This window comes from Triticum urartu, chromosome 3, assembly GCF_003073215.2.
Source record: "Triticum urartu cultivar G1812 chromosome 3, Tu2.1, whole genome shotgun sequence".
NCBI classification, from domain to species: domain Eukaryota; kingdom Viridiplantae; phylum Streptophyta; class Magnoliopsida; order Poales; family Poaceae; genus Triticum; species Triticum urartu.
The window spans coordinates 590,002,215-590,146,393 of NC_053024.1; the positions used below are offsets into that span (position 1 = coordinate 590,002,215).

A 144,179-nucleotide genomic window follows, 5' to 3' on the forward strand; every position below is an offset into this window, starting at 1 on the left:
ATTTAGGTTGAATTTTCTCTATAAGCGCATCTATTCTCATTTTTTAGTAAGTTAATCACAAACTTGTGATTCAAACAATTTTCAAAGAATTCAAATTAAAAGCAAAAAGTTTATAATGGCACTAACAGAAAGTTTATAATTTTTCTAAAACTAAAAGCAAAAAGAATAAAAGATAAAGCAAAAAACAAAAGAAAATAAATAATGGAGAAAACAAAACAAAAAAACTGGAAAAAATAGCAACAATAAGTATTTTGTTGTAAGTAGAAACAAAATAAAATAAATAAAGCAACAGAAAGTTTATAATTTTGCTAACCTAAAAGCAAAAAGAACTAAAAAATAAAGCAAAAAACAAAAGAAAATAAATAATACAGAAAACAAAACAAAAAAACTAGAAAAAAATAAAAATAGCAAGAATAAGTATTTTGTTGTAAGTAGAAACAAAATGAAATAAATAAAGCAACAAAGAAAACAAAAAAAACAAAAAAAAGTGTTTTCAAATTTGAAAACTAATGGCACTAACAAAAAGTTTATAATTTTTCTAAAACTAAACGCGAAAAGAATTAAAAAATAAAGCAAAAAACAAAAGAAAATAAATAATGCAGAAAACAAAAAGAAAAAACTGGAAAAAAATTAAATATAGCAACAATAAGTATTTTGTTGTAAGTAGAAACAAAAAAACAAAAAAAACAAAAAAAGTGCCACCTACTGGGCACCCACGGCCTGAATACGACTAGAAACCCTACCATGGGCCAGGATTCAGGCCCGCGGGAGGCCCAATAGGCCCACAGGCACACATTGCACGGTTAGGCCCAAAAGCCTGCTTTAGAGAGGAGCTCAAGAGGGAAGGCGCACCGCACCTTATAAACAGGTGCGGCTCCCTCTCAACTAGCGAGGTGAGACTAAACATTTAGGCGCGGGGCAGCACAAGGCCTTTGGTCCCCGTTGGTGGCACCAACCGGGACTAAAGGGGCCATTGGTGACGGTTGGTGCCACGAACCATGACCAATGCCCCTCTTTAGTCCCAGCTGGTGCCACCAACCGGGACCAAAGGCTGCCGCTTCCCGCCCTTTGGGCTGCTGAAAATTGGCCTTTGGTCCCGGTTGGTGGCACCAACCGGGACTAAAGGTGGCATTAGTCCCGGTTGGTTTCACGAACCGGGACCAATGCTCTTGCTATATCTACAGCACTTAGTAGTTTTTGACCAAATCCATCCCTTTCTTCTCCGCCCGACGCCCGCTGCTCTGCCTCGTCGCCGTCGCCGCCGAGCCGTCAGGCTGCTCCACCTCGTCATCGCCGCCGCCTCCGACGCCGTCAGGCTGGTCCACCTCACCGTCGTCGCTGCCTCCGATGCCGTCAGGCTGCTCAACTTTGCCGTCGCCGCCGCCCCGACGCCGCCCGCCTCCTCACCGTCGTCCCCGCGCCACGACGCCGCCCGCTGTGCTCCGCCACCCCTCTGTGAGCACCTGCCTCGCGCCCCTGCCTTGCCTCGCTCCCGCGCCCCTGCCCTGCCCTGCCCCGTTGGCGCCACCGCTACCGCCATGCCCCTCTACCCCGCCGGCGCCACCACTTTGGTTATTAGTTTAATTTTTTTCATATATATATAATGTGTGTGTATGTATGTGGCTATATGTTTTTGTTCATATGTTGCAATATGTTTTTTTAATTTTTATTAGTTTATTTTTTTGTTCATATGTGATGTATATGTGTATGCAGCTATAATGTATATGTGTATGTGATGTATGTGGCTAGAATTTGCTAAATATATATGTTAAAAATGTTTTTTTGTTCATAGAAAGTTTTTTGTTCATATATAGAAAGTTACAATTTTAGAAAAGTTTTATATATGCAAAAGTTACAATTTTAGAAAAAGAAGGATAGGAAAGAAGAAAATAAGAAGAGGAAAGAAAGAAGAAGAGGAGAGGAAAAGAAGAGGAGAAATAAATAAGAAGAAGAAAAAAGAAGGAAAAGAAGAGGAGAAGAAGAAAGGAATAGTGGAGAGGAAGAGAAAATAGAATATCTTCTTCTCCACTATTCCTTTCTTCTTCTCCTCTTTTATTTCTTCTTTTTTTTCTTTGATCTTCTCCTCTAGCTATTCCTTTCTTCGAGGGTTCTATAGGTTCGAGGGATCGAGGGTCGAGGGTTCCAGGGTCGTCGAGGGTTCGAGGGGTCGACGATCGCCGAGGGGTCGAGAGAGGTTTCCTAGTGTCAAAGTATTGAAGAAATCCATGGCTTCATCATTAGCCGGAAGTAACCAGGGCATGACGAAGTCCTCCAAAGTTATTTTGGAATGGTGTCCCGGATAGGATAATTTGCCTTTTTGTATGAATTTCAGCAAAGGCCTTCCAAATAACGATATTTGGAAAGTTCTTGCTGAACTTTGTACCTAAAAGTGAATTATCTTATCTGGGACTCCGTTCCAAAATAACTTTGGAGAGCTTCGTACCACCATGCACCTGTTACTTTCGCCTAATGATGAAGACATGGGTTTGTTGAATCCTTTGACACTAGGCAACCTCCCGACCCCTCGGCGATCCTCTCGAACATGAGAGGAAGAAGACGATAAAAAAAAAAGAGGAAGAACAAGAAAAAAAGAGGAGAAGAAAGAATAGAGGAGTTCTTACTCCTCTATTCTTTCTTCTCCTCTTAGAATAGAGGAGTTCTTACTCCTCTATTCTTTCTTCTCCTCATTTTTTTCTTCTTCCTCTTCTTTTTTTATCCTTGAAGCGTTGTCGGGGCCACCCCAAACCCTAGAGAAGCAGTGTCGAGGCCACCCCAAACCCTAGAGAAGCAGCGTCGAGGCCACTAATTAATATTAGTTCTACGTTTTTGCCACTAATATATCCATCTGTCATGTTTGAATAATAATTGCCATGTTGTGAATATTTGTAGAAACTATGGACACCGACCGAGACGAAGTACAAGTAGAGTTGTTGGGGGACATAATCGCACGAGGAAGTGATGCCATCTGCTCGTTGTTTCTCAACGACACCGATGGTCTGGAAGCATCTGGCTATGATTATGATGGCTCTGGTGAGCTAATGCCGGTGCAAGCAGGAGACCATGAGGACGGCTCCGGTGACCCAATGTCGGTGCAAGAAGGAGACCGTGAGGACATCTCCGGTGACCGAACCGAGTCCGGCCAGGTATATATATTAGTTAAGCTTCTGCTGACTAGCTAATTGATGCATTCATTGTTTTGGTATGTACACATATTAATTAAGTCTTTGTTCTTTTTTCTAGCCCTCTGGATCGAGCACAACTTCGGTAAAGAGACGAGGCCCGAAGAAAAAGTTGAGCTCGGATGAAAAGTTTGAGATCATAGCAATCGCGCCCGATGGCGAACCGATTGAACCCCTCCGGACAAAGAGCGCATCATCATCCAGCAATGGTTTAAGCCGGCTACAGAAGACTCTGAGGTGTCTTATGTCAATGATATGCAGAAAAATGATCTTTGGACTGAGCTGATGTCAAATTTCACCCGACCGCCAGAGGATAATCCAGAGAAGCCAGTTAAAGAGCAATTAATCAATTCTTTTGCTCTTAAGAGGATGGAAGAACTATTCAGGAGGTGGAAGAAAGAGCTGAATAAGTTTGTCGAAAATAATGAGACACCAAAATTCAAGGGCAGATATGAGAAGATCAGAGATCACTGGCCCACATTTGTGGCCCACAAGACATCAGAAAAGAGTAAGAAGATGTCGGCGACAAACAAGCAAAATGCTGCAAAGAAGAAGCATCACCATCGCACGGGGTCAGGTGGCTACCTCGTAGCCCTGCCTAAGTGGGCCAAGACTGAGAATGATCTTGTTGATAAAGGGATCGAACCAGAGACAATTAACTGGCCAGACCGTTGCCGGACTTGGTTCTTCGGGGCTGGCGGAACCTTGGACCCTGTAATAGGGAAGCGCATTTGGACGAACGATCAAATGGACATACCAGTCAGGAAGCTTCAGCACTATATCGAAGCAGCGCAGCAAGGCACATTCTTTCTAGGCAGAGAGAACGACAAGCTCACAATGTCCCTCAGGAATCCTAAGCACCCTGGACGGACACGAGGCACGCTAGGCTCCATTCCGTGGAAGGTTGGGTTTCCGGACGCAGGCGGTTACAAATCCCATGAGAGGAGGAAAAAAGTGCAGCAGACCCAAATGCAGGCGCTGCAAGCAAGGGTACAAGCGATAAAGGAACGAGAAGCAAATCCCAGCAAACATATTGCCGAAGCTTCCCCCAAAGCTACCCCGCCATTGCAGTGGAGAAGCAGCGTGGCTTCCACCGAGCTGCTTCAGCCGGAGCATGCCTTGACGGCTCCTGCCAGCTATCCCGTGGATGCTATCACGGAGTCTCAAAATTGTCACCTTATGACGCAATGGATGAATTTGAAGGTCAAGGCGGCTGTTGGCTCTGTTTATCCTACTGAACCCGGCGCAACTTTTCACTGTCGCCCGATTCCAGAAGGATATGCTAGGGTGATGGTGGATGAAACAACGGAGGGATTTGATGACCTCCATCTTGACCACCCTACCGGTGAAGGGGAGACTAGGCTGGGGTCTGCTCTGAAGACTCCATGCCTATGGCAGAAGGAGCTCATCAACCTTCCAAACTGGACGCCTCCGCCTCCTCCTCCTCCTCCGGCAAGTCAGGGCACTCCGCCTCCTCCACCGCCTCCTCCTCCGGCGAGTGACAATCAGGGCACTCGACCGGCTCCTTCTCCAGCGCTTGGCGGCACTCCGCCTCATTCTCCGGCTGCGCCGACGCGCCCGAGCAGCCAGCCTCCTCCTTCTCCGCCTCGTCAGCAAGGGCGGAAGAGACCTGCCACTGCTCCGGCTGCTCCGACGCGTCGTAGTTCTTCTCCTCTGCCTCGTAAGCAAGTAAAGAAGACAATCGCTCTGTCTGCTCGGCCGGCGTCTAGTAGTACAGTCAGAGGCGGGAGGACATACAGATTCGGTCCTTCTCTGAAGACTCCAGAGAAGTTACCATACGAGAGGACCCCGGAGGAGAACGCCGAGATCGCACGAACCGAAGTGGATGACTGGTTTCAAGGGTTGAAAGCAAAGAGACATCCACTTCCGGAGGAGAAGGTAGATCCGGTGAAAGCGAAGCGCACTTTGGCTGCCCTGACAAAACCACCCAAGTCTCCGCCGAAAGTAAACTATGAGCGCATTATTGGAAAGGAATTTGCCGAAGCGGAGCGGTCGGGAAGTACTGTCAGTGATCAAAGGCTGAAAGAACGACGAGCTGGGAAACAAATTGCCCAGCTCGGCGAACAAGCAAAGCAAATCGTGCCCCCCGCTCAAGGTGCCTAGCGACAAGGTCGCTAATGATCCGAGGATGGTGCCCGGTTATAGCAATCTTGCCGATTACCTGCCCGACGATGTACATTATGAACCCATGGAGGTGCAGATACAAAGATACGAGTACGGGAAGCCTCTCGTCAAAGATGAAAGATCTCTATCAACAATGATGCGAAGATTGCATGATTGGTACTTGAAAATCTGTAGAGACTCTGGGGGAGGAGTACTTTGTATGTGAAAGTTAAAAAGGAGCATGACCTCGTTGGAATTGAACTGTTGCCTGTTCCATTTGAGGAGTTCTTTCAGTTTTTCAATCAATTGGCCCTCGATAAGACAACGGTCGCCTACTACTGTCTGTAAGTAGTACTACTTCTGTCATTAAGTCTCTCTATATAGCTCAGCTCTTTCATTGCATGTATTTATAATCATCCTCACTATATTATGCAGATTGAAGATCGCCGAATTGAAGAAAAGACAAGTCGGTGATATTGGGTTCATTAACACATATCTCATAGATGCAACTCAGGTTAAATTTCATGCCGCAGCTACCGAGGCCAACTTGCTATGATTGTTGGTAATAAATGAAAACAAAGATATAATACTCTTTCCTTACAACTTCAAGTGAGTTTTACTGTCTTGTGCGTATTCAGTTTCCCTTATATATTAGTCAAGGTTATATTAATGTAATTGATGAGTTATGCATGCGTGTGCAGTTTCCACTATATTCTCCTAGAGATTAAGCTTGAGCAGGGACTAGTAACCGTCTTAGACTCAAGACGAAAAGATCCCCAGGACTATGCAGACATGACTCAAATACTCGAGAAGTAAGTTAAATCGATCATTATCCACCATATCAGCAACTTTGTTCATTTCCTGATATATCAAGTAATTGTTTTCTTTGTCTGGCGGGGTTTGGAGAAAACTCAACAGAAAAGCTCCGGGACTGCCGAAGGAGCTGCAATTTAGACACCCAAAAGTAAGTACTATAGTAGCATGTTCCGCGCATCTACTAGTGATTCAAGTGCTAGTTTCATCAATACCATTTGGCATTCTTGCTTATCAGTTTGATTGACCTCTTTTTCTTGTAAAGTGGTTGTGGCAGGAACAAGGGAATGATTTCTGTGGATACTACGTTTGCGAGTCCATCCGGCACACGACCTGTGAGCGGGGCTACACTGACGAACAATATGAAGTACGTAAATAACAACATTCACAATTTTATTTTATTACCATCATTTGTGTTGAGTTTCATTCATTCATATATATATGTATTGACCCCCTTCTTTAAATTAGATGTTTCGGAAGCGGGATGAACTCCTAGCACCAGCTCGCATGCGAGCAATTCAAGAGGAATTGGCGGCATTCTTTCTTGACCACGTGATCGCTGAAGACGGAGAATACTATGTGGACCCTGAGTCCGTATGATTATATTTGTAAGAGATAATTATTGTATATATGTAGCCGGTAGTGTCGGATAGATATACGAGAACTTGTTGTTCGACCAATCTCTCGGAGAAGGAGAGGTGGTCGATATCACTTCTCTCTGTATGCATATATGTTCATGACAATCTTCTGTTTCCTTCGTTTGCTTACTAGCTAGCTACACTACTAGGGAAAAGCCTAGCAGCAGCGCGGGTTTTGGGCCTATTAGCAGCGCGGGGGCCGGTGCTACTAATAAGGCGCTACAGCTAACGTATAGCAGCAGCGCGGGTGCCACCCATGCTACTACTACGTCTGTTAGTAGTAGCGTGGGTAAAAACCCGCGCTACTACTAACCCGCGGAATTATTTTTCGAATTTTTTGCGCGAATTTTCAAATTTATGAATTATTTTAACCTCTAATCTCTAATCACCCTCATCGCTGCTCAATTTAATCTCTAATCACCCCTCATCATTCCAAATCATCTAACTTCCCGGACGGTCACCCATCCTCTCACTACTCCAACCTGAGCACGCTTAACTTCCGGGTTCTATTCTCCCTCGATTCCAAGTCCGCACTTGTTGTTTTCCTGACAATAGTAAGATGTCAATCCTATTAACCCTCGGGGGTTTAGCTTGAGCATGAAGTCACACATTTCACTGTTTGAGTTTAAAACTATTGTTCTAAAAAACAATAATTATTTAGTAACACTAATATTTCTTGAATAAGGAGTTTGACCACATTTTGACCAAAATTTGACCACAGTTTGACCAGATTTGAGCAAAATTCCAAAAAGCTGAAATAATTATTTAGTAACACTAATATTCTTGAATAATTATTTAGTAACACTAATACTTCTTGAATAAGTAGTTTGACCACAGTTTGACCAGATTTGACCAAAATTAAAAAAAACAGAAATTTGAGCATAACTTTTTTTCCTTTTAGAATTTGAGGATTCTAAAAATTTGCAAACAGGCCGTAGGCGGTCTCCATCGTATGCGGATTTTCGTGCTGAACATTTTGATATATTATACGTTTTTTTTCTGACATCGTATGCAAAAGTTATAGCCGTTTTACATTTTCCCTACACTTTTTGCAAAACGTGTCCAAATTTAAGTTTTTAAATTTTCCTAACTAGTAGATGTAGTAACATAACTACATCTCAAAGGATTTTAATTTTTGAAACATTTTGATATATTATACGTTTTTTTCTAACATCGTATGCAAAAGTTATAGCAGTTTTACATTTTCCCTACACTTTTTGCAAAACATGTCCAAATTTAAGTTTTTAAATTTTCCTAACTAGTAGATGTAGTAACATAACTACATCTCAAAGGATTTTAATTTTTGAAACATTTTGATATATTATACGTTTTTTTCTAACATCGTATGCAAAAGTTATAGCAGTTTTACATTTTCCCTACACTTTTTGCAAAACATGTCCAAATTTAAGTTTTTAAATTTTCCTAACTAGTAGATGTAGTAACATAACTACATCTCGAAGGATTTTAATTTTTGAAGTTTTTATCATTTTCTTTTGCTTTTTACAAAACCGAAAAGGCGATCCACAGGGGGGGTAGAGTTTCAAAATGGGACCTTTAGTAGTAGCGAGGGATTTTACCCCTCACTACTACTATGGCATGTCCCGGAGGGGCACGGTTGAGGCCTCTTAGTAGTAGCGAGGGGTAAAAACTTAGTAGTAGCGTGGGTTTATAACCCTCGCTACTACTATGGCATGGCCTAGGGGCACGGTAGAGACCGCTTAGTAGTAGCGAGGGGTAAAAACCAGCGCTACTGCTATCAACTTAGTAGTAGCGAGGGTTAAAAACCCGCGCTACTACTATTGCATGTCCCCGGGGGGCACGGTAGAGACCGCTTAGTAGTAGCGAGGGTAAAAAACCAGCGCTACTGCTATCAACTTAGTAGTAGCGAGGGTTAAAAACCCGCGCTACTGCTACTTAGCAGCAGCGCCTGATTTTAAAGCGCGCTGCTGGTAAGATTCTGTGTATAGGCTTTTCCCTAGTAGTGCTAGCGTGTCTAGTCCTCTCTATACGTATGTATAGTACGTAGCGTCGACCAAGCACGGACATAAGAGAGGACACTTCTCTCTATTAATTATAGCTAGCTAACACAATATATGAAACACCTAAATTAACCCCCCAAAACCCCCAAACCCCCCCCCCCTTTCAAAACAAAAAACAAAAACCCCAGCCATAGAAATGCTGACGCGTGGATGCCTATTGGTCCCGGTTGGTGCCACCAACCGGGACCAAAGGGTCTCCTGCCTGGGCTCTGCGCACAGGCCACGTGGAGGCCCATCTGTCCTGGTTCTGGATTGAACCGGGACTAAAGGGACAGGGCATTAGTACCGACCCTTTAGTCCCGGTTCCAGAACCGGGACAAAAGGCCCTTACGAACCGGGACAACTGGCCCTTTTTCTACCAGTGGCACACGTTTTCGTCTTGATTCTCTAGTAGAAACTTTTTGGCATTCTTTGAAATACTTTGTGTTCGTTTGAATAGATGAATCTGAGATTGTGTGATCCATATCGTATAATCATACCCACGGATACTTGGGGTGACATTGGAGTATCTAGGTGACATTAGGGTTCTGGTTGATTGGTGTCTTAAGGTGTTATTCTAGTATGAACTCTAGGGCTGTTTGTGACACTGATAGGAATAGCCCAACGGATTGATTGGAAAGAATAAATTTGAGGTGGTTTCGTACCCTACCATAATCACTTCGTTTGTTCTCCGCTATTAGTGACTTTGGAGTGACTCTTTGTTGCATGTTGAGGGATAGTTATGTGATCCAATTATGTTATTATTATTGAGAGAACTTGCACTAGTGAAAGTATGAACCCTAGGCCTTGTTTCCTAGCATTGCAATACCGTTTATGCTCGCTTTTACCACTTTTTACCTTGCTGTTTTTATAATTTCAGATTACAAATACCTATATCTACCATCCGTATTGCACTTGTATCACCATCTCTTCGCCGATCTAGTGCACCTATACAATTTACCATTGTATTGGGTGTGTTGGGGACACAAGAGACTCTTTGTTATTTGGTTGCAGGGTTGCTTGAGAGAGACCATCTTCATCCTACCACTATAGGAAACAGGTAATTTGCCGTCTGTGGATCACAGACGGCAAAGACCCAAATCCAGACGGCAAAGATTTTTCCGTCAGGAAGCAGACGGCAAACTCAGACGGCAAAGATTAGCCGGCAAAGAATACTTTTCCGTCTTCCTTTTATCGAGATGACGGCAAAGATTTTGCCGTCAGTCAATTCGGTTTTGCCGTCTGCCGCAAAAATAACAGACGGCAAAAACGTGTTCTTTGCCATCAGTCAAAACATGTGCTTTGCCGTCATCCAGACAAAAGTACAGACGACAAAGATTGTTTTTCATTTTTTTTAAAGTGACATCCTAGCAGAGCATCTCACCGGAACCAGGACCCCTAGAAACTAAAAATGAAAATCAATCAAGTCCTCCATGTCCTCCATCGCAGCAACATGTACTTCACCGCCGGCCTTCCTTCTTCTCGCCATGTGCTCGCTGGATCCTGGAGAGAGGGGGGGGGCACTGTCGCGCGCCAGTGCAGCGTCGGGCGGCCGATGCCGGAGGGAGGAGACCGCCGCACGCAGGAGGGAGGACGCCGCCGCGCGCCCGAGGGACGAGGCCGCCGCGCACCGAAGGGACGAGCCGTCGTGCGCCCGAGGGATCAGGCCGCCGCGTGCCCGAGGGAGGAGGCCGCCGCGCGCCGGAGGGACGAGGCCGCGGCGCGCCGAAGGGACGAGGCCGCCGTGCGCCCGAGGGACGAGGCCGCCGTGCGCCTGTGCTCGCCACCCGCGTGTCCGCCATGCTCGCTGCCCGCGCGGCTGGGGGCAGGCAGGAGTGACGGGGGCTGGGGCCGAAGGTAGGCAGGGGCGACGGGGGACGAGCCGAGGCCAGCGGCCGGTGGCGGTGACGGGGGACTCGCGCCGGGGGCCGGTGGGGGCGACAGGGGACTCACGCCGGGGCCGGCAGGGGCGATGGGGTCGGGGACGGCGAGGCAGAGGCCGGGAGGAGAGATGGCCACGGGTCGTGCGAGGCAGAGGTGTTGGGGCGTGGGGGAGAGAGACGTGGGAATAGTGGTGGGGCGTGGGGTGTCGGATGGATAAGGTGGAGAGTGGGCGTGGGACGTGGGGCTAGTGGGTTTTGCTTGGTGGGGATGTGCGGAGGTGATTTAGCCATGTCAGCGATCCGCGTGATCGATCCGTGGACTTGTGTTTTCTCTTTGCCGTCTGTGGTTCTATTTACAGACGGCAAAGTAAGCACTTTGCCGTATGTTAATAAATTTACAGACGGCAAAGTTCTTTGCTGTCTGCGTTTTATATTAAATACGGCAAAATGAGCTCTTTGCCATATATAATAAAAAAGGCAGACGGCAAAGCTCTTTGCCGTCTGTATTTATTGTTACAGACGGCAAAGTTTACTCTTTGTCGTCTGTAATATAAAAGGCAGACGGCAAAGTCTATTTTGCTGTTACTTTTTCTTTGCCGTCTGTTGATGACGGCAAACCCTTTCTTTGCCGTCTGCCCCGACGAAATGCTGACGGCAAAGAAATTACTGACGGCAAATCTCCTATTTCCCGTAGTGTACGCCTCCCACGGATTGATAAACCTTAGGTCATCCACTTGAGGAAAATTTGCTACTGTCCTACAAACCTCTGCACTTGGAGGCCCAACAACGTCTACAAGAAGAAGGTTGCGTAGTAGACATCAAACCACCATCAGTAATTAAATATCTAGGGACTCCAAACCTCGGAAAAATAGCTTCTTTAAGCATCTTAATAGAGGTGTTATGATCAATACTACTAGTTGGAATAGTTTCTACCCACTTAGTAACGTAATCAACAGCAACTAAAATATGTGTATACCCATTAGAGGAAGGAAACGGTCCTATATAATCAAACCCCCAAACATCAAATGGTTCAATAACTAGTGAATAATTCTTGGGCATTTCTTGACGTCTACTAATATTACAAATTCTTTGATATTCATCACAAGATAAGACAAACTTACGGGCATCCTTGAAGAGAGTAGGCCAATAAAAACCGGATTGCAATACCTTATGCGCAATCCTATCTCCAGCGTGGTCTCCTCCATAAGCTTCGGAGTGATGATACGTCTCCAACGTATCTATAGTTTATGAAGTATTCATGCTATTATATTATCTATCTTGGATTTTTTATGGGCCTTACTATGCACTTTTATATTATTTTTGGGACTAACCTATTGACCCAGAGCCCAGTGCCAGTTCTTGTTTTTTCCCTTGTTTCAGTGTTTTGAAGAAAAGGAACATCAAACGGAGTCGAAACGGAATGAAACCTTCTGGAGAAGTTATTTTTGGAAGGAAAGCAACCTGATAGACTTGGAGTGCATGTCAGGAAAGAAACGAGGGAGCCACGAGGTAGGGGGGTGCGCCCTCCACCCTCGTGGGCACCTCGTGGCTCCTCTGACGTACTTCTTCCTCCTATATATACCCATATACCCTAAAATGATCGAAAAGCAGAATAGATAGGGAGTCCCGCCGCCGCAAGCCTCTATAGCCACCAAAAACCAATCGGGACCATGTTCCGGCACCCTGCCGGAGGGGGGAACCCTCACCGGTGGCCATCTTCATCATCCCGGTGCTCTCCATGACGATGAGGGAGTAGTTCACCCTTGGGGCTGAGGGTATGTACCAGTAGCTATGTGTTTGATCTCTCTCTCTCTCTCTCTCTCTCGTGTTCTTGAGGTGATACGATCTTGATGTGTCGCGAGCTTTGCTATTATAGTTGGATCTTATGTTTCTTCTCCCCCTCTACTCTCTTGTAATGGATTGAGTTTTCCCCTTGAAGTAATCTTATCGGATTGAGGCTTTAATGATTTGAGAACACTTGATGTATGTCTTGCCGTCCGTATCTGTGGTGACAATGGGATATCACGTGATCCACTTGATGTATGTTTTGGTGATCAACTTGCGAGTTTCGCCCATGAACTTATGCATAGGGGTTGGCACACATTTTGATCTTGACTCTCTGGTAGAAACTTTGGGGCACTCTTTGAGGTTCTATGTGTGGGTTGAATAGATGAATCTGAGATTGTGTCATGCATATCGTATAATCATACCCACGGATACTTGAGGTGACATTGGAGTATCTAGGTGACATTAGGGTTTTTGTTGATTTGTGTCTTAAGGTGTTATTCTAGAACGGACTCTAGGGTTGTTTGTGACACTTATAGGAATAGCCCAACAGATTGATTTGAAAGAATAACTTTGAGGTGGTTTTGTACCCTACCATAATCTCTTCGTTTGTTCTCCGCTATTAGTGACTTTGGAGTGACTCTTTTTTGCAAGTTGAGGGATATTTATATGATCCAATTATGTTATTATTGTTGAGAGAACTTGCACTAGTGAAAGTATGAAGCCTAGGCCTTGTTTCCTAGCATTGCAATACCGTTTACGCTCACTTTTATTGCTTGCTACCTTGCTGTTTTTATATTTTCAGATTACAAAAACATATATCTACCATTCATATTGCACTTGTATCACCATCTCTTAGCCGAACTAGTGCACATATACAATTTACCATTGTATTGGGTGTGTTGCGGACACAAGAGACTCTTTGCTATTTGGTTGCAGGGTTGTTTGAGAGAGACCATCTTCAACCTACACCTCCCACGGATTGATAAACCTTAGGTCATCCACTTGAGGGAAATTTGCTACTGTCCTACAAACCTCTGCACTTGGAGGCCCAACAACGTCTACAAGAAGAAGGTTGTGTAGTAGACATCTAGCTCTTTTCTGGTGCCGTTGCCGGGGAGGTGAGTTCTTGAAGGTATATCTTTAGATCTTCCAATCGAATATTTTAGTTTCTTGTTTTATCACCACTTTAGTCTATAAAAGAAAACTATAAAAAAATGGAATTGAGTTTACCTCATACGCTTCATCTTTTTAATATCTTTCGTGAGTATGATGGAAAGGAAAATTGTGCCAAGGTGTTAGAAGAAGAATGCATTAAAATGTTTGGCACTAAATCTTTGAATGATGAGCATGATTACAATGTTGTTAGTATGAACTCCTTGAATATCCATGGTACTAATGATGATTGCACTAGTTATGATGAAAATGTCTCCTATAAACATGTCAATTTTTGTGGAGTGCATTGGGTTTGCAAGTACACACCAAATACAGAAGATATTTATTGCAAGAGGCATAAAATTGTGATGTAAATTGTTTCATGATCTAATCATGTCCAAAAATTGTGATGACTTGATTTCCCTTGCACATTATAATGAACTTAATTTGCTTATGGGCTACGAAGAAATGAAACGTATAACTAAGCATCTTCTAGAATTTTCCCGTTATAAACTTCTTGGCTTTGATCTAGAGGAAATTTATATGTATTGTGCGGTGAATTGCATTGGAAATCCTTATATTTCCAATTACATAATGAAAATAAAGCAAATAGAAGATGAAGAGAATACTAATGAAAGGGAAGAGACTTCCCAATATCCTCCTATTATTTCTTATGATGAATCAGGTAACGAGGACGATCCTTCTATTCAACCAATCTCATCAATACAGAGTTCCAAAAATAGGATTAAACCCACACATGATGTGGTGAAGAAGAAGAAAAGGAAAAGGAATAGAGGTAAAAAGATATCTCTCCCAAATAATGTTGCTCCTATCATTGTTGTGCCTCATGAAAATGAATCAAAAATAATTGTGGAAGATGATGCACTTGATGATGATCTCGTTATGCCTATTGCTTGTTGTGATGATTATGATTGGGAAGATAATGATACTCCTTATGATCTTGAAAATCTTTTTGGCACTTGCTTGGAAGAATATGATAATTGCTATACTATTGGTGCTATCCATACTATTAATGATGAGATTGATTATGCTTATGATATGAAAAGGCCCAAGCTTGGGGATGCTATGTTTGATGAAGATGATGTTTTTGAGAATATATTTGATGAAATTAATGTTTGTCCCAAGCATGGGGATGCTACGTTTAGTGAAGATGATATTTTTAGCCTCCCAAGTTTTGATATGCAAAGTTGTTATGATGATAGCATGCCTTCTACCTATGATGATTATATTGATGAAAGTGGGTTTGGAAGAGTGTCAACTTTAATTAGGAAGTAATGGTACCACTATTTTGGAGGATGTTGAATCTTATAATACTTATGAAAGTGGATTTGGAGAGGTCATGAGTTTATTTAGTGATGTTTCCACTATCTTGGAAGAGGTTTCAATCGATTATGATGAGAGCAAAGTTGCTACTTATGATGATTATTGTGATGAAACTTATGCTATAAAAAGTAGTGATGATTATATTTATAAAACTTGTCATGATTATGATTACCCTTTTTCTGAACATTACTCTTTTAATGTGGAAACAATTTAGAGTATTCAAGTCTTTTATGATACTCCCACTATTCCGAATGAGAAGAATTTTGCTTATGTGGAGAGTAATAAAATTTCTATGCTAGTATATCATGAAAACAATGCTTTAGGTGCTGGTTATATTGTTGAATTCATTCATGATGCTACTGAAAAGTATTATGAGGGAGGAATATATGCTTGTAGGAATTGCAATAATATCAAGTTTCCTCTCTATGTGCTTAAAGTTTTGAAGTTATGCTTGTTTTCCCTTCCTATGCTAGTTGATTATTGTTCCCATAAGTTGTTTGCTCACAAAATCCCTATGCATAGGAAGTGGGTTAGAGTTAAATGTGCTAGTCATATTCTTCATGATGCTCTCTTTATGTTTCAATTCCTATCTTTTATGTGAGCATCATTGAAATCATCATGCCTAGCTAGGGGCATTAAATGTTAGCGCTTGTTGGGAGGCAACCCAATTTTATTTTAGTTTCTTTCTTTTTGATTCTGTTTAGTAATAAAAAAATCCATCTAGCTTCTTTTTAGATGTGGTTTTGTGTTTTTATTAGTGTTTGTGCCAAGTAGAACCTTTGGGAAGACTTGGGTGAGGTCTTTATGATCATGCTGTAAAAAACAGAAACTTTAGTGCTCACGAGGTTAGCTTCAACTTTTTTACTGGAGAGTGATATTTAGTTGATTCTTTTGGCAGATGATTACTAGACAAATTCCTCAGATCCACCAATTTATTTTAGAATTTTTGCATTTCCAGAAGTATACGTTTGATACAGATTACTACAGACTGTTCTGTTTTTGACAGATTCTGTTTTCATTGTGTTGCTTGCTTATTTTGATGAATCTATGGCTAGTAAAATAGTTTATAAACCATAGAGAAGTTGGAATACAGTAGATTTAACACCAATATAAGTAAATAATGAGTTCATTACAGTACCTCGAAGTGGTGTTTTGTTTTCTTTCGCTAACAGAGCTCACGATATTTTCTGTTAAGTTTTGTGTTGTGAAGTTTTCAAGTTTCGGGTAAATATTCGATGGACTATGGAATAAGGAGTGGCAAGGGCCTAAGATTGGGTATGCCCAAGGCACCCCAAGTTAATATTCAAGGATAACCAAGAGCCTAATCTTGGGGATGCCCCGGAAGGCATCCCCTCTTTCGTCTACTTCCATCGGTAACTCTACTTGGAGCTATATTTTTATTCACCACATGATATGTGTTTTGCTTGGAGCGTCATTTTATTTTCTTTAGCTTTGCTTGCTGTTTGAATAAAATACCAAGATCTGAAAGTCTTAAATGTTAGAGAGTCTTCACATAGCTACATAATTATTTAACTACTCATTGATCTTCACTTATATCTTTTGGGAGTAGTTTGTCATTTACTCATGTGCTTCATTTATATCCTATGAGTAAATGGTTGAATGATTTGAATGTCATAAATCTGAAATTATATATGTTTCATATGCTTATCCCATGGGGAGTAATGACTTCACATATAGGAAGTAGAAGTGGTAAATTTATTGAAGGTTAGCAAAGTTTGTATTGGTCACTTGAACAATTCATGAAAGAATATTGAAGGAAGGGAGATTTCACATATAAATATACTATCTTCGACATCTTCTATGATTGTGAGCCCCATTAATTATTTTCAAACCAGAGCAAATTAGTTGAAGTTGGACAAGGAAGACAACATAATGCGTTATGCTTGGGTATATTTGTATAGAAGTTATATTGTTATGGATCCTCTAACATGTGGTGCTTGCTATTTAGAATCCTTTGCTAGCCAAAATATCTGTACTAAGCGGGAATACTGCTTGTGCATCCAAATTCCTTGAACCAAGTTTCTTCCATGAGTGTCCACCATATCTACCTATATACGGTATTTACCTGCCGTTCCAAGTAAATTTGCATGTGCCAAACTCACGTAGCGACTAGGGGCTGGCAGTATCTTCCATGCTAGGTGGGTTATTCTCACGATGAGTGTACTCCGCTCATCATTCACGAGAAAATGGCTGGTAACTGGGATGCCCAGTCCCATGATCAAAAGATCGAAATCAAATCAAAAATAATTGCAAACAAAACTCCCCCAGGTTTGATGTTAGTTGGAGGCACCCATTGTTTCGGGCAAGCCATTTATTGATGATTGTTGGTGGAGGGGGATTAAAAATCTTTACATTTCTGTTTGGGAACCGCCTAATGTATGTAGTATGGAAGATATTAGGAACTCTTGGTCATTATGTTGACAATGAAAGCATACCTCTCAAAATTATTTTCATCTCTGTTTTTGCTTCGAGCTCTGGCACCTCTGCAAATCCCTGCTTCCCTCTGTGAAGGGCCTATCTTTTACTTTTATGCAAGAGTCAGTAGTATTCCTTCTCATTACAACCTACTCTTTAGTTGGCAAGCATCATGTGATGGAAAGATCTAGGCATATATGGCCATTCAAATATATTTGAGCATGAATTATTACTGTTGACATTACCCTTGAGGTAAAAGGTTGGGAGGCGAAACATTAAGCCCCTATCTTTCTCTGTGTTCGATGAATACTATTTGTTCTAAAAATATGCTTTGAGTGGTAGCAATCATGGAAGACTAAATGATAGTTGAGTATGTGAAGTTTGCTGAATCAAAGCTCTGACATAGACTCTTCCTGAAAATAAGATGAATCTTAATTGTTTGATGACTAATAACATGGTTTGTTAGTTTTCAAGAAGGTTTATGATCTATGCTTTAACATGTGAATAGTTTATTTACTTGATCATGCAAATTTTTATGATATGAGCTACTATTATGACATATAATGATGCTAGAAAAGGTGATTGAAATTATCATTGATCAAACTTGTGCACCTACTAGCATACACACTTCATAAATTCTTTCTTTTATCATTTACCTACTCGAGGACAAGCAGGAATTAAGCTTGGGGATGCTGATACGTCTCCAACGTATCTATAATTTATGAAGTATTCATGCTATTATATTATCCATCTTGGATGTTTTATGGGCTTCACTATGCACATTTATAATATTTTTGGGACTAACCTATTGACCTAGAGCCCAGTGCCAGTTCCTGTTTTTTCCCTTGTTTCAGTGTTTCGAAGAAAAGGAATATCAAACGGAGTCGAAACGGAATGAAACCTTCTGGAGAAGTTATTTTTGGAAGGAAAGCAACCTGATAGACTTGGAGTGCACGTCAGGAAAGAAACGAGGGAGCCATGAGGTAGGGGGCGCGCCCACCCCCCTAGGGCGCGCCCTCCACCCTCGTGGGCCCCTCGTGGCTCCCCTGACATACTTCTTCCTCCTATATATACCCATATACCCTAAAACGATCGAAAAATAGAATAGATCGGGAGTTCTGCCGCCGCAAGCCTTTGTAGCCACCAAAAACCAATTGGGACCCTGTTCCGGCACCCTTTCGGAGGGGGGAACCCTCACCGGTGGCCATCTTCATCATCCCGGCGCTCTCTATGACGAGGAGGGAGTAGTTCACCCTCGGGGCTGTGGGTATGTACCAGTAGCTATGTGTTTGATCTCTCTCTCTCTCTCTCTCTCTCTCTTTCTCTCTCCCTCTCTCGTGTTCTTGAGGTGATACGATCTTGAACTATCGCGAGCATTGCTATTATAGTTGGATCTTATGTTTCTTCTCCCCCTCTAATCTCTTGTAATGGATTGAGTTTTCCCCTTGAAGTAATCTTATCGGATTGAGTCTTTAATGATTTGAGAACACTTGATGTATGTCTTGCCGTGCGTATCTATGGTGACAATGGGATATCACGTGATCCACTTGATGTATGTTTTGGTGATCAACTTGCGAGTTCCGCCCATGAACTTATGCATAGGGGTTGGCACACGTTTTCGTCTTAACTCTCTTGTAGAAACTTTGGGGCACTCTTTGAGGTTCTATGTGTTGGTTGAATAGATGAATCTAAGATTGTGTGATGCATATCGTATAATCATACCCACGGATACTTGAGGTGACATTGGAGTATCTAGGTGACATTAGAGTTTTGGTTGATTTGTGTCTTAAGGTGTTATTCTAGTACGAACTCTAGGGCTGTTTGTGACACTTATAGGAATAGCCCAACGGATTGATTGGAAAGAATAACTTTGAGGTGGTTTCGTACCCTACCATAATCACTTCGTTTGTTCTCCGCTATTAGTGACTTTGGAGTGACTCTTTGTTGCAAGTTGAGGGATATTTATATGATCCAATTATGTTATTATTGTTGAGAGAACTTGCACTAGTGAAATTATGAACCCTAGGCCTTGTTTCCTAGCATTGCAATACCGTTTACGCTCACTTTTATCTCTTGCTACCTTGTTGTTTTAATATTTTCAGATTACAAAAACCTATATCTACCATCCATATTGCACTTGTATCACCATCTCTTAGCCGAACTAGTGCACCTATACAATGTACCATTGTATTGGGTGTGTTGGGGACACAAGAGACTCTTTGCTATTTGGTTGCAGGATTGTTTGAGAGAGACCATCTTCAACCTACGCCTCCCACGGATTGATAAACCTTAGGACATCCACTTGAGGGAAATTTGCTACTGTCCTACAAACCTCTGCATTTGGAGGCCCAACAACGTCTACAAGAAGAATGTTGCGTAGTAGACACCAAGTGACATTTTCATAGGATCTGTTCCTGTTCATGCTCAGGTATACAAAGTCTAATAACACCATCTACTCCTTCTTTATAAAGGTGTTGGTCATCCTAGAAGTAATTTCTTAAATCATAGAAAAACTTTTTCTTTTGCTGGTATGTAAAACTAGGTGGTATAAATTTAGCAACAATATAATTAGCATAATCAGCATACCATGGAGCAGTGCGAGAAGCATTTATCATAGCCAATTGTTCATCAGGAAAGCTATCATCAATAGGTAGTGGGTCATCAAGAACATTCTCTAACCTAGACAAGTTGTCTGCAACGGGGTTCTCAGCTCCCTTTCTATCAATAATATGCAAATCAAATTCTTGTAGCAAGAGAATCCATCTAATAAGTCTAGGTTTAGCATCTTTCTTTTCCATAAGGTATTTAATAGCAGCATGATCAATGTGACCAGTTACTTTAGAATCAGCAATATAAGGTCGGAACTTATCACAAGCAAATACAACTGCTAAAAATTCCTTTTCAGTAGTAGCATAATTTCTCTGGGCACTGTCTTGAGTTTTACTAGCATATTGGATAACATTTAATTTCTTATCAAATCTTTGTCCTAGAAAAGCACCTACTGCATAATCACTAGCATCACACATAATTTCAATGGGTAAATTCCTATCAAGTGGCTGAACAATAGGTGCAGAAATCAATGCTTTCTTAAATATTTCAAATGCTTCTACACAATCATCATCAAAGACATACGTCTATAATGAACCTCCTATAAAAACTTGCATGACCAAGGAAACTTCTTATACCTTTAATGTCCTTAGGATACGACATCTTTTCAATAGCATCAACTTTAGCTTTGTCTACTTCAATACGTCTTTCAGAAATTTGATGTCCCAAGACAATACCTTCATTAACCATAAAGTGGCATCTTCTCCCAATTCAAGACAAGATTAGTTTCTTCACATCTCTGCAAAACTCGATCAAGGTTGCTCAAGCAATCATCAAAAGAAGTTCCATATACGGAGAAATCATCCATGAAAACCTCAACAATCTTTTCACAAAAATCAGAGAATATAGCCATCATTCATCTTTGAAAGGTAGCAGGTGCATTACATAAAACCAAAAGGCATACGTCTATAAGCAAAGGTACCTAAAGGACAAGTAAAAGTGGTCTTTTCTTTATCCTCTTTTGACTCAGGTATTTGAGAGAAACCAAATAACCATCTAGAAAGCAAAAATGTGTATGTTTGGATAGTCTTTCTAGCATTTGATCAATAAAAAGTAAATGGTAATGATCCTTTTTAGTAGCTTTATTCAGTTTACGGAAATCGATTACCATTCTATAACCTGTAACAATTCTTTGTGGGATCAATTCATCTTTATCATTAGGAACAACAGTAATACCTCCCTTCTTAGGGACACAATGGACAGATCTTACCCACTGACTATCAGCAGCGGCATAAATTATACCTGCCTCGAGAAGCTTTAGTATTTCTTTCCTTACCACTTCTTTCACCTTAGGATTTAACCGTCGTTGGTGATCAACAACTGGTTTAGCATCTTTCTCCAATTTTATTTTGTGCTGGCATAGAGTGGGACTAATGCCCTTATGATCATCAAGAGTATATCCAATAGCAGCACGGTGCTTCTTCAGAGTATTCAATAATTTATTTTCTTCATGCTTTGAAAGGTTAGCACTAATAATAACGGGATATATCTTCTTTTCATTAAGATAAGCATATTTAAGAGTATCGGGTAATGGTTTAAGCTCAAACACGGGATCACCCTTGGGTGGAGGGGGATCCCCTAGTATTTCAACAGGCAAGTTGTGTTTCAAAATAGGTCCCTGTTTAAAGAATACTTCATCTATTTCCCTTCTTTCATTCATAAACATTTCATTTTCATGGTTTAGCAGATATTGTTCTAAAGGATCATTAGGAGGCACAGCAATAGAAGCAAGACCAATAATTTCATCTTTACTAGGCAATCCCTTGTCACGGGGTTGTCTATGAAATTTAGCAAAATTAAACTCATGAGACATATCACCCAAACCAATAGTAACAACATCCATTTCGCAGTCTATCCTAGCATTAACAGTATTCAAGAAGGGTCTACCAAATATGATGGGACAAAAGCTATCTTGTTGGGAACCAAGAACAAGAAAATCAGCAGGATATTTAACTTTCCCACACAAGACTTCAACATCTCTGTTGACACATGAACACGTCACGTGTACCCTCGATGCCGGGGGTGATGCACCGCAGCTCACGTCGAAGGAGACCCGACTGACAGCGCGATATGCAAGACAGTCGACGGGCACTTTTGCAGACCCAAAACCCCACACCCCCGGGAGGGACCCCGTCAGGGAGCGCGGCGGCTATGGGCTGCCCTAGGTCGATTCGCTCGCCCCTAGAGCCTCGGGATTCACAGCTCTCAAACACGAAGAACAGCGAAGAACGAGAGAGAAAAACGGTTGAGAGACAAAACGTAGATGAAAAAGTAGTATATTGATTTGTTCGATTGTGTTGTTCAATCGGCCGTCACCCCCAACATATATAAGAGGCGGCTGGACTTCCCGTACAAGCAAAGGATTCATCTAGGCTTTCCTTACAAGAAAATTACATCAATTCACGACCTAGAGTCCTAGTTCTGGTCCCACTTGGATTCAACCCGAATCTGATCCAATCTTCTGTCTTGCTCCTTCCGCGGGCCGTGGAATCTGCATATGACTTCTTCTGGAGACGGTTCAAATATCAATTTTGTACGCTTTGACAAGGCCAACAATCCGTATGTTGATCACTTTTCCAAATAAGGCCATCTTGAATACTCCACGGGGTCATCTTTAATTTCGAGTCGGACTCGGTCATATAGCTGACTGGACCGTCCGACTCTTGTAGCGTCTCTGCAGGTCGTATACTACGTCGGATGATGATGACTCCAAAAGCAAAGTTGACCATTTCGACGTTACGAATAACTTTCATGTTGAACACTTCTTCATCCGAGTCCATCTAGACAATCATTTGAGCCCATCTTCAGCTTCTGGTCGGATTGGCCTTGACAGTTTCCACCCCAGCAAGCTTTTTCCTGGCAAGCTTTTCAGCCCCGGCAAGGTCTTCGCCCGGCAAGCTTTCCCCCCGGCAAGCTTTCCTCCCCGGCAAGGTTTTTTCCCGGCAAGCTTTTCACCCGGCAAGCTTTTTGCCCGGCAATCTTTCCAAAACGGTTAAAACTGGCTGCATCTTATGGGGTTTTTTTGTGGTAGTAAATGACCTCGGATGAAAATGCGCCCAAGAGCACTTTTACTTGTTTCGACGAGTCGAAAAACTTTTATGTTGAACGTTTTTCGATTTGAGTCCATCTTGAAGAGCCAATTGTTCACGCATTGCATCAGACACCCATTAGACATGTGTCTGATGGGACGCGTCATATTTTGCCTCTTGATAGGGCTGCACTTAGATAGCTCTAACTTTTGCATATGAACTCGAACTGAGATGATTTTTATATGAAAATCGATCGATTTGAAGAGACGAAGACGACCCCTGTTGGATAGTTTTCCATCTGAGATTGTCTTGGAAGCATAATTGACCAAAAAGCACTCAGGACACCTAAACATGACAATCCCAGTGTAGTTTTGGTCTTTGATAAGATGCCGAATGATTATGGCCCAATCATCAAAGTTGTCCCACTCGGCAATGTGAAGTTTCTCATGTAAAATACCTTGTCACTTGAGGCCATCTCTATTGCATTTTGCATTGTGCCAAAATCAGGTGTCAACATCTGGCCTGTCCAGACCGTATTAAGTGTAACTTTTGCATATGAACTCCGATTGAGATGAAAACAATTCCTTAAGAGTGCTCCTTCATCCGATGTCATCTTGAAGACGTGATTGGCCAAAACCACTCGGAACATTGAATTATGCCACTCGGAGTATAGTTTCGGTCCGTAAGATAAGGTCAAATGAATAACCAAAACATCAAAGTTGTTCCTCTCGGCGATGTGAATATTTTTATGCTTAAAACCTATTCACTTGAGACTATCTTCATTGCAATCTGTATCTTGCCAAAATCAGGTGTCAACACATGCCCCCCTGTTTTCTGGCAGAGCTTGCGTGCCAGAAAATACCTTGCCTAGGGCAATGTTTAAGCACGATGTCAACACTCCATCGGCTGTGCATGTTGAGTATGATAATTTTAATCGTCCATATGCTCATGTTTGTTGCTTCTTCGGTAGAGCCTCTTGGATAATAGTTGTCTGAAAACAACAATTGGATGTCACAAAAGCTTCCACGTAAGTTTCTTATGTCAATTCGGACCTTGCATTTGTCCAGGCATTCCCTGGGAATATTAGAACCCTTCAACGAAGACGGTTTCCGAACGATTATGACCATGCACCTCAAAGAATACTGTCAACTGTTCGGCGACTCAACTCGTTTTGAAAGTACGCCATCAAGCCTGCGCCAAACAACGCCTGTCTCCTGACTTGAATCCTGCAAATAAATAACATTTGGAGTCGGGGCTCTTTTATGCACTAGACCCTTGATTGTTGGTCGACTCAATAATTAAGTCGGCCACGCCAGTATTGGCAAACACTGAGTAGGAACTCAACCATGGTGAACACTGTTAGCCAGATGCCGGGTTTTGCCAACACAATGAATTATGAGGGCGATATGCAAATATTGGCCATGCGTTCTTATCTCAAAAGTGCTCGGGAGTCCGTCCACCAAAGTGTGAATAGCCGAAATAAGTCAGATGTTTCAGCTGAGGATAAATTCCATAGCGTTGATTTTGATGGTACTATTGAAGAATATGGATGAGACGCCTCCTGGAGTCTCCTATATGAAAATTGTCGTCCTTGCCTACGGGCTTTACACTTGTACTCCCTTATTTTCTGCTGGCTTCGCAACAGGAGATGTGATGCCGCTCTTGACTCGAGGATTTCCCTTAGGAACCCAGGCCATGTTCCTCTTCTCCAGCTCTTTGGCCCTAAGCCGTTTTAGCTTCTTCTGTTGCGAATATGGTAAGCCGAGTGGGTGTCTCGGCTGGGACTTTGGTTTATGCACTGGCATATTCTTCCTGACTTTGGGCATCTCTGGCTTGGCCTGTCCAAACTTGACTATTGGATCCTTGAAATTTAATTGCTTCACTTTCTTGTCCTTAGTAGCCAACGTAGGCTCGGCTGGCTTTTTGTCATTTGGAGTCAGATCTGAAATAGCACTCTTGCGGCCATCCTTTTCTTTCTTCACTTCTTAACACTTGTTGTAATAGAAGGTTGGACATCATTTCTATTTTGACTGCTCCTCTTGGGAACCCATGCCATGTTCTTCTTTCTCAACTCATGTGCACTAAGTCTTTGTAATTCCTTCTCTTGCCAATGTGCTAAGCCGAGTGGGCACCTCGGCTGTGATTCTGTTTCAACCAATGCCAACTCTTTTTTGGCCTTGTGCACTCTCAACTTCTTCCCTTCAGATTTGGCACTTGATTGACTTGCCTCGTTGCCTTTTGTAGCCAATGTCAATACTTTAACTGGCTCTTTGTTATTTGAGAACAAATCTGAAGTAGCACACTTACAACCATCTTTCTTGACCACCTCTTTCTTGTTCCTTGAGCTCCGGACCGATTCCTTATGATTGAAATGGTCTTTGACGTGTGATTGTTCATCAAATGTTGATCTTTTTGGAGCTGCATAATGTTGGCGAGATGATCTAAAATAAGATGGATAATTTGCCCTTGTATCATACCTGCCCCATGATGGATATGGATTTACATGAGCGTCGGGAGGCATCCATGACATTGGCATTGGCGGCCCAAAAGCAGGATATGAAGTCTGCTTGCTCAACGTCTTCCTTGGCCAATCCAAGTCTTCAGATTTATGCCTTAGGGGTGACTTCGATGCTTTTGCTTCACTCGGCCGATAAGCACTCTTTGCCTCAATTATCTTTTTGTACTTTTCTAATAATTGCGCGGAAGTGACTTTCAACTTTTTGCTTTTGTGCTTACCATGGCATTTGCTTTCTTTGGTTGTGCGTGCACAGGTCTTTGAATTCTCTTGTTGCCCCCCAGTGCTAGATGTTACCATTGTAGCTTTGATGGAATTTCTGTCTTCAAGATTGTTCTTGATTCACTTTTTAACAATATCCTTGCTCGAAGACTTGACCCCATCATCATTGACGTGTACATGTCCACTTTTAGATAAATCAGCTGAAGATAGCCGAGTCAACATTTGATGGCCGTCAAAATGATCCGACTGTCCAAATGATCGTGCATCAACAAACTCCAATCGTCCTATCTTGTCCGATTGCTTGACTTGACGGATCATGTTGCAATCTTTGAAATTTTTCTTGAACGAACATCGCGTTGGCTCTTGTCTTGACGGCTCGACATCGTGATCAATTATAATAATAGGATTAGTCAGCGATGTACCGATGATGTGATCCACTATGACTGCACTGGACGTACACTCCTGTTCCATTAACCGATATTGTGATACCAGCTTCGATACAAAACAACCGAGCGGTGTTAGTTTAACATCATCCGACTCGCCTATGCATTGATTTTCGTCCTCCTTTCCCGATGCTCTTGAATCGGCTATCCTGGAGAACTTTGAACCTGGCTTTATATTCCTTTGTGAAGTCGTTGGAACGAGAAGATGGTTGCACCACTGGAACAATACCTTGCTCCAATTCTGAATAATTCTCGAATGCCTCTTCCTTTTTTTGGATCTCGTGCCTCATCACTCGGATTGCCTGAGTAGATTTCAGTCGGATTGCCCAAGTGGATTTCACTCGGACGCTCTTTCTCAGTTGAACTTTGCCCAGGTGCACGCTCTGGTTCTTGATCTTTATCACTAGCCAAACTTTGTTTGGCCATATAACTTTTCTTTTGATGCTCATCAATTTCTTTGGCATGAAACTCATAGGGCAGCATGTAAGCTCCCTCACATCCAGAAAAATCTAACACGGCCAATTTGTTGCGTTTACCGTTCCTTTTCTTGACGAAACTGTCATCTTCTGTTTTGGTACACACGAAAATAATTGGCTTGATGCACTCGACTTTAGCCGGTGATGCACTCGTCTGGAACGATGCACTCGGCTGCCATGATGTACTCGGCTGGCACGATGCACTCCGTTGGCTCGATGCAATGCACTCGGCCTTAAATGTCTCGGTGCTCAATCGGGTTTCAATTGAATCCACCATTTTCTTGTGACTAAAGGAACTGTTCAACTCGGTTGTACACAACTTAGTCATATTTGACTCGATTTCAACCGAATCAACCGTATTAGCCGAGTGAACCCTTTGTTGCTGATTTGCATGCAAAGCTTTTTTTTGTCTTGCCTCAACATCACAGGGGAACCATCATGATTGCTGAATGGAAGAAGGGACTTGACATATTCTTGCAAATATTCCTCTCCATGCCTCTTCTTGTGTATTTCATAAGCTTGTTGATATTTTGCTGGTAATTCCTCAAGAGTTGGCCTAGCAAAGCCATTGACGCTATTCCCTATGAGCTCTGGCTTGTTCTTGTCCACTTGGGCCACATATTTTCCTTCAAACTCAGACATGCTTGGACCGGCTTGCCCCCCAATACTTTTAGGATCTTTCGGCAATGAATTGATGTTACCGAAATTTTGCGCTTGTATAGGGGGTGTGTAACATGCTGCAATGATAGGTGAAGGCATGTGCATCGTCGTTGAACATTTTCTCTCGACAATTTGATTAATCGGCAACACTTCGTCTTCTTTCAAAACCCTAGCTCTTATTGCCTCATAATCAGGAACCAATCCCTTGTCGTGTTGCTCAAGGCAAATAGCACTAATCTTCTTATTTTGGGATAAATTTTTTAATGCAGCCAGAGCCACCTCATCTCCTGCAATATTAGGCACATATGCACCTATAGAATCTCCATTCACTCGGCCATGACCGTGAAGGTGAGCCGAGTCATCAATATTTTTAGTTTCATATGCCACTTAACAATTAATCTGACGAGGTGTAGTATATGATGTTTGAGGATAACTGGCCAAATAGCTAACAGAAGCATGGCCAATTCCCCCATTCATCGGCATGTTTGGGGATGAACCCGCATATTGCGAGTCGGCTGCCGATGGATAAAACTTTGAGATGCCCTCCCGTACATGAGGTGTCCTATATTGATCACTCAAACAAATCGTGTTGTTCACCGGCATATTGAAAGATGTTGCCGATGCACGAAAGTTCAGATTCATAAGTTGCATGTCACGATTCTGTAAATTCCAAGTTTCTCCAATAGAATAACTAGTCAGCCTTTGCTCACTTGGGCTGGCCGACATCACATGTCTGTTGAAAGATCTAGCAACATCAACATAATGGCTATTTGCATCTACGCAAGGAGATTGATGATGCATGTTACCGTTGTAGATTGCAGCCGCTTGATGACGCTCTCCTCGTAGCAAGAACAGGCTGGAGACTGTTTAAAGCTTCGTCCCCAGCGGAGTCACCAAAAAGTGTGTCGACACATGAACACGTCATGTGTACCCTCGACGCCGGGGGTGATGCACCACAGCTCACGTCGAAGGAGACCCGACCGACAACGCGATACGCAAGACAGTCAACGGGCGCTTTTGCAGACCAGAAACCCCACACCCCTGGGAGGGACCCCGTCAGGGAGCGCGGCGGCTATGGGCTGCCCTAGGTCGAATCGCTCGCCCCTAGAGCCTCGGGATTCGCAGCTCTAAAACATGAAGAACAGCGAAGAACGAGAGAGAAAAACGGTGGAGAGATAAAACGTAGATGAAAAAGTAGTATATTGATTTGTTCGATTGTGTAGTTCAATCGGCCGTCACACCCAACATATATAAGAGGCGGGTGGACTTCCCGTATAAGAAAATGATTCATCTAGGCTTTCCTTACAAGAAAATTACATCAATTCACGACCTAGAGTCCTAGTTCTGGTCCCACTTGGATTCAGCCCCAATCTGATCCAATCATCTGTCTTGCTCCTTGCGCGGGCCGTGGAATATGCATAAGACTTCCGATGGAGACGGTTCAAATATCAATTTTGTACGCTTTGACAAGGCCAACAATCCGTATGTTGATCACTTTTCCAAATAAGGCCATCTTGAATACTCCACGGGGTCATCTTTAATTTCGAGTCGGACTCGGTCATGTAGCTGACTGGACCGTCCGACTCTTGTAGCGTCTCTGCAGGTCGTATACTACGTCGTATGATGATGACTCCAAAAGCAAATTTTACCGTTTCGACGTTACGAATAACTTTCATGTTGAACACTTCTTCATCCGAGTCCATCTAGATAATCATTTGAGCCCATCTTCAGTTTCTGGTCGGATTGGCCTTGACAGTTTCCACCCGAGCAAGCTTTTTCCCGGCAAGCTTTTCAGCCCCGGCAAGGTCTTCGCCCGGCAAGCTTTTCCCCTGGCAAGCTTTCCTCCCCGGCTAGATTTTTTCCCGGCAAGCTTTTTGCCCGGCAATCTTTCCAAAACGTTTAAAACTGGCTGCATCTTGTGGGGTTTTTTTGTGGTAGTAAATGACCTCGGATGAAAATGCGCCCAAAAGCACTTTTACTTGTTTCGACGAGACGAACAACTTTCATGTTGAACGTTTTTCGATTTGAGGCCATCTTGAAGAGCCAATCGTTCACGTATTGCATCAGACACCCATCAGACATGTGTCTGGTGGGGCGCGTCATATTTTGCCTCTTGATAGGGCTGCACTCAGATAGCTCTAACTTTTGCATACGAACTCGGATTGAGACGATTTTTATATGAAAATCGATCGATTCGAAGAGACGAAGATGATTCGTGTTGGATGGTTTTCCATGTGAGATTTTCTTGGAAGCATAATCAACCAAAAAGCACTCAGGACACCTAAACATGACAATCCCAGTGTAGTTTTGGTCTTTGATAAGATGCGGAATGATTATGGCCCAATCATCAAAGTTGTCCCACTCGGAAATGTGAAGTTTCTCATGTAAAATACCTTGTCACTTGAGGCCATCTCTATTGCATTTTGCATTGTGCCAAAATCAGGTGTCAACATCTGGCCTGTCCAGACCGTATTAACTGTAAATTTTGCATATGAACTCCGATTGAGATGATTTATGTATCAAAATTGATTGCCTCGACGAGATGAAAAAAATTCCTTAAGAGTGCTCCTTCATCCAATTTCATCTTGAAAACATGATTGGCCAAAAACCACTCGGAACATTGAATTATGCCACTCGGAGTATAGTTTCGGTCCGTAAGATAAGGTCGAATGAATATAACCGAAACATCAAAGTTGTTCCACTCGGCGATGTGAATATTTTTGTGCTGAAAACCTGTTCACTCGAGACCATATTCATTGCAATCTGTAACTTGCCAAAATCAGGTGTCAACAATCTCTAACAATCCCAACTGGTGAAATAGTATCTCTATTGGCAAGCTTAATTGTAACATCAATTTCCTCTATCTCAGCAGATGCAACATCATGCATAATTTCTTTCTATAAGGAATGAGGTATTTCACTTGCACTAGCACCCATATCACATAGGCCATGATAATAATGATCTCCTATTTTTAACAGAAATAACAGGCATGCCTACAACATGTCTATGTTTATTTTTAGTATCAGGCCTAGCAATTCTACCAGTTTCCTCACAGAAGTATATAACATGCCCATTAATATTATCAGCCAAAGGTCTTTAACCATAGCAATACTAGGTTCAAATTTAATTTGCTCACAGGGTTTGGGTTTCTTAGTGTTACTTTTGTTGACTATAGTTGAAGCTTTAGCATGATCCTTTATTCTAACAGGGAAAGGTGTTTTCTCAATATAAGCAGTAGGAACAATAGGATCATTATAAGCGATAGTCTTTTCTTCAACTTTAATAGGTGCAACTACTTTTACTTCAGTGGGAGGATTATATTTAAAGCACATCTCCTTTGGGAGATTGTCACATCCTAGCTAGTCATGCATTAGAGTGTTGCATCATGTCTACCTTTCATCAGAAACTTGAATTGGGGAGGACAGAATCCCCAGCACCCCCCTCTCAAAATCAACTAAGGTTTACTAAAAATATTTTCAATGAACCTGAAATGCCCTTCTAAAAAGTTCACCCTCTTTGTCTTGGGTTAGAACCTTTGGCAAAATTGGTGCACTATTTTCTAAGTCAACAGAAGGTCATTGGATTGAATATTATGTAATTTGCATTTGGGCATTTAAATGCTAGTAAATATTTTAAATGCTCAAAAAATTCTGGAAATAAGTGTGGGCTATTGGAGATATTCAAAACAGAGCCTCTGATTATTTTCAGTATTTTTAGAAGTGCCTAACTAGTTTTAATAAAGCCACAAACTTACGGAAAAATAGAAAACAGAAATTAAAAGAGAGGGAGAGAACTTACCTGGCCGCAGCCCACCTGGCCGGCCCAGCACTGTGCTGGCCCATGCCAGCCAGCTGCTTGCTCTCGCTAGAGTAGGCACAGAGGTGACGCCGGCGAGCACAAGCTCACCACGACGCCACCTGCTTGCCGCCCGCGCCCCTGGACACCTGGGCGAGCCCCACGTCACTGCCCCGACCCCGTGGACACCTCACTCGCTCCCCTGCCTCTCTCCCTCGCTCTCCCGCACCATGGCCGACGCTGCCGCGCCCGCGCCACCGTAGTTCTCGCGTCCGCCGTCGTCCCCGCGCCGTGCCATCGTGTCCAGAAGCTCCGCTGCCCTCCTCTCCTTCGAGCAAGCCGAGCCCTGAGTGCTCGCATGCCCCGAAGCCTCTGCACCGACCTCGCCCGGCTCCGCAACTGCCAAAATCCTGTTTGCCGTCACCGCCGCAATAGTTCGTCCCCGGCTGCGCCGTCTGCTCCTACGTGACCGCCGTGAGCCCAGCCACCTCCTCCCCCTTCTCATTCTTGCTCTCGAGCCCTGCATCGACTGCATGAAGCTCACCCGCACACGCCGCCGCGGAGCTCGTCGCCGACGTGACTCCGGCCACCCACAGGCCTCACCACCTTGTCCACTAGCTCTACCGCATCCCCACGAGTCCAACGCACCTCACCACTCGCCTCGCCGTGCCCCATAGCCTCGGGTTCTTCTTCACCCGACTCCGGCGACCGCCAAGCTCGTCGCCGGTGACGTTTCCGGCAACCCCGAGCCCAACCACCGCCACCAAACGCTGTGGCTTGCTCCCAGCTACGCGTAGATGCCCTCCGCCGCTCATTTGGTCGCCGGAACGCGCTAATGCACTCTCACCGCCGCGTCTGGCCTCGCCGGTGGCTAAACGCCGGTGGGTTTGACCTTTGACTTTGACTGGGTGGGCCTAGGTTGACTTCCCCTGAGTCTATGACAAGTGGGGCCCCCTTCTGCTAATTAACCCAGATTAGTATTAACTAAATTTAGTTAGTTTAAATAACTGCTGACACGCAGGACCCACTGGTCAGGTTGACCTGGACGTCCCCTTTGACTACTGACGTCACCCTGACGCACTACTGACGCAATATCTAATTTCTGGATTTATTTTTATATAGAAAATTCAATAAATTGTTGCAAACTTCAAAAATTCGTAGAAATTAATCTGTAACTCCAAATTTAAAGATTTATATATGAATTTTGATCAGTCAAATTCAATCTATCCATTGGTAATGGTTTCATGCATGACAGAACAAGTTAACCTTGCTGTTTAAGAAAAATAAGATAATGCAATAATATGGCTATGTTAAATGAACTAACATTTGAATCTTTGATTCAAATGGGTTCATTCCTTTCTGTTTCAGCTTGCATTAGGCCAAGACACATTCATATTGCCATGTCATAGCATGCATAATATTGTCATGTGTTGATTATGTTCGGTGTGTCTTTTGTGGTAGGTTCTGCCTCCGAGGATAACCCCGAATATCCGTCTAAAGGGCAGTACCCTACTACCACTACATTAGGCAAGCAACCCATTGATCACTCCGATACAAACCCATGTTCTCGCTTCTGCTCTTGTTTACTGCATTAAGACGACGCAATTCAAACTGCTGTGTGTTGCGGTAGTTGAACCCACTTCCTTTGCCTGACCTGTCATTGCCTCAGTAACTAGATGAAACCCACTAGCATGTGTAGGAGTTGATTGAGCCATATTTGTGTTTCCTACCATGCTATGCTTGCTATGCTTAGAGTTGTGTTAGGTCCGGCTCATCACGATGATGACCTAGAGTGAAAGGTTGTGTCGATAATGAGAGTGAAGTGTTGAACATGATTTGGTAAAGGTATCGATGAGAGGCCATGTAGGAGTACATGGTGGGTTGTTTCATTGAGGCCGTCCTTAAGAACTGAGATCTGTGTGTGTGATTTAAGATTCAGCTACTACCACGCATTGGGCCTAAAACCAATGTACCCTCTCGACTTATTAACCACTCTTGTCCTCTGTCCGGGAGTTGCAAAGTAGTTTCTGGTGTTTGTAGTATGCTGGGGGTCACACGCAGCGCTGACCATAGGGGTGGGCTGTGTTGCGGTAGGCACGTGGCCTGGTGTACCAATTCGCCCGTTTGGTGTATCGGGAACCCTGCACAAATCGTTCAGGGCCGTTAGTTGAAACCTCGGCCGGACTCCCTGCGAATGGAACCCGAGTAGGCGATAAACCTGGACTAGGGACTCGTGTGTTTAGTCAGGTCGTGGCCGACACCCTCGCTGGGCTTCCGCTTGAAGGTTGCCGAGTACACGTCGTGTAGCGGCGATAAGTGGTGAGAGCGTGTGTGAAGAAGTACACCCCTGTAGGGTATAAAACTATTCGAATAGCCGCGTCCGCAGTAAAGGACTACTTGGTCACCTATGTAGTTCATAGACAAGTAAATGGATACTACTAAAAGCCTCAAGATAAGTGTGAGTACCGCAGATGGCCCTCTCGTAGGTTGATGGGAGAGGATCCATGGTGGAGTATTGTGTTGGTGATTAGTGGACTCTTGTGCGACAAATGCTTTACAAGTGGTGTCTCGTAGGATAGTTTAGCCAAGATTCAAAGCTGGCTTGCTGCAATAACTCCACTACCTTCTTGAGAATGTGCATGTATAGTAGGATTCTGTTGTAAGACTTCCTGAGTACCTGCATAATTAATGTTTTCAGACGACAACACCACCCCCTCCGATGGGTTCTACGTAGACCTTGATGTCGACGAGTGACTAGCCACCCAGGTTGTGGTCCAAGCCTTGGAAGGGCCTCTATAGATAAATAGGCTTCCTCAAGCCTTTTTTCCTTTCTAGTGTCTGTACTCAGACTAAGTTGCTTCTGCATGTGCTTGTATGTTTGTATGACTTGAGTTCGGATCATGTGACCCCTATCTGTATGAACATGTTATGTATGGCTCCTCGAAGCCTTTTAAATAAAGTATTTGAGTTGTAGAGTTTTGTTGTGATGCCATGTTGTATGTACTCATATCAGGCATATTGTGTGTATGATTGAAATGCTTTGTATGAGTGGGATCCGACAATCTAGTTGTTTATCCTTGGCAGCCTCTCATATGGGGAAATGTAGTCTAGTGCTTCCCGAGCGATAGTAGTTCGCTACAGCCTGGTTCACCGGAGTCCTGCTAGCCCAGCACTACTGCTCTAGACACTTGATTGGCCGGCATGTGTTTCACTTCGTTCCTGTGCCTGTCCCTTCGGGGAAATGTCACACGGTGACATCCGGAGTCCTGCCTAGCCTGCTATAGCCCGGGTTACCGGAGTCCTGTTAGCCCAGTGCTACAACCCGGATTCACACATTGATGACCGACATGCTCGATGTGATTCATGTATGCCTGTCCCCATGGGTTAGTGCTGCTTTGGGTTCACGACTAGCCATGTCGGCCCGGGTTCTCTGTCATATGGATGCTAGCGACACTATCATATACGTGAGCTAAAAGGCGCAAACGGTCCCGGGCCATGGTAAGGCGACACCCATGGGATTACCGTGCGTGAGGCCGCAAAGTGATATGAAGTGTTACCGGCTAGGTCGATGTGACTTGGAATCGGGGTCCTGACAGCATTGGCATCAGAGTCGGACTGCCTATAGGTTCGCTAAGACAAACTGGTCGATGTCGAGTCTAGCAATGCTTTAGTTATATGTAGGGGAATTGATTGTGGGAGGGACGTAAGGCTCTTTTTACCCCTTTACCTTATGCCCTCTGATCTGTGTCATTCTCTTCTCATTCTACGTGGGTTAAGGACTAGGCTCTCTTCTCTCTATCAGGTTCATGTGTTACTAATCCGTAGTAACTTATAGGATTGTTGGTTACCAGCCTCAGTTCAGTTTCTACCACTTTAGTATGTTATCAGTTGAACCAGAACCTTGATATGATGTTGTTGAGTGGTTTTGCAATCTGTTGTGAATGTCTCAAATCTGTTCCTGAGCATTTACAGCTATTATGCTGTCCGATTTTCCCTAGAAATTCTAATGTCTTTGCATTGTGGTTATGCTTTGAGATGGCCACTCGTGCTCAAAACCAAGTGGTTCGCCTGACCCGGTGCCTCGATGTGCCCGGTCATACGGCTATGTTAGTCCGGGTAATGATCGAGGTGGGTTACCGTTGGTATCCCGAATACACTGTCGAAGAGCAATTCCGACACTTTAATCAAAGCCAATATTTCTGCACTGTCAGGATATTTCCTTCTTATCCTGGATCTACCGAGCCCCTCCACTGTTCCTATGTACTCGGGGTTACTATTGAGATGGCTGTGCAGGATGCTGCCTATTCTATGATGACCATCATGCGAGTCAGGACTGGCCTGCTTCGAAAAACCGACTTCCGTTATATGCCAGCTTCACTTCCGGGAGCGCAAGGGTATCTCCAGGCTATCTATGCTGACTCCACACATGAGGACTCACTAACTCGCACCACTACCGAGATGCTCGAGGATAAGGACCGAGAGAATCGGGCCTTGAGACTGGAGCTTTTCAACACCCGTGCTGATCATTGGGCCACTTTGACTCGGTTTGCACCGACTGTGCAAGATGGATGTATGGATACGAGGGATCTGTATCCTGTGCGATCTGCTCTGCCATACATGGTGGATTGGCGTGATGTGGGAGGCATCACCCCACCCCGAGGTCCCCGCAGGCCACCATTTGTTGGTCCAAGACCTCATCCTGGCCCCTATGGTCCACAAGATCCTCAGGACCGTCTGTTCCTGGATGATCACGTTGAACTTCCAGGCTATGGTGGTGACTTCTATGAGGACTACTACGGAGCTCTCTGAGCTACTAGTAGTATCACTAGTATTGTAATAGTTGTATTTCCACCGTCCTGCGTGACTTGTGGAATATGACTTGGTGTGTATCAATTCCGGAGGTGTAGAAAATAATGTATAGGAGCTTGGAATGCTTCCGATGAGATGTAACGTCTTTCATCGTAGTTGTACTATAGCCTGGGCTTGTACTAAACTATGTATGGTGTGTATGACCGTTGGTATATATATGGCAGTTTCTATATTACCATGTCATACGGATGAACATCTGTGCATTCCATGTTATCCTTTACCTTCCGCACTTCCTTGCCAGGATTTTGCCATCCTTGTCTAAACTGTTGTCTTGTTTTCCTAGGATGGTCAACACCCGCAACAACCCTACTGCCCCGAAGCAGGGTGAAGCCAGCGCAGCTAGGAATGAAAATCTGCCTCAACCGCCTTCTCTGGCTGAAGTTATGCTGGAGGCAGAACAAAACAAGCGTGAGACCAACCGCTTGCTCGAGCGGATTGAGCAGAATACTGCATGCCAGCCTAGGAACAATCTGATGTCAATCAATGACTTTGTCAAGTTGTATCCACCAAAGTTTAATCATTCCGTCGAGCTTCTCGATGCGGATGACTGGCTTCATAGCATCACCCACAAGCTACGTTCTGCCAACGTAGCCAAAACTGATAAGGTTACCTTTGCTGCCTATCACCTCGAAGGCCCTGCTAGCCTTTGGTGGGAAAATTTTGAGGCTATGCGCCAGGTCGGCCAAATCACTACCTGGGCTGAATATAGTGCGGCTTTCCGTGAGCATCATATCCCGGAAGGTCTCATGGACCGTAAGAGGGAAGAGTTCTGCAATTTCACCCATGGTAGACTAACTGTGGATGCATACAGTCGTGAGTTTGGAAATCTAGCACGTTATGCTCCTAAAGAGGTATCCACCGACGCCAAGAAGCAGGCAAGGTTCCGCAAGGGACTTAGCCCCGAGCTTCGCCGTGATCTTCGTCTGCACGAGTGCACCTCCTTCAGGAAGTTAGTCAGCAAGGCCATCAGTGCTGAGACAGGTCAGACTGACTTCGAAGCTTCACGCAAGCACTCCCGTGACTTTGGTTTTTCATCCGGCTGTGGATCTCAGAAGCGCCGGGTGTGGATTCCAAACACCGCTCTGCCACCCAGGTTCACTCCGAGGCCATCCTTTGAGGCGCCTCGCCCCAACCAGCAGTATGCACCGCCCAAGGCCTATGGTGGCCCCGCTACTAACGCTGCTCCATGCCCCAATGTGATAACTTGTTTCAAGTGTGGGGAGACGGGTCACTACATCCGCGAGTGTCCCTAGAACAACAACCCCAACCAGTTCGGCAAGTCTGTTCGCCATGGCAAGCCAGCAGGAAAGGTGCTCTACGCCAAGCCAACCACCACTGCTCGTGGCCATGTCAACTACGTCTCAGCTGAAGAAATTCATGAGTATCCCAACGTCGTTCTCGGTACGCTCCTTGTTAATTGCCATCCGGCAACTGTTCTCTTTGATACTGGAGCATCTCATTCATTTATTTCTGAGAGCTATGCTCGATTGCACAACACCACATTTAGTGACATGCCCACCTCCATGGAAATTCAGACCCCGGGTTCTAGATGGCAAACCTCTAGAATAAGTCATTGGAATGAAATCCTTGTCGATAGATTGGTCTTCCTTGCATCACTAATAGCTCTCAATTCCTCGGACATAAACATCATCTTGGGTATGGACTGGATGTCAGCTCATTACGCTAAGATTGATTGCTCTACTAGAACTGTTCAACTCACCCATCCATCGGGCAAGACAGTCAATATTTTGACCCGAGTGTCTGAGCGTCAGCTCTACTCCTTAAATGCCAACCCTCTTCCATACCTTGAAGATATTCCGGTAGTCCGTGACTTCCCGGATGTCTTTCCAGAGGAACTGCTAGGTGTTCCACTTGACAGAGATGTCGAGTTCGTGATAGACCTTGTTCTAGGAACCGTCCCAATCTCTAGAAGACCTTATAAGATGGCACCCCTAGAACTAGCAAAAGGGTTTCATCCATCCTAGTTCTTCTCCATGGGCTTGCCCCATCCTCTTTGTCAAGAAGAAGGATGGAACAGATTGGATGGTTGTAGATTACCGTCCTGTCAACTTGGTCACCATCAAGAACAAGTATCCGCTCCCCAGGATCAATGACCTGTATGATCAGCTCGCTGGATCCTCAGTCTTTTCCAAAATGGATTTGAGGTTGGGCTACCATCAAATCAAAATCAAGAACTGGGACATTCCTAAAATGGCCTTTGTTACTCGCTATGGCCAATACGAGTACACCGTCATGTCCTTCGGTTTAACCAATGCTCCAGCCACCTTCCCTCGGCTAATGAACTCGATCTTCATGGAGTATTTGGATAAATTCATCGTAGTATACCTCGATGATATACTCATCTACTCCAGAAATGAGGAAGAACATGCCGAACATCTAAGGCTAGTATTGATGAAACTTCAAGAGCACCGCCTTTATGCCAAATTCTCGAAGTGTGAATTTTGGTTGCCAGAAGTGACCTATCTGGGCCATGTAATCTCTGGTAAGGGCATTACTATCAATCCCGAGCGAGTTCAAGCCGTCCTTGACTAGACTCCACCTGAAACGGTCAAGCAAGTTCGGAGCTTCCTTGGTTTAGCGAGCTACTGTTGCCGCTTCGTCTAGAATTTCTCCAAGGTTGCTAAACCTTTAACCGAACTCCTCAAGAAAGATAAAAAGTTCGAGTGGACCCCACAGTGCGAGTTCAGCTTTCAGGAACTAAAAAGACGCCTGACATCTGCTCCCATACTTGTACCACCAGATTTTTCTAAGGACTTTGTTATCTATTGCGACGCCTCGCGACAAGGACTAGGTTGCATACTCATGCAAGATCGTCATGTGATTGCCTACGCTTCTCGACAGTTGCGTCCACATGAGGATAACTATACCACACATGATCTAGAGCTTGCAGCAGTGGTCCATGCACTCAAAACATGGCGACATTACCTCCCCGGTAATCGTTGTGAGATTTACACCGATCACCAAAGTCTGAAATACATCTTCACCCAACCGGATTTAAATCTCAGGCAAAGACGTTGGGTCGAGTTGATTACGGATTACGACTTAGGAATAACTTACACCCCAGGCAAAGCCAATGTCATGGCTGATGCACTAAGTCGTAAATCTTATTGTAACAACCTGATGTTACAACAAAGTCAACCACTTCTCCACGAGGAATTTCGTAAGCTTAACCTTCACATTGTTCCTCGAGGATTTCTTTCCACCCTGGTGGCGAAACCTACCCTTACGGATCAGATCATCAAGGCACAGAAGGTAGATCCGGGAATCTCCCGTATCAAGAGAAACATCAAGAAAGGAGTCGCAGATTGTTTCTCCATTGATGATCAATGTGTCGTGTTCTTTTGAGACCGTCTAGTGGTTCCCAAGGTACGCAACCTGAGGTGATTGATCCTTAAGGAAGCCCATGAATCCCCTCTCACCATTCATCCCGGTAGTACTAAGATGTATCAAGACCTACGCCAGAGATTTTGGTGGACTAGGATGAAGAGAGAAATCGCTCAATACATTGCTAACTGCGATGTCTGTCGTCATGTTAAAGCAGAGCATCAACGACCTGCTGGCACCCTTCAACCTTTGGCTATTCCTGAATGGAAATGGGATAGAATCGGTATGGATTTCATTACCGGGTTTCCTAGGACCAAGAGAGGGAATAATGCTATCTCCGTCGTTGTCGATCGTCTTTCCAAAGTAGCCCACTTCCTACCGTTCATGAGAGTATAACCGCTAGCCAGCTAGCTGAGTTGTACATCTCCCGAATAGTGTCTCTTCATGGTGTCCCATTAGAGATTAACTCAGACCGTGGAAGTCTCTTCACCTCTCGATTTTGGGAGAGTTTCCAAAATGCTATGGGGACTCGTCTCTCCTTTAGCACCGCCTTCCATCCTCAATCAAGTGGTCAAGTGGAACGAGTCATTCAAATTCTGGAGGATATGCTTCGAGCTTCTGTCATCTCTTTCGGTATGAATTGGGAGCAATGTCTTCCATTCGCCGAGTTCACTTATAACAATAGTTATCAAGCTAGCTTGGGCAAAGCTCCTTTCGAAGTTCTCTATGGATGAAAATGTCAAATGCCTCTTAACTGGTCAGAAACCGGGGAAACACAACTCTTTGGTCCGGATATGATCCAGGAAGCAGAAGAGCAGGTTCGCATTATTCGTGAGAAATTGAAAACATCCCAATCTCGTCAAAAGAGCTAATATGACCGCAAACATAAGCCTATGACTTATGAAGTTGGCGAGAAGGCTTACCTTCGGGTTACTCCTTTGAAGGGAACCCGTCGATTCGGTATTAAAGGCAAATTGGCTCCTCGTTACATTGGACCCTTTCGCATTCTTGCCAAACGGGGAGAAGTTGCCTACCAGCTGGAACTACCTCCACATCTTTCCAGAGTTCATGATGTCTTCCACGTTTCTCAACTCAGGCGTTGCTTCTCGGATCCTATCCGTGGAGTGGAGACGAAACGCTTGATCTCCAAGATAATCTCACATATCGAGAATATCCCGTTCGTATCCTCGATCAAGCCGAGCGTACCACTCGACGCCAAAATATCAAGTTTCTCAAGGTTCAATGGTCACACCATTCTGAGCAAGAAGCTACTTGGGAAAGGGAGGATCGTCTTCGGCTTGAGTACCCCACCTTCTTCCCGATGGATCCTAAATCTCGGGACGAGATTCTTTTGAGTGGGGGTGAGTTGTCACATCCTAGCTAGTCATGCATTAGAGTGTTGCATCATGTCTACCTTTCATCAGAAACTTGAATTGGGGAGGACAGAATCCCCAGCACCCCCCTCTCAAAATCAACTAAGGTTTACTAAAAATATTTTCAATGAACCTGAAATGCCCTTCTAAAAAGTTCACCCTCTTTGTCTTGGGTTAGAACCTGTGGCAAAATTGGTGCACTATTTTCTAAGTCAACAGAAGGTCATTGGATTGAATATTATGTAATTTGCATTTGGGCATTTAAATGCTAGTAAATATTTTAAATGCTCAAAAAATTCTGGAAATAAGTGTGGGCTATTGGAGATATTCAAAACAGAGCCTCTGATTATTTTCAGTATTTTTAGAAGTGCCTAACTAGTTTTAATAAAGCCACAAACTTACGGAAAAATAGAGAGAACTTACCTGGCCGCAGCCCACCTGGCCGGCCCAGCACTGTGCTGGCCCATGCCAGCCAGCTGCTTGCTCTCACCAAAGCAGGCACAGAGGTGACGCTGGCGAGCACGAGCTCGCCACGGCGCCACCTGCTTGCCGCCCGCGCCCCTGGACACCTGGGCGAGCCCCACGTCACCGCCCCGACCACGTGGACACCTCACTCGCTCCCCTGCCTCTCTCCCTCGCTCTCCCGCACCATGGCTGACGCTGTCGTGCCCGCGCCACCGTAGTTCTCGGGTCCGTCATCATCCCCGCGCCGTGCCATCGTGTCCAGAAGCTCCGCCGCCCTCCTCTCCTTCGAGCAAGCCGAGCCCCGAGCGCTCGCATGCCCCGAAGCCTCTGCACCAACCTCGCCTGGCTCCGCCACCGCTGAAGATACCCTTTGCCGTCACCGCCGCAACAGTTCGTCCCCGGCCGCGCCGTCTGCTCCTATGTGACCGCCGTGAGCCCAGCTACCTCCTCCCCCTTCTCGTTCTCGCTCTCGAGCCCTGCATCGACTGCATGAAGCTCACCCGCACACGCCACCGCGGAGCTCATCACCGACGTGACTCCGGCCCCCGACAGGCCTCACCACCTTTTCTACTAGCCCTACTGCATCCCCACGAGTCCAACGCACCTCACCACGCGCCTCGCCGTGCCCCGTAGCCTCGGGTTCTTCTTGACCCGACTCCAGCGACGGCCAAGCTCATCGCCGGCAACGTTTCCGGCAACCCCGAGCCCAACCACCGCCACCAAACACTGCGGCTTGCTCCCAGCTACGCGTAGATGCCCTCCGCCGCTCATTTGGCCGCGGGAACGCGCTAATGCACTCTCACCGTCGCGTCTGGCCTCGCCGGCGGCTAAACGCCGCTGGGTTTGACCTTTGACTTTGGCTGGGTGGGCCCAGGTTGACTTCCCCTGAGTCTATGAAAAGTGGGCCCCCCTCTGCTAATTAACCCAAATTAGTATTAACTAAATTTAGTTAGTTTAAATAACTGCTGACAAGCGGGACCCACTGGTCAGGTTGACCTGGACGTCCCCTTTGACCACTGACGTCACCCTGACGCACTGCTGACGCAATAACTAATTTCTGGATTTATTTTTATATAGAAAATTCCAGAAATTGTTGCAAACTTTAAAAATTCATAGAAATTAATCTGTAACTCCAAATGCAAAGATTTATATATGAATTTTGATCAGAAAAATTCAATCTATCCATTGGTAATGGATTCATGCATGAAAGAACAAGTTAACCTTGCTGTTTAAGCAAAATAAGATAATGCAATAATATGGCTATGTTAAATGAACTAACATTTGAATCTTTGATTCAAATGGGTTCATTCCTTTCTGTTTTAGCTTGCATTAGGCCAAGACACATTCATATTGCCATGTCATAGCATGCATCATATTGTTGCATATTGTCATGTGTTGATTATGTTCGGTGTGTCTTTCGTGGTAGGTTCTGCCTCCGAGGATAACCCCGAATATCCGTCAGAAGGGCAGTACCCTACTACCACTACATCAGGCAAGCATCCCATTGATCATTCCGATACAAATGCATGTTCTCGCTTCTGCTCTTGTTTACTGCATTAAGACAACGCGATTCAAACTGCTGTGTGTTGCGGTAGTTGAACCCACTTCCTTTCCATGACATGTCGTTGCCACAATAACTAGATGAAACACACTAGCACGTGTAGGAGTTGATTGAGCCATATTTGTTCTTCCTACCATGCTATGCTTGCTATGCTTAGAGTTGTGTCAGGTCCGGCTCATCGGGATGATGAACTAGAGTCAAAGGTTGTGTCGGTAATGAGAGTGAAGTGCTGAAAATGATTTGGTAAAGGTATCGATGAGAGGCCATGTAGGAGTACATGGTGGGTTGTTTCATTGAGGCCGTCCTTAAGAACTGAGATCTGTGTGTGTGATTTAAGATTCAGCTACTGCCACGCATTGGGCCCGAAACCAATGGACCCTCTCGACTTATTAACCACTCTTGTCCTCTGTCCGGGAGTTGCAAAGTAGTTTCTGGTGTTTGTCGTATGCTGGGGGCGGCACGCAGCGCTGACCATAGGGGTGGGCTGTGTTGTGGTAGGCACGTGGCCCGGTGTACCGATTCGCCCGTTTGGTGTCTCGGGAATCCTGCACACATCGTTCGGGGCCGTTAGTGGAAACCTCGGGCGGACTCCCTGTGGATGGAACCCGAATAGGCGATAAACCTGGACTAGGGACTCGTGTGTTTAGTCAGGTCGTGGCCGACACCGTCGCTGGGCTTCCGCTTGAAGGTTGCCGAGTACACGTCATGTAGCGGCGATAAGTGGTGAGAGCGTGTGTGAAGAAGTACACCCCTGCAGGGTATAAAACTAATCGAATAGTCGCGTCCGCGGTAAAGGACAACTTGTTCACCTATGCAGTTCATAGACAAGTAAATGGATACTACTAAAAGCCTCAAGATAAGTGTGAGTACCGCGGATGGCCCTCTCGTAGGTTGACGGGAGAGGATCCACAGTGGAGTATTGTGTTGGTGATTAGTGGACTCGTGTGCGACAAATGCTTTACAAGTGGTGTCTCGCAGGATAGTTTAGCCAAGAGTCAAAGCTGGCTTGCTGCAATAACTCCACTACCTTCTTGGGAATGTGCATGTATAGTAGGATTCTGTTGTAAGACTTGCTGAGTACCTCCGTACTCATGTTGCTTTAATTAATGTTTTCAGACGACAACACCGCCCCCTCCGATGGGTTCTACGTAGACCTTGATGTCGACGAGTGACTAGCCACCCAGCTGGTGGTCCAAGCCTTGGAAGGGCCTCTGTAGATAAATAGGCTCCCTCAAGCCTTTTTCCTTTCTAGTGTCTGTACTCAGACTAAGTTGCTTCCGCATGTGCTTGTATGTTTGTATGACTTGAGTGTCGGGTCATGTGACCCCTATCTGTATGAACATGTTATGTATGGCTCCTCGGAGCCTTTTAAATAAAGTATTTGAGTTGTAGAGTTTTGTTGTGATGCCATGTTGTATGTACTCATATCAGGCATATTGTGTGTATGATTGAAATGCTTGGTATGAGTGGGATACGACAATCTAGTTGTTTATCCTTGGCAGCCTCTCATATGGGGAAATGTAGTCTAGTGCTTCCTAAGCGATAGTAGTCCGCTACAGCCCGGTTCACCGGAGTCCTGCTAGCCCAGCACTACTGCTCTAGACACTTGATTGGCCGGCATGTGTTTCACTTCGTTCCTGTGCCTGTCCCTTCGGGGAAATGTCACGCGGTGACATCCGGAGTCCTGCCTAGCCTGCTATAGCCTGGGTTACCGGAGTCCTGTTAGCCCAGTGCTACAACCCGGATTCACACATTGATGACCGACATGCTCGATGTGATTCATGTATGCCTGTCCCCATGGGTTAGTGCTGCTTTGGATTCACGACTAGCCATGTCGGCCCGGGTTCTCTGTCATATGGATGCTAGCGACACTATCATATACGTGAGCTAAAAGGTCCAAACGGTCCCGGGCCATGGTAAGGCGACACCCGTGGGATTACCGTGCGTGAGGCCGCAAAGTGATATGAAGTGTTACCGGCTAGGTCGATGTGACTTGGAATCGGGGTCCTAAGAGAGATCAACATTAGTAGCAAATGATTCAGAGAAAGAAGCTACTATCTCATAGTCAAGTCCATATTTAGTGCTAAATTCACGAAAAACATCAGTATCCATAAAAGACTTAACACAATCAAACTTAGGTGTTATACCGGACTCCTTACCTTCGTCGAGATCCCAATCTTTAGAGTTGTGTTTAATTCTTTCCAATAAATCCCATTTGAATTCAATAGTCTTCATCATAAAAGAGGCAATATAAGAAGTATCGAGCATGGTGCGATTATTGAGAGAAAGCCGGGCATAAAAAATATGAATAATCATTTCTCTTGAGAGCTCATGATTGGGGCATGGATATAACATTGACTTAAGCCTCCCCAAAGCTTGAGCGATGCTTTCTCCTTCGCGAGGCCAAAAATTATATATATAATTGCGATCACGATGAACAAGACACTACAAAAAATACACTTCCGTGATGATACGTGTTTGTCACAGTAGGTCACTTTTTTTGTCATGCATGTACATCCATGACAAATTTATGACAGAATCAAGATAGTCATACCTGTGCTGTCGTAGAAGTGTTCCATGACATTATCAAAATTATCATCATGGTAGTGTCCACTTCCATGACGATAAATCGCGCGTCACAGAAGTGCTTTCGTCAAGGGTGACCGACACGTGGCATCCACCGTAACGGAACGCCGTTAAGCTATCAGGTCGCGTTTTGGATCCGGTAACCCGTTAACAGCCCTGACCAATGGGAAACTTCCATGTGTAAAATTCTTATTGGCCGGACGAAACACGTGTCAGCTCGCGAGTGGGTCAGATAGGCGCATATGGTACGTCGACATGTGGCATGGCCCAACAGAGGCCCATTCCTGTGTAAAGGCCAGCCCATTCCTGTGTAAAGGCCGGCCCATTTGACTTGGTCAAAAGCTGGCGGGCCAGCCCATGGAAAGCCTGTTAACGGCTTGTTTGAATATGGCCCATTTACAGCCCGCTAACCCAAGGCCCGTTATGCCATATCTGAATTAGGCCCAGTAGCGTCATCTAGGCCATCCAATATGATTCCAGCCTGTTTTCACTTCTGGCCCATGTATGGCCCATGACGTCTTTCGGCCCATATGAGGCCCTATCTAACTCTTGGCCTACTAACGGCCCGTGGTGAAATTGCCCGTAATGAACAGTGTATCACTTTACACCCATTAACAGCCTGTGGTGAAACTGGCCCGTGATGAACAGTGTATCACTTTATACCCATTAACGACCCATTATTTCGTTGGGCCGTTTCCAGCCCATGTTATCTTTCGGCCTTCTCAGAGCCCATTTATTCTCGTGCTCATTTCCAGCATTCGTTTACTTACGGCCCATTATTGTCATTTTCTGCTTGTGGGCCAAATTCAGCCCGTGGTTACAGTCGGCCCGTTTGTGGTTCGTTAATACGTTGGGCCGTTTTCATAGCGTCATCAAGTACGGCCTATTAACGATGGCCCGTTATGGTCAGCCCATGAACGGATGATTCCAACTCTAGCCCGTTTACGGCTATAATGTGGCCTGTTATTGGCCCATGTTTGCCCATTGATGATACGACTCGTAGAAGGCCAATTGTTTCTACGGCCCGTAGAAGGCCCACTGTTTCTACGGCCCGTAGGAGGCCCAGTGTCACTATAGTAAATATTAGCCCATGGTTATTGTGGCCTAGTTTTAAAAAATAGGTTAATGCAGCCACTAGCAAACCGCGGAAAAAGAACTGCAATGACTAGAAGAAAAAAAATAAACAAGACAACAAGGAAATAAATAAGCAAGCAACTTACGCTAGGCTATCACGGCTATCACACATATTACATCCACTGGGCACCAAAGTTCGCCACCAGTGCAAATAAATGCGCCGACAAAAGAATATACAAAATTGAGAGCACTTCAGAAGGCACTAGGCCTAGCCAGGTCTGGCCCCCCCAAATAGCTGAAGAAGCTGAGTAGACCTCAGTTGTGTCAACGATAGATGCATCAACACTAGATTTAAGGCATGATGGTGCGCATGGCAGTCCTCTGACATCTTCATTGCATCTTTGACTTCAAGTCGGAGCTGAGCTGAAGCAAGCCTTTCCGCTTTAAGTTGAGACTGAAGAAGTCGAACTGATTGAGGCAGCGACTTCACAGAGGTTGTCTCGCACCTGCTAGTGAGTAGCTTCAACTCACTGTCTTCATCAAGACAGGACCTTGGGGTCATCTCGCTGTCCTCAAGATGGTTTGGCTCACTATCTTCCCTAAAGTTCTGCCTGGCGTAAGAGATACGAGTCCGAAAGAGAAACAAGGAGACATGTAACAGGTTTCACAATTATATAAGCAAATAAATGGATCTGTTCTCCATAAGGAACATGATTTTACAACTACAATTTGGAACTCATAGTTGTCGCAAACATCCAATCAGATGTAAACAACAAAGCAAATAGTAGTGGAGGAAATGATGCCTATCCTAATCTATACTAGAACAAAGTTTGAAGGCTTGAGAAGGATGAACTTACATTACATGTTAACACAGGCTAGACAAAGCCCTTCTCCATGTTGATGGAAGGATAATTCAATAAATTCCCCAAAGAAAATTCTTTATAAGCATTGCCATTATTCTACATTTTGCAAAGAGTAAATATAGATCAAATAATGTTGGAAGAAACAGAGGATAATGAAGCTCAGGTGCAGACTGATGATACATAATCAAATAGCAATTAATTAAGTACAGCGTTACAAGGCAAAAGGGAGAGAGGTACTAACAAGAGCAATGTAGAGCCCATTATTGTTTTGAGATCGTATGATCCTTCGAGCAAGGAGATTCATCTGAAATTAGTTTTCATACAAGAGAGAAGGTAAGGCACAAGCAGAAATTTAGGAGTTCAAATTTTGAATTGATATCATAGACAGTACCTGACGCTGGGCTCCCAGCAGTTCTAATAGGGGTTTGGCCACTGGAGTAGGGGTAAAGTGTGGTACAGTTGGTCCTGTGTTTTCTGTGGCTGCTGATCTATCTGATTTAATAGGTATCACTACCTTTTCCAAATACCTAGTTTGTACTCCTTGATGACCTGCACTCACCCTCTTCCTTTTGGACACCTAATATGAAAGAACAACATTTGACTGGAAAAACATAGTGTGATGACACATGGAATAGGTACAGAAAATGGATAGGTATGTCATATACTCATATATGATGCTTAAACTAAGCAGATGGTGTAACAAAGTAGAAGTAATGCAAGAGGTCAGAAGCAAAATATGTGCGACCAATACAACTTTGCAAAGTTAGAGCAAGCACCTTGATGGGTGAATAAGATAGGCCATCCTCCACCATGCCAAGTTTGTTAGGCAGTGGATCGTTCCGCAATATTCCTCTCGTGCGCCCATTCTCATATTCATTTTGATAATGTTCAATATCTGACATGCATGAAAACATAAAAACAAGTGAGATTTTCTTTGTAATGCAGAAGCGATTCTAATCCAATACTGCCTCCCTGTAAACCCCTTTGTGCTATCTCTGCAATTCTTTTAAAAGATGCCATGCATGCTGTAATTTGTTGTGTGCATTAATATAATGTGGCCTACTATTCAAAATATGAGATCTCCAGAAGTGATGATACTTCGCAGATGATAGCTTCAACATATAGTAAAGAAGAACAAGTCGACCTGACCTGACAGATTCAAAATATACTAAGGGAGAACAACTCGACCTGACCAATCGACCGCAAGAGAAGAGTATCATCTTAAAGAAGAGCAGAAGAGCAAGCAGATTGAAGATATTACAAGTCTTTTAATACAATGTCGGTTGGCCACCCATGATGAACCAGAGCGCACAGAGAAATACTATTCTTTCTGGTCTCTCCATATGTGGCTCACATGCATTTCGAAACTAAAGTAGGAACATTTAGCTAACCAATTAAACATCTCTCAGTTTTACTAATATCAGCAATAATATCAGATATGAATTTGTACAACTAAGCTTGTTTAGCTCGATGGGTGGAGCACTGCTATTACAACACGAACCACGTAGGCTGATTGTGGTCATCATAAAATGGGGAAAACATAAGCATGATGAGTACAGTGTTGACCGTGGCAGTGTGATGGCAGATCTGAAGCTGCAAACCGCGCAAAGGGTAGTTAGCAACCGATGTTTGCTTTGAAATAACAAATAAGATTTGGTATGGACAAGAAAGTACGGTCAACAAGTGACAAAGAAATGCAATTATGCTGTCTCTCTATATGTCGCGACATGCATTTGGAAACTCAAGTGGGACCTTTAGCTAACCAGTTAAATGTGTCGGTTAACTAATATGAGTATCATATCACAATCATATTTGAACAACTAAGCTTTCGAATTCTGAGTGTTGTGTTGTTTAGCTTGAAGGGTGGAGTAATGCTAGTATGACAGAAAGCACCTACGCAGATCATAGTAGAGTAGATAAAAGGGGAAAACCCTAAGCATCAAGAGAAAAATCAAGAAAGTGGAACTAGCTGGACCAGTGGGTTGCGCACATGCTTTTCGAAACGAATATAGGAACATTAGGTGACCAATTAAACGTTCTCTGTTTTAGTGATATGAGCATCATATCAGATTCGTATATCAACACGTAAGCTTTGGGTTGAGGTCTTGAGGAGCAGTGCTAGCACGACACAAAGCACCTACGATGATGGTAGTGAATACAAAGGGGGGAAACCATAAGCTTTACGACTATAGTGCCCGTGCCATGGCGGATCTGAAGGTGCAAACCGGACAAAGCTACTTCGCAACCATTGTTTGCTTTCAACTAGCCACTACGATTTGGTATGGACAAGAAAAGTACAGTAAACAAATTACGATCTATTTTCCAGGTGAGATCAATAACTTAAGCACATATGGAAGAGTACCAGCTCTCTTGTGACACCGTGTAGGCCTATGCTGATATGCTGAGGGTGCTGCGGGTGCGATTGCTGTCGGCGGCGGGGAAGAAGACTTTAGACGGCAAACGGCCGGGTCAGAGGATATATCCTGTTGCCGTGGACGAGGCGGTCGTAGGAGCGGCAACAGCAAGGTGCACGACGGCGCCGATGAAGCGAGAGGAGGCGATGAAAGGATCCTGGTCCAGCGCCGTGGATGAGAGACGTCCATCTCTTGCAGTGGACGACGGGGTAGGGGTAGCGGCTCCGGCATGGTGGAGGATGGGGTGGCGGGCGGAGGAAGCTGGCCGCAGTGCGGAGGTTGCCGTGCCACCAACGGTCTATGAATGGGGAAATGGAGGGGGGGGATCTCAAACTTTGGGACTCGCTTCTCTGAAATGGGGGAAAGTTACGAACTTATCCCCCGTTTAAAATTTTGGACATCGTGTTGGTTGGGGATAGGACGGTAATCTAGCATCTCCCAAATATTTGCTGGTAACTATTTCGGGCGAGGAGAGGGTGTTTTGCCGCCCACGGTTAGCGCCCACGGTGTATGAACGGGGCTGACAGGTAGGGCGGTTGTGTCACGTCTGATGGAAGTTACACATCTGCCCCTATTTAAAATATTAGCCTACATCTATTTCGGACGAGGAGAGTTTGTTTTGCCGCCTACCATGTATGAATGGGGAATGGAGGGAAAAAACAGAGGTCTTTCGGATGAGCTTGAATCAAATGAGTTTTGCCGCCCACGTTTGGCGCCCACCGTGTCTGAATGGGCTCAGAGGCCATCGTGTCACGTCTGATTGAAGTAACTAGTCTACCCCTATCGACAGCAGTGTAAATCCTATCGATAAGGATGTCAAGTGTCAGGGGTAGACAGTAATTTCCATCTCGCAAACACTTGCTTCGGGCAGCCCACAAATTATAGTGGGTGTTTAGCCACTTCGTTCAAAACTTGGGAGAATTAGCATTCACGTTTACCCTAGGACCTGGCAAACTAAATTCAAATCCAATTTGTATTCGATTATGAATATCCACAGATAATTATACGTTTTGTTATTTATTTCTTCAAAACCACAACAATGATTTATTCCACCTTTATATATGATTATGATTTAGAAATGCCGTGATGTTCGAATTCAGTAGGTTGGATACACTCTGAGTCAAACAGTTATTTCATCCAATACAATATGCGCACACGAAAAACAGTTCACCTTATGTCAATCATACAAGTACTGAAGATTACCTCGCCTAAAAAATTCAGATCATTACAACACATGGACAACATAGGGGGTCTTGCAACATAATCCATTCAGAGACATAACAGAACACGCAAGTACAATAATCTAATGAAAATTTCAACTGGTATCTAAATAAGAACCGAGATTATCTTGGGTTTCCGATAGCAGAAACAGCAGGACCTCTTCCGTCTTCAAATGCAACATTCTTACTTCCTCCAATTCTTGGGTTGCTTGCACAATGCGTGCCGCTAATTCCGTAATTTTCAGCCTCAAGATAAGGATTACCTCATTCATGGCAGCCACACCATCTCTTTCTGCCTCTAGTAGAGCCTTAAGCACTATAATATCTATGCTCAGACTACTCTCCGGTGGTGTTGCCTCTCAACTGCTACCATTTGGTAACATGGATGGTGCACTTCTTCCACAAATAGATTCTGGGGTTGTACATTGTGTCCTAGTGTGAACGGCATCCTGAAAGGTTTCCGTTGGACATTAGTAAGAGATAGTTATTGTATGATCCAGGCAGTAAGCTTACATGGTAAAGGACGGACGAATTATTGCCGAGCATGGCAAACTATATTTAAATGGTTCGAAGCAGCATCAACCGAAAAGAAATTAAAATGGTAAGATGAAACTAGGGTTGTGAGTGGCAAATAAACAAAATCCGCCAGTCCCATCTAGTTAGTTTTTCCTACCTCCCTAGTTCATTTTCCTCAAAAAATCAAAAACTCTTTTGAACTATTATACCACTAGTGGACTTCAATCGGGATTAAACCAGACCCAGTTGACATCCCTAGTTGAAAGGGAGTGTACAACCGCTATATTTAAGTTGCCAAGGCATCTAAGAAGTTGAAATAATCTGAGAAAGCACTTAACAGTGTGGCCTCATATAAACTACGAAGACAGTCTTGTGATGAAGTTGAGAGGAAAAGTTAAGGACTCAAATGAAATAGGCATGCATTTCTTTATGATAGTACAGCAGGCACTGCTGACATATTGGCCAACTCAGGTATAGCGTAACAACAAATAAGCATTCGAATCAAGCAATACAGCAAAACAGATAACTGAACTATTTGTAATTCGGTAGGATTACATGTTGAGGGCACAAGCCAAGAAAGCAGCCAACTCGCATTACATTTCACATGTACTAAAACACACTGGCTTACCATATGTTGTTGTGAAGCCTAGCTGCTGTTGCAATGTTCTTTGAAGATATCGTCAGCATCCCGTGGGTGCAAATCTAGTTGTTGTAGTTTATTCTGCACCATCTATTTAGGTAAAATTAATTTTAGTCGCATGCACTGGTCCGAATTGATCATCAATGGTTCATCTAATCTAATGAAAGAAGGGTGTGTGCATACACGACAATACTCCCTCCGATTCTTTTTACTTTGCGTATAACTTTTTCTCAGTTTTCTCGTATTAGTCTGCGCGTTGTAGATTCCTAGCGCTGGTTTCCTTTTGTGCCCCTCCCCATCTGCCTCTGCCCTAATTAATTGGCAAATTAGTCCAAAAAAATTAAACCAGTGCCCTCCTTGGTATGCGGGTCAAGAGTTATGCACAGAGTAAATAGAATCGGAGGGAGTATATCTGCTTCCCTCTATTTTTATGCTTGTTCGAGGTGCCAGCCCCAAAAGAACAAATATTTTGCTTGATGGGGTTGGCAGCTCCAAAATAATAGAAGCATCAAATTAGTCATGCAACTTGGGAAGATCAAGAACACACAAACAAGTAATGAACAGAGGCTCGGAGCAGTGATGGAATAGCTAGCATCAGAAAATGTAGGGTAAAATGAACAAAAAGCAGCGGAACCACATGCTAGTTTGCTGATGTGTAATTAAGCATAGAGAACATTAAGAAGTCTGATGGAACCAACAGGTGACATCAGAACAAAACTAAAACATATTAACTATATGTGCACTGGTATGTAATTTAGCACATGTAACATGTTCACTGCCAGAAGTATGTCCCTACAGGTGCAAGAAGAATAACGCGTCTCATGAAAAACTGAATGATGCCCTGAAGAAATTCAAAGGTGCGCTGCTTCTGCTAGGAAAGTGAACATAGGCGCCGGCCGTTGGATAATAGTACCTGATTCTCGGCGGCGTATGGGTATCGTTGTCATACTTGATAGCTAAGGATCGTCGATGGTGCTCATGTTGCGGTTGAGTTTGGGCCGGCTGTCGCTGTCACTGAAGCGGCTCCGGTGCTATGGTTGCGGCGCCTGTCGCCATACAAGAAAGCTAATCTGTGGTAAGTGAACAGTTGCACGATAAAGAGAAAAACCGAAGGAGTACAAATCGAAATAACCTTATGAGGCTACCGCGTCGGTAAAGCAGGGCCGGTGGAGTTTAATATGGCGTCCGTGGAGCGGGTCCGGTGCAGTGGACGAAGGCTTCGGCGGGCGTGTTGTACAGTGCTTTCGGTGAGGCGGATATGTTGCGGCGGACGAGGGCTAGTATGAAGGGGTAGCGAAGCGGCGAACAAGGGAGTCAGTGAAGGGCCTACGCTGCGGTGGACGAGGGCACCGGTTAAGCAGATCTGGTGCGGTGGACCATGATGGCGGTCAAGGAGATCTGGAGCAGTGGACAAGCCAGTCGCTGAAGCGGCTCCGGTGAAGTGGTGAGTTGGCAGTTGGGGGTTCCAAGGTGCGGAAGGTAGATCCGGCGGGTGTGAGGTCCACCGCTGCGGGGGAGGACTAGATTCGGCGGCTTGCTGTGGTTGGGGGGTCGGGGAGGGGAAGGGGAGGGGCTCTGGGGAAGAATGTTGGGGGAAAAGAGGGGAAAACAATGGAGTTACCAAAGCAGCCCTTTTCCGTTCATGTGGAAGGGGTAAAACAGGAATATCGCAGGGCTAAACTTTCGTGCGCGTGATATTTCGATGTGAGCGGGAAATTTGAATGCTTTTGGCGCCTAAAATTATAAGTATTCTGCTCTTGTACGGCCGACTATGATATCATGGCCGAAAATTTGTTTGTTTTGCACGCAAAAAAATGTGCAAGTTTTGAAAATCAATGTCTCCAACTCGAAACTTAGATTGTACATTCAATTCAAATATGGATCATTGAGCTACTACAAGCAAATACCATCATACGGTCCAATTCAAATGAAATTCCAAATGTGTTTATCCTAAATATGATGACAAAAGCAAAAATGTGTATGTGTATGAATAAAGTGGATGATTATAAAGTTTGAACATGCCTGTATGTGTATATCTCTAGGTTTGATATATGAATTTGAAATCACAAAATCCCGGCTTAAAAATGTACCTCGTTTAAATGAACTACAAAAGCTAATGATGGAGTCGAATTCCAAAATTCCAATCTTAGGTTTGTAATTCTGGTACATCAAGGTATATCACGCATGTTCAAAAGTATCATTATCTCATAGTACAAACTGTGAAACAAATTGATCAACCATGAGTGCACAATATCTCAATTACGCTAAAGTCCTTCAAATATAGACACCTCACTCTTTATCTGAAGTCAACCCCCCACCACACACACACACACACACACACACAGAAGTCGTTCTCTCCCCCAAACACCAACACACGAGCACATTAACACCCCTCTCTCTTGTAATGTCCGGACCCCAACATAGGTCTCTATCACTTTGTCTCTCGGGCATGCACACATCTCTTCCCTCACTCTCTAGGTCTCCCTCTATCTCTCTTACCCAAGCACACGCACTATGTAGAGTGTATATTTCCCATACACACAAAATGTCACCCCCAAACGTCTATCTCCCTAGTTATGTGGTTCTCGCGCACTCACCTCACACACCACCCCCACTGCAAACAAGCACACTTTGTCTCCTTGTGCACCACTCTCCTCTTTCTATCTCTCCCACATGCGGACCCGCCCCAGCTCTTTCCCTGTATACATATATGTCGTGACTCTTTGCATAGCTCCCTAATGTATAATCGTTCTCGATTTCGCATAGTGTTCTCTAGACCATCTATTCTAGATCTCTCATGAAGTCGCTCTCACACACACACGATGACTTGCTTCCCTTGCGTCTCCGTTCATAGGCCAATTTCGGACAACATCAACATTGTCTCCCTATCTATACGCCATTTATGGACACAAACGACCCCTCTCGCCCCCTCTCTTCCTCTCTCTCGCTCTGTCGCTAGCTCTCTCTTTCTCTCGCTCTCACACCCCTCTCCCACACACACACTCGATGTCTCTTCCAAATAGTCTGCTCCCCCCTCCCGCACACATGCTATCTCGCTACTACACATGTCACACCATTCCCCCTTCCCTTATACTAGGTTTACATCATCAGTGGTCTCTCTACTCCACATACACTCTCTGCCTCTCACACACAAACGCGTGCACAAACACACACAGACACGCACAAACACCGATTTACCTAGATCCTCATCTCTCCTCATGTCCGCATGTGTATCTCACACAGTCACTCTCTAATTATGTATATGTGTCTCCATGTTACACAACACAAAGCCCCATGTACATGTCTCTCTCCATCCTCCACACACATAGACACAAAGAATCTGTTATCATTGCCTCAGTCTCTAACATATCACACGCACTCTCTCTCTCTCTCTCTCTCTCGCAAACACGCTCAACAAGGGTTTCCCCGTGAATAACTTACCATCTATTCATGAACAGTCGTGGCAGTACGGCGAACATGAGACGTGAAAAATAATAAATCTAGACGTGCTTAGACCACCTAGTATGACTACTAGGACTAGAGCAAGCCAAAAAGCGCGCCGCCGTCACCCCCTCCTTGTCGGCGACGGGAAAATCTTCGTTTTACACAGTCGAGAAGTCATTGTGCCAAGGCCCCACATGCCGAGGCATTGAATAGAATGTAGATGCTAGTTTATGGAAGCAAGTATCGATAATACATTTGTATCTCCATACTTATATTTCTTCTCTTATAAAAAATCGAGTTGGTGATGATGGTACGTGTGCCATCTTGCAATATAGACCATCTGATCTATATCTGACGGATGGAAATTAAACTAAAAGATACCCGCACCCCTCTCCACATTTGCAGACAAGGCCTTCCCTCGTTCATCCTTATCTCCAACAAACCTCATTGTTAAGCAATTAATAAAGGAAGCCTCTGGAACAAACTGGCCTGGTGGCCGCTGCCGGCGTCGTCAATCCCCATGCCTCCGCTCAGTCCGACCACCAACCACCACCACACCCCACTCCTCTTCACCTTATCTCATATTTCTCGAGATATCATTAGTTTTTACACATGGGATTACTCCCGCAAGGGTCAATCACAACAAGTGTTTTATAAAAAAATGCATCTTGATGTTCCGTGCAATGCACAGATCTTTCTAGTACTCCTACACAAGACTAAGTTGGTGATGCTGGTGTGTCTGCCATCCGTTGTTTCTGACCATTAGATCTACATCTAACGATTGTGAGGTAAGTTGTTGCCTTTTCTCACCAACATCGCACTTGTCTACCAATTTGCAGAAAAACCCATAATTAGTATCTTAAAACCAACCACATCCCTCCCTGACCTCACCAAAACAGCCCAAGGAATATATTCTAATTGAAACATAATATATCTCTAGTGACATATGTATATCAAAATTAGAGTGTTTTGTACCAAGTTTGTGAATAAGTATTATTCTAATTATGATTCGTTGCAACGGACATGAACATTGCTAGTATTTCCAACCATGCATTTCTTTTCCTAGTATTCCATAGTTTTGAGTTTTCCATCAATATATTAGTAACTCATGGTTGATATTTACTTTCAATCATGTACACATATGCACTATATAACTAGCCTTTCTTATTGGCTTCCAAAGCTTAACTTTCACTCCTACTTACAATATGTAGAGTATTTAACAAAAAACTACCACTTTCAACCAGCCCTAGGAGGAATCTATTGTACAAAAAATAGCAAAAACATACCCAAAATTTCTTAATCCACGCCAAAAACTACCTAGTACTCCTACCGATTAGGTTCGTTTAAACCCATTTATGACAGGGTTGGCCCACATGTCCGTGCTGACGAGGCAGCTTAAACCAACACATTTTGTTTGACCGTTGACACGAGGGACCCGCATCTGACCTTCTATCCTCTTATTAGAGCAAGTACAATAGAGCTGAGTCAGCAGGCTATAAGAAATAAACTACTACTACATGTTGGCTATAAGATGGGCTGTAGATGACATGGCACTGGCTTATAGCCAGCAGCTGGCTATACTATTAACCATGCTCTTAGGGGTTTCTTGTAAGGAACAATGTACGTACTACTAGCGACAAAAGGCGATTCTAGGTTGCGTTGTACTCCAACGAGTACTACTAGTGGTCGTAGGAGTGTATACCTCGTTTTGTGGGTTCGATCCCGGCCGAACGCATGGTGGCCTTTAAAAAAAATACTAGTATACTATCTAGATACATCACAGAAATGGATGTATCTAGAACTAAAATACATCTAGATACATCCATACCTGCGACAAGTAATTCGGAACGGAGGGAGTACTACACTTAGATACATCCAATATTTTACACGGGTAGTTTGAGTTTTGAAGTCAAACGGACGTGCGGCCCCACAATCTGGGTGCACTCGATAGCTTGGCCACGTGAACGGGTTTTCCTTCCCAGCATCCCATGGCTCGCGTGCTCGCCCTAGCCGCACCTCGCTTGCAGCTTCCAGCTATTAGAATATTTAAACTAGCGCCTCCCAATTAAGCCCGAGGAGCGGGAAAAGCCTGGCGGGGCATTGGGAACTGTGCAATATGGCTCTGTACGGAAAGTGCTCTACTACTACTCTGTAGCTTGTGGCGTTGCATGCATGGACTTCACTCCATTATCGGCTCTACTATAAAAGAAATTCCTCTTGACGTGTTTTTTTGAAACGGAGGCAAAAGCTTTGCTTCATCTCATTCATAAAGAAGGAACTACTAACAAAGTTTGATGAGATCCATTACACATCCACAAATGGAAGCGAAAAGCCTAGTCTCGCTGTATCAAATAACCCAAATGTTCTTCCCCCGCAGTAACCGTCGCTGATAAACAGGCTGCTAGTGTGTGCGTGAGAGGAGCGGCTGAGTAGGCCAGCTACGTGAGAGGAGCGGCTGAATAGAGCACCGAGAGTACCCACTAGGCCACTACGCAGGTGTACTTCCCCTGCATTGATAGTACAGTGATGGTTCTAGAGAACAGTAGCACCCTCCACTTCCAACTGTAGTTCCTTGGCCCTGAGATTCAAGAGTTCAAAACTGGTGCACTATACAAGACTAGACTAGAAGTACAGTACTCCCTCCTTTCCGGTTTATAGGGCTCTGATATGTCCATTTTGCATCATGCTTTTATATCAATATTTATTGCATCATGGGCTGTTATTTCACGTTATGTCATAATACTTATGGCTATTCTCTCTTATTTTACAAGGTTTACATAAGAAGGGAGAATGCCGGCAGCTGGAATTCTGGGCTGGAAAAGGAGCAAATATTAGAGGCCTATTCTGCGCAACTCCAAAAGTCCTGAAACTCCACGGAATATCTTAAAATAAATAAAGAAAAATTCTCGCCAAAGATGAAGTCCAGGGGGCCCACACCCTGCTCACGAGGGTGGGGGCGCGCCCCCCTCCTAGGGTGTTGGGGATATTACTACTGGGCATAAACCGGCCTATCTGGGCCGGGTTAACTTCATCAGTAGTTAATATGTTAAAGCCCATGAAGGTAGATGAGGGCTCAAGACCCATAATCGGTTGAGAGCATGTAGCCGTAAACCGGCGTCAATACGTAACTTGTATTGCAAGTTAGGAATAAGTAGAGACCAAACCGGACACATCTATGAGGCGGTGTTGGGACTCTATAAACCGACGGGTGTCACCCATGTATATAAGGGGACGACCCGGCGGCGGTTCAAAGGACAACAGACAACAACTCGAGACATAGGCGAAGCTTGTTTGCTCCCTAGTCATCGAAACACCCATCAATTCCATCACAACTAGACGTAGGCTTTTACCTTCATCGAAGGGGCTGAACTAGTATAAACTCTCTTGTGTCCTTGTGTCCGCTTTAACCCCTTCAAGCTAACCCGTCGCGATGGCTCCACGACTAAGTCCTTTCTCTAGGACATCTGCCGTGACAAAACCATGACATAGGGCGTGCCCCCTACCTCGTGGGCCCCCTGGTGGGTCTCCGACGTCCATGTTCTGCTATATGAAGTCTTTCGATGAGAAAAAACAAGAAGGAACTTTTCAGGACGAGACTCCGCCGCCACGAGGCGGAACCTTGGCGGAACCAATCTAGAGCTCCGGCAGAGCTGTTCTGCCGGGGATACTTCCCTCCGGGAGGGGGAAATCATCACCATCGTCATCACCAACGCTCCTCTCATCGGGAGAAGGCAATCTCCATCAACATCTTCACCAGCACCATCTCATCTCCAAACCCTAGTTCATCTCTTGTATCCAATTCATGTCCCAAAGTCCAGGATTGGTGCTAGTAGGTTGCTAGTAGTGTTGATTACTCCTTGTAGTTGATGCTAGTTGGTTTATTTGGTGGAAGATCATATGTTCAGATCCTTTATGCATATTATTACCCCTCTGATTATCAACATGAATATGCTTTGTGACTAATTACATTTGTTCCTGAGGACAAGGGAGAAGTCTTGCTATTAGTAGTCATGTGAATTTGGTATTCGTTTGATATTTTGATAAGATGTATGTTGTCTAGCCTCTAGTGGTGTTATGTGAACGTCGACTACATAACACTTCACCATTATTTGGTCCTAGAGGAAGGCATTGGGAAGTAATAAGTAGATGATGGGTTGCTAGAGTGACAGAAGCTTAAACCCTAGTTTATGTGTTGCTTCGTAAGGGGCTGATTTGGATCCATATGTTTCATGCTATGGTTAGGTTTATCTTAATACTTTTGTTGTAGTTGCGGATGCTTGCAATAGAGGTTAATCATAAGTGGGATGCTTGTTCAAGTAAGAACAGCACCCAAGCACCAGTCCACCCACATATCAAATTATCAAAGTACCGAACGTGAATCATATGAACGTGATGAAAACTAGCTTGACGATATTCCCATGTGTCCTCGGGAGCGCTTTTCCTATTATAAGAGTTTGTTCCGGCTTGTCCTTTGCTACAAAAGGATTGGGCCACCTTGCTGCACCTTATTTACTTTTGTTACTTGTTTCTTGTTACAATTTATCTTGTCACAAAACTATCTGTTACCACTTATTTCAGTACTTGCAGAGAATACCTTGCTGAAAACCGCTTATCATTTCCTTCTGCTCCTTGTTGGGTTCGACACTCTTACTTATCGAAAGGACTACGATAGATCCCCTATACTTGTGGGTCATCAAGACTCTTTTCTGGCGCCGTTGCCGGGGAGTGTAGCGCCTTTGGTAGGTGAAATTTGGTAAGGAAAAATTTATATAGTGTACTGAAATTTACTGTCATTTGTTACTATAGAAAGTAATTCTCTGAGGGGCTTGTTTGGGGTATCTTCGCCCCGTCCAATAGAGCAAAGAGTAGCTCCCCAACCTACTGAACCTATTGAAAATGAAACTCCTTTTGAATTTCCTTCGGGTATGATGGAAAGACTGCTAGCTAACCCTTTTACAGGAGATGGAACAAAGCATCCTGATGAGCACTTATTATATGTGGATGAAGTTTGTGGATTATTTAAGCTTGCAGGTGTACCCGATGATGTTGCTAAGAAGAAGGTCTTCCCTTTATCCTTGAAGGAAGACGCATTGATATGGTATAGGCTATGTGATACGAGATCGTGGGACTATAAAAGATTGAAATTGGAATTTCATCAAAAGTATTACCCTATGCATCTTGTTCATCGTGATTGCAATTATATATATAATTTCTGGCCTCGCAAAGGAGAAAGCATCGCTCAAGCTTGGGGGAGGCTTAAATCAATGTTATATTCATGCCCCAATCATGAGCTCTCGAGAGAAATAATTACGCAAAGTTTTTATGCTCGGCTTTCTGAAAACAATCGCACCATGCTCAATACTTCTTGTGCTGGCTCTTTTATGATGAAGACTATTGAATTCAGATGGAATTTATTGGATAGAATTAAACGCAACTGTGAAGATTGGGACCTCGACGAAGGTAAGGAGTCAGGTATGGCACCTAAGTTTGATTGTGTTAAATCTTTTATGGATACCGATATTTTCCATAAGTTTAGCACTAAATATGGACTTGACTCTGAGATAGTAGCTTCTTTCTGTTAATCTTTTGCTACTTATGTTGATCTCCCTAAGGAGAAGTGGTTTAAATATCATCCTCCCATAGAAGTAAAAGTAGCTGCACCTATTAAAGTTGAAGAAAAGACTGTCACTTATAATGATCCTATTGTTCCCACTTCTTATGTTGAGAAACCACCTTTCCCTGTTAGAGTAAAGGATCATGCTAAAGCTTCAACTATTGTTCATAAAAGCAATATCAGAACTTATGTACCCCCTGAGCAAGTTAAAGTAGAACCTAATATTGCTATTGTTAAAGATCTCTTGTCTGATAATATTGATGGGCATGTTATTCAGTTCAATGGTGAAACTGCTAGAATTGCTAAGCCTTGTGATAAAGATAAACATAGACCTGTGGTAGGCGTGCCTGTTATTTCTGTTAAAATAGGAGATCATTGTTATCATGGCTTATGTGATATGGGTGCTAGTGCTAGTGTTACACCTTATGACTTGTATAAAGAAATCAAGCATGAAATTGCACCTGATGAGTTAGAAGAAATTGATGTCACAATTAAACTTGCTAATAGAGATACTATTTCACCAGTGGGAATTGTTAGATATGTTGAAGTCTAGTGTGGGAAAACCAAATATCCTGCTGATTTTCTTGTTCTCGGTTCTCCGCAACATAACTTTTGTCCCATTATATTTGGTAGACCCTTCTTGAACACTATTAATGCTAAGATAGATTGCGAAAAGAATGTGGCTTGGATGATATGGTTCATGAGTTTAATTTCTCTAAATTTAGTAAACAACATCGTGAGGAAGAATTGCCTAGTAAGGATGATATTATTGGTCTTGCTTCTATTGCCGTACCTCCTAGTGATCCTTTAGAACACTATTTGCTAGACCGTGAAAATGATATGTTCATGAATGAAAGAAGGGAAATAGATGAAGTATTCTTTAAACAGGAACCTATTCTGCAACACAATTTACCTGTTGAAATTTTAGGGGATCCTCCTCCACCCAAGGGTGATCCCGTGTTTGAGCTTAAACCGTTGCCTGATAATCTTAAATATGCTTATCTTGATGAAAAGAAGATATATCCTGTTGTTATTAGTGCTAACCTTTCAGAGCATGAAGAAGAAAGATTATTGAAAACTCTGAAGAAGCATCGTGCTGCTATTGGATGCACTCTTGATGATCTTAAGGGCATTAGTCCCACTCTATGTCAACATAAAATAAATTTGGAAGAAGATGCCAAACCAGTTCGTGATCCTCAACGATGTCTGAATCCTAAAATGAAAGAAGTGGTAAGAAAAGAAATACTCAAGCTTCTGGAGGCAGGTATAATTTATCCCGTTGCTGATAGTCAGTGGGTAAGTCTTGTCCATTGTGTCCCTAAGAAGGGAGGTATTACTGTTGTTCCTAATGACAAGGATGAATTGAGCCCACAAAGAATTTTTATAGGTTATAGGATGGTTATTGATTTCCGCAAATTAAATAAGGCTACTAAGAAAGATCATTACCCCTTACCATTTATCGATCAAATGCTAGAAAGATTATGCAAACATACACATTACTGCTTTCTAGATGGTTATTCTGGTATCTCTGAAATACCTGTGTCGGCTAAAGATCAATCAAAAACTACTTTTACATGCCCTTTTGGTACTTTTTCTTATAGACGTATACCTTTTGGTTTATGTAATGCACCTGCTACCTTTCAAAGATGCATGATGGATATATTCTCTGACTTTTGTGAAAAGATTTGTGAGGTTTTCATGGACGATTTTTCCGTCTATGGTTCCTCTTTTGATGATTGCTTGAGCAATCTTGATCGAGTTTTGCAGAGATGTGAAGAAACTAATCTTGTCTTGAATTGGGAAAAGTGTCACTTTATGGTTAATGAAGGTATTGTTTTGGGGCACAAAGTTTCCGAAAGAGGTATTGAAGTTGATAAAGCCAAAGTTGATGCTATTGAAAAGATGCCATGTCCCAAGGACATCAAAGGTATAAGAATTTTCCTTGGTCACGCCGGATTTTATAGGAGGTTCATTAAGGACTTCTCAAAAATTTCTCGGCCTCTGACTAATTTATTGCAAAAAGATATACCATTTGTCTTTGATGATGATTGTGTAGAAGCATTTGAAATACTTAAGAAAGCATTAGTCTCTGCACCTGTTGTTCAGCCACCTGATTGGAATTTACCCTTCAAAATTATGTGTGATGCTAGTCATTATGCTGTAGGTGCTATTCTAGGGCAAAGAGTTGATAAGAAATTAAATGTTATTCATTATGCTAGTAAGACTCTAGACAATGCTCAAAGAAATTATGCTACTACTGAAAAAGAGCTTTTAGCAGTTGTATTTGCTTGTGATAAGTTCAGACCCTATATTGTTGATTCTAAAGTAACTATTCACACTGATCATGCTGCTATTAAATATCTTATGGAATAGAAAGATGCTAAACCGAGACTTATTAGATGGGTTCTCTTGCTGCAAGAATTTTATTTGCATATCGTTGATAGAAAAGGAGCTAAGAACCCCGTTGCAGACAACTTATCTAGGTTAGAAAATGTTCTTGATGACCCACTACCTATTAATGATAGCTTTCCTAATGAACAATTAAATGTTATAAGTACTTCTTGTAGTACTCCTTGGTATGCTGATTATGCTAATTATATTGTTGCTAAGTTTATACCACCTAGCTTCACATACCAACAAAAGAAAAAGTTTTTCTATGATTTGCGACATTACTTTTGTGATGACCCACATCTTTATAAAGAAGGAGTAGATGGTGTTATTAGACGCTGTGTACTGAGCATGGACAGGAACAGATCCTACGCAAGTGTCACTCCGAAGCTTATGGAGGACACCACGCTGGAGACAGAACTGCACATAAGGTATTGCAATCCGGTTTTTATTGGCCTACTCTTTTCAAGGATGCCCGTAAGTTTGTCTTGTCTTGTGATGAATGTCAAAGAATTGGTAATATTAGTAGACGTCAAGAAATGCCTATGAATTATTCTCTTGTTATTGAACCGTTTGATGTCTGGGGCTTTGATTATATGGGACCTTTTCCTGCCTCTAATGGAAACACACATATTCTAGTTGCTGTTGATTACATTACTAAGTGGGTAGAAGCTATTCCAACTAGTAGTGCTGATCATAACACATTCTATTAAAATGCTTAAGGAAGTCATTTTTCCGAGGTTTGGAGTTCCTAGATATTTAATGACTGATGGTGGTTCACATTTTATTCATGGTGCTTTCCATAAAATGCTTGCTAAATATGATGTTAATCATAGAATTGCATCTCCTTATCACCCACAGTCTAGTGGTCAAGTAGAATTGAGCAATAGAGAGCTCAAATTAATTTTGCAAAAGACCATTAATAGGTCTAGAAAGAATTGGTCCAAGAAACTTGATGATGCATTATGGGCTTATAGAACTGCATATGAAAATCCTATGGGTATGTCTCCATATAAAATGGTATATGGAAAAGCATGTCACTTACCTCTTGAACTAGAACATAAGGCATATTGGGCTATTAAAGAGCTCAACTATGATTTCAAACTTGCCGGTGAGAAGAGGTTATTTGATATTAGTTCACTTGATGAATGGAGAACCCAAGCTTATGAAAATGCCAAGTTGTTTAAAGAAAAAGTTAAAAGATGGCATGACAAAAGGATACAAAAGCGTGAGTTTAATGTAGGTGATTATGTATTGCTATACAACTCTCGTATAAGATTTTTTGCAGGAAAACTTCTCTCTAAATGGGAAGGCCCCTATGTTATCGAGGAGGTCTATCGTTCCGGTGCAATAAAAATCAACAACTTCGAAGGCACAAATACGAAGGTGGTAAATGGTCAAAGAATCAAATATTATATCTCACGTAATCCCATAAATGTTGAAACCAATATTATTGAAACCGTAACCCCGGAGGAATACATAAGAGACACTTTCCAGAGCGTTTCAGACTCCGAAAAGGAATAGGTATGTGGTACGGTAAGTAAACCGACTCCAAAACAATTTTTAAAGCAATATTTCTCCATTTTGGAACTTTTAGAAAAATAGAAAAATAAGTACCAGTCCGGGAAAGACACGAGGGCCCCACGAGGGTGGTGGGCGCGCCCTACCCCTCTGGGCGCGCCCCCTACCTCATGAGCACCTCGTGTGCCTTCCGAACTTCGTTTTCTTGCACGATACATATTTTGGTCGGTAAAAATTCATTATGTATTCTCTCGAAGGTTTTGACTCCCGTATCACGCAAATCTCCTCTGTTTTCGTTTCGAGCTGTCCCGTTGCAGATTAGATCAACATGTCTTCCCAGGATTCGGAAGGAGAAAGCTATGTGGATGATTACTTAGCAAATCCCAAGGTCTATGGAGATGTGGAACACGATGGTTGGACCACGGAGGAAGAAGAGGACTATGAACCCAAGGGGAAGGAGGAGACGAGCTCAGATGAGGATGAAGCCCCATTACCTCAACCTGGGGACATGCACGTGGAGTTCAAAAAGTCAAGTCTCCCTGATAGGGTAAAGAAACCCAAGTTCGAGTTTATTCCGTTTCGTCTCTTGCATGAAAATAAGCAAGACCTATGCAAAAAGATATTAAGCCTAGAGTGGGAGATTGATGATTTGAGGGATCAAAATGCTGTCCTCAAGCGCAAATTAAGGGAGAAGTCCAAGCTTGCATCATTGACAACACCCCCACCTTATTCACCGACAAAGGAGACATAATCACATGGGTATGGGCACTCCCCTTGGCAATTGCCAAGCTTGGGGAGGTGCCCCGGTATCGTATCACAATCACAACTCCTATCTTTACCATTTTTCTTAGTTCGATCCTATTAGTAGTATCTTGATCTAGTAAAATAAAGTTTATGGCATGATCTAGTTTTGAGTTTTGCTTTATGATCTCTCTTACTAATCGAGTCCATGAGCTATATATAATAAATATTAGTGTTGAGTCAAGGGCCTGATTATTTTTCCATGATCTTGGGTGAATAAAAGAAAAGAGAAAAAGAATAAAAAGAAACAAAAAGTTCATGTTGATCTTATTAAGAGTAATGACTTCACATAGAAAGATTATGAGGATTAAAAGTTGTTGGGAGTTGGCAGACATAGCTTTGGTCATTGTTGCAATTAATAGGAAGTAATAAGGAAAGAGAGGTTTTCACATATAAATATATTATCATTGACATCTTTTATGATTGGAAGCACTCATTAAAATATGACATGCTAAAGAGTTGATGTTGGGCAAGGAAGACAACGTAATGAGTTATGTCTTTCTTATATTGGAGATAAAGTATGTTGTCATGGATCCTCTGACTTGTTGAGCTTGCCTTTCCCCCTCATGCTAGCCAAATTCTCAGCACTAAGTAGAGATACTACTTGTGCTTCCAAATACCCTTAAACCAGTTTTGCCATGAGAGTCCACCATATCTACCTATGAATTGAGTAAGATCCTTCAAGTAAGTTGTCATCGGTGCAAAGCAATAAAAATTGCTCTAAATACGTATGATTGATTGGCGAGGGAGAAATAAGCTTTATACGATCTTGTGATGTGGAAGTAATAAAAGCGACGGACTGCATAATAAAGGTTCACATCACAAGGGGCAATATAACGTGACGTTCTTTCGCATTGAGATTTTGTGCATCCAACCATAAAAGTGCATGGCAACCTCTGCTTCCCTCTGCGAAGGGCCTATCTTTTATTATTATCTTCTGCCTTTTGCAAGAGTCATGGTGATCTTCACCTTTTCTTTTTCATTTTATCCTTTGGCAAGCTTAGCATGTTGGAAAGAACACGATATATATATATCTAATTGGATGTAGGGGAGGATGAACCATTATTGTTGACATTACCCTTGAGGTAAAAGGTTGTGGGGCAAAACTATAAGCCCCTATCTTTCTCTGTGTCCGATTAAAACTCCGTAACCACAAGTATCGCGTGAGTGTTAGCAATTATGAAGGACTAGATGATAGTTGAGTATGTGGACTTGCTTTTAAGCTCTGACATAGACTCTTTCCGATGTTATGATAAATTGCAATTGTTTCGATGACTGAGATTATAGTTTGTTGGAGCCCAATAAGGTTTATGATTCATACTTTTGTATTGTGAAAGGATCATCGCTTGAACATAAGTAATCATATGACAAAATCTATATATGTTGCTGTTATGAGAGTAATCATGATGCCTTCATGTCCGTATTTTAATTTTATCGACGCCTCTACCTCTAAACATGAGGACATATTTATTGTTATCGGCTTTTCGCTTGAGGACAAGCGAGGTCTAAGCTTGGGGGAGTTCATACGTCCATTTTGCATCATGCTTTTATATCGATATTTATTGCATTATGGGCTGTTATTTCACATTATGTCATAATACTTATGTCTATTCTCTCTTATTTTACAAGGTTTACATAAGAAGGGAGAATGCCGGCAGCTGGAATTCTGGGCTAGAAAAGGAGCAAATATTAGAGACCTATTCTGCTCAACTCCAAAAGTCTTGAAACTCCACGGAATATCTTAAAATAAATAAAGAAAAATCCTCGCCAAAGATGAAGTCCAGGGGGCCCACACCCTGCTCACGAGGGTGGGGGGCGCGCCCCCCTCCTAGGACGCGCCCCCCTACCTCATGGGCCCCTTGGTGGGTCTCCGACATCCATCTTCTGCTATATGAAGTCTTTCGATGAGAAAAAAACAAGAAGGAACTTTTCGGGACGAGACTCCGCCGCCACGAGGCGGAACCTTGGTGGAACCAATCTAGAGCTCCGGCAGAGCTGTTCTGCCGGGGATACTTCCCTCCGGGAGGGGGAAATCATCAGCATCGTCATCACCAATGCTCCTCTCATCGGGAGAGGGCAATCTCGATCAACATCTTCACCAGCACCATCTCATCTCCAAACCCTAGTTCATCTCTTGTATCCAATTCTTGTCCCAAAGTCCGAGATTGGTGCTAGTAGGTTGCTAGTAGTGTTGATTACTCCTTGTAGTTGATGCTAGTTGGTTTATTTGGTGGAAGATCATATGTTCAGATCCTTTATGCATATTATTACCCCTCTGATTATGAACATGAATATGCTTTGTGAGTAATTACGTTTGTTCCTGAGGACAAGGGAGAAGTCTTGCTATTAGTAGTCATGTGAATTGGGTATTCGTTTGATATTTTGATAAGATGTATGTTGTCTAGCCTCTAGTGGTGTTATGTGAACGTCGACTACATAACACTTAAACATTATTTGGGCCTAGAGGAAGGCATTGGGAAGTAATAAGTAGATGATGGGTTGCTAGAGTGACAGAAGCTTAAACCCTAGTTTATGCTTTGCTTCGTAAGGGGCTGATTTGGATCCATATGTTTCATGCTATGGTTAGGTTTACCTTAATACTTTTGTTGTAGTTGCGGATGCTTGCAATAGAGGTTAATCATAAGTGGGATGCTTGTTCAAGTAAGAACATCACCCAAGCACCGGTCCACCCACATATCAAATTATCAAAGTACCGAACGCGAATCATATGAACGTGATGAAAACTAGCTTGACGATATTCCCATGTGTCCTCGGGAGCGCTTTTCCTATTATAAGAGTTTGTTCCGGCTTGTCCTTTGCTACAAAAAGGATTGGGCCACCTTGCTGCACCTTATTTACTTTTGTTACTTGTTGCTCGTTACAATTTATCTTGTCACAAAACTATCTTTTACCACTTATTTCAGTACTTGCAGAGAATACCTGGCTGAAAACCGCTTATCATTTCCTGCTGCTCCTCGTTGGGTTCGACACTCTTACTTATCGAAAGGACTACAATAGATGCCATATACTTGTGGGTCATCAGGCTCATCTCAAAATTTTAGTTTTTCCATTTTATAAGGCTCAATTTGGTTGTTTCCCATCACATGTTTAGATTCCAAGGTGCATTAAATCATTGCATGCAAGTATTAAGAGAAAATTGACCAATGAATGTAATTTATGCATGCATGCATTGTAATTAATGCATTGGTAAACATACTTTTTTGAGAAAAACAAGAGCATTAATTGGGTGCCTTTTTTAGGAGTAGTTGAGAAAAGTAGTACTAGTACTGCTACAGTACGAGTACGTACTCCTCCGTCACATAATGTAGGACGTTTTTTGACACTAGTTAGCGTGTACAAAAAATGGCAAAAACATACCCAAAATTTCTTAATCCACGCCAAAAACTACTACCTAGTGCCAAAAATTTCTTACTAGTGCTATTATTTACAGTATAATGCAACCCCATAACGTTCCATAATGCTAGTACTAGTACTCCATGGTACCAAAAACTACTACCTAGTGCCAAAAATTTCTTACTAGTGCTATTATTTAGAGTAGTAAATAATAGCCTCACCCCTTCGCTGAGGAACGATCTACAGTTGGAAGGGACGAGGCCCTGCGGTTACTATGCTCTTATCTCCTCCGCGCCAGTTCCCCTCCCCTTGAAGAGAAGGCAGTTCGTCGCTGCTCCCATGGATTCGCCAGGCGGTTCTCCTCCTCGTTGGGGCTGGGAGACCTTGGACGACGATTCTCTGGTAGAAATCGCACGCCGCTCTGACGTCCTCACCGCCGCAAGACTCGGTGCTTCCTGCACCAATTTTTTTCAAGACGCTGCTTAAACATGCTTGGGAAAAGGCCATGCTTGTTGGTCTTCCATGCGCCCTCGAGGAGAAGGTTCTTCTAGGGGACAATTCTTCGAACAGTCCACCGCTCCTTGGCCATGGTTGCACATTGACTCCGCTAGAGTTGACGACGTTGAGAGGTAGTCGGATTTTGTCCGATGAGCAGGTCAGTAATGGAGTTTGATCATGTAGTACTTACTTATTCCATTGCCATCCCGTAATTTCTCCGCTGCCCACTGCCTTATATATAGGTCTGGGTTAGTGCCAACGAAGATTGGCTTGCATACCTCTGGCCGGATACCACCATGATTTTGCACAACATCCACAGCAGTGCGGCTGTTCTGGTAGACCCGTTCTCCACCATTGGGATCGGCCTTCCAGACTGGCTGGGCAAGAATACGTATGATGATGCCTACATGAGATTGAAGAAGATAGCAATTGCGGACCCGCCGACAAAGCGACGCGGCTATGATGATTACTATCTCATCACGGTGTTCGACATAAGGATTGCCATCAATGCAGGAGGCAGTAACGGCAGAGGCTGGCGCATGTTGGCGGCGGCAGATTTGTACCCCTACATGTTCGAAGACGCCGTGCGCCATCTAGGCCGCATCTTTGCGGTGACAAGCCAGGGGATTTGTTTCATTTGGTTGACATCCTACGGTACGGGAGATTACAAACGGAATGCACAAACCATCATTTGCATCCCTAACGGTATTCCATTATTTTGCAGGGACCAGTCATCCCCCGATCAAAATAAGATCGCCGATACTGGATGAGCATTTGCATCCACGATTCGGTCTAACCTGGAACCTTGTAGTTGACTTTGGCATATTGGGATCAACTATCTTAGCAGTCGTTACCCATGGTACCACTGATGTGCAACATGGTCACATAATCTACCACGATCGGACCGTCACCATCTACCCAGGTATTCCATTTTTTAACCCTCTCGCCTTCTCTTTCATTGTTGTACTAGTAGTATATTTTGTAGTACTAGTAGGAGTACTTTTTTCCTTGGAGGACGCGTATAGCTAGCTAGGCCCTTGAAGACTTGAACCCACTAGCTACCACCATTATTGTTTTTCCATGTCTTACTATCTCATCCATGTAGCCAAGAGTGGCTATATATAATAAGCTGGTTATTTTACTTCCTCTATACCGGAGTAGTACTATTTGCTGCACAATATTACTAACCGCCACATTTGAGCACAACATTATTATGCATGGACCTTGACTATGTTCGTCACCATGTGTCCAGATCTGGGATGCCGCGTGTACCAGATGAACGGCGCCGAGTTCGACCCCCGTAATGCTACGTGGGTGCCGAGGAACATTCTTGGAGGGTACTCGCTTTTCATCGGGGACAGCTGCCCCATTGTGAAGCGGATGCCACCTTCCGTGCATGACATGGAAGGCCTGCCGTTCATGAAGCATGGTTGTGTCTTCAGTGTGCACCGCCGGATGAACGACATGCTGGGACACGCTATCCCTAATTTATGCCGATCAGCTTGGATGAGTCTCCATCGTGTGGAACCGGACTAGAAAGCTGCGACAATGATTCCCGTTGCCCACCGCTATGGATCGTGCCATCCATGAAGAACACCTGGGACTGGAACCTGGAGGACGACATGTAGCCCATCTATAACGTGTAAGTGGAGTACGGTAATTGTGAACGGTAGCGCTGTGAATATATGTAGACTAGTCGTGAACAAATTTATCACATGAGTTGGAGATGAACTTGTGTGGCATACTTGCATTTGTCCTTTAGAGTTTATTACTAGTAAATGTGTTATGTCTACGTGCAACTTGTGTGGTTGTTGCACGGGCTCCAACACGCTCTTTGAGAAACAAAGGTGGCACAGCTTTGGATATACGTGACGTGGCGGCATCATACAGTAGCATCGTTCGCTATAGTTGTACTAATACACTCCTACTAGGATGACAACTATAAAACCTTGCGCTTGGCTCTTTGCCTCTTCGGGAGGTTCAACAGTTCGTACTCGCGTGAACCTTGCACTTGGCTCTTCGCCTCTTCGGAAGGTCCAACAATGATGATACTATAGTACAATATGCTTCTGGCAATCTGACACCGATTGAACTGCTGCACGTCCACTGCGAGGGCTAGGGCGAGGGAGAGGGAGAGGGAGAGGGCACTGTAGTCAAAACCCTCTCCTCGTCCTGCGATCCACCGCGCACATGGGCGTGGGCGAGGGAGAGGGAGAGGGCACTGTAGTCAAAACCCTCTCCTCGTCCTGCGAACCACCGCGCGCGTGGGCGAGGGAGAGGCGTAGTAAGCAAGCTTCTCCTCATTCGGCGAGTTGACGAGACACATCAAAGCAGTACTAGTACTAGTAGTAGTAGTCCATACTGCGTCCTTTCCGATTAATATGGCTTAATTTGAAACGAGAAAAATACACTGGCGGTCAACGTATGTAACGGTACGCTCTTTACGGTCACTATATATAGTTTTGCGGCGATTATGCGATCACTAGCTCATCGTAGAGCACCGTATTGCACCCTACTGACTGGCCACATAGTCGATGTGGCACTTTGTTGACTGGTTAAATTGTCACCTAGTTTCTGGGACCCACCTGTCAGTTGGCAGAGCAAAGAAATCAGTTGAACAAAACTTTACGCAGGCGCGACACGAGTCCAACCCTTGCGCGCGAACCGCCCTGGCTGTGTAGGTGAGTGCATGCACGTGTCCTCCGTCGGTCTTCCAACAAAGAGTGTACTACATGATGTACATCTACACTTCCAATGCATTTAGCCTTTAATCTACTAAATCGATATTGATTGACTAATGCACCAACTTGTGTTGTAGGTATAGGCTACATGTCTATCCTTAATTACAGCATGCAACGGCCTTCATTTAATCTTCTTATCTCAATGGTCGCATGGACACGTAAGTCTGCTACTTTTGGGAATTCATTATGCCCTGGTCAATGTGTAAACCTCTAAATGTACAGTCTTTCACGGACGTAGGGAGTAGGTTGAGCACTTGAGTGTGAGCGTGTGTGTTGTGTCGTGTGCTGTGTGCCGCATGGGTGTGTGAGTGTTGCGTGCGTCCATGTGTACGTGTGAGTGTTGCATGTTGCATGCATGCATGCATGGGGCTTACTCCCTCCCATTGACATGTTTATATTTCAAGCTTCCTCTGTTCCCTCCATATGGTGATACTCCCTCTGTTCCCAAATATAGTACAAAGTTGAGTCATCTATTTTGGAACGGAAGGAGTAGTACGGAGTAAAAGCCTCCCTCTGTTCTCAAATACGGAGTATTTGTCTTTCTACAGATTTCAACAAGTGACTAGGTACGGAGCAAAATGAGTGAAGTGAGCGTAGAGGCATAGGGATACTGTAGAAAGGAAGTCCTCGCGATCCATTTATTCCCCATCTCGTTCAGAGAGAACTATTCAACTAGTCTTCACAGTGAAGTGACAATTCACGCTGCAGCAGATGGGACACGTAATTAATAAGCTGAACCAGCGTGTTGGTGTTACTAAATCAGCCTTACCGAGTACTACCATCATGTTTGCCAGTAGAGCATGCTTCCGCAAATACGCCTACGCACCTCTGTCCTCCATTAACTGACATATGGGCCCTGTTGTGGTAGACCCACATGTCATCGGTGTAACTATTTACACTCCGAAGGACGGTATATCCTGGTAGTAGTACTAGTAGAATTGAGATTGAATGCACTTTCTTCCCCATCTTCCACTCTTCTTCCTCCTCTCTTATTCTTCCTCCTCTCTTCCCCATCGTTGGCCACACACCATTTACCCCCGCTCACTGCTCGCCCTCCCGCCCCATCTTCCTTGGTAGCTCGCGCGTACCATATCCCCCCGCTCACTGCTCGGCCACACGAGGAGAAGCTTCTTCGCTCGCCCGCCCGAATCCACTTCCCCGCTGGCTCGCAGGCACCGAAAACCCCAATGGCAGAACTGACTGACACGCAGAGCCGCGATTGGAATTCCCTCCCTGATGTTCTCTTGGAGCAGATCTGTAGTCGTATGGACGTACTCAGCACCGTCCGTCTGGCCGCATGCTCGGTGTCTTTGTACCATCTACTCTTCTGCAACCGGTCGGCTCTTTTCAAGACACCCTGCTTGCTGATGCCCGATCCTCGCAGGTGGCCCAGACACCGACTTGACGATCCTACGGAGGTTGCCGTGGTGCTCCTCGACATGCTACCACTACCCGTCCACCTGCCCTTCATGCGCGGCCACTATTGAGCGGGCATGAAGGCCAACTGGATCGTCCTCATCCACCAATCTGGTAGTCCATGGCATCTCATGGATATCTACACCCAGTGAGAGATCACCCTTCCATCTTTGGATACCGCCGCCATTGAGCCTCGCGGCCCGCCGGACACTCCTGCCTACTACACATGAGACGCGTCAAGCTTTTGGCTCGACCTTTGTTTGCAGAAAGTTGTAATCTGCGAAGTTCCCACACGATCAGAAGACTACATGGATTACAAGCTCATTGCCTTGTTCAATAAGGGATTAGTCTATCTAGAATAAGGTCGCCATACATGGTTATGGCTCATCATCAATCCTGTTGAGGAAACATTTCTGTCTGATGCTATAGTGCACGATGGCATCGTTTACGCGGTCGACGCACAAATTGGCTACCTATACTGGTGGAATCTATCATCGTGTAATTGTTCTATCTCATCTCATCTTTACCTTATGAATACGACTGCCTGTTCATTTGTTACAAATTTAGAATGCATGGCATGTCTATAACCACATCATTGCTATATGTTCCTCTCATTTCCTAGATTTTTATGACCACACTTGTTATTGTTAGAGTTGATATGAGAACAATTGGCATCTAATGATTGTTAGAATACATATTATGAGCATAACATCATGATTGCTATATGTTACTCTTGTTTACAAGATTTTTATAACAACGCATGTTATTGCTTAGAGTTGATATGAGAACAGTAGTAGTAAGTGCTATGGTAGAATATGAGTAGGCGCTGTCATAGGTGTTTTCCTCTCATTGTTACATGATGTTTGAACCATGACATATTGCTAGAATATGAAAGCCATTGGCTTATTTTTTAAACTTGGGGTATGATTATGACCACGGCATTGCAATTCTCTGTCTATGATATGTGTCACTTTTATAATAATCTTAATTCCACACATACTCTGAACATGATTGTTTATTTTTGTCCTTTTGGTCTCCAATTTGAATTGTTGCAGCAGACGCAAATGCGCTGGCCTTCATGATTCCAGGACCTATAATCATACCAGCCGATGGGTGGTGGTTTATCGCTCGTTCAGCTGACAGCGGTCATTTGATGCTCATTCGCATGTACCAAATTGACCAAACCATTACATCAAACCACATGCAGTACAATGCGTGGGGTGTTCGTGACATTGATGGCTATGGCTGCTTTGTGTTCGAGAAAGATCCCAGCTCCGTTGGGGTAGGCGTATTCAACTGGAGGTGGGTTTACAGCCTCGGCAACCACTCCTTGTTCCTCGGGCTCAATTATTCGATCATCCAACCAATCATCGATCATATCACGGACGATGATTACTGTGCTATGCAACTTCCATTCGCGAGGGGGGGCTGTGTTTACACATCATACCATGGGTTTCATGAATCACCATATCCAGAGATTCGACGACACAGCTTGTTGCCAGATAATCTTTAGTGTGTGAAAGGCATCAAGCTTCCATGCGATGGATGGCTTTTGCAAACCCGACATGCGGCAATGTGGTTCATCCCAACAGCAAATATGCACAACTTGATTCGTGCTGATATCTAGACCGAGCCATGTATTCTGCTGCTGTAGCACGACCCTCTTTTGTTGGATATTATGTACTGTTGTTAGTTTGAAGCACTCCTCTGGTTTGAAGGATAGATACCTTCCTGGGATCAAGTTCATCCTAACTCACCTGCATAGGATGTACTGATAATGATGATGGAGATGCTGTGCAGAAGCCATATATATCAGTTAGGCTTCAAGTGCGTACTTGTTAGTTAAACCTATGTATAAATTGTGACACTAAATACGACTATTAAGTAGTACAGTAGCAGTACTAGTATACGTCGGTCAAATTATTCATCATGTCCACACATTGAATTGACGTGACAACACGTTGCACGTGAGGTGACACAAGAATCCCGGCGGCGTGTTCGGGTATTCTGGACTTCAGATTTGGAGTACCACTTATCTGTCGAAATCTTTCATCATTCACTTAAAACAGTCGATTGATCATACATTGAGTACCATATAACTGGAATTACCGATGCAAGTCGAAGAAGGATTGGCCGGTGCTGCCGGCTGGCGTAAAGTTCGATCCCATGGATCAGGAGCTGATCGAGCACCTTGAGGCCAAAGTGAGTGCTGACAGCGCGATATTTCAGTCTCTCATCGATTTGTTCATACCAACCATCGATAGCGAGCATGGCATATGTTACACCCAACCTAAGAAACTTCCAGGTAAGACACCGATCAGCCGTCTACTTGCACAAACATATTCCTTTGTTTATAGATCCATTTTTCTTTTTAGACGCAGACCTGGTGAAGCAATTACAAATTGACAGTTAATAAAAAGTGAAACAAGTGACTGCAACATGCCAAAGATGTTATGAAAATGCCAACTAGGTACACTAAAACTTGTATTCCACAATACTGTAGGTATCACACTGAGTGGCCTAAGGAAGCATTTCTTCCAGCACAATTCCAGGGCATTCAAAAGGGGCACGTGGACGCGTCGCAAGATACAGTTGGAGTGCGGCATGTACGCGATGTGGCACAAGACCGGCAATACCTTGCCGGTGATGGTCAACGGCCGGCAGACGGGCAGCAAAAAAGGTTCTGGTGCTGCACACAAACAAGAACTTCGACCAGCAGAGGACCAACTGGGTGATGCACCAGTACCACCTCGGGGACCTGGAACAAGAGAAGGAGCGGGAGATGGTCCTCTCCAAGATTTTCTACTAGACGAACACTAGGACCAGGAGTAAAAAGATTATAAGTTAGTTTGGTATTGATAGTTGTACTACCTTGTCGTCCGCAAGTTGGTATTGTTGTTAACGATCTTTTGGTATGAACTTGCATTTGCTTCCAACCATCATGCCGAGGGTCGACGTGGATATAAAGCTGAATCATTTGTTTCGGAACGAATTTTCAGGCACCTGATTTTTATTTGATGGGTAGCATAAGCACCTGCCGTTCGAATTCCCAGTTCTCCAATTTTTTCGAAACAAGTGCATGCACTTATTATCACGATAAGAAAACAATATCTGTGCTGCATCCCATTTATCAGTTTGTACTTGCAGAATTCTCTCGTTTATTGAGCACGTATATTGTTTTTTCTGGTCGAGCAAGTTTCCATTGGGCTGTAGATTGCCCAGGGTTGTTTTGTTTTTAACAGGCCCACCCCATGAGGATAATGGGGCACAAAGATCCAGAAGGTATCTACTGGCCTCTGGCCTGCCAGCGTTAGTTATATTTTGTCTTACAACATCCGCAGGTAGTTTTTTTTACTGAATCAAACACACAGCCCAGTTCTATTCTCCTCTTGAAACGCATGTCCTACATCCATTTTCTAAGCTCTACCTATAGTTTTACTAGTTCATATACACGTATCATTATATTGAAAACACATAAAATTCCCTTTTCATATTTACATCCTTATTTTTGTTGTTTTTTCCCACCCAGCGCTAATTTTTTACCATTGGTTTTCCCTTAAACCAACTAAATTTGTCCCACATCTTATTTGCTTACAAAAACAAAATGATTTTTTTGGCAAATCAATAATTTCTTTAAAAAATGTTTATCATTTAGGGATTACAACAGTTCGGATTCCACCGAAATGTGCAAAATAAGGTTGGACTTTTTGACCGTGGTCCAGGGCAGAAAATGGGCTGTAATAAATTACTTAAGAATTAGAAAATGGGCTACAAATTATAAAAAATAGCAAATAGGATTTATGTTGTCTGCCACAGATTTGGAGGCTGGCTTGTGGGCCTACTAAGTACATGCGTACACAAGGTCAGACCGTTAGATGTCAATCTAACGGCAATCGTGCTTCTTCAATCTCTGATCCTCCTGCACCAGCTGCCCAAACCAGCGCCGTCGGAACCGCCTGCTCCCGCCTCCCGTCCCCATCATACTCGCATCCCTGGCCTGTCTATCCCTCTACTCACCCACACCTCCTGTTATTTTCCGGCGACGGCAGCCGAACCAGTCAACCCTCGTACTCTCCACCGCGTGGGCAGCCACTGCCGTATCTTCCCCGGCTCCGTGTCGTTCCCTTCGTAGGCCTCACCATCGTCCACCGCCCTGGTGCTCTCGGCGCGGCATGGTCAACGATGTCCATCCAACGGCCGTAGTGCTTCTTCAACCTCTGGTCTTCTTGCCCCAGCTGCCCAAAGCAGCGCCGGTCGTGCCGCATGCTCCTTCCTCCCGTGGCCGGCTGTGCTGCCGCGGAGGCCTCACCGTCCCCATACTACTCCCACCACTGGCCAAGCCATCCCTCCACTCACCCACTCCCCCTGTTATTTTGCGGCCACGGCAGCCTCACACCGCAGCCGAACCAGTGAACCCTCATACTCCTCTCCGCGTGGGCATCCACTTCCGCTTCTTCCCCGGCTCCGCGTCGTCCCCTTCCGAGGCCTCGCCGTTGTCCACCGCCTTGGTGCCCTTGGCACGGCGTGGTCAAGGTGGTTAACGACATTCCATCGGAAGAGTAGTGTACGTGGAGAGGCTGACAGCTGGGTCCACGGCCACAGCCAAGTAAGTCGCTTTGTCAGGCCTATTGGGTTGCAAATCTTTCAAGACGAGGACAGCTTTCATTCGGCTGGCCGAGAAAATGGCCCATCAGTAATGAGAAATGGGTTGTACATTTTTTAAACACATCAAACCGGCAATTAGTATCAAATATCTTTTTTTCATTTCGAGATTTGAAATTACAAAATTTGAGTCGAAATTTGTTGGATTTCATATTGATATACATTTATTTTCAAAATCAGTTTGAATGTGAGTCGAAATTTTGGGATTAAAAACAGTTCGGACCGCACCAAAATATGCAAAATTTCATATAATTTTTTAACCATGGCCACAATATGGGCTGTATTAACAAAAAGAATATGGGCTCCAAAAAAACCTTAATAAATAGAAAATGGGCTGTAAATTATTAGAAATAATGGTAGATGGGTTGTATGCTGTTTTCCATAGATTTGAGGCTTTCCTAAAAAAGGTTGACACACAAGCAGTTACTGTTGGATGGCCATCCAACGGCTGTCGTGCTTCTTCAATCTCTGCTCTTCCTGCTCCAGCCGCTCAATCAGGCGCCGGCGGGACTGTCTGCCCCCTCCTTCCCGCGGCCGGCTCTGCTGCTGCGCATGCCTCATCGCCCCACCGTACTCCCATCGCTGGCCTAGCCATCCCTCTACTCACCCACACCTGCTGTTATTCTCCGGCGACGGCAGACGAACCAGTAAACCCTCGTACAGTCGTACTCCCCTCCGCGTGGGAAACAACTGCCGAGTCTTCCCTGCCTCCGTGTCGTTCCCTTCCTAGGCCTCACCGTCGTCCACCGCCCTGGTGCTCTTGGCACGGCCTGGTCAACGTGGTCAATGACCGACATGCATCTGAAGTGGACTTTACGTGGAGAGGCCGACAGCTGGGTCTACGGCTGCACGCAAGGAAATGCCTCCTTATTACGCACAAAATAATGATTCCTCCACCTGACATCATGGAACCACCGAAAGGGCCACTGTATTTCACCAAAAAAACGTTACCGCCGCTGACAGCTCGGACCCACAAGCTATATCTTCGCACGCAAGGAAGTGCCTCCTTATTACGCACAAAAAAAATGAATACCCCCCTGTTAGCTGGGACCCAGTATAGTGGCAGGCTGACTTGTGGGCCTACTAAGTTGACGGGGACGGAGGGCTTTGTCAACTTAGTCAATATGCACGATTCTAGCTCTAGTGACCGTACGATGTCCATCCAACGGCCGTAGTGCTTCTTCAACCTATGGTCTTCTTACTCCAGCCGCCCAAACCTCGTGCTCCTGGCTCCCGTGGCCGGCTGCGATGCGGCGGAGGCCTCACCATCCCCTACTACTCCCACCACTGGCCAGGGCATCCCTCTACTCACCAACACCCCCTATTATTCTGCGGTGATGGCAGCCTCACACCGCAGCCGAACCAGTGAACCCTCGTACTCCTCTCCGTGCGGGCTTCCACTGTTGCGTCTTCCCTGGCTCCGTGTCGTCCCCTTCCTAGGCCTCGCCATCGTCCAGACCACCGCATTGGTGCTCTCGGCGCGGTGTGGTCAACGTGGTCAACGACCGACTTCCATCGGAAGAGTACTGTACATGGAGAGGCTGACAGCTGGGTCCAGGCGGCCGCAAGGAAGTTCCTCCTTATTACGCGCAAAATAATTATTCCTCCACCGTACAGCAGAGACCCACCGGATGGGCCACCTTATTTCACGAAAAAAACGTTTCCCCCCTGACTGCAAGGACCCACCGGATGGGCCAGCGTATTTTGCGAAAAAATGTTCCCCCCGCTGTCATCTCGGACCCACCGGAAGTGCCTCCTTATTACGCACAAAAAAATGAATACTCCCCCTGCTAGCTGGGACCCACCATGGTGGGAGGCTGACTTGTGGGCCTACTAAGTTGACTGGGATGGGGGCCTTTGTCAACTTTAGTCAATATGAATGATTCTAGCTCCAGTGACCGTACGATGTCCATCCAACGGCGGTAGTGCTTCTTCAACCTCTGGTCTTCTTGCTCCAGCCGCCCAAAGCAGCGCCAGTCGTGTCGCATGCTCCTGCCTCCCATGGCCGGCTATGCTGCCACGGAGGCCTCACTGCCCCCTACTATTCCCATCGCTGGCCAGGCCCTGCGGCGATGGCAGCCTCACACCGCAGCCGAACCAGTGAACCCTCGTACTCCTCTCCGCGCGGGCTTCCACTGCCGCATCTTCCCTGGCTCCCCGTCGTCCCCTTCCTAGGCCTCACCGTCGTCCACCGCCCTGGTGCTCTCGGCACGACGTGGTCAACATGGTCAAGGAACGGCATCCATCGGACGTGGAATGTACGTGCAGAGGCTGACAGCTCGGTCCACGGCCGCAGCAAGGAAGTGCCTCCTTATTATGTGCAAAATAATTATTCCTCCACCTGACAGCGGGGACCCACCGGACGGGCCACCGTATTTTGCAAAAAAAACGTTTGCCCCTGACTGCTAGGACCCACCAGCTACATCTTCGCACGCAAGGAAGTGCCTGACAGTCGGGACCCACCTAGTCGAAGCGTGTGTAGCGTTGTCATTCTGGTCGCGAACGTGTACGTACATATATACTGGTGGATGTAGAGGCGCGCACGTGTCGTAGTAGAGGCGCGCACGTGTCGTAGTAGAGGCATGCACGTAGCATGTACACGTACGTACAGCAGCCAGGGTGCAAGAAAGAAAATACGGCCATGTATGTGTAAATACGGGCGGGGTCTCGAACGCCTACTCGCGCATACGTACGGCGAGGGCTCGTTGACATGGCTGGGTCGGAACAGAGAAACAGCATCGTAGTCGTGTTCATGGGGAGGAAATGGAATGCGCCGTGTTCATCTAGAGGCAATGCGGCTGGGTCAGAACGGAATGCGTGGTCATGTTCATTGGGAGGGCTTGGACAGAAGAGGTGGTGGAAACGAGGCCTGGCGTACCGCAGAACGGAGGAAACGGACCTCCTACGGTTGAAACGGGGGTCCTGTTGATCGGGAGGGGTGTATCGTACCGCAAAACGGAGGAAACGGACCTCCTACAGTCGAAACGGGGGTCCTATTGATAGGGAGGGGTGTGGCGTACAACAAAACGGAGGAAACGGACCTCCTACGGTCGAAATGGGGGTCCTGTTGATAGGGAGGGGTGTGGCGTACCGCAAAACGGAGGAAACGGACTTGTGTTGGAGCGCTACGGTCGAAACGGGGCTCCTGTTCATCGGGAGGTGTGGCGTAGCGCAAAACGGGACTCCACGGGATACTGTTCATCTCCACCGTCGACCCCCTCCAGCCTCCACGAGCTACTGTTCATCCACCGTCGACCTCCTCCGGCCTCCACAGGCTGCTGTCCATCCAACCTCCACCGCGCGCTACTCCACCGGCTACTGTTCAACCACCCCTCCACCATCTACTGTTCATCCAACCCTCCACACCACGGGGGCCTGTTCAACCACCCCTCCACGGGCACCCCACCACCGTCTACTGTTCATCCAGCCCTCCACGGGGTCCTTTTCATCCAGCCCCAACCGGCTCGATCGATCAGGGTCCTGTTCATCCAGAGGCAACACCACGGGGTCCTGTTCATCCACCCCCACCGGGACTGTTCATCCAACCCCCCCCCCCCCTCCAGAGGCAGCATCGATCGGCTTCAATTAGCAGCAGTAGCGAAGGAATCGCTCGATCGGGTTCAGTTAACAGCCATCAATCGATCGCTCGGGTTCAATAACGCGTAGCCTACAGTGCAATCGCTCGGGTTTAGTTAGAGCCCAACGCCTCACTCGGGTTCAGTTAGAGCCAACGCCTCGCACACGCGCCCGTACGTGTACGAGAGAAACGCGCATCGCTTGGCCCCTGACCTCCCACCGTAACCGGGAACTCCCTGAAATTTTCCTCCCCCTCGCTTCTACCACGGTTTTTTCTGTCATGGACGGCCCAAATAATGTCATGCAGCTGCGTCTCCGGCCCGCCCAGGATGAAAAGCCCATTTTCTGTCATGATTTTTTGTCATAGAAGTAGGAGCCCACCACATCTATGATGATACCGGGTTTTGTCACAATTATCGTCATAGAAGTGTCATATGTATGATAGAAAAAAATTCCGTTCGACCCAAAATGTCACGGATGTGTCTTTTTTTTGTAGTGAGATGCATAGGATAAAACTTCTGATGAAATTCCAATTTCAATCGGTTGTAGTTCCATGATCCCATATCATCGCATAGCCTAAACCATGTCAATGCCTCTCCCTTCAATGATAAAGGGAAGACCTTCTTCTTGATAACATCGTCAGGCATACCTGCAAGCTTAAATAATCCACAAACTTCATCCACATAGATTAGGTTTAAATAGGGATGCAATGTTCATCTCCTGTAAAAGGATTAGCTAGCAGTTTCTCTATCATACCCGAAGGAATTTCAAAGTAAACATTTTCAGTAGGTCCAGTAGGTTGAGGAGCAACTCTTTGCTCTACTGTTTGGGGTGAAGATACCCTGAACAAGCCCCTCAAAGATTAATTTCCATAGTAACAAGTGACAGTAAATTCCACCTACCAAAGGCGCTTCAGTCCCCGGCAACGGCGCCAGAAAAGAGTCTTGATGACCCACAAGTGTAGGGGATCTATCGTAATCCAACGAGAAGCAGAAGGAAATGAAAAGTGGTGTTCAGTAAGGTATTCTCTGCAAGCACTGAAATTATCGGTAACAGATAGTTTTGTGATAAGGTAATTTGTAACGGGTGACAAGTAATGAAAGTAAATAAGGTGCAGCAAGATGGACCAATCCTTTTTATAGCAAAGGAGAAGACTGGACAAACTCTTATATGAAGGAAAACGCTCCCGAGGACACATGGGAATTATTGTCAAGCTAGTTTTCATCACGCTCATATGATTCGCGTTCATTACTTTGATAATTTGATATGTGGGTGGACTGGTGCTTGGGTGCTGCCCTTCCTTGGACAAGCATCCCACTTATGATTAACCCCATTGCAAGCATCAACAACTACAAAAGAAGTATTAAGGTAATCCTAACCACAACATCAAACATATGGATCCAAATAAGCCCCTTACGAAGCAACGCATAAACTAGGGTTTAAGCTTCTGTCACTCTAGCAACCCATCATCTACTTATTACTTCCCAATGCCTTCCTCTAGGCCCAAATAATGGTGAAGTGTCATGTAGTCGATGTTCACATAACACCACTAGAGGAAAGACAACATACATCTCATCAAAATATCGAACGAATACCAAATTCACATGACTACTTATAGCAAGACTTCTCCCATGTCCTCAGGAACAAACGTAACTACTCACAAATCATATTCATGTTCATAATCAGAGGGGTATTAATATGCATAAAGGATCTGAACATATGATATTCCACCAAATAAACCAACTAGCATCAACTACAAGGAGTAATCAACACTACTAGCAACCACAGGTACGAATCTAAGGCTTTGGGACATAGATTGGATACAAGAGATGAACTAGGGTTTTAGAGCAGATGGTGCTGGTGAACATGTTGATGAAGATTGACCCCCTCTTGATGAGAGGATCATTGGTGATGACGATGGCGATGATTTCCCCCTCCCAGAGGGAAGTTTCCCTGGCAGAACAGCTCTGCCGGAGCCCTAGATTGGTTCCGCCAAGGTTCCGCCTCGTGGCGGCAGAGTTTCTTCCCGAAAGCTTGCTTATGATTTTTTCCAGGGTAAAAGACTTCATATAGCAGAAGATGGGCATCGAAGGCCTGACAGGGAGCCCACAAGGCAGGGGGCGCGCCCAGGGGGGTAGGGCGCGCCCCCACCCTCGTGGCTAGGGTGTGGGCCCCCTCTGGTACTTTCTTCGCTCAGTATTTTTTATTAATTCCAAAAATGACTTCCGTGAAGTTTCAGGACTTTTGGAGCTGTGCAGAATAGGTCTCTAATATTTGCTCCTTTTCCAGCCCAAAATTCCAGCTGCCGGCATTCTCCCTCTTCATGTAAACCTTGTAAAATAAGAGAGAATAGGCATAAGTATTGTGACATAACGTGTAATAACAACCCATAATGCGATAAATATCGATATAAAAGCATGATGCAAAATGGACGTATCAGTCGGCCCGTGACGCATTTAGGGAGACCCATGGATGACCAGTCGTACAACACAAAGATAACATAATTGTGAAGGACTCTGTGTCCACTGACAAAGCTGGCTAGGATTTGTAACCCTAGGTTCTCAGACTAAGGTAACCCCTTTATCTCTAATATTACTATTGATCCAACCTAACTTTAAGGGGCATCCTACAGAATGCTCTGCTAGAATCATACTCGTCGATTAGGAAGAGAGGTGTGAGACAATGCGTGAGAGACTGGCCTAAAGATAATGTGCGTACAGGAGACATGTAGGCAAGTCTATGTATATAGAAATGGTCGATGGGGATTGTGCGTGCGTATGCTTGCGACAGGAAGAGTGCTTGTGATAAAGGTTAGTGAAAACAGTCGTAAATGGTTACGAGAGGGAGGGAGGGTTATATCGAGAGCATGTGTGCGAGAAGACACCTCGGGAGAGAGTGTGTCAGCATCTGTGAGACCACTGATGGAGAGTGAAACTACACGTAAAAGACATCAGATATAGTATTTTGCAATTCACATAAGATATAGTGTACACATTGATTAAAGATATAAATTGTATCCAAATATTAGGATGGGATCATGATATTTGCAATTCGCGTAAGGAACGGTCATTGATCCATCAGACATCTAGATTCTATCGAATTTGAGCATGTCTATGTTATTATTCGACACAATTGATCCACATAGTTAATATTTTGAACTACAGACAATGCATCGCTTTAGCAATCGAATATAAACGTGAGTATAGTTCATGTTGTGTGTGTAAAGCACATTATACATACGAAAGTTACACAATGAACATTATAAATAGCTACCTATGAACTAGCATACATTTGAATTCAACTTAAGGTGGTTTAAAAAATTGAATTCAACATGAAGTCCATTCAATTATTTGAATTTGATATCATGGCATTTCTAAATCATACCTAAATTATGGGGGCACCAATCTTTGCTCTGATTTTGTAAATAATAGCATATGTAGTCGTGTACCAAATAGATTCAAATTTAGCTCCTCCATTCAAAAATAATCGTAGTTATAGGATTTTCAAGTGTCAAAATTTCAAAAAGAAGCAGATAATTTAATGAGGTTTTCAAACATACAAGGTCAAATTCAATGTTGTCTATTTAGGTCAATCCTCAAAGTTCAAGAGTACTCTAAACGTGAATGCTTGTGTTTCAAAATTTCGAATGAAGCGCCAAAAGAGCCTCTACTCGCCCAAAACCGCATGAGACCAATGTTTGGTAGTACAAGGAAATTACTTTTCTAGTAACTCCGACCCGTGAAACCTACCGGCCCGACGTCCAAAGGTCTAAACTGGGGTAGGTTTGTAGCTTCATCTAGACGCCACGCAACCGCCTTCGAAAAACATTCATACACAATAGCCGCCTAAGCACACATGCGCGCGGCCGAAATCGCTCCCGCCCACTATTTGGGGCACCTGGGACTACCATCCTACCCCCGACCCATAGTAGGTATGAAATTTAAGAGGGGAGTTTGTACTTTCCCCAAATTTCAAACAAGCGCGTCCCATCTTCTGTTCAAAAATTCCAAAAACAAGCGCGTCCCAGACTTAAACATGGTTCTCCCCCCACCCACCCGTATGATTCCCCATTCATACTCTGTGGGCGCAAAAACTACCTCTCCACAAGCGGCGAAACCCCGGCGTCCTCCGTCCGCCACCCCATCCCACCCATCAACCGCCGCCCTCCTCCATCACACCGGAGCCGATACCCCGACGTCGTCATCCACCGCAACCTCAACCACAACGCCCTCCACGGCTAGTAGTTGAAGCCGAGGCCGAGCCGTCCATACCCGAGCCAGTTCAACCACGCCGTCCTGCGCCTCACCGCTGCCACTCCAACTTTGCCACTCTCCACCGCACCGGAGTTGTTCCTACTACGCCGTCCTTCGCCACCTCGGATCTGCTTCCCCTCCGCCGATATACGGCCACGGCAACACAATCAACAATTTGGCCATGGGTTTGTCCAAGGATCCACGGTTCTCCAAAACATCGGTTCCCCGGGAGAAAAAAGAAGATCGCCGCGACATATGGAGGAGACCACACTGGCAACCGATAAGGGTCCTCCTCTTCCCTTGTTTGTGCAAATCTTACGTGTCTGCTTGCACGGTATTCATCCCACAGAAGACAGTAGTTGACCGCTTCTTCTTGATACTAGATGTTCCTAGTAACTCGCGATGCACAAGGTTTCTCCTCATATACTATTTCACCTTAGTTAGAGGTCCGTCGCCCCCCTGAATTTCAATTCCTAGTAAGTTGATTCCCAATTAACGGAAGCATTCCCCAGCTTAATAGGAGCTAGTCCGCCTATTACGCCGGAGAAGTAGCGCCTCGGTGTTTATCTTAGGGGCGTGTGGGGCCTAGAGCTACTAGCGCCCGATCTGGGGGCGCTGCCAAGCACAACGGTGGTGTGAGGTCGAGGGGAGGGCGGGGCGGAGGAGGCAGGGGTTTGGGCCGTTGGTCGCTGGCGGTTCAAGAAAGATCGTCAACAGTGACTGGTGGGAGGTAGACGAAGGCCATCTGCCCATTCCTTATAGATCGGACGGTTCATTAAAAAAATCAACTGACCTATTTATTTTTAGTCGACTGTTATCTTGATATGACCACATGTGGTGGTGTGTTGGAGGAGTACCTGCATTTCCTGTGCTCATATATTACAAAATCATACGGAGTAGAATCTAATTTTGTTTGCCATGCAATGTTGTAGAGCTATCATATGTATCATGTCATTTATTTTTCAGCCACCTGCTATCTGCTACTTTTATCGTGCACTAGTTCTGCACACACTTCGCCCATACTCTCACTATTGTGTTTTTATGCAAGGATATTTCAGAGTCTGCCTCGAGAGAAGCAGAAAAGAAAAGAGAGAAGTTGCTCCCGCTTTCTACACGGGTAAGCATGGAACGTTACAATGCTATAAAGGGTGCAATGTGAGCATATGGAGACGGTAAACGTAGCTCTGGAGTTGATGACCTCACTCGCAATGAACCACCATCCCAGGTGCTTGCTTTAACTTCGCAGTGTCATATGTGGTTGCATGTTCCATATGGTGTCTAGCTTGTATTCGAAAGGCCTAAGTCGGTCTTTATTAAGATAAGGAAATATATTTTTTACATGAACCACCATCCCGTGAGCACTAGAAGACAAATTGCTAGTCAGGGCACTGGACGAGCCAGTGACAAGCCCAGCAAAGACAAGCATCACCTGGAAGCCAACTAAAAAGTCGCGATGGTGGCGAAGCAGCCCTCCTCCCACCAGGGTCTCAGGTCTGAGATGATCATGCTCACCACTCTAGCCGGATGTCTAGCTTGTATTGCTTCCAATTTTGTTAAGTTGCATCTGCTTAGCTTACACATTATACCTTTGCATATGACATGCCTTTCTGTTTTTGGTACATACTAGTACATTTGTGTATTAACCATGTTCTTACATCAAACTAATGTTCTTCTATATCCCTCATCAATCACTTCTGATGAGGCAGTCAGGCAAGTGGACTACTCCTCATTTAAAGAATGCAGCGTTAGCCTCCCGTCATGATTCTCAAGAAACAACAAGGCTAGATGAAGATAGCTAATGTAGCCCTGTAGTTGATTACCACATTTCCCCTGCACTAGCATCGCAGGTGCTTGCTCTAACTTAGCAGCGTGATATGTGGTTGCATGTTGCATATGGTGTATAGATTTTAATTCTTACAATCTGGTTAAACTGCATGTGCTATTCTGCTTAGCTTATACATTATACCTGTTAATGTGACATGCCTTCCTGTATTTAGTACATAGTACATTTGTCTATTAAGCATGTCCTTACATAAAACTTTTGTTTTTTTGTATCCCACATCAATCAATATGACGAGACACCTTTAGTATATGCAGTGCAATATTAGTTGCATCTTTCATATGATTTATAGCATGCGCTGCTTCTAATTTGTTGAAATTCCATTTATGATGGGACGCTTTTAACTTGGCAGAGTCATATTGGTTGCATCTTTCATGTGGTGTCTAGATTGCATTGCTTCTTATTTGTTGGAATGGTTTCTACTTAGTTTACACAAGCAGTTGTGAACATGCCATGTCGTCCTGTTTTTCGTACATAATCCATCCTTGTATCATGTGTTTGCCTTACATCAAAGTAGTGATTGTCAGTATCATGCATGAATGAGTTCTTAAGAGAGAATTTTATTGCTTTTTCTTGTCGGTTTTACTTGACAATTCAAAATCAATAAAGCGGAAGGAAGTTAGCAAGGCAGCGGATAAAGGTGCTCCTTCCAAATGGAGGACCTCTACAGTTTCTACTCCTCCATCCCCCCAAGATGATTTCCAAGTGCACCATCACCGATAGCTGTGTTTATGATGAGCACGTCTCCCCTAGTGCACCATCACCGATGCTCCCTCTAACTTGGCACTGTTATATGTAGTTGCATGTTATGTGTGATGTCTAGCTTGTATTGCTTCTAATTTTGTTGAATTCCATCTGCTTACTTTACACATTATACTTGAATAAGACACGTGTTCCTGTTTCTAGAACATACAATATCTGTCTATCACACCATGTTCTTACATCAAATTACAACTATTGTGCAACCTACAACAATCACTTATCATAAGACACGTTTGACTTCAGAGTGTGATATAGGATACATCTCGCATTCTTTTCTAGCTTGTACTACTAATTTGTTGAAATGGCACTTATAACGAGACAGTTTTAACTTGGTAGAGTGATATTCGTTGCATCTTTCATATGGTGTCTAGCTTTCATTGCTTCTAATTTGTTGAAATGCCTTCTCCTTAGTTTACACATCATAAGCTGTGAATATGCAATGGCACTAATGACAAGAGACCTCTAACTTGGTAGTGTGATGTTATTTGCATCTTGCATATGATTTATTTCTTGTACTGCTTCACATTTGTTTAAACGCCATTTATGATGAGACACTGTTAACATGGCAGAGCGATATTTCTAGCATCTTTCATATGGTGTCTACCTTCCATTGCATTGCTTCTAATTTAGTGAAATGCCTTCTGCTTAGTTTACACATCATAGTTCTGGTTATCTCTTCCGTCCTTTTTTTCGTACATATTACATCCTCCTATCATGTGGTTGTCTAACATCAAAGTTTAGTTTGTCTGTATCACGCATCAATTTGTTCTAAAGAACTAAATTGTTATTCGTTTTTCTTGTCGGCTTGACTTAACATGGCACAGAGAAAGAGGAAGAAACACAGAATGGCAGGGAATGGGAACTGGAAGAATCCTGTAGATTCTGCTGGTACTGATGGTGCAATAGAAGGTCAAAGTCCAGCGGAAAATTCTACAAACAGGGTATCCCATCCTACACGAGCTGCAGAAAAATCCAAACAGAAACAAATAGCTACCACCAAACAAGCAGAGATAGCCCTAGTTCTTGCAACACCTTCCACGGTACTACCAGCTGCACGAGTTACTCATGTGTCAACTGAGCTAGCAGCACGTTCCCAAGCTCCCTTGCCACCTGACACTACTTCCCAAGCACTCTTGACACAAGACTAGTTGGCAAGATCAGATGAACCTAGTGAGATTCAACAGCAAGAAGGTAGTTGCTGGAGACAAGTTACAGTTGCATGCATCTTTATATGTAGTCTCACAGTTTGATGTACACTAACACTTCCTATGTTCGTTGTTGGACTAGCACCTAGGCGCAAGAGGAAAAAAACATCAGGGATAATGCTCGATAGGTTAACTAAATCTAGAGGAGGAAGAATGGAGATCCATTTTGAGGCAGGTTTAAAAAGGCAACGTGATGCTACAGAGTCAGCGAAGTTAGTATCAGAGGCAGTGGTTGCCGTTAGGTGTCATGTACATATCCTCCCAACATGGATTCAGTACAGGAATGACAAAGACGGAACCCAGTTCAACACCTTCCTCGACCATTTTTCTGTAAGTATGGTTATGTATGGAAACTAGTAATATCATCTTGCTCTGTCCCACACTTTCTAGGTTGCTGACAATGAGACTCCCATAATTTTCAACAGATGAGGTTCAAGTTGGATAGCCAAGATGATGCAACCAAACAAGCTTGCACCCATGTTTTCAAGTCTGCTCTGCGACAGCATCGGTATAACTTGAGGAAAACTCACTTTGAAGGAAAGGCTAATAGTGAACCTTCCCAAACATCTCCAGTGGAAAATATATCGGATGAAGACTAGAGGGGCCTCGTTAAACACTGGTCTGATCTGAAGTATCAGGTACATTATATATATATGTGATCAGATCACATGTTCAAGTCCTATTTGCGCATGTGCCACACAAATCTATCTTCTTGTAGGTGAACTGTTCAAAGAATAAGGCCAACCGTACAAAAGTGAAATTCCAACAGATGACAGGATCTCATAGCTATATTGCACACTGCGAGGCTCTTGTAATTAGCTGCTGTTTCACTCTTTTCATTGTACCATATTATCAGATCTATATTGACTTGTTCCAAATGCAGAGGAAAGCCCACAAGGACCAAAAAGTACCTGAACCAAATGTTGTGGAAATATTCAAGGATTGTCACACCAGCAAGAAGAAGGGCATGACTACACTAGTCAAAGCCGCTATTGTAAGTCCTTAATCCTCATGCCTTTTAACTACTAGTTACTCTGACTTGTGCCTTGAACTGCATGGTTTGCGCAGCCAATGTCTATTACTCTTTTCAATTTTATACACAATTGTCTTAGCGTATCATTGCACCTTACAAGGTTTAAATGAGATCAGTGATGTTCCTTTGATCTTGACCTGTAATGTAGTTTCGTGCTGGACTTGCCCACACAACGTTACAATTGCCTGTTTGTCTATTCTCAGTTGTTTTGTGATAAGAATGATGTCATACTATGCTTACCGTATTATAAACTTCGTCTCTTTATCCTTAGCTTTCAATACAATGTGAAGAAATAGACAATACATTAGCGATGGTACATTGTCATATGTTTGGAACCTGGTTTTATTATGTACTTTGCAATAAAATACAACTAATATTTTCATGGGTTCACCAGAATAAGTTCTGTATATAGACCAAAGCTATTTTTTTGGTTTTGCTACCTCCTTAATATCTTCTGTTCTGGTACAACTAATGTAAAACCTCAACATTTCAGCGAGCTATGGAAAAAATGGTGGAACCGCCACCTTTTGAAGGTGGCGAGGCAACTATAACCGCAATGTCAGCTCTTGCTGCAGTGGGTCAGTACCTGTCCACTAACAGTGCCAAAAGCATGTTCCTGCATAATACTGGGTTGGTTGTTAAGGCAATCTCGTCCAAACTGCCTCATGATCAAGATATGGAAGCTCAAAACAATGTTGTATCTGTGCTACAGACAAAAGTCCGTTCCCTAACAGAGACCCTTTGTGAAACAAGGAGAGACATTGTTCGATGTTGTCAAGATATGCATGGTTTTGAAACCAGACTATCAGACATTTTCTATGTTGTTCAGGAGCCTAGGAGAACTGAAGGCGAAGGTTATGGTGCTCCATCGGACAATACAGTATGAAAACGTCAGTCAGGTCAAATGAACTGAGCTTCTGAACTTCTGGTGGTGCATTTATCTGCTAGACTATTAACTTTGATGCCAACCTTCCTTTTGTTTTATAGTTGTAATTTGTTTTGGTGCGATACAAAATTTGTTCTTAACGTGCCGTCACCGGCTGAAGAAAACAGCAAGCCATTTTTGTATAGTGTAGGGTGTTCCCTATATTTGCACTGGTGGCGAACTTTGATGCCCAGTGGATGTAATATGTGTAATAGCCGTGATAGGCTAGCTTAAGTTGCTTGCTTATTTATTTCCTTATTGTCTTGTTTATTTGTTTTCTTGTAGTCAGTGCAGTTCTTTTTCCGCAGTTTGCTAGTGGCCGCAATAACCTATTTTTTAAAACTAGGCCCCAATAACCATGGGCTACATATTTACTGTAGTTAACATCGGCCTCCCATGGGCCGTAGAAACAATGGGCCTTCTAAGGTCCGTAAAAACAATGGGCCTTCTACGGGGCATAGAAACACTGGACCTTATATGGGTCGTAGACACAATGGGCCTTCTACGGGCCGTATCATCAATGGGCCTTCTACGGGCCGTATGATCGGTTGGCCAAACATGGGCCAATAACATACCACATTATGTCCGTAAATGGGCTAGAGTTGAAATCATCCGTTTATGGGAAGGCCATAACGGGCCGTCGTTAATCGGTCGTATTTGATGACACTATGAAAACAACCCAACATATTAACGGGCCACAAACGGGCCGACTATAACCACGGGCTGAATTTGGCCCACAAGCAGAAAATGACAGTAACGGGCCATAAGTGAACGAATGCTGGAAATGAGCCCAAGAATAGATGGACCCTGAGAAGGCCGAAAGATAGCATGGGCTGGAAACGGCCCAATGGAATAATGGGTCGTTAATGGGTATAAAGTGATACACTGTTCATTACGGGCCAGTTTCACCACATGCCGTTAATGGGTATAAAGTGATACACTGTTCATTACGGGCCAGTTTTACCATGGGCCGTTAATGCGCCGAGGGTTACTAAGGGCCTCATATGGGCCGAAAGACGACATGGGCCATACATGGGCCGGAAGTTAAAACAGGCTGGAATTATATTGGACGGCCCAGATGACGCTACTGGGCCTAATTCGGATAGGCTGTAAACGGGCCCTGGGTTAGCGGGCTGTAAACGGGCTATATGCGAACAGGCCGTTAACACTCTTGCCGTGGGCCGGCCTGCCACCTTTTGACCAAGTCAAACGGGCCGGCGTTTTCATAGGAATGGGCCTCTGTTGGGCCGTGCCCACTACTAGGAAAAGGCATGCTAGTGGCGCACCGATTTTGCCTTCTAATGGCGCACTACTGGTGCGCCACTGGCATCACGCCATTAGAATTAAATTCTAATGGCGCACCACTGGTGCGCCATTAGTATCTTGTGTTCTAATGGCACACCACGTAGTGCACCCTTAGTATAGCCTGCAGTGCGCCATTAGAATGCCTCCTAGGGGGCCATATGTACCCATGTGCTTTGGCATTCTAATAGCGCACCAGTAGGTAATGCGCCATTAGTGTGATTATCAAAGTGCCCCATTAGTGTCTTGTGTGGTGCGCCATTAGTATGAATATTAGGTTTTATTTTTTTTGTTTTCTGATTTTTGCACAGGTTACAAAATATATTATTGGACAGAATATAGACAGCAGCACACAGCAACAGCAGATTCATCGAATACAATAGAAGATTAGTCTCCGAATACAATTCATCATATTAGTCTCCGAATTAAAAAGACCGAACAAAGATAGAACATTACAAGTCTCGAGACCGCGAGTAGCGAGTTTGTCTTCACATTACAAGTCGATATCGATCATCTAAACTACCATCACATAGAAGAGAGCTACGGTCATCACGATGAAACTGGTCTTCATCTGGTTCCTCCAACGCTCCCTCCTCTCTCCCGCTAGATAGCGGGCGTATCTAGATTCCGCCTCCGCCCTAGTGGTGTACCCTTTGTAACTGTTACCGCTGAAACGGTGAACCTTTCTCCGACACTCCTCCCAGTCGTCGTAGACTCCGGGAACCTTACCCTTGTACTCGACATACGACGACATCTCTATGCACAAGCCAAACAACAGACAATACATAAGCAATATATAAGTATGCAACAAAAGGATCGAAAGAGAAAAGCAAGACATTAATAGCATGATTCATGGTCCTACTAATAAATAGCATCGATTACATCTAAGTTGAACGACTATCCAAACCAAAGAGACATACAATTCATTAAAGTTTAATTACAACATGAGCCAATCAATGTTTCAGAACTACACATAGCATCACTACTTTCGACTCGACTCATGGGACCGGAGCGTGGATGAAGACGCCGTCTGTCGTGATGGTCATGAAATCGCGGGCGTTGTCAGCCTGCATTTGTAGCGTTGTGTCTATCTCACTGTTGGACGGTTGATTTCTGAGGTAGAACTGCCCCGAGGTATGAAGGACATCTTGATGGATGACTTCCGCCAAGTCCGACTGGATGTGAAAGAATTCTTGTCTGATGTCCGCGTCCTGGATTGCCGACAAGCTCGCGGCCCAATCTTTGAGATTATCTGGTAGCAGAACGTGATGATGGTCCCGTACGATTGCCCGCATGTGATGGAGGGCGTAGTAGGCATCCTTCTGACCGCCAGGCGGCTGCTTGACGCAAGAGAACGTCGTATTGTGGCCGAACACGTGCCTGCCGTACCTACGAACTGGCCTGGTGAAGGTGCCTCTAGATTTGGCGTAGCCGGAGAGAACATCATCAAGAACTTTCTTGATATTTGTGTAGTCCATCTTGGAGTCACGGTTCGGGTCCAAATACGTGGCCATGGAATATTTCGAGCTTAAGAGGATGAGTGTGGAATGTGTGTCACTGCACAGAACACGGAATGTTAGAAAAAAAAGAACGATCGAAATCTAAGAAATCATATGTTACGGGGTGGATGATCCTGATGTGATCCTGATGTAGTTTTTCTACTACAATTCTCTCCAGGTAGAAAAATGCATGAGACTTTGCTGATGAAGAAGCAGATGGTGAAGATACAATGCAAAATCTGGTGCCATTTTGGCTGCTGGTGAAGATACAATGCATTAAAACTCTGGTGCCATTTTGGCTGATACTTTGGTGCCATTTTGGTGGCAATTTTTGCTGTATTGGCTGATGTTGTTTTGGTGCTGTTTTTGTGCCATTTTGGATGGCTGCAGTGACTGTTTTGGTGCATTTTTTATCTCTTAATATGGTTGCAGTTATCATTAATTTTAGAGCAAAATATGGCTGTTATTTTTTTGTCTTGTTTCAAAAATAGGAGAAACCAAAGGGCCCACGTCTCCCTTCCAGAGTTTTCGAGGGACAAAGGGCAGGACGTTTGAGTTTTCGAGGCAACTCCCCACGTCTCCCCTCCACTGGCAACTCCCCACGTCTCCCCTCCACTGGCAACTCCCCATGATGCAGAGGGGTTTTTCTTCCAGTCCAAGTAACTCCCCTCCTATTCCATTGCCGCTCCATCTTCTTCCTCTGCCTCCCTCCTCATTCCATTGCCGCTCCATCTTCCTCCCTCTACCTCCCTCTGCCTCCACCATCAAGCAACCCCACTCTGCCTCCACCATCGCTGGCCAGGAGGGCAATGGCGGAGGAATCATGGAGCAACTCCCCTCTGTCTGCCAAGAGAATGGCGGAGGCATCATGGAGCAACTCCCCTCCGTATGCCAAGCATCACCGTGGTGAGGTGTCTGGCAAGGAGCCGCTGGTGGTCAACGATGACGTTCCGGTCCCCGGGCAGAAGCAGGACTACACCGTGCCGCTCAAGGTTGATATCCACCTGAAGGAGAAGCTGGATGTCGTATGCACCAGCAATCCAGACGAAGCCGACAAGAGGATCTGCGAGATTAGGAGGAGGCTCGGCGGCATGCTTTCTTGGTCGATCAGCGTTGATGTCGAGTATACCAGGGAAGACGAACCACCGCAAATGGCTGTAGTTCTGCAGTTATGTGTGGAGGATCTCGTCCTGGTATACCACATCACTGTGGCAACCAAATGGTAAAAACATCCAGTTCTGAAGTTTCTGACGTTCTGAAGTTTCTGTCTAATTAGTAGTTTCTGAAGTTTCTGAAGTAGATGCAATAGTTCTAAAGTTCTGAAGTAGATGCAATACTAGTTCTAAAGTTCTGAAGTTTCTGTCTAATTAGTAGTTTCTGAAGTTTCTGAAGTAGATGCAATACTAGTTCTGAATTTCTGAAGTAGATGAAATACTAGTTCTGAAGTTTCTGTCTAATTAGTAGTTTCTGAAGTTTTTGAAGTAGATGAATTTGATGCACCAGATTAATTTGATGCAGGCCCAAGGAACTCCGCCCGCTCCTGCAGGAGAAGAAGCTGTACACCTTTGTTGGCTTCTCCATTGGAGGTGACAAGGAGAAGCTAAAGTTGTCTGGTTTGGAGATCAACCCCGACAAGTACGTCGACATGCAACGCAAATGGAGAGTTCCAAACAATGGAATGAAGTGGCAGTCTTTGGCTGAGTTTGCAGCCAGACTCATCCACCCATCCTACAAGGAAATGAAGCAGAAGATCAACAAGAAATTGGAGCACAAACTATGGGGGGACAGCCCACTGCCAAACAACCTCATCGAGTACGCAGCGAAAGATGCGTACGTCACCTACGAGGCATGGAAGAAAATCGAAACCATCAAAGAAGGTTTGAAGCAATGGAAAGAGGCGGAGGATCATTGGGATGAACCCTACTACTGGGGATATTGAGTTGTTTGTGGTATTATGTGTCTCATTTTGTAGTTATGTGGTTGAACAAGTTTGCTTTTGTTATGTTGAACAAGTTTGCTTTTGTAATGATGAACAAGTTTTCTTTTGTTATGTTGAACAAGTTTGCTTTTGTAATGATGAACAAGTTTGCTTTTGTTATGTAGTTATGTGATTGTTATGATGCTGGTGCAGAACACATATGGTTGTGATGTGATGCAAAATCCTTCAAGTTTTGGTGATCATTTAGTTCAAGTTTTGGTCAGATCATACAGAATGTTGTCTAGAAGTTTTTGTGATCATTTAGTAGTTTTTTTGAACTAAAGATGCTATTTTAACTGAATTTTGCTTCAACTGAACCCATTTCATTGTGAGCAAAAAAATATGCACCAGCGGGGACTCGAACCCACGACCGTGCGCTTGTTTCACTATGTTTCACTATGTTTCATTTAGGTTCTCATCAACACCGAGGCACCCTATAGAAGCCAAGGTTTCATCATTTGGGGTTTGTCGACGCCGAGGTACCCTAAATGCTACGTTAAGTTTTCATCATTTAGGGTTTATCGATGCCGAGGCACCCTAGGTTGGGCCTAATCACTTGGCTCTATTGCCACCTATGGAGCAAGAATGGCGGGGAGTTGATCCTACTTAACTAAGTACTAAGATACCCCGGCCCATGCATTAGTCGCAAGTACCCCATATGTCCTATTTTTAGCAAAGTCATGCAAAAATTCACGGAAAATTTCAGCATGACCTTTGCTGAAAATAGGACATATGGAGTACCCGAATTTGCCGGAACGGAAGTTAATCGACATTCAGGCAAACTCAAGGGCCTCTCGGGGTACAGCAGCAGCATCACAAGTTCACAAAATTCCCAAGTAGTACAGCAGCAGCATCACAAGTAGTACCAATGAACATATAGTCCAGCACATTCTGAATTTGTTTGTCAAAGTGTTAGTAAGCATCACCCCCACAATGTGCATCCCTTGATTCCCTTCTCACCAGCAAACCACACTAATGCTCTAACTAGTGTACATAATTCATTCACCATGATCACATTTTCTTTTCTTTATACAGAAGCCTTTCACTATAACTGTCTGATCCTTGCAAAGTCTTGCATGACACATAACCACTCCCACAAAACCTGCAGAAGTGCAATAACTGAAAAAGCTGAAGTTCTTAGCATGAAGAATCACACAACACAGCACCTACATTATGATGATAGATTTGGATCTTCATTGGAGCATACAACAATGCAGGCAAAAAGAAGGAACTTAATTATGATGATACATTATCAACTGCAGACCTGAATGCATGCAATTCGTCCTTTCCCAAGCAGTGATGGTAACTGAATGTATAAAAACTATGAACGCTGCTCTACTGTATGTGTCCAATAGTGCCATCATAACAGAACATGGAAAACTTTTCCCAACGAATGAGAGAAACTAAAAGTAGCAACTAAAAACTCTGCTCATCATAACAGAGCTTGGAAAATTTATAGGTCAGATTACACAAAAGTACTGATGCAAGCAGTACAGTACACAAAACTTGCAAACTTACAAGCACTACTGCAACTTAATTAAGCTACTGGAGTAAGTGAATCAACTGCACTTAATTAAGCTACTGGAGTAAGTAACTCCATGGAGTACTCACTGGAGTACGGCTAAATTTTCACGAGTACTTCTCTAGCATAAGCAACTGCTGACAACTTTCATACTCCAATGAGCAGTGGGTACACAATTCATAGTTTGTACAACACAATTCATACTTACTATTAAGTGGCAGTTCTTCATACATACTCCTATATTATACAGTAGCAAGCATCACATGTTTCAGATGGTTTTCTAGCAAGTATTTTCCAGAAAAGTGGATTGGTGGCACACAATTGCTACACTCAGTCGATCTACCTAGCATTATCAGCATGGATTTCATTGAGACATGAACAGAGATTGGGGTACCTGCACTGTCCTGCGGTGGTTGAGGAGTTGAATCCGGCAGCGGAGCCCAAGGGGGGTCGTTGGAATGGCGCTTGCGGCAGCGCCGGAGACGAGGAACTGGGGAAGGGAAGGGAAATCGAGTAGGCGACAGCAGGGAGCGAACGGAAGGAGAGGAAAGGCGGATACTTTAGTACCTGCTCATCCGGGTCCTCGCTCGCCGCGGTCGAAGGAGAGCAGGGGCCGGTGGCGGAGGACGGCAGGGGCAGGCGGGGTGGGTGCGTCGGGGCCGCGCTCGCCGGCTGCTGCAGGGCCTGGAGGAGGCCCTCGCTCGTCGGAGGGAGGAGGAGAGGAGCGGGCAGCGCGCGCTCGGCCGATCCCGTTCGGGGGGCGCAGGGGCGGCGGGGGTGGAGTCACCGACGGTGTGCGGGTGCGGCGAACGGAGTGGGCGGCGGCGTACGGTTGGGATTGAGTGGGGGATCTGGCGAGGGAGGGAGGGAGGCCACAGTGCGAGGGGAATAGGTGGAGTGGGGGAGGGTTGTAATGGCGCACCTCCCCCTGGTGCGCCATTAGAATTTTGTTTTAGTTACTAGCCCGACTGGTCAGGTTACATCCCACCTAACCCTATCTCCATCAGAACACGCCCACTAGCCCGACTAGTCGGCACGTAGCACATAAAGTAGGAGGTCCTCGGTTCGATTCCCAGGCTCCCCAATTTTTGTTTTTATGCATTTAAAATGCAGTTTGATATTTATTTGTGTTTAAATATGTTCAAACTTGTTTAAATCATAACAGTAATATTTTTTTATAAAAACAGTACGAGTTTTTTTAAAAATATCATCAAATTTGTTATTTGAAAATATTTATGAATATGAAAAAATATCATCAAATTTATTATTTGAAAATATCATGAGTTCATGGGTCGGCGGCGGCGGCCGGTGGAGCGGGGGAGTGTGTGGTGGGTCGTCGGCGGCGGTGGAGTAGGGGAGGGTGCGGGGGGTCGGCAACGGCGGCCGGTGTAGCGGGGAAGATGGTGCGGGGCTGGGTGCTCGGCGGCAAGGGGGCCGGATATAAAAAAAATAAAAAATAAAAAAGCTATATATTCCTATGGCGCACCGTGGCACAGTGCGCCATTACTAGTTTAGTTTAAACTAGTAATGGCGCACTGTGCCACGGTGCGCCATTAGTAGTTTTGCAAAAAAAAAGAATAAAAAAAACAACAGTAGTGGCCCACTATGTGGCCGATGCACCATTACTATTTAGCACTAGTAATGGCGCACCGCGCCATGATGCGCCATTAGTATGTTTGGAAAAAAATATTTGTTACTAGTGGCGCACCATGTGCCAGGTGCGCCATTAGTGTCTTCCACTCTAATGGCGCACCAGCACATGGTGCGCCACTGCTATATAGTAGTGGCGCACCACATGACAGGTGCGCCACTAGTGTCCATTCCATCTATAGCCCTTTTCCTAGTAGTGGCCACGTGTCGACGTATCATAGGCGCTTTGTGTCCAATGAGTGAATGACATCTGTCCCAACGGTGAGCCGACACGTGTTTCCTCCAGCCAATGATGATTTTACACGTGGAAAATCCCCATTGGTCGGGGCTGTTAACGGGTTATTGGATCCAAAACCGGACCCGATAGCTTAATGACGTTCCGTTACGATGGATGCCACGTGTCGGTCACCCTTGACGAAAGCACTTTTGTGACGCGTGATTTATTGTCATGGAAGTGGACACTTCTGTGATGATAATTTTGGTAATGTCATGGAACACTTCTACGACAGCACATGTATGACTATCTTTATTTTGTCATAAAATCGTTATGGATGTACATGCATGACAGAAAACGTGAACTACTGTGACAAACATGTATCATCACGGAAGAGTATTTTTTTGTAGTGTATGTTGTTGGTGCTGTTCTATGACAAAGAGTTGATAAGAAACTCAATGTTATTCATTGTGCTAGTAAAACTCTAGACAGTGCTCAACAGAATTATGCTACTACTAAAAAAGAATTTCTAGCAGTGGTGTTTGCTTGTGACAAATTTAGATCTTACATTGTTGATTTAAAAGTAATTGTTCACACCGATCATGCTGCTATAAAATATCTTATGGAAAAGAAAGATGCTAAACCTAGACTTATTCGATGGGATCTCTTGCTACAAGAATTTGATTTGCATATCACTAATAGAAAGGGAGCTGAGAACCCCGTAGCTGATAACTTGTCTAGGCTTGAAAATGTTCTTCATGACCCACTTCCTATTGATGATAGTTTTTCTAATGAGTAGTTAGCTGCAATAAATGTTTCTCATAACAATCCTTGGTATGCTGACTATGCTAATTACATTGTTGCTAAATATTTACCACCTAGATTTACATACCAACAAAAGAAAAAATTCTTCTATATTTTAAGACACTACTTTTGGGATGACCCACATCTTTATAAAGAAGGAGTAGATGGTATTATTAGACGTTGTGTACCTGAGCATGAGCAGGGACAAATCCTACGGAAATGTCACTCCGAAGATTATGGAGGACATCATGCGGGAGACAGAACTGCTCACAAGGTATTGCAATCTGGATTTTATTGGCCTACTCTCTTCAAGGATGCCGGTAAGTTCGTCTTATCTTTTGATGAATGTCAAAGTATAGGTAATATTGGTAAGCATGAAGAAATGCCTATGAATTATTCACTTGTTGTTGAACCATTTGATGTTTGGGGATGTGATTGCATGGGACCTTTTCCTTCCTCTAATGGGTATATACATATTTTGGTTGCTGTTGATTATGTTACTAAGTGGGTAGAAGCTATTCCAAGTAGTAGTGCTGATCACAACACCTCTATTAAAATGCTTAAGGAAGTTATTTTCCTGAGGTTTGGAGTCCCTAAATATTTAATGACTGATGGTGGTTCACATTTTATCCATGGTGCTTTTCATAAAATGGTTGCCAATTATGATGTTAACCAGAATTGCATCACCTTATCATCCTTAGTCTAGTGGTCAAGTTGAACTTAGCAATAGAGAAATAAAATTAATTTTGCAAAAGTCTGTCAATAGGTCTCGGAAGAATTGGTCTAAGAAATTAGATGATGCACTTTGGGCCTACAAAACAGCATATAAAAATCCTATGGGTATGTCTCCTTATAAAATGGTTTATGGAAAAGCTTGTCATTTTCCTCTTGAGTTAGAATACAAAGTAGATTGGGCAATCAAAGAACTCAACTATGATTTCAAACTTGCCGGTGAAAAGAGGTTATTTGATATTACCTCTTTAGATGAATGGAGAACCCAAGCTTATGAAAATGCCAGGTTATTTAAAGAAAAAGTTAAAAGATGGCATGATAAAAGAATGCAAAAGCGTGAGTTTAAAGTTGGAGAATATGTTCTTTTGTACAACTTTCATTTCAGATTCGTTGCAGGAAAACTCCTCTCCAAATGAGAACGACCCTATGTTATCCCGGAGGTTTATCGATCTGGAGCTATCAAAATAAATAATGTCGAAGGTACTAACCCGAAGGTTGTTAATGGGAAACGAATAAAGAATTATATCTCAGGTACGCCCATTAATGTTGAAAGCAATATTATCCAAACTATGACACCAGAAGAACGCATAAAAGAGACCTTTCGGAACACTCCAGAATCATGAAAAAGAGGAGGTACGTGATACGGTAAGTAAACGGACTCCAAAAATCTGCAAAAATATTTTCTATCCATTTTGGAAAATAAGAAACAAACGGGAAGGTCACCCTGGTGGGCTCAATACACCAGGCCAGGCGCGCCCAGGTGGGTTGTGCGCACCTTGGGTACCTTCCTAACTCTGTTTTTCTCCCGTTTGCTTGTTTCCCAAGATAAAAAATCTTTATATACCCCCCGAACCTATTGACCACCTTATCACGGAGAAATCTTCTGTTTTCTTTTTCTTGTTGTTTTCTGTCAGATCCCATGTACCATGGCCGCTTCAAGCTCCTCCAAGGACACGTTCGTCAAGAACGTCATCAACCCATATTTTCGGGAGGTGGTGCAGCACCCTCAGTTCATCCGAATACATGAGGGGGTGCTGCACATCCGTGATGTGCAAGGTCCCTAGGGGACGGGAACCATGGGGGGCAGGCTTGAAGCTATGGAGAGGAGGTCTTTCAGTGCAAGGGGATGGTGGGGCATGGACTCAATGCCAATCACCTCATGATCACGGACTTTACTCGTGACCTCAAGGTGGATGGCAAGTCCTTGAAGGATATCGTCTTCACCCTCAACGAGCAAATCAACCTCCTCCAAAGCCAGATCTATGATCTCCGGAACCAAGTCTTTGAATATGAGGTGAGGTTTAAAGGTATGAGTTTGGCTGCCAGTTATAGGACCCGCCAGACTCATTTCTCCTCTTATTATGGTGGACCTCTGCCATGGAAACCCGAGGAAAAGATCTCTACATCACCACCACCTTCTTCTTCATCACCAAGAGAAAATTGATTATCGGGTATGGCACTCCCCTTGGCTTCCGCCAAGCTTGGGGCAGGTGCCCCGGTATCGTATCACCCCCACTATCTTTTGCCTTTACTTATCTTAGTTCGATCCATAGTTATCTTTTGCTTTAGATGAATAAAAGTTTAGTTCGATCCTTTCTTTTCGGGAGTTTTCTTAGTGATCTATCCTTGTAATTGTGTGCAAGATATATAATAAAGTATAGTTTGAGTTTTTTCTTTCTTTACTTTCATGTTTTAATAAAAAGAAAGGAAACAAATGAAAAAGATCATATGCTATATCTTATGGTAGGTGATGGCACCACATAAGGAAAAGTATAAGTAGAAAACATTATTAGAGATTGACAAACATAGCATTGGTCCATGTTGCAACTCATGAAAGAATTAATAAGGCAAGAGAAGATTGATATACAAATACACTATCCTAGAGATGTTTTGTGATTGTGCCCCCATCAAAATATTATATGCCAAAATTGTTGACGTTGGACAAGGAAGACAACATAATGATTTATGTTTGTTCATATTCACATAGAAGTTATATTGTCATAGATCCTTCAACATGTGGTGCTTGCCCCCTATCTTTGCTAGCCAAAAATTCCACACCAAGTAGAGATACTACTTGTTCATCCAAATCCTTAAACCCAAATCTTATTTTCGAGAGTCCACCATACCAACCTAGGGATTGGGAAAGATCCCTCAAGTAAGTTGTCATCGGTGCAATAAGGCAATAAAAATTGCTTCTAAAAGTGTTAGATCATTTAGTGTAAGAGAAAATTGAGCATTGTATGAACTTGTGATAGCAAAGAAATAAAAGCGACAGACTGCATAATAAAGGTTGCTATCACAAGGGGCAATATAATGTGACGTTCTTTTGCACTAAGGGGTTGAGCATACAGACAAATAAGTGCATGGCAACCTCTACTTCCCTCTGCGAAGGGCCTATCTTTTACTTTTATGCAAGAGTCAAAGTTTTTCTCTTTATTCCTTTTTATTTTTCTCCTTTGGCAAGCATCCTGTGGTGAGGAATGATCTCACACATGTCCAGTTGAATACGGGTAGAATGAGTTATTATTGTTGATATCACCCTTGAGGTGAATACGCTGGGAGGCGAAACTATAAGCCCCTATCTTTCCATGTGTCCGGTTTGAACATTTTGCTCATGTGTGTGCAGTGAGTGTTAGCAATCATAGAAGACTATATGATGGTTGATTATGTGCACTTGCCTAAAGGCTTCGATACGTGACCCTTCCTAAGAAGATGATGAATTCTAGTTGCAAAGTTGACTGAGAACATACTTTGTTGGTTTCCAATAGAGTTTATGCTTTATACTTTGATAGTGTGACGAATTGTTACTTATTAATGAGAAGTCTACGATAAAATTTCTATTATAAAAGCTTTATGTTAAAGTTTGTTGCTGTTATAAGAATTCACATGATGCTTCTATGTCCGAATTTTGTTTTTATCGACACCTCTCTCTCTAAGCATGTGGACTTGTTTTTTGATTTCGGTTTTTCGCTTCAGGACAAGTGAGGTCTAAGCGTGGGGGAGTTATACGTACATTTTGCATCATGTTTATCTAATTTTATTTTATAATGTTTTTATGCATAATAATGCTTTTTGGAGTAATTCTAATGTCTTTTCCCTCATATTATGGAAGGTACAAACAAAGAGGGAGAATTCCAGCAGCTGGAAATCTGGACCTGGAAAAGGTACGTCAGGCCACCTATTCTGCACAAGTCCAAACAAGCTGAAACTTCACGAGGATTCTTTATGGAATAAATAAGAAATACTGGATGAAATAACCACCAGAGGGGGGCCACCTGGCGAGCACAAGACACCAGCGTGCGCCTGGCCCCCCAGGCGCGCCCTGGTGGGTTGTGCTCAGCCCGGCCCACCTCTGGTGCCCATCTTTTGGTATGTAAGTCATTTTGACCTAGAAAAAATAAGGAGAGGACTTTCGGGACGGATCACCGCCGTCTCAACGTGGAACTTGGGCAAGAGCACTTTTTCCCTCCGGCGGAGCGATTCCGCCAGGGGAACTTCCCTCTCGGAGGGGGATATCATTGTCATCATCATCACCAACAACTCTCCCATCTTGGGGAGGGAAATATCCATCAACATCTTCAACAGCACCATCTCCTCACAAACCCTAGTTCATCTCTCGTGTTCAATCTTTGTACCGGAACTATAGATTGGTGCTTGTGGGTGACTAGTAGTGTTGATTACATCTTGTAGTTGATTACTATATGGTTTATTTGGTGGAAGATTATATGTTCAGATCCATTATGCTATTTAATACTCATTTGATCTTGAGAATGATTGTCATTTGTGAGTAGTTACTTTTGTTCTTGAGGTCACGCGATAAATCGTGTTGCAAGTAATCATGTGAACTTGATATGTGTTCGATATTTTGATAGTATGTATGTTGTTATTCCCTTAGTGGTGTCATGTGAACATCGACTACATGAAACTTCACCATATTTGGGCCTAAGGGAATGCATTGTGGAGTAGTTATTAGATGATGGGTTGCGAGAGTGACAGAAGCTTAAACCCTAGTTTATGCGCTATTCCGTAAGGGACCGATTGGATCCAAAAGTTTAATGTTATGGTTAGAATTTATTCTTTATACTTTTCTCATAGTTGTGGATGCTTGCGAGGAGGTTAATCATAAGTAGGTGGTTTGTTCAAGTAATAACAGCACCTAAGCACCGTTCCACCCACATACCAAATTATCAATGTAGCGAACACGAATTGAACCAACATGATGAAAGTGACTAGATGAAATTCCCGTGTACCCTCAAGAACGCTTTGCTTATTATAAGAGACCGTTCTGGCCTATCCTTTGCCTCAAAAGGATTGGGCTACCTTTCTGCACTTTTGTTACTATTATCGTTACTTGCTCGGCACAAATTATCTTGCTATCAAACTACTCTGTTACTTACAATTTCAGCACTTGTAGACATTACCTTGCTAAAAACCACTTGTCATTTCCTTCTGCTCCTCGTTGGGTTCGACACTCTTACTTATTGAAAAGGCTAAAATTGCTCCCATATACTTGTGGGTCAGCAATTATACATACAAAAGTTACACAATTAACATTATAAATAGCTAGCTAGGAAGTAGCATATATTTGAATTCAACTTAAGGTGGTTTAAAAAAATTTGAATTCAACATGAAGTCCATTCAATTATTTCAATTCGATATCATGGCATTTGTAAATCATACCTAAATTATGGGGGCACCAATCTTTGCTTTGCTTTTGTACATAATAGCATATATAGTCGTCTACAAAATAGTTTTGAATTTACCTCCTCCATTCCAAAATAATTGTAGCTGTAGGATTTTCAAGTGTCAAAATTTCAAAAAGAAGCGCATAATTTAATGAGGTTTTCAAACATATAAGGTCACATTTAACATTGTCTATTTAGGTCAATCCTCAAAGTTCAAGAGTACTCTAAACGTGAATGCTTCTGTTTCAAAATTTCAAACGAAGTGCCAAAAGAGCCTCTACTCGCCTGAAACCGCTTGAGACCAATGTTTGGTAGAAGGAAATTACTTTTCTAACTCCGACCAGTGAAACCTACCGACCCGACGTCCAAAGGTCTAAACCAGGGTAGGTTTGTAGCTTCATCTAGACACCACGCAACCGCCTCCGAAAAACATTCATACACAATGGCTGCCTAAGGACAGATGCGCATGGCTGAAATCGCTCCCGCCCACTATTTGGGACACCTGGGAATACCATCCTACCCCCGACCCGCTGTAGGTCAGAAATTTAAGAGGGGCAAAGTTTGTACTTTCCCCAAATTCACTAGTAGAAAACAGGGCTATGGTCCAGGCCGGCTCAGCCCATTAGTCCCGGTTCAGTGTAGAACCGGGACCAATGTGGGTATTGGTCCCGGTTCGTGAGCCCAGGGGGCCGGCCGGGCCATGTGGGCCATTGGTCCCGGTTCGTCTAGACCTTTTGGTCCCGGTTGGTGGGACGAACCGGGACCAATGGGCCTCTCTCCTGGACCACCACCATTGGTCCCGGTTGGTGGCTTGAACCGGGACCAAAGGCTCCCCTTTGGTCCCGGTTCATGCCACCAACCGGGACCAATGAGGTGCCTATATATACCCCCTCGCGCAAGAGCACAACACAGTGCTGTGTTTTTTCTGGCCGAGGGGGAGAGGGCTTTGTGGTGCTCTAGCTCACCTCCTATGCACATGAGGTGTTCGATGGAATGCCTGAGCCACACTACTTAAGCTTTCTCCTCTCGAAGCTCGACCTCCAAGCTCCATTTTCCTCGAGATTTATCTAGATTTAGCGGTCCGTCACGCCCCGTCGCCGTCTTCACCGCCGTCGATCACCCGTGCCAATCTCATCACCGACACCACCATGGTGAGCCTCTTGTTCTTATATTCTTTCTGAAAGGAAAAATATTTTTAATTGTATGTCTAGATAGATACTTGTATCATTTTCTTACATTTATTATTGCATCTTATATAGTGCGATGGTTTTGGTATCCGCCCCCATCGGCCCTCGTCCTGTCTATGATTCGGATTTGGTATGTATATTATCTTTATAACTATTGGTTCATTTATTGTTTATGAAAATTATGCCGACCAACGTGACATAGATTTTATTTATCTAGGATGTATGTGAATCGGAAATGCCAACCGACCCTATTGTCGAGAGGTTAAATTTAGTTGAAGAAGAAAACAATTTGTTGAAGGAAAAAATAAAAAAAATTGAGGGGGAGAAGATGATATTGGAGTTGCATGTTGCGGATGTCGTCGATGATCACAAGATCAAGATGGATGCAATGCACTTGAAGATTAGAAAGATTAGAAAATATGCCATTCATACCGAGGCTTGGTATCATTATGCCGTTGGATCAATTGTTACCTTGGTTGCGATTATGATCGCATTTGTTTTCGCATTGAAATGTTTTACATAGTTTCAATGTATGGTTTAATTAATTGGATGCTCTGGAGAGCTATATGTTGTTAGATGAGAACTATGTATGCACTTTGGTTTTAATGTGATGATGAACTTCTATTAATTTGGACACTTAATTATATATAATGCACGCAGATGAACCGGCAATGGATGTACGGTGACAGACACACACACGAGTACATTAAGGGCGTGCATGAGTTTCTCGATGCGGCTGAGGCAAACAAGCAGAATGGTTTTATGTGTTGTCCATGCACTGAATGTGGGAATACGAGGTCTTACTCTAACCGGAAAATCCTTCACTCCCACCTGCTTTACAAGGGTTTCATGCCACACTATAATGTTTGGGCGAGGCACGGAGAAATAGGGGTTATGATGGAAGACGGTGAAGAAGAAGAGTACGATGACAACTATGTGCCCCCTGAATACGGTGATGCTGCAACGGGGGGAGATGGTGAAGATCAAGAGGAACCAGACGATGTTCCCAATGATGCTGCCACGGGTGAAGTTGCTGAAGATCAAGAGGAACCAGACGATGTGCCCGATGATGATGATTTCCGCCGGGTCATTGTCGATGCAAGGACGCAATGCATTAGTCAAAAGGAGAAGCTGAAGTTCGATCGCATGTTAAAGGATCACAAAAAAGGGTTATACCCCAATTGCGAAGATGGGAACACAAAGCTCGGTACCGTACTGGAATTGCTGCAGTGGAAGGCAGAGAATGCTGTGGCTGACAAAGGATTTGAGAAGCTACTGAAAATATTGAAGAAGAAGCTTCCAAAGGATAACGAATTTCCCGACAGTACATACGCAGCAAAGAAGGTCGTATGCCCTCTAGGATTGGAGGTGGAGAAGATACATGCATGCCCTAATGACTGCATCCTCTACCGCGGTGCATACAAGGATCTGAACGCATGCCCGGTATGCGGTGCGTTGCCGTATAAGATCAGACGAGATGACCATGGTGATGTTGACGGCGAGCCCCTCAGGAAGAGGGTTCCTGCGAAGGTGATGTGGTATGCTCCTATAATACCACGGTTGAAACGTCTGTTCAGAAACGAAGAGCATGCCAAGTTGATGCGATGGCAGAGTGAGAACCGAAAGAAAGATGGGAAGTTGAGAGCACCCGCTGACGGGTCGCCGTGGAGAAAAATCGAGAGAAAGTACTGGGATGAGTTTGCAAAGGACCCAAGGAATGTATGGTTTACTTTAAGCGCGGATGGCATTAATTCTTTCGGGGAGCAGAGCAGCAATCACAGCACCTGGACCTTGACTCTATGTATGTATAACCTTCCTCCTTGGATGTGCATGAAGCGGAAGTTCATTATGATGCCAGTTCTCATCCAAGGCCCTAAGCAACCCGGCAACGAAATTGATGTGTACCTAAGGCCATTAGTTGAAGAACTTTTACAGCTGTGGAATGGAAACGGTGTACGTACGTGGGATGAGCACAGACAGGAGGAATTTAACCTTAAGGCGTTGCTGTTCGTGACCATCAATGATTGGCCCGCTCTCAGTAACCTTTCAGGACAGACAAACAAAGGATACCACGCATGCACGCACTGTTTAGATGACACTGAAAGTATATACCTGGAAAAATGCAGGAAGAATGTGTACCTGGGCCATCGTTGATTTCTTCCGACCAACCATCAATGTCGAAAGAAAGGCAAGCATTTCAAAGGTGAGGCAGATCACCGGAAGAAGCCCGCCATGCGCACCGGTGATCACGTGCTTGCTATGGTCAATGATTTACACTACATAATCTTTGGAAAGGGTCCCGGTGGACTAGCTGTTCCGAATGACGCTGAGGGACACGCACCCATGTGGAAGAAGAAATCTATATTTTGGGACCTACCCTACTGGAAAGACCTAGAGTCCGCTCCTCAATCAACGTGATGCACGTGACGAAGAACCTTTGCGTGAACCTGCTAGGCTTCTTGGGCGTGTATGGGAAGACAAAAGATACACCTGAGGCACGAGAGGACCTGCAACGTTTGCACGAAAAAGACGGCATGCCTCCGAAGCAGTATAAAGGTCCTGCCAGCTACGCTCTTACGAAAGAAGAGAAAGAAATCTTCTTTGAATGCTTGCTCAGTATGAAGGTCATGACTGGCTTCTCGTCGAATATAAAGGGAATAATAAATATGCCAGAGAAAAAGTTTCAGAACCTAAAGTCTCATGACTGTCACATGATTATGACGCAACTACTTTCGGTTGCATTGAGGGGGCTTCTACCGGAAAACGTCTGATTAGCCATTGTGAAGCTATCTGCATACCTCAATGCAATCTCTCAGAAGGTGATCGATCCAGAAATCATACCAAGGCTAAGGAGTGATGTGGCGCAATGTCTTGTCAGTTTCGAGCTGGTGTTCCCCCCATCCTTCTTCAATATCATGACGCACGTCCTAGTTCATCTAGTCAACGAGATTGTCATCCTGGGCCCGTATTTCTACACAATATGTTCCCCTTTGAGAGGTTCATGGGAGTCCTAAAGAAATATGTCCGTAACCGCGCTAGGCCAGAAGGAAGCATCTCCATGGGCCATCAAAAAGAGGATGTTATCGGGTTTTGTGTTGACTTCATTCCTGGCCTTAACAAGATAGGTCTCCCTAAATCGCGGTATGAGGGGAGACTGACTGGAAAAGGCACTCTTGGAAGAGACTCAATAATATGCAGGGACGGATATTCTTGGTCTCAAGCACACTACACAGTTCTACAGAACTCTACCTTGGTGACCCCGTATGTCGATGAACACAAGAACAGTCTGCGCTCCAAACACCCGGAGCAGTGCGACGACTGGATTACATGTGAACACATCAGGACTTTCAGCAGTTGGTTGGAAACACGTCTCAGAGGTGACAACACTGTTTGTGATGAGTTGTACTTGTTGTCCAAGGGACCATCTTTGACTGTATCGACTTACAAAGGATACGAGATAAATGGGAATACATTTTACACGATCGCCCAAGATCAAAAGAGCACCAACCAAAACAGCGGTGTCCGCTTTGATGCAGCAACCGAGAGCGGAAAGGACACATATTATGGTTACATAGTGGACATATGGGAACTTGACTACGGACCTGATTTTAAGGTCCCTTTGTTTAAGTGCAAATGGGTCAATCTGTTAGGCGGCGGGGTACAGGTAGACCCACAGTACGGAATGACAACAGTGGATCTGAAAAATCTTGGGTACACTGACGAACCGTTCGTCCTAGCCAATGATGTGGCACAGGTTATCTATGTGAAGGACATGTCTACCAAATCGAGAAAAAGAAAAGATAAGGAAGCGAATACATCATACGATGAGCCAAAGCGCCACATAGTTCTTTCAGGAACAAGGGACATCCTGGGAGTGGACGGCAAGACAGACATGTCTGAAGATTATGAAAAGTTTCATGAAATTCCTCCCTTCAATGTCAAGGCTGACCCAAGCATCCTGATAAACAATGAAGATTATCCATGGTTACGGCGCAATAAGCAAATGACACAAGCGAAGAAAAAGTGAAGACTTTCTCCCGCAACTATTATGATGATACCATGCCAAATTTGTAACAGACGAACATGCTACCATTGTCCGTTTTGTACATGCACATGCTATGTGGGTGAAATTATGATACCATGCCAACTTTCAACTTTTTCAGAGTTCATTTGAAATGCTTTCATGTCTTATGGTTTGAAACTTTGATACTTTGAAAGTGATTGTCCATTTTGTACACGAAGTGCATCAAGTTTTTGTCGTAACCCTCTCTACTTTTTGGAACATGCTATGTGGGTGAAATGATGATACCATGCCAACTTTCAACCTTTTCAGAGTTCATTTTCAAATCCTTTGCAATTTCAGAGTCATTTAGCTCAAAGAATGAATTAATAGCAAACAGAATAAACTACAAAACTTTTATGAAAATAAAAACAATCAATTAAAATATTATGTTATGATCAACTAAAATAAAACTATAATATTCTTCAAGAGCAAAAAGAATATAATTTTTGTGACCTAAAATCAAACTATAAGTATTTAATTGTAAGTATAAATAAAAAATAAATAGCAAAGAAGGAAAAATTTCTATTTTTATAGTAAAGTTACTCATAAACTTAGTGATTCACACAAATTTTAAAAAATACAAATTTAAACTATTCAAAATTTTAAACCTAATGGCACTAACAGAAAGTTTATAATTTTTGTGACCTAAAATCAACAAGAAATGACGAAAAAACTATAAGTATTTAGTTGTAAGCATAAATAAAAAATAAATAGAAAAAAATTCTATTTTTATAGTAAAGTTATTCATAAACTAGTGATTCACACAAATTTTTAAAAATTCAAATTTAAACTATTCAAAATTTAAAACTAATGGCACTAACAGAAAGTTTATAATTTTTGTGACCTAAAAGCAAAAAGAAATCACTAAATCACTAATGGCACTAACAGAAAGTATTTAGTTTTAAGTAGAAATAAAAAAAATATAAAACCAAAAAAATGTAGAAATAAAAAAGAAAAAACCAAAAAAAATGCCACCTACTAGGCCTCCACGGCCTGAATACGACTAGAAACCCTACATGGGCCAAGATTCAGGCCCGTAGAAGGCCCAATAGGCCCACAGGTAGTAGCAAGTTTAGGCCCGAAAGCCTGCATTAGAGAGGAGCTCGAATGGGTAGGAACACCAGCGCTTATAAACAGTGCCGGCGCCCTTCAGCTAGCGATGTGGGACTAAACTTTTGGCGCTGGAGCAGCACAAAGGCCATTGGTCCCGGTTGGTGGCACCAACCGGGACTAAAGGGGGCATTGGTTACGGTTCGTGGCACCAACCGTGACCAATTCCCCCCTTTAGTCCCGGTTGGTGCCACTAACCAAGACCAAAGGCTGCCGCTCCCCGCCCTTTGGGCTGCGAAAATTGGCCTTTGGTCCCGGTTGGTGGCACCAACCGGGACTAAAGGGGTGCATTAGTCCCGGGTCGTAGCACCAACCGGGACCAATGCTTTTGGTATATAAGCTGGACTTGTGAAAATTTTACAACTTCACCGTCAGTTCGTGCCCGACGCCCCAGCGCTGCTCCTCGTCGCCGTCGCCATCATCGCCCCTGCCTCCGACGCCGTCGCCGCGCCGCCCCTGCCCCCGACGCCGTCGCCGTGCCGCCCCTACCTCCGACGCCGTCGCCGCGCCGCCCCTGCCTCCGGTGCCGTCGTCGCGCCCCCTGCCGCCGACCACGTCGTCGCCGCGCCGGCCCCTGCCCCGCGCCCTAGCCCCTTCCCGCGGCCCGCCCCCCGCCCACCGACGCCGTCGCCATCATCGCCCCTGCCTCCCCCGCCATCGCCAGAGCCAGAGCCCCCGCTGTGAGGCGCCGCGCCCATCCGGCTCAAAGCATGTTTTTATTAGATTAATTTCTTATTAGATTTATTACGTTAATGTTTTTGTTCACAGCATGTTTTTGTTCATATATGTATTTTTTTGTTCATTTGTGTATTAATGTTTTTGTTGCATATATGTAATTTTTTTCAATGTATATATGTATGTGGTAGCTATATATGCATGATGAGGGGGGTGGGGGTCGATATACCCCCTCCCCGATAATTTCAACATGAGCGGAGAGGTCGATATAGCCCCTCCCCGACAACATGAGAGAGGGACGAGGGGTCGAGAGAACTAAATAAGATGATGATGTTTATGATGTTTTTTTCCTGTTGATGATATGATGATGTTGATTTGATGTTTTTTTCTGTTGATGATATATATGATGATGTTTTTTTTCATATATGCATTTTTTCATATATATGATGATGTTAGTGGAGAGGAAAAAGTAAAATAAGGAAAAGGAAAATAAGTAGAGAAAGAAGGAGAAGAAGAAGGAGAAGACGAGGAGAGGAAGAAAAGGAAGAGGAGAAGAAGAAAGGAATAGAGGAGAAGGAGAAAATTAGAATATATATTCTATTTTCTCTTTTCTCCTCTATTCCTTTCTTCTTCTCTTCTTTTTTTCTTCTTTTTTTTCTTCGACACATGGGGGGGTTCGAGAACGTCGGACATTCATGAGAGAGGCGAGGAAAAGGGGAAGAAGGGAGAAGAAGAGGAGGAAGAAGAGGAAGTCTTCTCCTCTATTCTTTCTTTTCTTCTTTTTTCTTCTTCTTCTTCCTCTTTATTTTATCGGGAACGAGGGTCGTCGAGAGGTCGAGGAGCGGTAGAGGAGAAACCCTAAATAGAAAGTATCGTCGGTGTGAGATACATGTACCGTCGGTGTCGGACACTACACCCACATCCCACAAGTGGCGCGGGCTTCGACGCCCACGTCACTTGTGGGACGTGGATGTAGTGTCCGACACCGAAGGCCACATGTATCTCACACCCACGATACTTGCTAGCTATTTAGGGTTTCCTCTACCGAAAAGAAGAGGAGAAATAAATAAGAAGAAGAAAAAAGAAGAAAAAGAAGAGGAGAAGAAGAAAGGAATAGTGGAGAAGAGTATTCTATTTTCTCTTTTCTCCACTATTCCTTTCTTCTTCCTCTTTTTTTTCTTCTTTTCTTCTTCTGCTTCTTCTTCTTCTTATTCTTATTAGCCGGAAGTAGAGAGGGGTTTCCTAGTGTCAAAGTATTGAAGAAATCCATGCCTTCATCATTAGCCGGAAGTAACCAGGGCATGTTGGTACGAAGTTCTGCAAAGTTGTTCTGGAATGGAGTCCCAGATAGAATAATCCGCCTTTTGGTACGAATTCAGGAAAGGCCTTCCAAATAGCGATATTCGGAAGGCTCTTGCTGAACTTTGTACCAAAAAGCGAATTATCCTATCTGGGACTCCGTTCCAGAACAACTTTGAAGAGCTTCGGACCATCATGCACATGTTACTTTTGCCTAATGATGAAGACATGGTTTTGTTGAATCCCTTGACACTAGGCAACCTCCCGACCCCTCGGCGATCCTATTGAACATGAGAGGAAGAAGAGGATAAAAAAAGAAGACGAAGAAGAAAAAAAAGAGGAGAAGAAAGAATAGAGGAGATCTTCTCCTCTATTCTTTCTTCTCCTCTTATTTTTCTTCTTCTTCCTCTTTTTTTTATCGGGAACAAGGGTTGTCGAGGGACATAGATGTAGTGTCGTCGTTGTCGATATATACCCCCTCCCGATAGCTTACTATGATTAGGTAGCTAGTTCTACGTTTGGCACTAATATATCCATCTGTCATGTTTGAATAATAATTGCCATGTTGTAAATATTTGTAGAAACTATGGACACCGCCCTAGATGAAGCAACAAAAGAAGCGTTGTTGAGGGACATAATCGCAGAAGGAAGTGATGCCATCTCGTTGTTTCTCAACGAAACCGATGGTCTGGAAGGAGAGGGTGAACAAGCTGGCTACGGTGACCTAATGCCGGTGCAAGAAGAAGAACATGAGGACGGCTCCGGTGACCCAATGCCGGTGCAAGAAGGAGACCGTGATGACGGCTCCGGTGACCGAACCGAGTCCGGCCAGGTATATATATTAGTTAAGCCTATGCTGACTAGCTGATTGATGCATTCATTGTTTTGGTATGTACACATATTAATTAAGTCTTTGTTCTTTTTTCTAGCCCTCCGAATCGAGCACAACTTCGGTAAAGAGACGAGGCCCGAAGAAAAAGTTGAGCTCGGATGAAAAGTTTGAGATCATAGCAATCGCGCCCGACGGCCAACCTATTGAACCCCTCCGGACAAAGAGCGCATTTGTTGCTCAGTGCTGGGTTCTGGTTAGGGACAAGATCCCGATAAGCATCCAGCAATAGTTTAAGCCGGCTACAGAAGACCCTGAGGTGTCTTATGTCAATGATATGCAGAAAAATGATCTTTGGACTGAGCTGAAGTCAAATTTCACCCTACCGCCTGAGGATAATCCAAAGAACCTAGTTAAAGAGAAATTAATCAAGTCTTTTGCTCTGAAGAGGATGGCAGAACTTTTCAGGAGGTGGAAGAAAGAGCTGAATAAGTTTTTCGAGAATAATGAGACACCAGAATTCAAGGGCAGATATGAGAAGATCAGAGATCATTGGCCCGCATTTGTGGCCCACAAGACATCAGAAAAAGAGTAAGAAGATGTCGGCGACAAACAAGCAAAATGCTGTGAAGAAGAAGCTTCACCATCGCACGGGGTCAGGTGGCTACCTCGTAGCCCGGCCTAAGTGGTCCAAGACTGAGAATGATCTGGTTCGTAAAGGGATCGAACCAGAGACAATTAACTGGCCAGACCGTTGCCGGACTTGGTTCTTCGGGGCTGGCGGAACACTGGACCCTGTAACAGGGAAGTGCATTTGGACGAACGATCAAATGGACATACCAGTTAGTAAGCTTAAGCAGTATATCGAAGCAGCGCAGGAAGGGACGTTCTTTCCAGACAGAGAGAACGACGAGCTCACAATGGCCCTCGGGAATCCTGAGCACCCTGGACGGACACGAGGCACGCCAGGCTCCATTCCGTGGAAGGTTGGGTTTCCGGACGCAGGCGGTTACAAATCCCATGAGAGGAGGAAAAAAGTGCAGCAGACCCAAATACAGGCGCTGCAAGCAAGGGTAGACGCGATAGAGGAACGAGAAGCAAATCGCAGTACTGCCGAAGCCTCCCCCGAAGCTACCCCGCCATCTCAGTGCAGAAGCAGCGTGGCTTCCACCGAGCTGCTTCAGCTGGAGCATGCCTTGACGGCTCCTGCCAGCTATCCCGTGGATGCTATAACGGAGTCTCAAAATTGCCACCTTATGACACAATGGATGAATTTGAATGTCAAGGCGGCTGTTGGCTCTGTTTATCCTACTGAACCCGGCGCAACTTTTCACTGCCGGCCGATTCCAGAAGGATATGCTAGGGTGATGGTGGATGAGATAACGGAGGGACTTGAGGACCTCCAGCTTGACCACCCTACCGGTGAAGGGGAGACTCGGCTGGGGTCTGCTCTGAAGACTCCATGCCTATGGCGGAAGGAGCTCATCAACCTTCCGAACTGGACGCCACCGCCTCCTCCTCCACCTCCGGCGAGTTAGGGCACTCCGCCTCCACCGCCTCCTCCTCCGGCGAGTGACGATCAGGGCCCTCGGCCGGCTCCTTCTCCGGCGCGTGGCGGCACTCCGCCTCCTTCTCCGCCTGCGCCGACGCGCCCGAGCAGCCAGCCTCCTCCTTCTCCGCCTCGTCAGCAAGGGGAGAAGAGACCTACCGCCCCTCCAGCTGCTCCTGCGTGTCATAGTCCTTCTCCTCCGTCGCTTAAGCAAGTAAAGAAGACAACCGCTCCGTCTGCTCGGTCGGCGTCTAGCAGTACAACCAGAGGCGGGAGGACATACAGATTCGGTCCTTCTCTGAAGACTCAAGAGAAGTTACCATATGAGAGGACCCTGGAGGAGAATGCCAAGATCGCGCGAGAAGAAGTGAGGAACTTCTTTGAAGGGGTGAAAGCAAAGAAACATCCACCTCCGGAGGAGAAGGTAGATCGGGTGAAAGTGAAGCGCACTCTGGCTGCCCTGACAAAACCACCGAAGTCTGATCCGCGGAAAGGAAACTATGACCGCATTATTGGAAAGGAATTTGCCGAAGCGGAGTGGTCGGGAAGTACTGTCAGTGATCAAAGGCTGAAAGAAAAACGAGCTGGGAAACAAATTGCCCAGCTCGGCGAACAAGCGAAGCAATCGTGCCCCCCGCTCAAGGTGCCTAGCCACAACGTCGATAATGATCCGAGGATGGTTCCCGGTTATAGCAATCTTGCAGATTACCTGCCCGACGAAGTACATTATGAACCCATGGAGGTGCAGATACAAAGATACGAGTATGGGAAGCCTCTCGTCAAAGATGAAAGATCTCTATCAACGATGATGCGAAGATTGCATGATTGGTACTTGAAAATCTGCAGAGACTCTCGGGGGAGGAGTACTTTGTATGTGAAAGTTAAAAAGGAGCATGACCTCGTTGGAATTGATCTATTGCCTGTTCCATTTGAGGAGTTCTATCATTTTTTCAATCAATTGGCCCTCGATAAAACAACGGTCGCCTGCTACTGTCTGTAAGTAGTACTACTTCTGTCATTAAGTTTCTCTATATAGCTTAGCTCTTTCATTGCATGTATTTATAATCATCCTCACTATATTATGCAGATTGAAGATCGCCGAATTGAAGCAAAGACAAGTCGGTGATATTGGGTTCATTAACACATATCTCGTAGATGCAACTCAGGTTAAACTTCATGCCGCAGCTACCGTGGCCAACTTGCTACGATCGTTCGTAATAAATCAAAACAAAGATATAATACTCTTTCCTTACAACTTCAGGTGAGTGTTACTGTCTTATGCGTATTCGGTTTCCCTTATATATTAGTCAAGGTTATAGTAATGTAATTCATGAGTTATGCATGTGTGTGCAGTTTCCACTATATTCTCCTAGAGATTAAGCTTGAGCAGGGAGTAGTAACCGTGTTGGACTCTGAACGAAAAGATCCCAAGGAGTATGCGGACATGACTGAAATCCTCGAGAAGTAAGTTAAATCGATCATTATCCACCATATCAGCAACTTTGTTCATTTCCTGATATCAAGTAATTGTTTTCTTTGTCCGGCAGGGTTTGGAGAAAATTCACCAAAATAGTTCCGGGACTGCCGAAGGAGCTGGAATTTAGACAACCGAAAGTAAGTACTATAGTAGCATGTTCCGCGCATCTCCTAGTGATTCAAGCGCTAGTTTCATCAATACCATTTAGCATTCTTGCTTATCAGTTTGATTGACCTCTATTTCTTGTAAAGTGGTTGTGGCAGGAACAAGGGAATGATTTCTGTGGATACTACATCTGCGAGTCCATCCGCCACACGACCTGTGAGCGGGGCGGGTACTCTAACGAACAATATGAAGTACGTAAATAACAACATTCACAATTTTATTTTATTACCATCATTTGTGTTGAGTTTCATTCATTTATATATATATATATGTATTGACCCCCTTCTTCAAATTAGATGTTTCCGAAGCGGGATGAACTCCTAGCACCAGCTCGCATGCGACCAATTCAAGAGGAATTGGCGGCATTCTTTCTTCACCACATGATCCCTGAAGACGGAGAATTCTATGTGGACCCTGAGTCCATATGATTATATTTGTAAGAGATAATTATTGTATATATGTAGCCGGTAGTGTCATATAGATATACGAGAACTTGTTGTTCGACCAATCTCTCGGAGAAGGAGAGGTGGTCGATATCACTTCTCTCTGTATATATGCATATATGTTCATGACGATCTTCTGTTTCCTTCGTTTGCTTACTAGCTAGCTAGCGTGTCTAGTCCTCTCTATATACGTATGTATAGTACGTAGCGTCGACCAAGCACGGACATAACAGAGGACACTTCTCTCTATTAATTATAACTAGCTAACACAATATATGAAACACCTAAATTAACCCCCCAAAACCCCAACCCCCCCCCCTTTCAAAAAAACAAAAACCCCAGCCACAGAAGTGCTGACGCGTGGATGCCTATTGGTCCCGGTTGGTGCCACCAACCGGGACCAAAGGGTCTCCTGACTGGGCTCTGCGCACTGCCCACGTGGAGGGCCTTTAGTCCCGGTTCTGGATTGAACCGGGACTAAAGGGGGGAGGTATTAGTACCGACACTTTAGTCCCGGTTCCGGAACCGGGACTAAAGGCCCTTACGAACCGGGACTATAGGCCCTTTTTCTACTAGTGATTTCAAACAAGCGTGTCCCATCTGTTCTAAAAAAACAAAAACAAGCGTGTCCCGGACCGAAACATGGTTCTCCCTTAGCTCCCCCCTCCCGTATGATTCCCTGAGGGAGTCCTGGATTATGGGGTATCCGGACAGCCGGACTGTATCCTTTGGTCAGACTGTTGGACTATGAAGATATAAGATTGAAGACTTCGTCCCGTGTCCGGATGGGACTCTCCTTGGTGTGGAAGGAAAGCTTGGCAATACGGATATGTAGATCTTCTTCCTTGTAACCAACTCTGTGTAACCCTAGCCCCCTCCGGTGTCTATATAAACCGGAGAGTTTAGTCCGTAGGACAACAACAATCATACCATATGCTAGCTTCTATGGTTTAGCCTCTACGATCTCATGGTAGATCAACTCTTGTAATACTCTTATCATCAAGATCAATCAAGCAGGAAGTAGGGTATTACCTCCATCGAGAGGGCCCGAACCTGGGTAAACATCGTGTCCCCTGCCTCCTGTTACCATCCGCCTTAGACGCACAGTTCGGGACCCCCTACCCGAGATCCACCGGTTTTGACACCGACATTGGTGCTTTCATTGAGAGTTCCACTGTGTCGTCACCATAAGGCTTGATGGCTCCTTCGACCATCGGTAACGATGCGGTCCAGGTCGAGGTCTTCCTCCCCGGACAGATCTTTGTATCCGGCGGCTTCGCACTGCGGGCCAACTCGCTTGGCCATCTGGAGCAGATCGAGAGCTACGCCCCTGGCCACCAGGTCAGGTTCGGAAACTTGAACTAAACCGCCGATGTAACACCCTGGATGTAAATTTCCCTATTTGTACTCCAACTCTTGCCGTTTCTGGCGTTAAGTTATATTTATTTCCTCAGGTTCAGGTTTTTGTCTCCGTGTGTTGTTGTCGTTGTCATGCATCTCATATCATGTCATCATGTGCATTGCATTTGCATACGTATTCATCTCATGCATTCGAGCATTTCCCCGTTGTCCGTTTTGCATTCCGACGCTCCGTTCTCCTCCGGTGGTCATTTCTAGCTTTCTTTCGTGTGTGGGGATTAAACATTTCCGGATTGGACTGAGACTTGCCAAGCGGCCTTGGTTTACTACCAGTAGACCGCCTGTCAAGTTTCGTATCATTTGGACTTCGTTTGATACTCCAACGGTTAACCGAGGGACCGAAAAGGCCTCGTGTGTGTTGCAGCCCAACACCCCTCCAATTTGGCCCAAAACCCACCTAACTCTGCTCCATCATCTAGAGCGTTCGATCACGATCGCGGGGCCGAAAACCGCACCTCATTTGGACTCGCCTAGCTCCCTCTATGCGTATAAATAGGTCCCCTCGAAATATCCCGGATCCCCTCTCCCCGAAACCCTAAATCCACACATCGCGCGCGCCGGACATTGTCCGCCGACGCCGGACACGTCGCGCCGCCCCCCGTGGCCACTGGAAGGGCGACACGTGGTGCCGCCAGCGCCCCAGCCGCTGCGGCCCGCCCGGCCCGCGGGAGGCCCTCCCGGGCCCGCGCCGCCTCCCCGCTCCCTCGCCCCGCCCGCCGCTCGCCGCCCGCGTCGCCCGCGGTCGCCGGCCGCCGCGCCGCCCCGATCGCGCCTCGGCCTCGCCTCCTCTCCGCCGTCCCGGCCTCCTCCTCCTGCTCCGGTCACCTCCGGCGACGAACTCCGGCAGAGATCCGGCCGCCTCGGGTTGCGTGCCGTGAAACCCTAGATCCAGATCTTGGTGGTTGTTTTTTTCCTAAGTCCTTGAAATTTCAGTCCATGTGCACATGTTCGCGGCTCCGTAACTTTGCATCCGTAGCTCCAATTCATGCATATAGCATATCAAAATGTTCATCTCAGAGAGTACATCATTTCATTCCAGTGCATCATTTTCATTGGAGCTTATCTTGATGCCCGAAATGCTGTTAGAAGAGGGCTACTTGAGTTAATTGTCAGATCTGCTACTCCGTTTAGCACTTTTGTCATTTTTGCCATGATTATTGTGTGCATGATATGCCCGTGAGATCTACATACGTTTTGTTAAGGGTTTTGTCATCTTTCCAGAGGTGCAACCCATGTATTTTTAGGATGTGTGTGGTGTCTAGTGCAAGCTTGCAAAGTGGTGCACTTGCTAATTCTGTTTTCAGGGACTTAGCAATTTCACTAAGTCCTGGAGCTCCTTATCTCATGATGCCATATGTTCTTGTTGCTTCCTAGTGATCCGTGCCTCCTTTGAGGATAATCGGTAAGGGAGTTTTGTTAATCTTGTAGTGCTCTATCCATCCATGTCTTTGTTTGCAATTATGGAGCACCCTAGCTTGAGTCAATCGAGATCTACTTTTGCTACTTTGTGAATCTGGGCAGATTGTCAACTTGTTTGCAATTTTGCCGGTGATGTTGTAGTTGATCCATGCATGCTATGCTATTGTTCTTGCCATGTCTAGCTTGCATTTTGTGCCTTATTGATGGATGTAGGCTTGTCTTTCCATGAATTGCACCGTAGTGAGTGCATCGAGCTCGTAAACATGCCTACTTGAGTTATATTTCAGCATGTGTCAGTTTTCACTAAGTCTGAAAACTGATTATGTTTTTGCTATGTTCACATGCTTGAAATTGTATTTTCTGATCCCTTTTGGCTCAAGGTCACTAAGGGACTTGTGTTAAGCTATTTGAGTAGCTCCATGACATGCTTTACTTTGCCATGTTCAGGTCCTGTAGCATGTAGTTTTGTTGCTCCGAAGAGGGCTACCTGATCTGAAATTCCAGACAAGTGTTGATTTCACTAAGTCTGAGATATGTTTGTCACATGCATTTTTGCCATGCTTGTTTGAACCTGTGAATGGATGAATTGGTCGTAGCTTAGTGCTAGACTTTTGTTAAGCATCTTGTGTGCATCCCTTCCATGTATTTTGTTGTCATGTTTGAGTGCTGTAGCATGTTCATTTCTTTGCATTTAGATGCCTACTTGCTGTAAATCGCAGACCGGTGTCATTTTTGAATCGCTTGCCATTTCCAAACCGTAACTCCGATTCCAGCGTTCTTTATATCATTTTCAAGCGATTTCATCTCATCTTTCCAGTGGCACACTTGGATTTCCATGTTGAGGCCAGGTTCATGCATTTCCTATCATATCTTGCATTTTGCATCCCGCATCGCATCCCGCATAGCATATCATCTTTGCATTGTGTTGTTTGAGTTTGCACGTGGTTGATTGTGTCCTTGTTGCTTGTTTGTCTTGTTTGGGTAGAGCCGGGAGACGAGTTCGCTAACGAGGAGCCCGTCGAGTTTGGTTTCAAGGATCCAGTCACCTCTGACAACTGTGCAGGCATGATGATCATACCCTCGAAACCACTACTATCTTTGCTATGCTAGTTTTCTCGCTCTTTTGCTATGCCATTGCTACGATGACTACCACTTGCTTTCAAGCCTCCCAAATTGCCATGTCAAACCTCTAACCCACCATGTCCTAGCAAACCGTTGATTGGCTATGTTACCGCTTTGCTCAGCCCCTCTTATAGAGTTGCTAGTTGCAGGTGAAGATTGGAGGCCGTTCCTTGTTGGAACATTTATTTACTTGTTTGGGATATCATTATATTGCTATGTTATCTTAATGCATCTATATACTTGGTAAAGGGTGGAAGGCTCGGCCTCTCGCCTAGTGTTTTGTTCCACTCTTACCGCCCTAGTTTCCGTCATATCGGTGTTATGTTCCCGGATTTTGCGTTCCTTACGCGGTTGGGTTATAATGGGAACCCCTTGATAGTTCGCCTTGATTAAAGCTTTTCCAGCAATGCCCAACATTGGTCTTACCATTCGCCACCTAGCCTTTTCTTTCCCTTGGGTTCTGCAGACTCAAGGGTCATCTTATTTTAACCCCTCCGGGCCAGTGCTCCTCTAAGTGTTGGTCCCACCGAGCGATGTCCGGGGCTACCAGGGGCAACTCTAGGCTGGCCTACCCGACGTCTGGCTCATCTGAGTGTGCCCTGAGAAACAGATATGTGCAGCTCCTATCGGGATTTGTTGGCACATTCGGGCGGTGTTGCTGGTCTTGTTTTAACCTGTCGAAGTGTCTTGAATTACCGAGATACTGAGTCTGATCGGAACATCTTGGGAGGAGGTCTATTCCTTCGTTGACCGTGAGAGCTTGTCACGGGCTAAGTTGGGACTCCCGTGCAGGGATTGAACTTTCGAAATCCGTGCCCGCGGTTATGGGCAGATGGGAATTTGTTAATGTCTGGTTGTAGATAACTTGAACCTTAACTTCATTAAAATGAATCAACTGAGTGTGTTACCATGATGGCCTCTTCTCGGAGGAGTCCGGGAAGTGGACACGGTGTTGGAGTAATGTTTGCGCAGGTTGCCCTCTAGTTTCTCGCTCGCGCTTTGCCTCCTCTTCTCGATCTCTTTTGTGGAGAAGTTAGCCACCATACTTGCTAGTCGCTTGCTGCAGCTCCACCTCTATTTTACCTTGGCTTACCTACAAGCTTAAATAGTCTTGATCGCGAGGGTGCGAGATTGCTGAGTCCCTGTGACTCATAGATTACTATTACACCAGATGCAGGGCCTGATGATTCCACTCTAGGAGACGCGTATGAGCTCAAGTGGGAGTTCGACGAAGACTCTCAACGTTACTATGTTTCCTTTCCCGATGATCAGTAGTGGTGCCCAGTTGGGGGTGAATGGGACCATTATCGCATGTTGGGTTCTCTTTTATTTTGGCGCCATAGTCGGGCCATGAGTATTTGGATGATGTAATGTTATTTATGTACTTGATTGACGTGGCGAGTGTAAGCCAACTATGTTATCTCCCCTTTATTATTTATATTACATGGGATGTTGTGAAGATTGCCTAACTTGTGACATATGCCTTCAATGCGATTATGTCTCTAAGTCGTGCCTCGACATGTGGGAGCTATAGTCGCATCAAGGGTGTTACAAGTTGGTAATCAGAACCTTCCCCGACCTTAGGAGCCCCATTGCTTGATCGCTTTTAGCGGCCGAGTTGTGTCTAGAAAAATGTTTTGAGTCTTTTAGGAATTATATATCGGAGAGATTAGGAATTCTTTTTACTTCCCAGTCTCCTCATCGCTCTGGTAAGGCATCCTAACGTAGAGTTTTGACTTTTCTCTTCTCAAATTTCACTAAAAGAATTTTAGGATCACGCGGGTATCTTGGAATCGTTCCGATGGTTTTATGATGAGAACATTGTCTTGGTGCCTCCTGTCAGGGGTTTAGTGGAAGTATCCCGGGGAGTTGAGCTCTGAGGTGTTGTCATCATAATTTTATCGTTGCAGTTCTGGAATACCTGAGTCTAGTACGCCGACATCGAAAATCTCTTTTATGCAGTTCGTTGGTGAGATAACCTCGATGCCACCTGGTACTGGGGCGGGAGTTCGGGAGTATCACCATAACTTGTATAACGGATGCTTTTCGAAGGTTGAGGTAGATGGTTTCCGAAGATTTCTTGGTTATGTGTTGAAGGATGGATACAGCTGGATGTAGGATTTGCTAGTTTGGGTGAGATATTATGCTTCCCTTGTATCCCCAACACCTGATTGCATAACCGGAAAGGTTCGGGAGTTTCATAGGTGGGAATTCTAGTAGCTCTAGTTTTTCTTCCACAGATATTGGTTTGAGATTGGGATTTCTTACCGATTATTCGTTCTTGATCCGTACCTTGTTGATTTATTTCTCTACCTTAATTCTACGTGGCTTCTCAATTTATGGATATGTGACCATTTCAAGAGGAATGCATTCGTTCATTTTGTTCGGATGTGAAGACTATATGTTGCAATTTTCATTCCGTTGGATTCAGCTTCAATATTTGTCTATCAATGTGCTAATGGTGGTCAACCTCTTCAGGATGGCTCCTCCAACGCGCACGACTCCGAATCCTGATCCGCCATCACCTCCACCTCCTTCGGAGGCATGGCAAGCTGTGACGGCTGCAACCAATGCAAACACACAGTTGATCATGCAAATTCTCCAAGACCGCAATCAAGGCAACCAAGGGAATCAAGGCAGCAATCAGAGTCACTTTGCTACACTCAACCAGTTCCTTGCTAATGGGCCAAAGACTTTCAACAATTGTGTTGAGGCAACCGATGCTGACGATTGGCTTGTGGATCTGTGCAAGCATTTCGAGTGCAGTAACGTCAGGCCTGAGGACTTTGTTAAGTTCGCTTCCTTCCAACTCAAAGATCAAGCTGCAGAATGGTTCCAGCAGTACAAGGACTCCAGAGGTGGACGTGTTATCACTTGGGATGATTTTTGTCGAGATTTCCGAGCTCATCATATTCCTCAGAGCGTGGTTGAAAGCAAGCGTGAGGAATTCCGCAATCTGAAGCAAGGCTCTTTGTCTGTCTATGACTACAACAAGTTGTTCCAGAAGCTCGCTCGCTTTGCTAAGCAGGACGTCCCTAATGAGAAGAGCATGATATATCAGTTCAGGGGTGGTCTCAGAGAAGAAATTCAGCTAGCTCTTGTGCTCTTTGAGCCCTTGAGATACGATGAGTTCTACAACATGGCACTGAAGCAAGAGGCTGCTCAGTTGAGGTGTGATGCTTCCAAGAAGCGAGTCAGAGATGTTACTCCTTCTTCCTCTACTCAAGTGGCCAAGCAGCAGAAGTATTGGCTTCCTCCTCCTCCCTTCCGTCAGCCGTATCAGCAGAAGAGCAAAGGTGGCAGTGGTTCTTCCCACCCACACAACCCCGGCTTTCAGAACAAGACTTCGTCTCAAGCTCCAAGATCGAGTGCTCCGTATCACCGTCCGCTTTCAGAGGTCACGTGCAACAAGTGCCAACAGAAGGGTCACTATGCCAACAAGTGTTTCAACCAGAGGAGTCTTCCTCCTCCTCCTCCTCCTGTCAGATCGGCAAGTACAGCTGTGGTCAAGCATAACCCCAAGTCCGCCAAGGTCAACTTGCTGAATGCAGCTCAGGCAGAGGAATCACCAGATGTGATCATGGGTAACCTTCCTGTTAATGATATTCCTGCATAAGTTCTTTTTGACACGGGTGCATCGCATTGTTTCATCTCGAGGCCATTTGTTTCTAAGCATGAGTTGCCTTTACAAGATTTGCCTAGACAGTTATCTGTTGTTTCTCCGGGTAAATTCATGAATGCAAGCGCTATTGCCCCAGATGTTTCTATCACTTTGGGCGATTACAAGTTTCTCTCTTCTCCGGTGGTTCTTGGTAACTCGGATATTGATCTTATTCTCGGAATGGATTGGCTTTCTAAGCACAAGGCACATCTTGATTGTGCTGCCAGGCAGATTCAATTGACTCATTCGTCTGAGGATGTAATTGTCTTTGCCGCTCGTGACGATACCATCCGTCTGTTTTCTCTCAATGAGAAGGGTGAATTGGATGCTATCTCGCAAATTCCAGTCGTTTGTGAATATCAAGACGTCTTTCCAGAAGAGCTTCCAGGAATGCCTCCGCACCGGCCAGTCGAATTCGTTATTGATCTTGAGCCTGGCACGGAACCTTTGTGCAAACGTCCTTACAAGCTCGGACCTGAAGAGTTGAAGGAGCTGAAGAAGCAACTCTATATTCAAGAGAAAATGGGTCTCATCCGGCCTAGTTCTTCTCCGTGGGGTTGTGGTGTTCTTTTTGTGAAGAAGAAGGATGGAACGGACCGACTTTGTGTTGATTACCGTCTAGTGAACAAGAAGACCATCAAGAACAAATATCCACTTCCCAACATCAATGAGCTCTTCGAACAACTCAAAGGTTCCCAAGTATTCTCCAAGCTTGATCTCCGCATGGGTTATCACTAGATTCGCATTCGTGAGCAAGATATTCCCAAGACGGCTTTCAGGACAAGCTTTGGTTCATATGAATACACTGTCATGTCTTTTGGTCTCGCCAACGCTCCTTCGACCTTCTCATGCATGATGAACTTCATCTTCAATGCCTACACCAATGACTTTGTTTTGGTCTATCTCGACAACATTCTGGTTTTCTCGAAGAACAAGGAAGATCATGCCAAGCACTTGCGTTTGGTTCTTGATAAGCTCAGGGAACATCAGTTTTACGCCAAGTTCTCCAAGTGTGAGTTTTGGCTCGATGATGTTCTTTATCTTGGTCATATCATCTCTGCCAAGGGCATTGCCGTGAATCCTGAGAAGGTGTCTGCAATTGTGAATTGGGAACCTCCTCAGAACGTGAAGCAACTCCGTAGCTTCCTCGGTCTCGCAAGCTATTGCCGAAGATTCGTTGAAAACTTTTCTAAGATCGCGAAGCCTCTCTCAAATCTTCTTCAGAAGAACGTCAAGTACGTTTGGTCTCCGGAGTGTGACATTGCTTTCAACACTTTGAAAGAGAAATTGATCACTGCTCCAGTTCTGACTCCACCTGATGAATCCAAGCCGTACGAGGTCTTTTGTGATGCCTCTCTCCAAGGTCTTGGCGCGGTATTAATGCAAGAGAAGAAAGTTTTTGCTTATACATCTCGCCAGTTGAAGCCTAATGAGAAGAACTACCCCACTCATGATCTCGAGTTGGCGGCAGTTGTGCATGCTCTTTTGACTTGGAGACATCTTCTATTGGGAAGAAAAGTGGACATTTTCACTGATCACAAGAGTCTCAAGTACATCTTCACCCAGCCTAATCTCAACCTCAGGCAAACTCGATGGGTCGAAATGATTCAAGAGTATAATCCGAGTATTGAGTATACTCCAGGCAGGAAAGCTTACTGCAACAGTCTGATTCTCAAGCCTTATCAACCCGAGCTTTGTGAAGCTTTCCGGAAACTTAACCTGCAAGTTGTTCCTCAAGGTTTCCTCGCCAACCTTCAAGTCTCTCCTACCTTGGAAGACCAGATTCGCCAAGCCCAGCTTCTTTATGCTATGGTGAAAAAGGTGAAGATTGGGATTGCCAAGAGCCAGTCCAAGTACAAGTGCTACCGCCTTGATGACAAGGACACTCTCTTCTTTGAGGATCCTATTGTTGTGCCCAAAGGTGAACTCCGTAAAGTGATCATGAACGAGGCTCACAATTCTCTCCTCTCCATCCACCCTGGGAGCACGAAGATGTATCAGTACCTCAAGCAAGATTATTGGTGGACTCGAATGAAGCGCGAGATTGCTCAATTCGTGAATGAATGTGATGTCTGCAGAAGAGTGAAGGCAGAACACCAAAGGCCAGCTAGTCTCCTCCAACCTCTTGCCATTCCAGAATGGAAGTTTGACCACATTGAAATGGACTTCATGACTGGGTTTCCAAAGTCCAAGTGTGGCAATGATGCTATATTCGTTGTCATCGACAAACTCACCAAAGTGGCTCAGTTTCTGCCTACCAAAGAGTCGATCACTCCAGCTCAATTGGCGGAACTCTATACATCTCGTATTGTCTCTCTGCACGGTATTCCACAAGTGATCTCTTCAGACCGTGGCAGCATCTTTACCTCAAAGTTTTGGGATTCTTTTCAGAAGGCCATGGGCACGAACATCCGCTTCAGCACAGCTTTCCATCCTCAAACTAGCGGTCAAGTCGAGCGTGTCAACCAGATTCTTGAAGATATGCTCAGGGCTTGTGTGATCTCCTTCGGCATGAAGTGGGAGGATTGTCTTCCTTATGCTGAATTCTCCTACAACAACAGTTTTCAAGCAAGTTCGGGCAAGGCCCCATTTGAAATTCTGTATGGCAGGAAGTGCCGTACCCCTCTCAACTGGTCTGAAACCGGTGAACGTTAGCTTTTGGGTAATGACTTAATCACACAAGCATAAGAAATGTGCAAAGTTATTCGTGATAACCTCAAAGCAGCCCAATCCCGCCAGAAAAGCTACTATGATAGTAAGCACCGCGATTTGGCTTTCGAGATCGGAGATCATGTTTACCTCCGTGTCTCTCCTATGAAAGGTACTCGTCGCTTCGGTATCAAAGGGAAGCTTGCCCCTAGATACGTGGGACCTTTCAAGATTGTCAGCAAGAGAGGCGACCTCGCCTATCAACTCGAGCTTCCTTCAAACTTTGCAAATGTTCATGACGTGTTCCATGTCTCTCAGCTTCAAAAGTGCTTCAAGACTCCTGACCGCACCATCAACTTCGAGGACATTGAGCTCCAAGAAGATCTCTCTTATCGTGAGCACCCAGTTGCTATTCTTGAAGAGACTGAACGCAAGACTCGCAACAAGTCGATCAAATTTCTCAAAGTTAATTGGTCACACCATTCCGACCGTGAAGCTACCTGGGAACACGAGGATCACCTCCGTTCTGAGTACCCGGCGTTCTTTCAGTCCTAGATCTCGGGACAAGATCCTTTCGTAGTGGTGGAGTGTTGTAACACCCCGGATGTAACTTTCCCTATTTGTACTCCAACTCTTGCCGTTTCCGGCGTTAAGTTATATTTATTTCCTCGGGTTCAGGTTTTTGTCTCCGTGTGTTGTTGTCGTTGTCATGCATCTCATATCATGTCATCATGTGCATTGCATTTGCAAACGTGTTCATCTCATGCATTCGAGCATTTCCCCGTTGTCCGTTTTGCATTCCGGCGCTTCATTCTCCTCCGGTGGCCATTTCTAGCTTTCTTTCGTGTGTGGGGATTAAACATTTCCGGATTGGACCGAGACTTGCCAAGCGGCCTTGGTTTACTACTGGTAGACCGCCTGTCAAGTTTCGTATCATTTGGACTTCATTTGATACTCCAATGGTTAACCCAGGGACCGAAAATGCCTCGTGTGTGTTGCAGGCCAACACCCCTCCAATTTGGCCCAAAACCCACCTAACTCTTCTCCATCATCTAGAGCGTTCGATCATGATCGCGTGGCCGAAAACCGCACCTCATTTGGACTCCCCTAGCTCCTTCTATGCCTATAAATAGGTCCCCCTCAAAATATCCCGGATCCCCTCTCCCCGAAACCCTAAATCCACACATCGCGCGCGCCGGACATTGTCCGCCGGCGCCGGACACACCGCGCCGCCGCCCGCGGCACAGGCCGGACAACGTCCGGATCCGCCTCCGCCAACCGGGAGCCACCACGTGGGCGCCCCGGACCACATCACCACCGCCACACCCGCCGGCCCGTCGGGCCCAAGGCCGGCCCTCCCCGCGCGCGCCCGGGCCCCGCCTCCTCTCCCGTGCTGCCGCCGCCTCCCGCGCTGCCGCCGCTGCCTCCCGCCTGCCCGCGCCGCCTCGCGCCGCCAGCTGCCGCCGCCACCGCCGCAGCCGCCCGCTCCGGCCCCCGCGGGGCACTCCGGCGAGCGCCACCGCTCCGGCCGGCCCTCCCTCCTTCTCCGGCGAGCCCTCGTCACCGGCGAGCGTCGGATCCGCCGCCGCTACAGTTTTTTCGTGGGATCTAGATTCGGATGAACAGTAAACCCTAGAGGTTGATTTTTTTTGTCTAAGTCCTGAAATTCTCAGTCCATATGCTCATGTTCGTAGCCCCATAACTTGCATCCGTAGCTCCGATTCATGCATATAGCATATCAAAATGTTCATCTCAGAGAGTACATCATTTCATTCCATTGCATCATTTTCATTTGAGTTCATCTTGATGCCCGAAATGCTGTTAGAAGAGGGCTACTTGAGTTAATTGTCAGATCTGCTACTCCGTTTAGCACTTTTGTCATTTTTGCCATGATTATTGTGTGCATGATATGCCCGTGAGTCTACATAGTTTTGTTAAGGGTTTTGTCATCTTTCCAGAGGTGCAACCCATGTATTTTTAGGATGTGTGTGGTGTCTAGTGCAAGCTTGCAAAGTGGTGCACTTGCTAATTCTGTTTTCAGGGACTTAGCAATTTCACTAAGTCCTGGAGCTGTTTATCTCATGATGCCATATGTTCTTGTGTTCCTAGTGATCCGTGCCTCTTTTGAGGATGATCAGTAAGGATGTTTTGTTAATCTTGTAGTGCTCTATCCATCCATGTCTTTGTTTGCAATTATGGAGCACCCTAGCTTGAGTCAATCGAGCTCTACTTTTGCTACTTTGTGAATCTGGGCAGATTGTCAACTTCTTTGCAATTTTGCCGGTGATGTTATAGTTGATCCGTGCATGCTATGCTATTGTTCTTGCCATGTCTAGCTTGCATTTTGTGCCTTCTTGATGGATGTATGCTTGTCTTTCCATGAATTGCACCGTAGTGAGTGCATCGAGCTCGTAAACATGCCTACTTGAGTTATATTTCAGCATGTGTCAGTTTTCACTAAGTCTGAAAACTGATTATGTTTTTGCTATGTTCACATGCTTGAAATTGTATTTTCTGATCCCTTTTGGCTCAAGGTCACTAAGGGACTTGTGTTAAGCTATTTGAGTAGCTCCATGACATGCTTTACTTTGCCATGTTCAGGTCCTGTAGCATGTAGTTTTGTTGCTCCGAAGAGGGCTACCTGATCTGAAATTCCAGACAAGTGTTGATTTCACTAAGTCTGAGATATGTTTGTCACATGCATTTTTGCCATGCTTGTTTGAACCTGTGAATGGATGAATTGGCCGTAGCTCAGTGCTAGACTTTTGTTAAGCATCTTGTGTGCATCCCTTCCATGTATTTTTTTGTCATGTTTGAGTGCTGTAGCATGTTCATTTCTTTGCATTTAGATGCCTACTTGCTGTAAATCACAGACCGGTGTCATTTTTGAATCGCTTGCCATTTCCAAACCGTAACGCCGATTCCGGCGTTCTTTATATCGTTTTCAAGCGATTTCATCTCATCTTTCCAGTGGCACACTTGGATTTCCATGTTGAGTCCAGGTTCATGCATTTCCTGTCATATCTTGCATTTTGCATCCCGCATCGCATCCCGCATAGCATATCATCTTTACATTGTGTTGTTTGAGTTTGCACGTGGTTGATTGTGTCCTTGTTGCTTGTTTGTCTTGTTTGGGTAGAGCCGGGTGACGAGTTCGCTAACGAGGAGCCCGTCGAGTTTGGTTTCGAGGATCCAGTCAACTCTGACAATTGTGCAGGCAAGATGATCATACCCTCGAAATCACTACTATCTTTGCTATGCTAGTTTGCTCGCTCTTTTGCTATGCCATTGCTACGATGACTACCACTTGCTTTCAAGCCTCCCAAATTTGCATGTCAAACCTCTAACCCACCATGTCCTAGCAAACCGTTGATTGGCTATGTTACCGCTTTGCTCAGCCCCTCTTATAGAGTTGCTAGTTGCAGGTGAAGATTGGAGGCCGTTCCTTGTTGGAACATTTATTTACTTGTTTGGGATATCATTATATTGCTATGTTATCTTAATGCATCTATATACTTGGTAAAGGGTGGAAGGCTCGGCCTCTCGCCTAGTGTTTTGTTCCACTCTTACCGCCCTAGTTTCCGTAATATCGGTATTATGTTCCCGGATTTTGCGTTCCTTACGCGGTTGGGTTATAATGGGAACCCCTTGATAGTTTGCCTTGATTAAAGCTTTTCCAGCAATGCCCAACATTGGTCTTACCATTCGCCACCTAGCCTTTTCTTTCCCTTGGGTTCTGCAGACTCAAGGGTCATCTTATTTTAACCCCCCCCCCCCGGGCCAGTGCTCCTCTAAGTGTTGGTCCCACCGAGCGATGTCCGGGGCTACCAGGGGCAACTCTGGGCTGGCCTACCCGACGTCTGGCTCATCTGAGTGTGCCCTGAGAAAGAGATATGTGCAGCTCCTATCGGGATTTGTCGGCACATTCGGGCGGTGTTGCTGGTCTTGTTTTAACCTGTCGAAGTGTCTTGAATTACCGAGATACCGAGTCTGATCGGAACGTCTTGGGAGGAGGTCTATTCCTTCGTTGACTATGAGAGCTTGTCACGGGCTATGTTGGGACTCCCCTGCAGGGATTGAACTTTCGAAAGCCGTGCCCGCGGTTATGGGCAGATGGGAATTTGTTAATGTCCAGTTGTAGATAACTTGAACCTTAACTTAATTAGAATGAATCAACTGAGTGTGTTACAGTGATGGCCTCTTCTCAGCGGAGTCCGGGAAGTGGACACGGTGTTGCAGTAATGTTTGCGCAGGTTGCTCTCTAGTTTCTCGCTCGCGCTTTGCCTCCTCTTCTCGCTCTCTTTTGCGGATAAGTTAGCCACCATACTTGCTAGTCGCTTGCTGCAGCTCCACCTATATTTTACCTTGCCTTACCTACAAGCTTAAATAGTCTTGATCGTGAGGGTGCGAGATTGCTGAGTCCCTGTGGCTCACAGATTACTATTACACCAGATGCAGGGCCTGATGATTCCACTCCAGGAGACGCGTATGAGCTCAAGTGGGAGTTCGACGAAGACTCTCAACGTTACTATGTTTCCTTTCCCGATGATCAGTAGTGGTGCCTAGTTGGGGGTGAACTGGACCGTTGTCGCATGTTGGGTTCTCTTTTATTTTGGCGCCGTAGTTGGGCCATGAGTGTTTGGATGATGTAATGTTATTTATGTACTTGATTGACGTGGCGAGTGTAAGCCAACTATGTTATCTCCCCATTATTATTTATATTACATGGGATGTTGTGAAGATTGCCTAACTTGCGACATGTGCCTTCAATGCGATTATGTCTCTAAGTCGTGCCTCGACACGTGGGAGCTATAGTCGCATCGAGGGTGTTACAGCCGATATCCGCGGAGACTTGATCTTGGACGGATTCGAGCCCTTGCCAGGTGCGCTGCACAATCACGACGGGCATGATATAGCTCTGCCATCGGATGGTGTTCGGGAGATAACACCGGCATCTACTCCGGCATTTAATCCGGAGCAAATTGCGCCATCCGAGGACGGGTGGATAGACTCTGCCTTGGAGGCTGCACTCTCAGCGATGATAGAGCCGAATACTGACCTTACCCCTCGCGAGAGCTGTGCTGCCGAACCATTGGATTCATCCCCGGCCACAGGCTCCGAACCGGCTGCGTCCGTGCCTATCAAATCCGATTGGGCACCGATCATGGAGTTTACCTCCGCGGATATCTTTCAGCACTCGCGTTTCGGCGACATGCTAAATTCATTAAAGTCTCTCTCCTTGTCAGAAGAACCTTGGTCGAACTATGTCCGGCTAGTATGGGATGCGGACGATGAAGAAATTCGTTCCCCACCCACCACCCACTTAGTAGCCACTGTCGACGATTTAACCGACATGCTCGACTTCGACTCCGAAGACATCGACGGCATGGACGACGATGCAGGAGACGAATTGGAACCACCGCCCATTGGGCGCTAGACCGCCACTTCATCACACGACATATACATGGTGGATACATCCAAAGAAAATGATGACGAGGAACGGGAGGATGCAAGGAAGGATAGCTCCCTTGAGAAGCAACCAAAGCGTGGGCGTAGGCGCCGCTCCAAACCTTGCCTCAACAAAAACAGCGATAACAACAGTGAACCAGCAAACGGTGAACGTAGTACGGATCCACTGTCCGGACACGGCGACACCGAGGATATAGCTCATAAACCTCCCTCTGAAGAGGAAAACAGTCCGGACGAAGAGGCACACATCATCCCGGAAAGGCACTTGGAACAAGAGAACTTCCGCAAAAGGCTTATTGCTACCACGAGGAGTCTAAAGAAGCAAAAGCAAAGGCTTAAAGGCGTGCACAATACGCTCAACAGTAGATGGAACAAAGTGCTCGACAACGAAGAAAAGTATGGTGGTAGTTACCGCACAAAGAGCTATCCAAAGTGCAAGTTGTTGCCTGAATTTGATGACGAGGCCTTAGAGCCCACACAGCCGAAGAATAAAATGGTCGACCGGTCGGATCAACCACCTTGTGGTGGCGATAGAGCGGCTAACAAGGCCGCACATAAGTCCGCACACGCCTCACATGAAGACTCGCATCAGAACACTGGTGCAACCAGATCCATCTACGGATCAAGGAAACGCGCTCCAGCGCACAACCAAAACCGAACACTACGACCGTCAGAACGCCTCAACACAACAAAATACAGGGGCGCCGCACATCCCCTATGCTTCACCGATGAGGTGCTAGACTACGAATTTCCAAAAGGATTCAAAGCAGTGAACATAGAGGCGTACGACGGTCCACAGACCCTGGAGTCTCGATCGAGGACTTTATCCTCCATATTCACATGGCTCGCGGAGACGATCTCCACGCCATCAAGTATTTGCCCCTCAAGCTGAAAGGACCAGCTCGGCACTGGCTGAAAAGCCTCCCCGAAAACTCAATTGGAAGTTGGGAGGAGCTTGAGGATGCTTTTCAGGCTAATTTTCAAGGGACTTATGTCCGACCTCCGGATACAGATGATTTAAGTCATATAGTTCAATAGCCCGGAGAGTCATCCCGAAAGATTTGGAATAGATTTCTCACTAAGAAGAACCAAATCATCGACTGCCCGGACGCCGAAGCCTTAGCAGCTTTCAAACACAGCGTCCGAGACGAATTGCTCACCAGACACCTCGGACAAGAAAAGCCGAGAACAATGGCAGCCCTAACAAGCCTCATGACCCGCTTTTATGCGGGCGAAGATAGCTGGCTAGCTTGTAGTAGCACCAGCGACCCAGGCACATCCGAAGTCAGGGATGGCAATGGAAAACCACGACGCAGTAAAGACAAGCACCGGAATAATGAAGACAGCCCAGATAACACGGCGGTAAGCGCCGGATTCAGGGGCTCTCGACCAGGTCAGCGGAAAAAGCCTTTCAAAGGCAATAGAGATGGACCGTCCAGCCTAAACAAGATTCTAGACAAACTATGCCAGATTCATGGCACCCCCGATAAACCTGCAAATCACACCCATAGAGAATGCTGGGTCTTCAAGCAGCCGGTAAGCTAAACGCCGAACACAAGGGGAGGGAGACACCAAGTGAAGACGAGGACGAGCCTCGCCAACAAAGCACCGGGGGACAGAAAAAATTCCCACCAGAGGTCAAAACAGTGAACATGATCCATGTGACGAACAGGAGAAGCAAACATACACTCCGAGACACACGAGCCGTAGTGCCCGTCACTCGTAAGCCCAACCCCTGGTTGGCCCACCCGATCACTCTTGATCGCAGGGATCACCTGACAAAAATCTGGCACGAAGGATCGGCTGCCTTGATGTTAGAGCCAATAATAAACGGATACCATCTCACACGAGTCCTTATGGACGGCGGCAGTAGTCTAAATCTGATATATCAGGACACAGTCTGCAAAATGGGGATAGACCCGACAAAGATCAGCCATAGTAATACTACCTTCAAGGGAGTAATACCAGGCCCAGAGGCCCACTCTACGGGCTCTCTAATACTAGAAGTCGTATTCAGTTCACCCGACAACTACCAAAGTGAAAAGTTACCCTTCGACATTGCTCCATTCTGAAGCAGCTATCAAGCACTACTCGGACGAACAGCTTTTGCTCGTTTCAACGCTATACTGCATTACGCTTCTCTTAAGCTTAAGATGCTTGGCCCACGTGGCACCATCACAGTTAATGGAAATATCAAGCGTTCCTTACACGCAGAAGAACGTGCGGCTGCGTTAACAGCCGAACACTAGACGGCCTCACCAACCAGAACAAATGACCGGTCGTTAAGACCACGGACACTGTTAGACGAGTCCGGTGCATCATTAGATATAATTGAGATTGTTTTGATGATTATACCCTTATAGACGGTACTAGGGGCTTCCCGCATGTAAACAGCGCTAGTTCGGCTCAACTTTACTTATCTTGAATTTTAAATGGTTTATTTAGAATAACCAATTTTTTGCACGACAACTTTCAACTAAGTTCCTCTCTTTTACAGATGACAATCGTGCTACACCCGTTTAGGATACGGCACAACGGAGACACAGGCGCAGACGTGCAGCAGGGACCCGCTCAAAGGTTTCTTTTTAGATTAAGACCCTGCGTTAACCTTTTTTACGGTCTCTTGTTGTTCACATCCTCCGGAATCTCAGTACAACCGAGAAGGATGCTGACGTTATTGGCATTTGACCACGTCAGAATATTGCAAGTACCTGGACACTCAGGGTTCATTATCAGGGGCATTAGTCAGCCCGGCATATGTTATAAAGACCGAATACCTTAGGGAGTGTTCGGCTTCGCGAGTTTGGCCTTATATGCATCAGCTCCGAATCATGTCTTTGGTCAAATGTTGGGTTTGCCCGGCTCCTGTGTTTTGCTACCTCATGTTCCGCTCTATCGGCTAAGGTGGCACCAGGAGGACTACTGCGATTGTGCCCTGGTTCATCCGGACAAGCACCTCAGTAGAGAAAGCCGAAAACTGACTGTCATATTAAAGCGTGAGACTGGTCAACCACTCAATTACTTATCGTAATCTTCAGGATTCCTCCGCATTAACGAAGGGCCGTTTCGCGGCCAGGCATGTACGCGCCCCGTATTCGGACGAGCACGGAGCCACCAGGGGGCTATATAGTAGCCCCACCGTCAAACTCCTATAGCTAAGTGAAAGTGTTAAAGCAATATAGTCCGATTGCCTAGTTCGCTGCGCTATCACCTCCTTAATGGACCAAGACGTTGGATCAAGTGCGAACATGTGTCTTCTACGAACACCCCCGCATTATATGCGTGGGGGCTGAAGCCGACGACTGCAAACTTTCAGGTTATATACATATATACATAAACGGCCGCACAGGATGCATCATAATACTTTCAGGCAAAAGTATAAACACAACCTTTATAATTCAATAAAACATTGTTTTTACAATGGGAATACATGTCACTAGAACATAATATTCTTCGAGCACTGAGCTTCTATTGAACGAGCGCCTTCAAGGACTTCTTCAAAGTAGTGCTCGGCAGCTACTCGGCCCACGGCCGAACCCTGGGTTGCAATAGCGGTGGCCTACATGTCTGCCCAGTATGTCTTCACACGGGCAAGTGTCATCCGCGCACCCTCTATGCACGCCGACCTCTTCATAGTGTCGATATGCGACGCGGCACCAAGGAACCATTGCACCAAACCAAAATAACTATTCGGCCGTGGCCCTCTCGGCCACAGATGATCCACAACAGACCCCATGGCAAGCCCGGACAACCTATGGAGCTCGTCCCACTCGGTCATTCGCTCATTTAACAGCAGCGGACATGCTGGACCATCGAACTGCGACCAGAATAGCTTTTCCACTTCACTATCTTTTTGATCCTTGAAGTACTCAGCCGCATCAGCAGCATTGACTGCCAGATCCGCATATGCATCCGCAGAACTCCATAGTTCATCAAGAGGGGCATACTTCGGATCTCCGAACTTCGTCCGCAGCAAGAAGGGCTTCCCAGCCGCGATTTCTCCAGCTTGACGCAACTCCTCCTTCGACGCTCTGATCTTAGAGTGGGCTTCCTTGGCTGCTACCATGGCCTTCTCCAGCTCCATCGCCTTAGCTCGGTTTCCCTTTACAAGAAGCTGGTAACGGTCGGCGGCATCTTTCAACTCAACGGCCATCTTGGCCATTTTTTCCTTGCTTTGGCAATGGGCAGCCTGTTCGGCCATCAGCTCTTCGGCCGCCTTTAGAGCGGTCGCATCACTATTCCTGGCTTGTTCCTTGGCTCGGGAAAGTTCCGCCCGAAGGGTCTCCACGGCCGCAGCTCCATCTACAGTCACAACATATTAAAGATATTGGCATTATGCTCCTCTTACTACGTGTTGATCACCAGAGAAATCACATACCTTGTGCCTCGTCAAGCCGCTTGTTGACAAGCACGATGTCGACATCTGCCGCATCAAGTTGCTGATTCAGCTCGGCAAACTCACTAGTCCGGCTAGCCACCGGACCTTCCGCCACCTGCATATGAAGGCAGACTGATTATTACCTGGGACTATGATCCTCTGTTTGCCGCCGCTCTCGACGGCAACCAAAGTCTCAGGGGCTACTATCTGCATAGGGCACACCTAACGTGTGCGGTACTGCCAAAAATACACACTATTTCACGTACCTCAAAGCCTTTCAGTAGACTCATAAAAGCTTCATACAACCCACTTTCGGTGGATGAAATCCTCTCAATCACCATATCCATTAGCGTACGATGTGCTTCTGAGATAGCCGCTTACTCTAGCAGATCCTTCAGTGCGTCCGACCGCACACCGGACGGTGTCGGACCCTTTCGGTTGCTCTCTTCAGGAGCCGGATACTGAGGACTTCGGGTGGCCGAAGGATTACCCTCTGGGCTTGTCAGATCAGGAGAAACCCTCCGCGACGACACTTTAGGGTCGCCCGCCTCATGAGGCGAGGTGGCATGGGAAGGTGTTTCGCTCTCCATCATCTCCGGAAGAAGATCCCCCGAAGACGAGCTCTGTCGAGAACGGCTACAATACGAACTACAAGATAAATCCTTCGGTTATTGTCCTCAGAAGTAAGTCATGATATTTTTTACCATTAAGTACCTTTTTACTTACAGCTCGGTGGAGGGCTGATCCCCTTGCGGGTACCCCCCGGGGCAGGACCCTCTGGCAAAGATTTCTTCCCCCGTTTGGAAACCATTGTTTCCAGGTCTTCAGAGGTGGTCCTCTTCCTTCCTTGTGGAGAGGGAATTTCAGATTCTTCTCCCCGGTTATCCTCCTTCGCAGAGGCGCTAACTCCCCCGGTTTGGATGAACAGTGAGCGAGATCCGCTTTCAGCCTCTTTATTCCCCCCATTATCTTCCCCCGAGGGCGCTCTATAAGGCGCAAGCTCCAGCATCCTGGCTAGTACAGGATCCGATGAGACCTCAGGAAGGGGTCCGGACACCTGATCATCTTCGCCTTTGTACCCAGTCCTGGTCAAAGACTAACTTTTTAGAATGATGTTATGATAAATAAAAAGACAGCGTGTTCGCCTACGGGACTACTTACTTGGGTATCTGGACGATTGCAGCTCAGACCCGCATCGTCGATGGTGTCCGGACACATTATTTGTGGTCCGAAGAACAATTGATACATCTCTTCGAGCGTCATGCCGAGGAAGTGCTGAATAGCTCGCGGTCCCTCCGGGTTGAACTCCCACATGCGGAGGGGTCGACGTTTGCAGGGCAGGACTCGACGAATTAACATGACTTGCATTACCATGGCCAGACTGACATTTCTCTCGAGGAGATCTCGGATGCGGCTCTGCAATGTCGGCACATCCTTTACCGGCCCCCAGTCTAGCCCCTTGTTGATCCATGACGTCAGTCGTGGCGGGGGGCCTGAGCGAAAAGCAGGGGCGGCCACCCACTTAGTACCCCGGGGAGCTGTGATATAAAACCACTCCCGTTGCCATAAGCTGGACACCTCCTGGAAGGAACCCTCTGGCCATGGGGCATCGGCACTTTTGCTTATTACGGCACCTCCGCACTCTGCGTGTCGCCCCTCTATTATCTTCGGCTCCGCATTGAAAGTCTTGAGCCACATGCCGAAGTGAGGGGTAATGCGGAGGAAGGCCTCACATATGCCGAGGAACGATGAAATATGAAATATTGAATCCGGGGCCAGGTCATGGAAATCCAGCCCGTAATAGTACATGAGCCCCCTGACAAAAGGATCTACAGCAAGGCCTAGCCCTCGGAGGAAGTGAGAGATGAATACAATGCTCTCGCCGGGTTCGGGAGTGGGAATGAACCGCCCTTGAGCGGGCACCCTATGCGAGATCTCGCCGGTCAGAAACCTGGCCTCTCTTAGCTTCTTGACATCTTCCTTTGTCATCCACCGACCTTGAAGGTTGGATCCGAACATGGTTGAAGGTCCGAAGCGCCTGACCTAAGCCTCGGGTGTTGGAACTCGAGGCGGGGGGGAGGATTCTATTGAGTTCGAGAGGAAAGAAGGACAAGACTTGGTCTCTTTATAAAGAGGGTGAATACCAAGCGTCCTCCTCGTGACCGTTTGGGACTTGCCTACAATCGAGGAGTCATACCAACGGGCACGATTGGGTTACCCACGTCCGTGTTGATGAGAATCCCATAATAAGGCGGACACGATCTCTGCTCCGACAAGACATGCCAATAAAATCGCCTCGCAAAGCGTGCGGTGGCAGGCTGATTGAAAAACGGTTCATGTAAAGAGAAAGCCATGGCGTGATGTCACGTTATGAAGGGTCGTCAGCAGATTAGATTTGTGGAAATATTATTCTCTCCACGGTGGTATGTGGAACTTGTTTTGCAGAGCCGGACACTATCCTTGTGTTCAAAATCTTCTATGGAGTATTTGGAGGAGGAACCCGCCTTGCAATGCCGAAGACAAAAATGCGGGCCGGACTCATCGTCATTGAAGCCTGGTTCAGGGGCTACTAAGGGAGTCCTGGATTAGGGGGTATCCGGAAAGCCGGACTATATCGTTTGGCTGGACTGTTGGACTGTGAAGATACAAGATTGAAGACTTCGTCCTGTGTCCGGATGGGACTCTCCTTGGCGTGGAAGGCAAGCTTGGCAATACAGATATGTAGATCTCCTTCCATGTAACCGACTCTGTGTAACCCTAGCCCCCTCCGGTGTCTATATAAACCGGAGGGTTAGTCCGTAGGACAACAAAAATCATAGCATAGGCTAGCTTCTAGGGTTTAGCCTCTACGATCTCGTGGTAGATCAACTATTGTAATACTCATATCATCAAGATAAATCAAGCACGAAGTAGGGTATTACCTCCATCGAGAGGGCCCAAACCTGGGTAAACATCGTGTCCCCTGCCTCCTGTTACCATCCGCCTTAGACGCACAGTTTGGGACCCCCTACCCGAGATCCACCGGTTTTGACACCAACATTCCCCATTCATACTCCGTGGGTGCCAAAACTACCTCTCCAGCAGCCGCGAAACTCTGGCGTCCTCCGTCCACCACCCCATCCCACCCATCAACCGCCGCCCTCCTCCATCACGTCCGAGACGATACCCTGACATTGTCGTCCATCGCAACCGCAACCACAACGCCCTCCAAAGCTAATACTTGTAGACAAGGCCGAGCTGCCTCTAGGACGCCGATGTGCGTCGTAACCGAGCCAGTTCAACCATGCCATCCTGCGCCTTACCGCTGCCACTCTAACTTCGCCATCGTCCATCACGCCGGAGTTGTTCCCACTATGCCGTCCTTTGTCGCCTCAGATCTGCTGCCCCTTCGCTGACAGACGGCCACCGCAACACAGTCAACAATTTTGCCATAGGTTCGTCCAAGGCTCCACCCTCCTCCAAAACATTGCTTCCCCCAGTAAAAATAAGAAAATCACCGCGACATCTGGAGGACATAGCATTGGCAACCGGAAGTGGTACTCCTCTTCCCTTATTCGTGCAAATCTTATGTGTTTGCTTGGATGGTATTCATCCCACAGAAGACACTAGTTGACTGCTTCTTGTAGATACTAGATGTTCTTGGTAACTTGAGATGCTCAAGGATTCTCCTCATACACTATTTCACCTTAGCTAGAGGTCTTTCGCCCCCATGGATTTCAATTCCTGGTCAGTTGATTCCCAATTAAAGGAAGCATTCCCCAGCGTAATAGGTGCTAGTCCACCTATTACGCCAGGGAAGCAGTGCCTTGGTGTTTATCTTAGGGGTGTGTGGGGGCTAGGAGCTACTGGCGCCCGATCTAGAGGTTGGTCAGGATTAAAGGGATGGCCGGGGGGCGCTGCCAAGCACGGCAGTAGTGTGAGGTCGAGGGAAGGGAAGGGCGGCGGAGGCAGGGGTCTGGGCCGGTTGTCACTGGCGGTTCAAGAAAGATCGTCAACAATGACTGGCGGGAGGTAGACGAATGCCATCTACCCATTCCTTATAGATCGGACGGTTCATAAAAAAATCGACTGACCTATTTATTGTTAGTCGACTGTTATTTTGATAGGACCACATGTGGTGGTGTGCTGGAGGAGTACCTACATTTCCCATGAATCCTTGTGCTCATATATTACAAAATCACACGGAGTAGAATCTAATTTTGTTTGCCATGCAATGTTGTAGAGCTATCATATGTCTCATTTCATTTATTTTGCAGCCACCTGCTATCTGCTACTTTTACAGTGCACTAGTTCTACACACACTTCACCCATACTCTCACTATTGTGTTTTTATGCATGGGTATTTCAGACTCTGCCTTGACAGAAGCACGAAATAAAAGAGAGAAGTCGCTCCCGCTTTCTTCGCGGGCAGGCAAGACACGTATCGACACTTTAAAGGTTGTGATACGTCTCCAACGTATCTATAATTTTTGATTGCTCCATGCTATATTATCTACTGTTTTGGACATTATTGGGCTTTATTATTCACTTTTATATTACTTTTGGGACTAACCTACTAACCGGAGGCCCAGCCCAGAATTGCTGTTTTTGCCTATTTCAGAGTTTCGCAGAAAAGGAATATCAAACGGAGTCCAAACGGAATGAAACCTTCGGGAACGTGATTTTTTGGAAGAATATGATCCAGGAGACTTGGACCCTACGTCAAGAAACAAAGGAGGAGGCCACGAGGTAGGGGGGCGCGCCCTCCACCCTTGTGGGTCCCCTGTTGCTCCACTGACGTACTCCTTCCTCCTATATA

The 144,179-nt window shown here is 45.0% G+C and overlaps 1 pseudogene; it reads left to right on the plus strand.

Moving 5' to 3' along the window:
• Positions 1-10,327: 10,327 nt before the first annotated feature.
• LOC125546991 lies at positions 10,328-76,634 on the plus strand (annotated as a pseudogene).
• The last annotated feature ends 67,545 nt before the right edge of the window (positions 76,635-144,179 follow it).